At 46.2% G+C, this 144,179-nt stretch overlaps 4 protein-coding genes across 11 annotated transcripts; 1 reads left to right on the plus strand and 3 right to left on the minus strand.

The window, feature by feature from the left end:
- Positions 1-29,149: 29,149 nt before the first annotated feature.
- LOC139754800 (uncharacterized) lies at positions 29,150-39,559 on the minus strand. The gene is made up of 7 exons (XM_071672627.1): positions 39,429-39,559; positions 37,423-37,534; positions 37,189-37,276; positions 35,231-35,313; positions 34,599-34,775; positions 32,202-32,718; positions 29,150-31,042 (listed from the first exon to the last, which is right to left on the minus strand). Exons 2-7 carry the CDS (start codon positions 37,522-37,524, stop codon positions 29,892-29,894), a joined length of 2,118 nt encoding a protein of 705 aa, XP_071528728.1. The 5' UTR covers positions 37,525-37,534; positions 39,429-39,559; the 3' UTR covers positions 29,150-29,891.
- A 2,758-nt stretch (positions 39,560-42,317) lies between these two features.
- Iyd (Iodotyrosine deiodinase) lies at positions 42,318-55,838 on the minus strand. Of its 3 annotated transcripts, none has more exons than XM_071672633.1 (7): positions 50,260-50,390; positions 49,587-49,795; positions 44,918-45,020; positions 44,400-44,530; positions 43,657-43,782; positions 43,287-43,477; positions 42,321-42,641 (listed from the first exon to the last, which is right to left on the minus strand). In XM_071672633.1, exons 1-7 carry the CDS (start codon positions 50,373-50,375, stop codon positions 42,459-42,461), a joined length of 1,059 nt encoding a protein of 352 aa, XP_071528734.1. In that variant the 5' UTR covers positions 50,376-50,390; the 3' UTR covers positions 42,321-42,458. The 3 variants fall into 3 exon arrangements, with proteins under 3 accessions (XP_071528737.1, XP_071528734.1, XP_071528736.1); XM_071672635.1 differs by lacking the exon at positions 50,260-50,390 and adding an exon at positions 55,720-55,838 and having other exon boundaries at positions 42,323-42,641; XM_071672636.1 differs by lacking the exon at positions 43,657-43,782 and having other exon boundaries at positions 42,318-42,641.
- LOC139754803 (uncharacterized) lies at positions 46,446-81,863 on the plus strand. 4 transcript variants are annotated; one of them, XR_011713961.1, is made up of 11 exons: positions 46,446-46,543; positions 64,939-65,092; positions 65,688-66,056; positions 66,951-67,091; positions 67,373-67,472; positions 67,828-67,947; positions 68,374-68,547; positions 70,536-70,653; positions 75,867-75,972; positions 80,118-80,272; positions 80,976-81,528. XR_011713961.1 is itself a non-coding variant. In XM_071672632.1 (10 exons), exons 1-10 carry the CDS (start codon positions 59,790-59,792, stop codon positions 81,727-81,729), a joined length of 1,338 nt encoding a protein of 445 aa, XP_071528733.1. In that variant the 5' UTR covers positions 59,686-59,789; the 3' UTR covers positions 81,730-81,863. The 4 variants fall into 4 exon arrangements, 2 of the variants coding, with proteins under 2 accessions (XP_071528733.1, XP_071528732.1); XR_011713960.1 differs by lacking the exon at positions 46,446-46,543 and adding an exon at positions 59,686-59,841; XM_071672632.1 differs by lacking the exons at positions 46,446-46,543; positions 80,118-80,272; positions 80,976-81,528 and adding exons at positions 59,686-59,841; positions 81,726-81,863.
- On the minus strand, positions 80,804-116,093 carry LOC139754801 (putative RNA polymerase II subunit B1 CTD phosphatase RPAP2). Of its 3 annotated transcripts, none has more exons than XM_071672629.1 (11): positions 115,925-116,093; positions 113,396-113,462; positions 112,914-113,028; positions 109,834-109,995; positions 108,266-108,431; positions 104,082-104,407; positions 96,940-97,063; positions 96,100-96,185; positions 88,605-88,885; positions 86,341-86,490; positions 80,804-81,872 (listed from the first exon to the last, which is right to left on the minus strand). In XM_071672629.1, the coding sequence occupies exons 2-11, from the start codon at positions 113,458-113,460 to the stop codon at positions 81,620-81,622; spliced, it is 1,728 nt and encodes a 575-aa protein (XP_071528730.1). In that variant the 5' UTR covers positions 113,461-113,462; positions 115,925-116,093; the 3' UTR covers positions 80,804-81,619. The 3 variants fall into 3 exon arrangements, with proteins under 3 accessions (XP_071528730.1, XP_071528731.1, XP_071528729.1); XM_071672630.1 differs by having other exon boundaries at positions 96,004-96,185; positions 108,266-108,420; positions 115,925-116,092; XM_071672628.1 differs by having other exon boundaries at positions 96,004-96,185; positions 115,925-116,091.
- Positions 116,094-144,179: the final 28,086 nt, after the last annotated feature.

A 144,179-nucleotide genomic window follows, 5' to 3' on the forward strand; every position in this document is an offset into this window, starting at 1 on the left:
CCCATAACACGTGGCTACTGGCAGTCATAACGACCGTGATTACAGTACGAGGATAACAGCAACGGACGATGGGTAGTACATGATAACAACAGACACGAAGCTCGGTACTGAACACTTGACAGTGGACACAAGCGAGGCTGAAGATAAAGCAGACGAGTGTGCTACACTTGACCCAGGCTCCTGACCCACTCTACCCTGCCATGACCGCCACACTCTTGACCCCTGACCTGTGAGAACACACGCCTCTCTGCATGTGTCAGAGCTAACCCTTGTGTCGAGGGTGACCTTGGTGACATGTTGCATCATTCCTGTAAGATGCTGCTCATGGAAGGGGTAGTGGGAGAGAGGGTGAGACAGAGCGGGTCTCATCGCCAGTATCTGGGTGTGAGACGGGTCAGTCAGCACCCAGCCTGAGACGGAGCACCGAACAGAGACGGTAGTTGAGGAGGTCACACATGTACAGAACATGACGACATCCTTCAACCAGGTAAACTAGAGGACCAGGAAGACGTATGCATGACCCGGGCGGACGTACAGCTCTGCTGCAGGAGGTGCACACGAGGGTGACACCTGGCAGGAGGGAGCTACGCTGCAGGGAGAGGTGAGCAGCCTCCCTGGTGGACGGAGGAAGGCTGAGGCACGACTTGAAAACATTCAAGATTGTACATCGATTTCACAAGTGTAAAAGTAATGATAATAATAATAAGGAGAAGCATAGCAAGAAGCGAGGCACACAGGAAAACGTAGAGATAACTGATTATTAACAACCTGGCGGGATGAAGGCAAGAAGCGCAGTCAAGATTCTGTGAATATAACAACTGTTATGAAGATGAGGAACTTATATTACTGTACGTCACAACACCGACCCCAGGACTGTAACCCACCCACCCTCGCCTCCTTGTATTGCACAACTGTGTGTGTGTGTGTGTGTGTGTGTGTGTGTGTGTGTGTGTGTGTGTGTGTGCAGGTGGCCAGACAACAGCTGGGCCAGGTGAAGGTGGTGACGTAGTGAGAGGCATGTGGCCGAGCTGTTACGACCCTCGCGCCCAGCACACTGCCAAGTGACACTGTCAGTCACGTGACGACCTTGGCAATGACATTGTCAGTCACGTGGCCACGTTGACAGTGACACCGTCAGTCACGTGGCCACCTTGGCAGTGACACGGTGGCCACCAACAACCTCGTGAGAACTTGGTGTTCTCCCCAGGTTCACAACACCACAACAGCAGCAAGTGAAGATGTGTCACAACTGGCAGAGATGTTGTGTGTGTGTGTGTGGAGGCGGGAGGGGTGCCTGGCTGCTGGCACCCATGCCAACACTACCTCCTCTTCCAACCAAATGGTCAACAGCTTATATATTATATATATATATATAATATATATATATATATGTTATATATATATATATATATATAATATATATATATATATCCCTGGGGATAGGGGAGAAAGAATACTTCCCACGTATTCCCTGCGTGTCGTAGAAGGCGACTAAAAGGGGAGGGAGCGGGGGCTGGAAATCCTCCCTCTCATTTTTTTTTTAATTTTCCAAAAGAAGGAACAGAGAAGGGGGCCAGGTGAGGATATTCCCTCTAAGGCCCAGTCCTCTGTTCTTAACGCTACCTCGCTATCGCGGGAAATAGCGAATAGTATGAAAAAAAAAAAAAAAAATATATATATATATATATTCTATTTGTTATACTTTGTCGCTGTCTCCCGCGTTAGCGAGGTAGCGCAAGGAAACAGACGAAAGAATGGCCCTACCCACCCACATACACATGCACCTCCACACACGCACATATACATACTTATGCATCTCAACGTATACATGTATATACACACACAGATTTTTTTTTTTTCTTTTTTTTGCTTTGTCGCTGTCTCCCGCGTTTGCGAGGTAGCGCAAGGAAACAGACGAAAGAAATGGCCCAACCCACCCCCATACACATGTATATACATACGTCCACACACGCAAATATACATACCTACACAGCTTTCCATGGTTTACCCCAGACGCTTCACATGCCTTGATTCAATCCACTGACAGCACGTCAACCCCGGTATACCACATCGCTCCAATTCACTCTATTCCTTGCACTCCTTTCACCCTCCTGCATGTTCAGGCCCCGATCACACAAAATCTTTTTCACTCCATCTTTCCACCTCCAATTTGGTCTCCCTCTTCTCCTCGTTCCCTCCACCTCCGACACATATATCCTCTTGGTCAATCTTTCCTCACTCATTCTCTCCATGTGACCAAACCATTTCAAAACACCCTCTTCTGCTCTCTCAACCACGCTCTTTTTATTTCCACACATCTCTCTTACCCTTACGTTACTTACTCGATCAAACCACCTCACACCACACATTGTCCTCAAACATCTCATTTCCAGCACATCCATCCTCCTGCGCACAACTCTATCCATAGTCCACGCCTCGCAACCATACAACATTGTTGGAACCACTATTCCTTCAAACATACCCATTTTTGCTTTCCGAGATAATGTTCTCGACTTCCACACATTCTTCAAGGCTCCCAGACACACACACAACTATATATATTATATATATATATATATATACATGTACATGATTCATACTGTCTGCCCTTATTCATTTCCGTCGCCACCCCTCAACACATCCCCTCCACACATGAAATATATATATATATATATATATATATATATATATATATATATATATATATCATAGAACATACAAACCTCCAACAGCCAGGATCGAACCTGGGACCCCTGTGCAAGAGGCAGGCATGCTAACCGCTAGGCTATGGGATTGTATAGCATGCCTGCCTCTTGCACAGGGTCCCAGGTTCGATCCTGGCTGTTGGAGGTTTGTATGTTCTATGAAGGTGCGCGTTCATATGCACTTTATTCGTATATATAATATATATATTTATATATATATATAATATACTATAATATATATATATATATTAATATATATATAAATATATATATATATATATATATATCGCTGTGTTATATACATCGCTGTGTTACGTGTCATGTGTTATGGGTCTGGTAGTGTTGTGAGTCTGGTGGTGTTGTGTGTCTTGTGTTGTGAGTCTGGTGGTGTTGTGTGTATTGTGTTGTGAGTCTGGTGGTGTTGTGTGTCTTGTGTTGTGAGTCTGGTGGTTTTGTGTGTCTTGTGTTGTGAGTCTGGTTGTGTTGTGTGTCTTGTGTTGTGAGTCTGGTGGTGTTGTGTGTCTTTGTGTGATCTGTGTGTTGTGTGTATGGTTATGAGTCTGGTTGTGTTTTGTGCCTTGTGTTGTGAGTCTGGTGGTCTTGTGTGTCTTGTGTTGTGAGTCTGGTGGTGTTGTGTGTCTTATGTTGTGAGTCTGGTGGTGTTGTGTGTCTTGTGTTGTGAGTCTGGTGGTGTTGTGTGTCTTGTGTTGTGAGTCTGGTTGTGTATTGTGCCTTGTGTTGTGAGTCTGGTGTTTGTGTTTGTGTTTGAGTCTGGTGGTTGTGTTTGTGTGTCTTGTGTTGTGAGTCTGGTAGTGTTGTGTGTCTTGTGTTTTGTGAGTCTGGTGTGTTTGTGTCTTGTGTTATGAGTTGGTGTGTTTGTGTCTTGTGTTGTGAGTCTGGTAGTGTTGTGTATCTTGTGTTATGAGTCTGGTTGTGTTTTGTGTCTTGTGTTGTGAGTCTGGTTGTGTTTTGTGTCTTGTGTTGTGAGTCTGGTGGTGTTGTGTGTCTTGTGTTGTGAGTCTGGTAGTGTTGTGTATCTTGTGTTATGAGTCTGGTTGTGTTTTGTGTCTTGTGTTGTGAGTCTGGTTGTGTTTTGTGTCTTGTGTTGTGAGTGTGGTGGTGTTGTGTGCATTGTGTTGTGAGTCTGGATTTGTGTCTTGTGTAGTGAGTCTGGTGGTGTTGTGTGCCTTGTGTTGTGAGTCTGGTTGTGTTTTGTGTCTTGTGTTGTGAGTCTGGTTGTGTTGTGTGCCTTGTGTTGTGAGTCTGGTAGTGTTGTGTGTCTTGTGTTGTGAGTCTGGTTGTGTTGTGTGCCTTGTGTTGTGAGTCTGGTGGTGTTGTGTGCCTGTGTTGTGAGTCTGGTGGTGTTGTGTGTCTTGTGTTGTGAGTCTGGTGGTGTTGTGTGTCTTGTGTTGTGAGTCTGGTGGTGTTGTGTGTCTTGTGTTGTGAGTCTGGTGGTGAGTGTATTGTGTTGTGAGTCTGGTGGTGTTGTGTGCCTTATGTTGTGAGTCTGGTGGTGTTGTGTGTCTTGTGTTGTGAGTCTGGTTGTGTTGTGTGCCTTGTGTTGTGAGTCTGGTAGTGTTGTGTGCCTTGTGTTGTGAGTCTGGTTGTGTTGTGTGCCTTGTGTTGTGAGTCTGGTGGTGTTGTGTGCCTGTGTTGTGAGTCTGGTGGTGTTGTGTGTCTTGTGTTGTGAGTCTGGTGGTGTTGTGTGTCTTGTGTTGTGAGTCTGGTGGTGTTGTGTGTCTTGTGTTGTGAGTCTGGTGGTGAGTGTATTGTGTTGTGAGTCTGGTGGTGTTGTGTGCCTTATGTTGTGAGTCTGGTGGTGTTGTGTGTCTTGTGTTGTGAGTCTGGTGGTATTGTGTGTCAGTGTTGTGAGTCTGGTGGTGTTGTGTGTCAGTGTTGTGAGTCTGGTGGTGTTGTGTGTATTGTGTTGTGAGTCTGGTGGTGTTGTGTGTATTGTGTTGTGAGTCTGGTGGTGTTGTGTGTATTGTGTTGTGAGTCTGGTGGTGTTGTGTGTATTGTGTTGTGAGTCTGGTGGTGTTGTGTGTATTGTGTTGTGAGTCTGGTTGTGTTGTGTGTCAGTGTTGTGAGTCTGGTGGTGTTGTGTGTCAGTGTTGTGAGTCTGGTGGTGTTGTGTGTTTTGTGTTGTGAGTCTGGTGGTGTTGTGTGTATTGTGTTGTGAGTCTGGTGGTGTTTTGTGCCTTGTGTTGTGAGTCTGGTGGTGTTGTGTGTCTTGTGTTGTGAGTCTGGTGGTGTTGTGTGTATTGTGTTGTGAGTCTGGTGGTATTGTGTGTCTTGTGTTGTGAGTCTGGTGGTGTTGTGTGTCTTGTGTTGTGAGTCTGGTGGTGTTGTGTGTCTTGTGTTGTGAGTCTGGTGGTGTTGTGTGTCTTGTGTTGTGAGTCTGGTGGTGATGTGTGGCTTGTGTTGTGAGTCTTGGTGGTGTAGTGTGTGTCGTCACTACTGTGGTTGTGTCCTGGTTGCTGTGTGGTGTGTGTGTGTCGTTACTGCTGTGGTTGTGACCTGGTTGCTGTGTGGTGTGTGTGTCGTCACTGCTGTGGCTGTGTCCTGGTTGCTGTGTGGTGTGTGTGTCGTCACTGCTGTGGCTGTGTCCTGGTTGCTGTGTGGTGTGTGTGTCGTCACTGCTGTGGTTGTGTCCTGGCTGCTGTGTGATGTGTGTAGTGTGTGTCGTCACTGCTGTGGCTGTGTCCTGGTTGCTGTGTGGTGTGTGTGTCGTCACTGCTGTGGTTGTGTCCTGGTTGCTGTGTGGTGTGTGTGTCGTCACTGCTGTGGCTGTGTCCTGGTTGCTGTGTGGTGTGTGTGTCGTCACTGCTGTGGCTGTGTCCTGGTTGCTGTGTGGTGTGTGTGTGTCGTCACTGCTGTGGTTGTGTCCTGGCTGCTGTGTGATGTGTGTAGTGTGTGTCGTCACTGCTGTGGCTGTGTCCTGGTTGCTGTGTGGTGTGTGTGTCGTCACTGCTGTGGTTGTGTCCTGGTTGCTGTGTGGTGTGTGTGTCGTCACTGCTGTGGCTGTGTCCTGGTTGCTGTGTGGTGTGTGTGTCGTCACTGCTGTGGTTGTGTCCTGGCTGCTGTGTGGTGTGTATACCGTCACTGCTGTGGTTGTGTCCTGGTTGCTGTGTGGTGTGTGTCCTCACTGCTGTGGTTGTGTCCTGGTTGCTGCGTGTTGTGTGTGTCCTCACTGCTGTGGTTGTGTCCTGGTTGCTGTGTGGTGTGTGTGTCCTCACTGCTGTGGTTGTGTCCTGGTTGCTGTGTGGTGTGTGTGTCGTCACTGCTGTGGTTGTGTCCTGGTTGCTGTGTGTGTGTGTGTCCTCACTGCTGTGGTTGTGTCCTGGTTGCTGTGTGGTGTGTGTCCTCACTGCTGTGGTTGTGTCCTGGTTGCTGTGTGGTGTGTGTGTCCTCACTGCTGTGGTTGTGTCCTGGTTGCTGCGTGTTGTGTGTGTCCTCACTGCTGTGGTTGTGTCCTGGTTGCTGTGTGGTATGTGTCCTCACTGCTGTGGTTGTGTCCTGGTTGCTGTGTGGTGTGTGTCCTCACTGCTGTGGTTGTGTCCTGGTTGCTGTGTGGTGTGTGTGTCCTCACTGCTGTGGTTGTGTCCTGGTTGCTGTGTGGTGTGTGTGTCGTCACTGCTGTGGTTGTGTCCTGGTTGCTGTGTGGTGTGTGTCCTCACTGCTGTGGTTGTGTCCTGGTTGCTGTGTGGTGTGTGTCCTCACTGCTGTGGTTGTGTCCTGGTTGCTGTGTGGTGTGTGTGTCCTCACTGCTGTGGTTGTGTCCTGGTTGCTGCGTGTTGTGTGTGTCCTCACTGCTGTGGTTGTGTCCTGGTTGCTGTGTGGTGTGTGTCCTCACTGCTGTGGTTGTGTCCTGGTTGCTGTGTGTGTGTGTGTCGTCACTGCTGTGGTTGTGTCCTGGTTGCTGTGTGGTGTGTGTGTCGTCACTGCTGTGGTTGTGTCCTGGCTGCTGTGTGGTGTGTATGCCGTCACTGCTGTGGCTTTGTCCTGGCTGCTGTGTGGTGTGTATGCCGTCACTGCTGTGGCTGTGTCCTGGCTGCTGTGTTGTGTGTATACCGTCACTGCTGTGCCTGTGTCGTGGCTGCTGTGTGGTGTGTATGCCGTCACTGCTGTGGCTGTGTCGTGGCTGCTGTGTGGTGTGTATGCCGTCACTGCTGTGGCTGTGTCGTGGCTGCTGTGTGGTGTGTATGCCGTCACTGCTGTGGCTGTGTCGTGGCTGCTGTGTTGTGTATATACCGTCACTGCTGTGGCTGTGTCGTGGCTGCTGTGTGGTGGGGAAGGGGACGATGTCTGGGGAGATGCCGCCGCCGCCGCTGGGTGAGGCCGGAGCGACGGCTCGCCCGTCTCCCCCAGGTTCCGGGGAGAAGGTCGGCTGTATGGGCGTGTTCTCAGGGGAGAGGATCATGCCCTCTTCCTCCCCTGTGTACCAGGGAGGGCGCCCCGGGGGACCTGCAGGTAGCCCCCCTGTGGTGTGATGACGCCGCTCTACCACACCACACTGCGGTGGGCTATCACGGCCCACCCTGGCCCAGGAGGTGGGCAGTACAACAGTTATGATGCTGGGTACTGAAAGTGTTGTGGACCGGGGGGGGGGGCGCGGACCCCCCTCAGCAGCAGGGCGGGGGGGGGGTGTTGGCGAACCCCCGCACCACCTCCCCCGGGGTGAGGAGGGGGGGGGGCCACACTCGTACCCACGGGGGCCAAACGTTCAATAAGGGAGTCTCCAGCAGCGGGCCAGGCCAGGGGGAGGCCGGCCCCCACCCCGGGTCACTGCTACACTCGAGCAGCAACAGCGGCGAAGGCTCGACACTGCCTGTCATCACTGTCTTTGGCTGGCACTGTTATCGATCACGGCGGAGAGTCCGACACCATCATGAACACGTCACTCAGGAGGCCCGGGTGGGTGTCTGGTCGCCACACACATCACTACACATCATCATCACACATGCTTCTCTGAACTGGTACTTACGCTGCTATGCTCTTGGATAGTGGCCATCTCTCCATAGAGGCCTGATACTTCATGTTCTCAATCTGCTTCTTGAGTTGCTCCTTGTCCATGTTAGCAAGCACTGAGGGGTCCATGGCGCCGCGCCCTTATATATAAACTCGCTTCACGATGCTCCGCCCTCTGGCGATGACGTCACTGAAATGAGATGAGGAGATTGGTCAGGTGGATGTGACTACTTCACTGCTCACTGGAGATTGGTCAGATGGAGGCGACTACTTCACTGCTCACTGTCTCCACTATCGATTGTAGTTACATTCACCTTGTGTTGGTACACACGTACGCCCAACTACACCTACAGAAGGGACAAATTTTATTGATCTTCGACGACAGATGCCAGGGGTTGGAGGCTCCGCCAGAGATGCCAGGTATCAGGGGCTCCGTTGTGGGCCAGAGATGCCAGGTATCAGGGGCTCCGTTGTGGGCCAGAGATGCCAGGTATCAGGGGCTCCGTTGTGGGCCAGAGATGCCAGGTATCAGGGGCTCGTTTGTGGGCCAGAGATGCCAGGTATCAGGGGCTCCGTTGTGGGCCAGAGATGCCAGGTATCAGGGCCTCCGTTGTGGGCCAGAGATGCCAGGTATCAGGGGCTCCGTTGTGGGCCAGAGATGCCAGGTATCAGGGGCTCCGTTGTGGGCCAGAGATGCCAGGTATCAGGGGCTCCGTTGTGTGCCAGAGATGCCAGGTATCAGGGGCTCCGTTGTGGGCCAGAGATGCCAGGTATCAGGGCCTCCGTTGTGGGCCAGAGATGCCAGGTATCAGGGGCTCCGTTGTGGGCCAGAGATGCCAGGTATCAGGGGCTCCGTTGTGGGCCAGAGATGCCAGGTATCAGGGCCTCCGTTGTGGGCCAGAGATGCCAGGTATCAGGGGCTCCGTTGTGGGCCAGAGATGCCAGGTATCAGGGGCTCCGTTGTGGGCCAGAGATGCCAGGTATCAGGGGCTCCGTTGTGGGCCAGAGATGCCAGGTATCAGGGGCTCCGTTGTGGGCCAGAGATGCCAGGTATCAGGGCCTCCGTTGTGGGCCAGAGATGCCAGGTATCAGGGGCTCCGTTGTGGGCCGGAGATGCCAGGTATCAGGGGCTCCGTTGTGGGCCAGAGATGCCAGGTATCAGGGGCTCCGTTGTGGGCCAGAGATGCCAGGTATCAGGGCCTCCGTTGTGGGCCGGAGATGCCAGGTATCAGGGGCTCCGTTGTGGGCCAGAGATGCCAGGTATCAGGGGCTCCGTTGTGGGCCAGAGATGCCAGGTATCAGGGCCTCCGTTGTGGGCCAGAGATGCCAGGTATCAGGGGCTCCGTTGTGGGCCAGAGATGCCAGGTATCAGGGCCTCCTTTGTGGGCCAGAGATGCCAGGTATCAGGGGCTCCGTTGTGGGCCAGAGATGCCAGGTATCAGGGCCTCCGTTGTGGGCCGGAGATGCCAGGTATCATGTACTAGTCAGTGAACTGGTGGCACTAGAGCTGCCTCCACAACACAAATCTTTCTACATTTTATTCCCATGTTATCCCTTCCTCTCCTTCAAGATGTCTTACGTCAACACAATACACCCCAGACCCTCTGTACTCTCCCCAGGAGGGTCGTGTATGTGGTCAGTACACACGGGATGTTGTCAACACTTGTGACACCAACATGGACGACAACATATGTCGGCTCATGGCACGGACATGATTGTCCATGTGTCGGGGGAAGTGTGTCTCCACAGACGTGGCTGATACTGTGAGTGACGTCAGACACACTGGACAGCCCGCATGGTGCCGGGCAACACGACCCAGCATGACCTTACCCCTACATTGTACCAGGCAACACGACCCAGCATGACCTTACCCCTACATTGTACCAGGCAACACGACCCACCATGACCTTACCTGGTATCTATCAATCTTAGTTTTATAGGTTATAGTCACTGAGCACTATGTGTCTGTCTGTCTGTCTCAGTCTGTCCGCATTTGACCCCCCTGGGCAGTATAACTTCCCCTGGGGGGGGGGGGGGTTGCTGGGTCAACCGTGACCACAGTATGACCCTTGTGTTGACCCTGCAAGGAGGGGGTTGTTGGTGTGAGGGTCAACAACAGGTCAAGGGGTTAGGGGCCGTATGCAGAAAACTTCATAGAATGCTTAAGTATGCTTAACCCCAAAGAATTTTACTTAATTTTAAGAATTTTGCTAAGCATGTTTCTGAAAGCTGCCCTACGCTTAAGTATTTGCTTAGCAGACGACAAATATTTTGACCCAAACTGCATTTCATACTTCTTAAATCTTATGCTTAAGTTTTGCTAGGCATCGTGCTTAGTCCTTTTCTGTATGGCACTTGAGTCACTTGCTCAGCTAAGCATAAACATAAGCAGAAATCTAAGAATTTTTCTGCATACGGCCGCAGGAGCCCCTCCCTAGTGCCTCACGACCAGCAGGTCAGCCGCCACCACAGGACCATACCTGGTGACCCTGGCTCGTGCATGAACAACAGACTTCATGTCTGGTGTCACCAGATGACCCCAGAACCTGCTGTGTCACCAGATGACCCCAGAACCTGCTGTGTCAGACGTGTGTCACCAGGAGAAAGTGGTCATGTACTGTGTGACACAAAGGTCATAGGACGAGGTCAGAGAACTCATGATATAAGAACATAACATCTGTTATAACTAAACCATGAACTCTATTGTCCGAACCCGGTACATGGTGCATGACCCATGTTGTGATGTGGTTTGGTGCATGACCCATGTTGTGATATGGTTTGGTGCATGACCCATGTTGTGATGTGGTTTGGTGCATGACCCATGTTGTGATGTGGTTTGGTGCATGACCCATGTTGTGATGTGGTTTGGTGCATGACCCATGTTGTGATGTGGTTTGGTGCATGACCCATGTTGTGATGTGGTTTGGTGCATGACCCATGTTGTGATGTGGTTTGGTGCATGACCCATGTTGTGATGTGGTTTGGTGCATGACCCATGTTGTGATCATATAAAACCAATATATTTTGTTCATGTTCTGCGGTCAACAACATGAGGAAAGGTTAACTAGCTGACCTCAGTTGTGGTAGGTGGACTGTCGAGTGTGAGCAGGTCATGGTTGTTGTTGACCTGGGATACAGTGGAGGCACAAAGGTCAGGATCAGCGGACACAGACACATGGACCAACACTAGTTGTGGGTCACTCACAACACTGAGAGTCATGTTGTAGTCAAAAGGTCACAGGAGGAAGCCAGGGAAACATTGTGTACCATCCTCACATAACCTGACCTGCCGTTCATAAATGAAAGATAAAACGAGAATATAAATCCTCTTTCTTATGATATCTAGACCACAGGTCACCAGGTTAAAGGTCAAGTTGACCCATCAGACGAATTGTAAACATGTTGTGTAGACCCATGGAAGGTGGGTGTCGTCTGCTGGTGTAGTGGTCAACCATCAAGATGTTTTTTTCCTCCACTAACACCTGACCACCACCACGTAGTGCACCACACCACACACGAATCCCCCTCACACTTGCTCCTGCCACCTGCTATGGGGTCTTAAGGTCAGCACTGGTCAAGGTCAGAGGTCACCGTCGGCAATTACGACTTAAACAGGAAACTGGTGTATGAACTTGGTCAAAGGTCAAAGGTCAAGGATCACAGGCCCGTCCAAACTTTGGTGCCCACGTCACAACTTGACCTCACATCATTAACCAGGAGCCGCCAGACTCCTGCTTCATCATAATGTCTCGCTCTCGTGTGTACGGCTGCGGGTGTGGGTCTCGCTCTCGTGTGTACGGCTGCAGGTGTGGGTCTCGCTCTCGTGTGTACGGCTGCGGGTGTGGGTCTCGCTCTCGTGTGTACGGCTGCGGGTGTGGGTCTCGCTCTCGTGTGTACGGCTGCGGGTGTGGGTCTCGTTCTCGTGTGTGGTCTCTCAGTCCCCAGCCAGATACTGGCTGCTCCAGCCACACCGAGGACAGTGGACGGAGGAGGAGGAGGAGGGTCCGTCACTCGAGACATTGAGTTGACTATCAGCAGGGTACAGGTGAGGTGCCTGACAACAGTTGTGGTGGTTTATAACATGTGTCGTGTGTACACAGCTGTGGACCTGGTCCTCTACCACTACGTGTGTGTGTGTGTGTGTGTGTGTGTGTGTGTGTGTGTGTGGCCCGGGAGGTGGTAATACAGAGGGAGGTAAAGTGTAAATCTGAGTCAAACTGGTTTTCCACATTTCCGGACAAGTAACTTACGAGGGAATTTGACTTGTTACATTGTTGTGGATGTGGGTGACGTCACTGCTGCAGGCAGAATGGTTGGACGATAATAGGAGAACTGTGGCTGCTGGTTACTTCATGATGACTGTGGGTTGTGATCGCTCAATGATGACTATAGTTTGTGATTAATGATTACTGCTGCTTGTATTTGCTTAATGATTACTGTGGTTCGTGAATAACTAATGATTAAAGATACAACTGGCCTTCTGCATCGTACATGACTGTCTCACTAGGCTTCTCGTCCATTATACATATATGACCTCGGATCACCAGTGGTTGTCACGACCCTGTGTGACCTGCCATCAATTTGCGTTACCGCTCACAGGTTGAGCATGGGGGCACCATAACCTGCCGGGGATATAGGAACATATCATTAACGTCCATCGTCTGGCTTCTCCCTCGCTCCCTCACACTACCTCACATTGTTCAAGATGGCTTCCAGGTTCCAGGAGCTTACTCATCTACTTTCCAGAAGTAGGCTTCCAGGGACGGACGTGGACGGGATGTATGTATATATATACAGCTACGGTTAGAGTCAGTGAAGCAGGGAATGAAAGTTATTGCTCCTGCTGCAGGATATCCCGTGACGTCAGGACCAGGGAGGATCCTTCACGCCTCCCTGCTCCCACCTGGGCAGGAGGCAGGCCCGTGTGTGTGTGTGCGTGTGTGTGTGTGTGTGTGTGTGTGTGTGTGTGTGTGTGTGTGTACACTACTTACTGTGGCAGATTGTGTCAAACTTATAATAAGTTTACAAAAGTTATGGTATTAACTGGTGTCTCTTGTCATGTCGGCAGCCGTGGATGGCCAGCACGGAGTCCTTGCTTACTGCAACACTGGGTTGATGACGTCTGCTGGAGGTGTCTCGTGATGTAGATGTGGTCCACACTGGTCATCACACACACACACACCGTCCACCTCTGTACACAGGAAGGTCAGTGTGCCTCTCCCTGTATTGGCTTAGCATCCTTCTAGGACCCATGTCCTCCAGACGGGTTCCTAGGCCTCCATCCTACCGCCGGACACCCTCCTCCTCCTCCTCCCTCCCGCTGCACTCCACTTCATATAATCGACCTGATGTGTCCTGGTACGACTGACGAGGGTCAGCATCGACAGGTCAGGTACCTGGTGACACCTGTCGATCACTGGTGACTGTATGATGACATGGCTCGACCACGAGTGGTTCCTCTCCACTCTCGCCACAACGAACGTCTCATGGTGACTCATCTCGACTCTCGTTGGCAATGAGTCAGGTGTGGACCTTGGTCAGTTCTGGCAACGCTTAATACATGAAAAGTTGTGACGTACTCAGACCAGAGAAAGAGTTTCCTCCCCGTGTAAGCTCCCCAGTCTGGTGCAGGGAGAAGCCCCAAGACACAGGCAAACATCTATCCTGCCCAAGGTCATCTCCCCAGCTCAACTTACCCACATGACACAAGTCAAACATCTCGGGTGAAAAGAAAATAGGGTGTAAGGAAGAAAGAAAATGGGTTATGAGGTAAAGAAGGAATTTGTGAATGAAGGTTCCTCAGGTGTTTATAGATCCGATGGTTAAAGGTTTATATAGAGAAAAAAAGACTCTAAGAGGAAGATAACTCCAGAAGTTAATCGTTTGTGGAGAGGAGGAGGAGGAGGTATCATAACGGTCCATCTTCGTCTGATTGGCCTCAGGAACCAAAGGCTACTTTTCATCTTATTATGAACTTGGTTACCATTAACTCCTATGTGTGTGCTCCTCTGTACAACTCCCAGGATATAAGAATATTGATTCGTTATAGATAATTACTTAATGTCTAGTAATTTTCTATATTTCGATATTCGATCAAGAATCAAATCAGTAAATCATACGAAACATTGGAGGTAAACAAAGTGGACCAGATTCCTGTATAAGTTTAAGATGTTATCATTATAGGACGAAACATCAGGACACATGATGATGACTACAATGTCTGGTGAAGCTGTCTAGCGGGGATAGAGTCAAGCCCTGGCTAGACCAGTCTGGCTGAAGGTCATCTCTTCATCAGGTGATGATGGGCGCCATATAGCACAGTCATCAGTATAGCACGGTCATCAGTATAGCACAGTCATCAGTATAGCACGGTCATCAGTATAGCACGGTCATCAGTATAGCACGGTCATCAGTATAGCACAGTCATCAGTATAGCACAGTCATCAGTATAGCACAGTCATCAGTATAGCACAGTCATCAGTATAGCACGGTCAGCAGTATAGCCAATATTCAACATTTCCCTCAAGTGTGGACAGAAGTTTGATCATCATAAGACCACAACACCATGGTGAGGACATGTCCTCGCTACACCTCGCTAGGTTAGGTCATTAAGTCCAAAGTTACGTTGATTACCGTAAATCATCTAACAACACAAGTTGGATTACTTAAGACATTTCTAATACAACTATGCATGTGTCCTCTTAAACATGTGACAACAATGATTACTGATGGTACACCAACAGACCGACGACTGACACCAACTGGTTGTTAGATTATTAGCTGGTTGTTAGATTACCAGTTGGTTGTTAGAGTAACAGCTGGTTGTTAGAGTACCAAGTGGTTGTTAGATTACCAGGTGGTTGTTAGATTACCAGGTGGTTGTTAGAGTACCAAGTGCTTGTTAGAGTACCAGCTGGTTGTTAGAATGGCGGGGTTGGGCAGGATGTGGTGTAACACATGCCACAATCGTTCAGCTAACATCTGTAACACCTGCCACCTAACACCTGCATCTGTCACCCATCTGTCTCCCAGGTGATGATGGCACTTGCCCACCTGCTCTCATCACCCCCCGACCCCGCGACCCTCAAGGAGGGCGTCTGTACCTCCCACCCACTCTCACCCACCAAGTCTCTCCCCACACCACTCCCCATCCATCATCTCCCCACACCACTCCCCATCCATCATCTCCCCACACCACTCCCCATCCATCATCTCCCCACACCACTCCCCATCCATCATCTCCCCACACCACTCCCCATCCATCATCTCCCCACACCACTCCCATCCATCATCTCCCACACCACTCCCCATCCATCATCTCCCTACACCACTCCCCATCCATCATCTCCCCACACCACTCCCCATCCATCATCTCCCCACACCACTCCCCATCCATCATTTCTGCTACCATTTCTAGATCCACCCTAATTTTTCTCACAAAAATAGATTACCTTCCAAACCTCATTATAAGTATAATTTTTCCTGCTGAATACAGATCTGGGGTTAGAATATCGTTTGGTCGTCCATGTGATCTTTGATTACGCTGTGAAATGAAGACAATCTTAGAATATATTCTGATCGTTTGTATCATATTTACTGGGTATGTGTCAGTAACTGAGAGGACTATGATATATGAGTACATCAAGTCTACAAGTGTCTGAGTATGTTATGTTTCCAGTGTGAAACACAAGGTTGAGGTGAGTTTGAGGTGAAACATACTCGTTATCTCCCAAACTTTGTGAAAGTTGACATCTGTTCATCTGGCCCTGGGTTCCTCTCCCTCCCCTACTTATGTCTATTACCAAGGGTCCAGAGGTGGACCACCTGGCACTGGTCCATAGATGGATCACATGGCCCGGGTCCTGATGTGGACCGCGTGGTCTACGTCCAGAGGTGGAGTACGTGGCAGGGGTCCAGAGGTGGAGCACATAGCATGAGGTCCTCCTTAGGAACTCAAAATTCATCGACCTCTTTAGGAAATGGGAAGCGATTTCCTCCCAGTTAAAGCTGACGTCATAACAGATGGGTGAGCCCTGGGGGGGGGGGGGGGGGGGGACTCGTGATGAAGATAGGGTAGAGCGATGGCCGTGGCAGGGGAAATGTGGCTCATGATGAAGATGGGGTAGAGGGATGACTGGTGATGATGATGGGGCAGAGGGATGACTGGTGATGATGATGGGCCAGAGGGATGACTGGTGATGATGATGGGCCAGAGGGATGACTGGTGATGATGATGGGGGTAGTGGTATGAGTGGTGATGATGATGGGGCAGAGGGATGACTGGTGATGATGATGGGCAGAGGGATGACTGGTGATGATGATGGGGCAGAGGGATGACTGGTGATGATGATGGGGCAGAGGGATGACTGGTGATGATGATGGGCAGAGGGATGACTGGTGATGATGATGGGGCAGAGGGATGACTGGTGATGATGATGGGGTAGAGGGATGACTGGTGATGATGATGGGCCAGAGGGATGACTGGTGATGATGATGGGCCAGAGGGATGACTGGTGATGATGATGGGGTAGTGGTATGAGTGGTGATGATGATGGGCAGAGGGATGACTGGTGATGATGGGGCAGAGGGATGACTGGTGATGATGATGGGGCAGAGGGATGACTGGTGATGATGATGGGGCAGAGGGATGACTGGTGATGATGGGGCAGAGGGATGACTGGTGATGATGATGGGGCAGAGGGATGACTGGTGATGATGATGGGGCAGAGGGATGACTGGTGATGATGATGGGGTAGAGGGATGACTGGTGATGATGATGGGGCAGAGGGATGACTGGTGATGATGATGGGGCAGAGGGATGACTGGTGATGATGATGGGGTAGAGGGATGACTGGTGATGATGATGGGGCAGAGGGATGACTGGTGATGATGATGGGTAGAGGGATGACTGGTGATGATGATGGGGCAGAGGGATGACTGGTGATGATGATGGGGGTAGTGGTATGAGTGGTGATAAAGATGGGATACAGGAAGGAGAAGGGGTCGAGGGTTGGTTGTTGACAAGGTTAGGCAGGTTTGTCTCATAGTAAAGTGAGGGAGAGGCCAGGTGTTGAGAGGGAGTGAATGAACAGGATATAGAGAAGGAGTGTCCAGAATATATAAAGGGAGTAACCAGGATATAGAGAGGAGTAACCTGGATATATATATATATATATAATATTATATAATATATATATATATATATACAGAGAGAGAGAGAGGAGAGAGAGAGAGAGTAGAGAGAGAGAAGAGAGAGAGAGAGAGAGAGAGGAGAGAGAGTCACTCGGATATTCCGTAGTGAACAAGAGGACAGCTACGGACGGAGGGTGGTGACCACGAGGGCTGGGCCCTGCGTCCGTGTCCTGGTGGAGGTCGTGAGGCCGCCAGCTGAGGAACTTGTGTGTGTGTGTGTGTTGTGTGTGTGTGTGTGGTGTGTGTGTGTGTGTGTGTGTGTGTGTGCAGGTCAGGGTATCTAGCTCCCCTAGGTGATGGCTGGGTGTACGAGGGGCAGGGAGGTCGGGTCACGCAGGTGCTCGTCCTGACCTGTGTAGCCCAAAGTTGCACACTCTGACCTCAGTCTGTGTTGACCTGATGTTAGGTAATCTGTAGGGCCATCAAGGTCATTCCTCTGGGAAATAGTGTCAGCTGAGGTCACATGAAGGGGCCCTGGCGAAGCTTAATGACCCTGGGAGAAGCTGGCGACGCTGGTGAGCGAGTGGCTGGGAGGCAGCGAGCTCCTGCCAAACTTGCACCTGAGACTCTCATGGTCGAGGCCTGGCACTGAACCCTGTGTCTTGGATCAATAGAGAGGAGAGGCTACTCCTGGATCAATGAGCTCACACGAGGAGATGGACGGACTGTATAGTAACCTTCTTCACACCAACTCTCGACGTAAACCATGAAGAACATGTCCTCTATAACATATAGTGGCTGAGGACAAGACCGTGTGGCCTCATCCAACTGAATATTAGGAGACGTTGGTTTGATTCTTGTTGTTCACATAGTTCAGGTGTGGCTGGGGGTCAACACCACAGCTCAGGTATCAGGGGATGTGGGTCGCCAAACTTATGGCAACATTCCCGTTACTGACGTCCTTCACCACAGTCTGGCCAGGACGTGAGGCAGGACCAGTTCTGAATTAATGGCCAGGCCATTACCAGGGCCATACCAGCATCAGGATAATGCTCACCACCAGCCTAGACCACTGGGACCCCTGCCTGCCATCACTATATCCCGCTCCCACCACCTCCACACCTTGCCTTGCTCACCACATCCTGTCGTGGTAGTGAGTGTATCCTGGCGACCTCGCCTTCACAGTATTGTTTCCTGTGTTTTGTTCATCACTTGGGAAACAGAGGATTGTTTCTAAACTTTTCTTTTGTCAGCTCAATGACCTGAACAGTTTCCGCCCAGCTCATATATATTTATATGTATATATATATATATTTATATATATATATATATTTATATATATATATATATATATATATATATATATATTATATATATATATATATATGTATGTATGTATGTATATGGGACTCCCACAGCTTTTAGACAGCGCTCCATGCAGGGGCAAGGTAAGGTTTTCTCTTCCCGGACGGGAAGGTTGACGTGGAGCGCTGTACACCTCTCCGTCCGCTGACGATGATGAAACCTTACCGAGTATTTGTACACATTTGAAGCCACTTAAGTATGATGTGCGGGTAGGGAGGGAGTCCTGTACCAGTAAGGCCCCATCTCCTGAACTGTCGTATATTATTAACAACATTTTACACCTCTGTATTCAGTCATCCTCTGCTTATTTCATTCACCCACAACTCTCTTGTTACAGAAATATCTTCACATCTCTCCTCTCAACAAGTTAATACCTTGATTTCTTGTTATGATCTCTCATTGCTCCTTCTTTTACGTATTTCAAGGAACGTTTCATTGTCGACGGTGTTAGAATTGATTGGAAACTTGGACTTTATGATCAAGTCACTCCTCGCTCCTCTGTTTTCCATGGCGAGCAAAGTTCAAGCCTCTCACCTCTCGCAGTAACTCATTTCTCTTATTTCAGATACCACCTCTCATGTTCTTCTCGGGTATTAATGTTTCTCGTAAGTTTCGTGACCAGACCTGTGTAGTGTACAGGATGATGACGTACAAGGATGATCGTATCATCATCCTGGTCAGCCATTGTATAGTCAGACACCATGACCAGGAGTTCTGTGCGAAGGATAGACACAGCAAGAACTTGTGTTATGTAGGAGCTAGGATAGAACACGTCCTAGATAAGTTTGACGACGTAGTCTCCCAAGGATGTGATCTTTGTCGTTCAGGTGGGGACGAACGGTGCAGTTAATGGGAGATTGGAAGAAATAGTAGCAAGGTATAGAGAACTTATCAACAAGTTTCAATAAAGTCGTAGGAAGTTTATAATACCGGGATTATTGCCGAGGTATGACGTGGATTCCTGTACCCTCAGTAGAATGCTGGGGATAAACAGAAGAATCGAAGCTCTCTGTAGGGAGGTGGATAGTGTGTTAAGTATAGACCTGTGGGACCATGCACTTTGGAGACAAGAATATACGTTACGACTACAAACTATTCTGAAACTCTGTAACGAAAATAAATGAAGAAAAGGAACTTGGAGTTGTCATTAGCAACAATCTGAAGTACACTAAACAGTGTCAAGCAACACGTAAAAAAGGAAACCAAATGTTAGGTTTCATAGCCAGGAACATAGACTACGACACCAGAAACCATTCTCACTCTTGAATATGCACTCCAGTTTTGGTCCCCAAACTATAAAAGAAGACGAGGAAAAATTAGAGCAAGTACAAAGACGCGCGACAAAATTGATCCCATCCCTTACAAATCTGGTCCACGAAGAGAGGCTAAAACGATTGGATCTCTTGTCCCTTAAAAACAGACTTCGCAGCGACTTGATCCAAGTGTTCAAAATTCTGAACAAGTTTGATAAAGTAAACCACAAACATCTTTTTTCGAAATACATATGGTTACCAGGAGAAATGGAATATAACTCCAAGCTAAAAGATGCAGCACGGACGTGGGAAAAAGCTTCTTTTCCTATAGGTGTGTTGAGCACTGGAATAAGTTAGCGTCAGACGTAATGAATGATAAGACTATGATGACCTTCAAAAGTCGTTTAAAAATCACATAGATTTTGCGAAGGGAAAGTAAGAGACTTATGCGTCAAAGCAAAGGTCTGTATGAAGCATTTATTACTTAACATAGTACAAGTAACTCCGGAGAGTTTTATAGTTAAATTAGAAGTAAAGGAATCATTACCAGTCAATTAGGTCGTTGATTGCTGAAGATGATGACTTGCTTCAAGACAAAGAAGTCATGATTAAGATTTTTAACAATATCTTTTTATCCATATTTACAACTGAAGATAAAACTTATGTTCTAAATCCAGTTTCAGTTGGCTGACTGGTCGTAAACAAAGAATAGTTGATTAATGGTCAAACCTCAGAATGGTTGGACGTAACAAGTGGTGTGCCACAGGGACCAGTCTTGGGACCGGGTCTCATATATATCATCGATATTGATAATGGCCTTCACTGTATGATCTCTAAATTCGCGGCTGATACTAAAGTGAGAGATGAATCTCCAACCGAAACTGAACTTCTGCGGCTGCAAACTGACGTAAACAAACTGCTGGAAACTGCAGGAAAATAAGACAGTTATGTGTAATAAATGTTTCATACCACAATGATGGGTCAGTTCTTTAATACACGGAAGAGACGGAAGGTTGGACTATGTTCTTGGACCGCCACAAGTCATATAACCGTCCCACACAGCAGAAGCAGGAACGCTGGGGAGAATCCTTCCATGGAGGGTTAATGATTTGACAAGTGGACAACATACATGTATCGCAGAAGCTTTCTATGAGTGTGTTGTTTAACACACTGGCATGCTGGTCCAGGATTCGGTCCTGGGACCACTCTTGCCCTTGATCTGTGGAGTTGACCTGCCAGTAGGACAGGATTGGTACCTGAACATGTTTGAGGATGATGTTAAGGTCACGGGAGAGTAACGAACAACCGGAAGACAACTGAGTTCAAACAGAAGCACACCATTAGGTTCCATCGAGTTTCTTCGTCATAGTGGAAAAGAACAATGTCTGCTTGGCTCTAGGTCATCAGAGATCATTACACCCAAGTCCTCTTCCTCATTTACTTTATGTATTTGAACAGATTCATGTTGTAGCTTTCCCTTCATTTCTATTACCAATGGACAAGACTTTGCACTTATCAACATTGAAATTCAGTCGTCACCTGATGATTACCATCTGTATGTATGTAGTCCTGCAAGCAGCACGTACAGGGAGACCTCACCATGTGCCCACGTGCGTTACATGGATGAAGATCCTTCTTTACTTTCTCTGTGTCAGTGTAAACGATCTTGTGCCCTCTGAGGCCTCCCCGTCTCGTCCCGCCACAATAACGTTGGGGTTGTAATGTTCTGTGGTGGAATGACGACGCTCTGGGACTTATCATTGGCTTCTCGTCGTGTCGCCTCATCTTCAGCAAGCCTTCCTGGTTTACAAGCCTTGTCCACAATGTTTGACCCAGTGTTTCTCTGGTCCTCCTGGACTATCCTGCTGTACTTATTCTTCTCCATCATATACCAGGTAACTGTTGTTCCTCCAATATCCTTTCCAAAGTACATCTCTATCTCTGTATGTGATTACCTTCGTGTGCCTTTGTGGTGAAGGAGTTCCACACTCGTGGGGCCCCGTTCTTATGTGTGTGTGTGTGTGTGTGTGTGTGGTGTGCGTCAGACAACCCTACAACCAGTACTGCAGGGATAAGCTGACGTTGTACATTGGTAAACAGGTTTAATTCCCATGAAACAGTTGTGTTCCCGGTTGTTGCAGACCTCACACTGGTCCTTTAGGTACAATAAGAGTTGTAATAACCGTATGATACCATAGATCTGCACGTTTCCTTGTCTGCTGTCGTCACAACGTGTGGGGTTAAGTGTGTGTTTATATGTTCCTTTGTCTCGTGTAACACATATCGAGGCTCGGTAACGCGCATGGTCATTGGTCAGCACTTACTGCACACTTCATGACACTCCGTCGGTGACCCCTTGTGCCTTGTCCAATCAGCGCACGCGTTACATGGCGCAGACCGATCAGTGGGCTGTGTGGCTGCCTGCTTGTGACACTCCCCAGCAAGATATAGAGGTCAGGTCAGTTGAACGAGCACATCCTGGCGACTGTTGCTATAATTGCTTATATAAATAAACATGACCCGAGGAATGCTACGACGAAAACTTCACCTCTATGATTATAGTAAATAGAGATGATACTTATGATGATGATCATATATAATGGTATACTTACGTATGTATGTTGGATGGGTGTCAGTGTTGCCGAGCATGGGTCGTTGTTTGTGGACATGTTATGTGATCACATACGGGTCATCATCATCATGATGTCTGTGTCATGTAAAACACATGTCTTTATACCTAGGAAATCAGTTGTGATCTTTTACAAACTACCAAGTGTTCACATGAGAAATATCGTCAAAGATTAGATTATATTCGTCTGTTTTTGAAGATATTGTCTCACATGTGAACAAAGACGTATATCATATGTGTTCTGTTTACTTATGCTACATGATATATGCTGATGATTAAGTTAATTCATATTCATCTGCTAATGTATACATCATTTCACCCAAATATGTTATATTCGCTCATCGGGACTTTTTCATACATTCCTCGTCATGTTTATACAAATATTTCCAGTGTGTTACATGCACGACCGTGTCATCCAGCAGGTGTATACCCCTGGTGTCCAGTATGATATCATCCTTCAGGTCAGGCTACACCAGCAGCACCCCAGGCTACACCCTCCCCTTGTGGCCACAGTGTCCTGGTGATCTGCTCTCCAACATTAGCCGTGACGTCTCAATTCCAGCTGGCTTATACCGGTCAGTAACGATCATTAGGGTATACGGAAGTCAGGATCAACCCCTCAACAGCCATCATGCCTCCCTCCCCAGCGCCAGCAGCACCTCAGTTCACACGCTGCTGTGGTGCACGTCGGCACCACACAACCACAACACCAAATTTGGTGCACAGATCCATGCTTAACAACACCATGTAAGGCGTCCACGCTCACGACGTGACCCATCGTGGCCACCCACGAACACCTACGACACCACACATAACACACGTAAGCCAAGTAATCATATATATATATAATATATATATATAAAATAATATATTATATATATATAAAATAAAATATTATATAATAATATATTATTAAATTTATTGGCCCAAACCCCCTTTTTATTCGCCCACCCCGCCCATCCCATTTTAAAAAAACCCCCCCCCTCCACACCACCGCCCATCACACCACCGGAAATAAAATCCCAAAAAACCACCGAAACCAAACCCCCCCCCCCCATCCCCAAACCATCCACACCACCGCCCACACACCCCCCGACATCCAACCACCGACCACCCCAAACACCACCCCTCCCCCAAAACCCCCCCTTTCCCAACACCACCGACCAACCACCCCCAACCACCACACCCAACCATCCCCCATCACCATCCACACACCAAAACCATCCCCCCCACCAAAATCAAACCATCCAAAAATAACCACCCCACACCACCAGACCACCCACACCACCCGACCATCCACAAAACCAAACCCAAAACCCCAAAACACCGCCCATCCAAAAACCGACTTTCCCATCCCACCAACCCCACCACACCCCCCGCCATCCAAACAAAACCATAAAAACTCCCGGCCAAACCACACCACCGAACATCCTCATCACCAACCATCCACACTACCAACCATCCAGCATCCCAGCACACGATAGTCAGTAATCTCTCAGTGAACCGTTGAGCCATACTGGGAATATTATGTCTATATACAGACACTTGGCTTCATACAGGTGGCCAGTTACCCCCCTGTATCACTCAGCAGGGAAAGTCTCTCTCTCTCTCTCTCTCTCTCTCTCTCTCTCTCTCTCTCTCTCTCTCTCTCTGTACAGATCAACAAATACATGCACGTTCTAAATATTTACTTTTATATCTTATTATAATAGTGTTGATGATGAACACAGGGCAGGGAGGGGTCAAGTGCCTGTGTTGATTGAGGGACTTACCTGTCACTCTGGTGACCTGCAGCTGACCACCACTGTTGTTCACGGTAGACTGACACACCCGCTACCTGCTGACCTGGCCTTGACGGGTGGCAAAGGGGGACCGAGGGGGGGAGAAGAGAGAGAGAGCGGCATTGGCCCGCCACCGAGCATAACACCCTCAAGTCAGGGTCACAGGTCAAACCACTCTGCTCTAATGTCTGATACGTCAGCAACGATGCGAGATAGAATGATGTTGATCATGTGAGTGTGTGTGAAGGTCTGAGTCGTGAGTCTTGTTCTTCACGAGTCTTTTCGGAGAAACTAAGAGCCATCTTGATAGTGTGGACTGCCATGGTGGGGCCCGGCCACAAGCATTGGAGGAAGTGCAGCCAAGAAGATCACGTGACCAAATAGGTTTGTGCACCTGCCAGGCTTCACACTCGACCCTCCGGCGGCCGGGGTCGCTGCGCGTTCCAGGCGCCACACACGCAGCCCCTGGTGCCTGCCAGCCTTCCTTTGTAGACACTACGCACCAGTGTCTAGAGCAGACCCTTCCTCGCGTCCTCCTAGTTCAAACTTAGTATCTCCAGAGGTTCCAGTACCAGAATCAGAGGTTCCAGTACCAGAATCAGGGGTTCCAGTACCAGAATCAGAGGTTCCAGTACCAGAATCAGAGGTTCCAGTACCAGAATCAGAGGTTCCAGTACCAGAATCAGAGGTTCCAGTACCAGAATCAGGGGTTCCAGTACCAGAATCAGGGTTCCAGTACCAGAATCAGAGGTTCCAGTACCAGAATCAGAGGTTCCAGTACCAGAATCAGAGGTTCCAGTACCAGAATCAGAGGTTCCAGTACCAGAACCAGAGGTTCCAGTACCGGAACCAGAGGTTCCAGTACAAGAACCAAAGGCTTCAACATTAGATCCGGACCTCCAGTACCAGAGACTTCAACACAAGAACCAGAAGTTATTGCAATAGCTGGTAGATGATAATGTCCACACATCCACAGTAACCAATGTTCTTACCTCTAATATATATATATTATATATATATATATATATATATATATTATATATATATATATATATATATATATATATATATATGACTTCGCATTAAGACATAAATAGTGGCATTATTAGTGGGTCTTGTGTGTGTGTGTGTGTGTGTGTGTGTGTGTGTGTGTGTGTGGTGATCAGTGGAGCACACTGAGGCCCCAGCAGTGAGGGGTGCTGGGGTACAGGCAGCCGGGCCCCTGGACCCAGGATGTTCTGCTGGGTTAAGTCCGGCCAGACCTGAAGACCCTACCCTCCCCTCACCCCAGGTTGACCCCAGTCTGCAGGATCCCAGGCTGTCCCCCAGCTAGCAATGCCTACCAGGACCCCAGGCTGTCCCCCAGCTAGCAATGCCTACCGGGACCCCAGGCTGTCCCCCAGCTAGCAGTGCCTACGGGACCCCAGGCTGTCCCCCAGCCAGGAGTGTACAGTGTCCTGGGAACATTACAAGGTTTACCCCTTATCATGATGTTCCATATCATGTCATACACATGACTTTCCATTGAATCACACACGCACACGCGCGCGCGCGCGCGCACATAACACATCAACTTGCACATAAACACAGACAAGAGACACAGTCACAGCCAGTGCGGGGGGGGGGGGGGGGGTCCGGGAAGCCGTACGGCGGCGGCCTCGTCCCCGACACGTCGCTCGTCAGCGGCGGAGACGACAGCAGGTAATGCCGGAAATAGACGGAGAGTGACGGGTGTCAGGCGGGGTCTGGTGGTGGTCCGTCCACACGCCAGTACCGACGACCATGGTGGTGCTGTAGACGAGTCCCTGGTTGTGTTGTTATGATCCATCACAACATGTTGTGTCGTTATGATCCATCACAACATGTTGTGTTGTTATGATCCATCACAACATGTTGTGTCGTTATGATCCATCACAACATGTTGTGTTGTTATGATCCATCACAACATGTTGTGTCGTTATGATCCATCACAACATGTTGTGTCGTTATGATCCATCACAACATGTTGTGTCGTTATGATCCATCACAACATGTTGTGTTGTTATGATCCATCACAACATGTTGTGTCGTTATGATCCATCACAACATGTTGTGTTGTTATGATCCATCACAACATGTTGTGTCGTTATGATCCATCACAACATGTTGTGTCGTTATGATCCATCACAACATGATGTGTCGTTATGATCCATCACAACATGTTGTGTTGTTATGATCCATCACAACATGTTGTGTCGTTATGATCCATCACAACATGTTGTGTTGTTAGATCCATCACAACATGTGTGTCGTTATGATCCATCACAACATGTTGTGTTGTTATGATCCATCACAACATGTTGTGTCGTTATGATCCATCACAACATGTTGTGTCGTTATGATCCATCACAACATGATGTGTCGTTATGATCCATCACAACATGTTGTGTCGTTATGATCCATCACAACATGTTGTGTCGTTATGATCCATCACAACATGTTGTGTCGTTATGATCCATCACAACATGTTGTGTCGTTATGATCCATCACAACATGTTGTGTCGTTATGATCCATCACAACATGTTGTGTCGTTATGATCCATCACAACATGTTGTGTCGTTATGATCCATCACAACATGTGTCGTTATGATCCATCACAACATGTGTCGTTATGATCCATCACAACATGTTGTGTCGTTATGATCCACCACAACATGTTGTGTCGTTATGATCCATCACAACATGTTGTGTCGTTATGATCCATCACAACATGTTGTGTCGTTATGATCCATCACAACATGTTGTGTTGTTATGATCCATCACAACATGTTGTGTCGTTATAAAGGAAGATAAAGTAACGCGGAAACATAATGTGCATGTTAATCAGACACTGCTCCACCATACGTTGCTCCACCATACATTGCTCCATCACACACTGCTCCACCATACACTGCTTCACCAGACACTGCTCCACCAGACACTGCTTCACCAGAAACTGCTCCACCATACGCTGCTCCACCGTACGTTGATCCACCATACACTGCTCCACCATCCGCTGCTCCACCAAACCATTGTAAAGAACCACCATGTACAGTGTCATGATTGGTCCATCATGCATCCATCCTGTGATTCCCAACAGCTTGTTGTTTTGGCATCATCGTAACATCACTTCTCAAGGAGAACTGTTCACTGTTGTCAAACGTCGTCCACATGATTGAGGAACTTGAAAGCTGTGACCAGATCACTTCTGTCTCCTCTCTCCTCCAAACTGGACAGATTGTCGTCCTCAACCTTTCATTGTACCTTAGTTCTCTTACATCAGGTCCTGTGCTGATGGCCTCCTCCAGTCCCCCTCATCTTGTTGCTTCTTCAGGTGTGTGACCAGACTTAAGACGTAAACCAGTTAGGTTATAATATGTTGTGAACAGGTTAGGTTAGGTTATAATATGTTGTGAACAGGTTACTAAACATTTTCTTATCCATATACTTCAATGTTATTCTAATGTTTACCAGTACACAGTTTGCCTTTCACTGTTCTTCCTGTGGATGTTATCTGTTTGTTCTCTGTAACAGAGTAAACATGTTTGGTGAGAGAAAGATAACAGGGAGTAGGTAGAGTCGGGGAGGGAAGTGGGGGGTGGGGGGGGGGGGGTTCCTGGAGTGTTGAAGGTGTACCTTATAATGGATCCAGCTACATCGTCAAGATCTGTGCCGTATGTCAGGGTGGTACATTATATGGTCCCTGCTGTAGAATAGGTATTATTACCAATCCGAACGTTCACCACTGGATAGGTGAAGTTTGGTTTGGTTGAAAAACTTTTTCGGTGGTTTTCATGTTTTTTCTAACTATTTTGACATTCAATTCTGTCATGAATAATTACTTTTTGCGATTTCACCTACCCAAACCCCGAGTCAAACTAGGAGTCCCTCATTATCGTTGGATAAAGGGGGAAGATATCTCACAAGGAAATTATTTTCGTTGCTAATGAAGGTCAGAATAGTGCAAACACGTTAAAAACCGTAGGGAAAATATGGTTTCAACATCCAAAACAAGTGGATGTCCGAAACTATAATTTTACCGTTGTGTATCATAAACATTATTCTCCATCTGTAGGAAAATTTCTTAGACCAGTTACTAACTTGATTTAAAGTATAATTTTGATCAACTGCGTCCCTAAGAACAGTGTAGTCTTTGATCCTAAAGAGAAACCAATAAAGAAGCAGCCTCGATTTATAGGAACCAACTCTAAATGATATACCCCTGTGACAGTAGAATGTAGAAGAAAACGTATATGACTCATCAGTTTACAGAAAACGAAGCCAGTCTGTGAACGAGAGACTTTACTATGTGCTTCATGAACAACGAAAACATTGTACTCATTAACAATGTACGTTGAAGATGTACATCAGTTTTAAACGATATTTAATCCCAGCTACACTTCTAAGTATCTTTAAGTTGAATAATTGAATCATGAACCTGAGTCATAAACGCTTGCAAATTATGAGAAATAGATATGTCGAATGCGTCCTGTGGTCACTTCCTGGGCGCTGGACAGATATAATTTCACGATGTACAAGTAACCTGGAGCCTCGATTTTATTTAGTTCCATCTCAGAATGATCAGGATGAACTGATCATCATTTGGTACAGCACATCACAGGGCTGTGAGGTGTGGGGCGCCTGGGGTCCATCTTGTCTTGTCATCTTGACTCAGACGATTTCCAGCCGTTGTAAACAGACCCTCAGATTACATGGTCAAGTGCCGCTCAGGCTGCCCGTGATGGGCGTGTACGTCCAGTACCTCAGCACAACATACACACACACACACACACACGAATATATATATGATAAAGATAAACAATGTGTGATGAAAGGGTAATATTCATACGTCCTCCACCAGTTGTCCGGTGTACAGGATAGGTGCACATGACTGTAATGATCCCTGGCTTGATAATGTTGACCATTACACAGACATACATAACATCAGGAAGGTAGAACAGCAAGAGTAGAACATTAGGGTAATGTTTTGAATAACTTTTCCGTTTTAGATAACATTTGTGTTAGGTTCTGGTAATGGGAGGGGGGGGGGGGTTGTGGGCGGTCGTGGACCTGGCTGGGGTCATCCTGGTGTGGGTCAACAACACTGACGTGACCGACCACACGTCACGGGCGAGCCCTGGGTCCGTGGTCAGCCTGACCCTGGGGACGAGGGTCCACCTGGAGGACAAGTGAAGGTGGAGCAGAAGAGGGAGTGGGGAGGGCTGGTCACCTAGTGTCACCCATGCTAGCCTCATGTAAGTCGAGCAGGAAAGTTTCGCAAAGGTTAAAAGATAAAGTTTCATAACACAAGATTTTAATTATTGTTTCGTAAAAAAAAATTTTACTTTGAATATTTTCCATGTTACATATACGAGTTTCTTTGTTCTGTAGATAATAATAAACGTATAATTAAATCCTTAAACATACATTCACTTACAAAAATGAGTTATAGTCATATAATAAGTTTTTTAAAGGTCAATTACAGTTAGGATGACCAACGTATATAAAGGGCAATGTTAGCTATAACTTGTGGATAAACGGTTGTTAATGATAACTGGTCAGACAAAGCTCACATGGTAGTTAGTGGTGAGGTTGTGGTAGGTTCACAAAACATGATACCAGTCAAGGTAGCTGACCTGGGAGGTGGGTAGAGGTTGCCAGTCTCTCTGGCGGAATCAAACGGAACTAAGTATGGTGACCTGTGGGTGATTGGCTGGGGTGACCTGCAGCAGCAAGTCACTGTGTGATGGATCTCTGTAACTAAACAGCTTGTCATGCTCGTTCCTACATCCTGTGTTACAATCATTTAATTTAACTAAACTCTGATTACAACCCTTTTGCTCGAGGGTCGTCCACAAGACACACTACAGTACACTGCAACAGTTCATCAGTGCACTCCAGTGTCCTCCTTCACACACGTAACCATAACATTCCCCACGACCCACTGTGGATGATGCAGTCATCCTTCAGGTAACACCAGACGACACTCGTATCTCTCAGTAAGTCGCAACCGACGGTCATCCTGCAGGATGTCCTCATTCAAAACTCCTTCACCAGGAATGTAGAGCAGAGGTGTGAGGGGCTTCCCACGTCTGACGTCACTGTTAAACACTCCATCTCATCAAACGACTCCTCGAATTCGTCTAGCTTTTCCATTCCTTTCGTCCCCTCCAGTACTGTCCCCGAGGGATCCGTCCCCTCCAGTACTGTCCCCGAGGGATCCGTCCCCTCCAGTACTGTCCCCGAGGGATCCGTCCCCTCCAGTACTGTCCCCGAGGGATCCGTCCCCTCCAGTACTGTTCCCGAGGGATCCGTCCCCTCCAGGACCGTTCCCGAGGGATCCGTCCCCTCCAGTACTGTCCCCGAGGGATCCGTCCCCTCCAGGACTGTCCCCGAGGGATCCGTCCCCTCCAGGACTGTCCCCGAGGGATCCGTCCCCTCCAGGACTGTCCCCGAGGGATCCGTCCCCTCCAGGACTGTCCCCGAGGGATCCGTCCCTTCCAGCACTATCGATGAGGGATCCACCATGAGTGTGGTGGATGTCTTGTGTTCTCCGGACATCCCTGACGATCGTGATGATGATGATGATGACGTGAGATGCTCAGACCTGAGAGTCGATGGTTCACTGAGGTCTCCTTGTGATGACGCTGGACCCCCGGACGGATCTGGTGACTGTGAGAATCTCCCTGACGATGACGTCTTCGTGGACACGTCTGGGGAGAGTTGCTGCATGCAGACCCCAGCTGACCTTGAGGACCTCTGTGTTGATATCGAGGACTCCCGGGCAGCTTCCTCTGATTCTGAGAGATCTGTCGATGGCAGTAGAGAGGGCGAGGAGGGATGAGACGTTTCCTCCGGTCTTGCAGGATGTCGACGTTGCTCCGCCAGTGACGTACACTGCTGGGCGCAACTCCTGCCGACGGTGACCAAGCGGTGCGCCGGGTCCTCCTCCTCCTCCTCTGTGGTGGCTGAGGGTCCGCCAGACTTCATGCAGACCACATCAGTCACGTCGTCACTTGTCCGAGTCACTCGCTGGTTATCTGCCAGGCTCATGACCTCACCAGCATCCGTCCTGATGACATCCACCGTAATCGCTGTGAGGGAAGCGTCACCATCCACCTCCGGCTCCAGCACCACCGGGACGCTGCCGTCACTCGGTGCTGGAGCGTGGGAGGCGTGACCTGTACCTGCTGACATATGAACAAGAGGGTCGTCAGCCGGGGCACCTCTCACTCCTCTCCTGCGCCAGGTCATCATCACTACTACAGCTATACCTCCCTACCTTATGTTTACATTCTGGCTTATTGTAGGTATGAATCATCTTTCATCTCTCTCTCTCTCTCTCTCTCTCTCTCTCTCTCTCTCTCTCTCTCTCTCTCTCTCTCTCTCTCTCTCTCTCTCTCTCTCTCTCTCACGAGGTTCATCCGTCACCTGTCCCAGGTCATGTAGACAGAGTAGAGGAACAGAAATAATGTTTGTGTATCACTAACGCTTAGAAGAAGACAGAGCTACAGTTATGTTGCTGTTGAACCGATGTGAGACAGCAAACATTTTCCTGGCTAAATACATGTTATATGTTAATGTAGAAAGAAACTCTGATATGATGTTGACACATGAGAGTGAGGTAGTGTTGAGAGCAACTGAGCCATCTGTGGCAGTAAAGACTTGTACACCATACCTTATGTTGTGTCCAGTTGTCAACCAACAAACTTCCCACAAGATATGATATGTACAATGATGGTATTATGTGGTCTACACCTTGACACCCAAGTTTACCCTACTACACACACACACACACACACACACACACACACACACACACACACACACACACACACACACACACACATACATACACACACACCTCTGCCATCCCCCACAATCACCAGGATGGGTCTGTATATTTTCCTTCCTTCTCAACTTGTAACATTTGGCCTCCCAGTAAACACTGCCACTGTCGACCTGTATAGTGACCATTCATGTGTGTCACTACCTGACTCTCTACATCCCCTCCTTACACTCAGGCCCAAGTCTCACCAACACTAACTCTTCTATCTGGTCTACGAGTATCACTCCTGCTGACGGTCCATCCCCTCCTCCCCCCTAATGGCGCCACAAGTGTATCGTCTGCACATCAGAGCGGGTCAGATCCCCGCTCCCTGTTATCATCCCTCACTCACAGTCGTCACATCCTCCGCCGTCCTGACCACAACCCACACTCACACGCTCCTAGATGTGTTTCATAATGGCTCGCTCAGTTTCATACGCTTTCTTACGGTCGTGCAGGTTCAAATGCATCGCACAGGCTGTCACCATGAACTGGGTGAAAAGTGGACTGGAACTACTAACCTGCCGCTGCTGCCGCCTCCCTCCTGCGGCGCCGTCTCGGGCGATCCTCCGCTTCATCTTGCTCCCGTTTCCTCCCTCTCTCCCTCCTCCTCCTCCTCCTCCTTTCTTCCTTGGGCGTGGCTCCCTCGCTGCCTTCCCTCCCTGCCACCTCTCCGCCACTCCCTCCTCCTCCCTCGTCCCTGCGTCTTGCTCTCCTCCTCCGCACCATCTCGTCTCGCCCTCTTCTTCCTGCTCCATCCGCCGTGTCCTCCCTACCTGTTTGCTGCTGCTGGAGTTCAAGTTCTCCCGTCGCAGGGACGACCCTCACCTGGAGCGCCTGGTCGTCCTCTTGGTCGTACATGCGACTTGCCCTAACCTGCAGCTGGTACTGGAGGTGGGCAGCGACCGCCACCAGCGTGCGGATGGTAGGCGGGACGTTGGGGTCGATGCGTCGCTTGCGTCTCTTGTGCTTCTTGATGGGCGTGTTGGGGGGAACGTTCCGCAGGGGGTGCTCAGGTGGGATGAAGGACAGGGCCAGCTGTGGGAAGAGACTCGTGTCATGTCACACACCAGGCAGGTGACACGGGTCTTGTTACTCTACCCTATATCATAATGCTATGTAGTCTGCACACACACACACACACACACACACACACACACACACATATATATATATATATATATATATATATATATATATATATATATATATATATATATATATATATATATATACGTATGTTGTGGTGAGTGTTGTGGTCTGTTATATTGTTGACGTAAACCGTACAGGAATTATAACATTATTTTCCTCACATCGTGAAGCAGACTCTCTCTCTCTCTCTCTCTCTCTCTCTCTCTTCTCTCCTGACGACCGTACAAACTTGCTGGGCTACACAACCTGTCTCGTCTCCAACGTCCAAACCTACAAAGAAGATTACTAATGTATGGTCACTATGGTCACTCGTGTGTTGGTCACACAAGACACTACAAGGAATCTCTACCACGTCTCTGTATGTAGGATGACCACGTCTCTGTATGTAGGATGACCACGTCTCTTTATGTAGGATGACCACGTCTATGTATGTAGGATGACCACGTCTCTGTATGTAGGATGACCACGTCTCTGTATGTAGGATGACCACGTCTCTGTATGTAGGATGACCACGTCTCTGTATGTAGGATGACCACGTCTCTGTATGTAGGATGACCAGCTTCCTGCCTGGATAATGTCTGGTCCGTCAGGAGACGTTACGAACTTCCGGTACATGATGGTCATCACAGATACAACACACAACACCTTGTGTCACAACCCACGCTACGTGGTGAAGCAGCTCCCGTGCCACCTACATCTTCTCTCATTACTGTACGTGGTGAAGCAGCTCCCGTGCCACCTACATCTCTCATTACTGTACGTGGTGAAGCAGCTCCCGCGCCACCTACATCTTCTCTCATTACTGTACGTGGGTCATGTACTCCGTGATCCTCACACTGATGACTGTATGTACCACTGTTTCTCGTGTGTGCTTCACGGCTGACGGTGGCGGCCATGCTCATGGTGCGGGTGGGTGGTAACCGGAAGAGTGTAACACAGCCACAAAGGTTCTTTGTCACACCCCAGAGACCAGGGAATTATAACATGCTGTCAGAAAGTTTCTTTCATTCCGTAAGTTTATGTTCTTCCATATACTTATCTACTACACCTGGGAAGTGGATACAGTCGTCACAAATATTAATGTTATCTTGTGAGTAACAATGTGTAGTTGTGGCACATCTTGTACGGTGGTTTGTTGCGACGTCTTCGTGAAAAGTCTCAAACCTCCGCCATACAGTGCTACAACCTGGGGTGACCCAACATGATGACCTGCTGCTGACAACCTGGGATGACCTGACGTTACAACATCATGTCGTCACGTGACCTTCTTACATCTTCGTCTGCATTTTCAACTTGACGCATTTCCTGATGATGGTAGATGGTTGTACTGGTGTATCGTGCACATGTCTCAGGTACGTCAGTCTGTCCTTCTGTATCTGCTATTTCTAATCTTGTGTTGGGCCACCCAGCGTTGTGCTCACCGACCTGTTCATGTTACTACAACTTATAACTTAACAACACATCACACCTGCTAGATAACCTGTAGGGCCAGCAGGGCCTGGCCACATGTGTCTCGTGGGCCACGAAGTTCCCTCACAATAATACAACATTAATGGTAAATATTCTGTCATTCTTATGTTACAATATTTGTTGTCCGAATCTTGTTTATTGCAACATTTTTGTTATAGGTTGACGATAAATTCAGTATTAGAGTTGGGAAAGGACAGTAAACAATTACTTTGATATGCATTATGCAATTGCAGAGTTATACCACATCAGACTATGTACATATGATTGACTGTGTCCCACAGAGTGGTCCGACTTACCATTGTGTACTGAGTCTTGACTATGATGAAGTAATGCACACCCCAGACCAGCTGGAAGAAGGACATGAAGCCACGTACTGAAGGTGTGTAGGGCAGAGTGATGACGACCCATAACAGCTGCATGACCAGACTCACCACAGACCACGCCAGCCACACCCACAGTAACCTACGTATCTCCTGTTACAACAGAGAGAGACAAGACTTTACCTGCGACAGATGTGGTGTTTACCATGACACACCTCATGTCTCCATCATCCTCACTCATAACTATCTCTCCCTCATCATCATCATTATCATCATCATCATAATCATCATCATCTCGGCTCTGTTTAAACTCTTACAACTTCCTTCACTTACAACCACAACATGACAGATGGAGAATAGATTACCATTTCTCCCTCAACCACATTACTTGACACAGACATTACTCATCACCAGAACCAAACATACACAAACAACGAACAATGACACAAAATGCATGACCCACACATTAGTGAGAGAGAGAGAGAGAGAGAGAGAGAGAGAGAGAGAGAGAGAGAGAGAGAGAGAGGAGAGAGGAAGATGAGATTAAGACATGAGGAGAGGTGTAGGGCCGATTATGTGGCATAGCATGTGGAGGTGGTGTGTATGACCTTCCTGGCGCCATGGATGAGCAGGATTGACACCAGCCACTGGACGGCGCTGATGTAGCCGCTCGCGTGGCTCAGCTGTGCGTCTGACCACACGAGGGAGATCATGGTTAGTGGTGGTGGTGGGGCAGTCTTAACACACTAGGGGGTCTTAATATTGTACTGAGGGTGGGTGGGGGCATGACAAAGTACCAGACTGTGGAGTTTGATATAGTACCAGGAGGGTATTTTGACACAATACCAGGTTGGGTGAAGGTCGTCGACTGTACTGGGTTGTGGGAGTATACACAGTGCCTGGGGAGGACCCCGTGTGGGGTACCTTATGTTGTTCTGACTCCAGGACGCCAGTCTGCGTCACCACCACCAGCCAGAGAGCCGAAGCCGCCCGAGAAATGACTGAAGTGAATCCACTGGAGGTGAGGCACGTCGTGCCGCAGAGGGACCCACGTTAAGTTCTTAGACCAGACGACGTCTCAGTGTGGGAGGTGCGAGTGTGTGAGACCGTGGTGGTCAGGAACTGCCTCCACGACACCAGTGTTCTAACATTATGGAAGGACGCCACGCTGGGCCAATATGGAAAGAAAAGGGTGCCACAAATGTTTCCCAGAACTAACTACTGGTATTAACCACAGATCATGACCTTCAAAATATCCGAAAAGATTATCAGGAAGATAATGGAAGAGGACTTAACGAGAACATTATAATTAAGCAGAATGAAACATGGAGTTAGAAAGACAAGATCTTGCCTGACGAATCTGGTCGATTTCCGTGAGATGGTAAGTAATATCTCTGGTAACATGAGGTAAGATGGGTTGACTGTGTACCCTAGATCTGCCAGAGGGGCAGTGATATCCCCCACAGATAACTGGTGACGGAGCCAGCCGTATATGACGACCACAGAACCGGACAGTCGTCTGGCTGGGAAGGAAGAGACAACATAGGGGAGCATCTCTAGCCTGGGCGTGGGTGATGGGTGGGGTCCCTCAGGGCCCAGTCCTGGGTATATTACTGTTTCCAGTTCACATAAATGATCTGCCAGACCAGGTAGACTCGTACCTGAACATGTCCCCTGATGCGGGTGACACTGTGAAAGATGAGCGAAGTAACTGATGAGGAATACCACAAAGACCTGAACAAGATGCTGCGGCGGTGGGAGAAAAGGGTTAGTGTTATATACAAGAAGAGAGAAAGGGTTTGAGCAGAGCAGACGGTGCGTACCTTATCGAGGGACAAGAACGAAGAAGAAGGTACCGTGAAGCAGACCTGAAAGATAAGGTCCTGCTAAAGTGATAACCAGAACACCATGTGAGAAGGACGGAGAGGCAACCAAGCTGTTTTGATCAACGTCAGAGAGCGTGAGGCAGTGAGGATGAGGCGCATCGCGACCCCACCTGGAGTCTGCCCAACGCTCACCTGATGACGCGAACGACTCGATCTTCCGGAGAGTTCAAACGAAGACAACAAAAACGTCATCACAACTTTGTCTGTGTGGAACATAGTCCACAGAGGGAAGGATCCCTCAGTGTACACGCAGAGGAAACCTCAGTATACACAGTGTATAATAAGAGACATAATAACCACAAGATACCAGAATGCCACGACAACGTTGATGTAGAACACTTCCTGGAAGTGAGACGAGAAGTCAGAAGCAGAGGTCATAACTGCAGCTTGGGCGAGAGAAGTGGAAGGAGGAAGGTGAGGAAACATTACCTCAGCAGTAGACTCGTGGAACATGTTAAGCCAAGAGCATGTGAGTACCGGTACCGTCTCAGTGCAAGATTCAGAAGTCTGTATGATGGATATACTCAGATAAGAGGCTGTAGCTTCCCTGGGAACGTGGGGCAGATATTGAGAGATACGTGGATAACATCTTCATATATACACATCTAGAATATCAACATGAATCGTACCACAACAACAACAACAACAACAACAACAACCACTGGAGGAGAATCACTTACTCAGATCATAATCCAGGCATCGCAGGCACGGCTGCCGGGGGAGGTTGGCGCTGATGAAGTCTATTGCTGTGGCTAACCCGCCCCAGACCTGCACACGAGAACCTCGTAGCTTAGCTTGACAGTGAGGAAAGTTATATCTGATATACCAAGAGATATATACAGTGTAGTGAGACAAGACATATATACAGTGTAGTGAGAAAAGAGATATATACAGTGTAGTGAGACAACACTCACCAGGCCGACCCCACCTATCCAGTAACAGGCGGGTCTGGGGTCGATACAGAAGCAACAGGTGAGTGAGTAACAACGGTTCTCCTTGCTGTACCTGCACCCCATCCTCCACCACCTGCCGGTACAGAACCTCCGCTGTAATCTTTGTATCACATACTTCCCTGCCAAACATACTGCCTGTGTGTGTGTGTGTGTGTGTGTGTGTGTAATCATCTGTTTCTTGTGTACATTGAGAAGGTTTTACACTGATGGAGCGTCGTGTTTCGACTATTCTCCATCACAGAATCATGTGTGTTGACTCATCATATATGTCCTCAGTCTTATGATGGGATAATATTTCTTGATATCGGTTTTGAACTTTTTCTTTATTCAATTTCGTGTCATTTCCTCTGGTTGTTCTATCCTTACATTACTCGAAGAACTGGTCACTGTTCACGTCATCTATCTGGTCTATAAACTGAACGGTCGTGATCAATTCATCTCTCACTCTTCTCTCTTACATGATGCGCATACTTAAGCCCTGTAAGCTTTTTCTTGTAACTCAGCTTGTTAAAGTCCGGGACCATGTCGTGTGTTCTCCCTTGAACCTTAACATCCTCACGTGTTGACCATACCTGAGCAGCGTAGCACTGTTGTGTTGTGCCACGTGATGATCACCTTCGTGAAGAATTCCTCCTCCATAAAGTGGCATGTTATTGTAGTGTACGTCAACCGACACTTGGTCTCTTTAACTCCAGTCGTAAAGTCTGAGTGTAGCAGCAGGTTGGGTCGACCGATGCAACCTCCCACCTCCAGATACGCCCCACAACCAGTAAACAATGACGCAGGAAAAAAAAAAAAAAAGGCCTCGAATGGTACATTGTTCTGCCATGAAGTTTGTCACCCGTGATAAATGATGGTTTATGGTTATCCTGTGTAAGCTGCGATGAGACATGCTGCTAAACCTGGAGATAATCTGGTTATTATAACCATTAATAACACGTACTACCTCTGGTGCCAGACATACTCCGTATCACCGACAGTAACCTCAGCTTGTTCTGTTTACTATATTGCCTCGCATAATGCGCCTTCACCTTGTTAACAGCTGCAGGTTAGATGTGTGATCAAGGTGTGAGTCTCTGTCCTCAAACATCATTACACTGCTCTCACTTTGACTGTCGTCTGCAAGACGACACACAAACTTATAACGAAATCATCCATGATGGAGTCGAGTCTAGTGTCTCTGTATTCCTTCAAACTACAACTGAACGTAAACACGAACTGTTTGACGTCACGTGCTTCACAGTACATGACTGTTTATATCACACACACACACACACACACACACACACACACACACACACATAGGAACATAATGTGTTATCATCTGAGGGTCAGCGAGGCTAAGGTGTGGCTGTACGTGGTCCTGGGTGACACACAGGGCCTGGTGGTGGCCTCCGTGGGCTGACATCCTCCTGTGTCGCCGGCCCAGACCTCACCCTACACAGGCGCCTCACCCTCCCGTGTGATGGCGTCACGTCTGGCTCGAGAATTTCAAAATCTGAAATCTGGATCTCGCTCGGCCTTCACCCCCGGCACGTCGCGTTGTTCTCCTCTGCTCTGTGCAGCCAAACGGGGGACAAGCACGTCACATTGGGGAAATCCTGGACAAGTTCAGTTCGTGCCGACCCCTGCAGTACCCTGTTACGGTGAGTGTCATGATCACGTAACACAGAACCTGCCGCTTGTGTGACGGGTGTGACTGGTCGTTGGGTAAGATGGTTCACATCTGTGGATCACTTGATGAGAGATCGTCACTCCTGGTGAAGAAGGGAGGAATCGGGACAACCAGAAGACCTCATCTCCTCATACCTCACCTCTCTCCTCACAACTGAGGCCATGACCCAGTCATCTGGCGTCTCGACCTACTGGCTGTGCCGACCCTCACGTACAGGACTGAGGCCGAGGTCTGAGGATGAGCCACACTCCCTCGCCAGGTATGGTCGGCAGGTGCACAGGAGCAACATTACCTGCATCAGCAGTGGATGATCGGCACACAGAGAGAGGGGCAGTGTGCAGAGCGTGCTGGCTGCGGCCTCCCTCACACTAATACCATGTAAACTGCCGCAATAACTCAAGCACCATCCTGTCTTGCTGGCCCGCACCGGGACTTCCCCTACACCGCCGCTGGTGACACGGGAGGATGGTCCTAGTGGTCCCCGGCGGTGAGGACCACACTGGCCTGGTGCCAGCTGTCAACGTTCGCTTCTCACAAAAGTCAAGACACCAACATCCGGTCGCTGGTCCCGCCGATATGAATGTCACAACAGCTTGAGGTGGGGCGCCTCAGGCCACACCACTACCCTACCCTTCACAGACCTCTGATGGTCTTTCCTTGTGGTGTGAACCATAACATGACACATAACACACCACTACCCTACCCTTCACAGACCTCTGATGGTCTTTCCTCGTGGTGTGAACCTACTCACAGGGAAAAAAAAGATACTTACGTCTTCAGTCATGAAGATTCTTATCTTTCTCTTTTTATCTTTTGTATTGGACATGACCCAGAGTAGGGGGTTGGTGGTCCGTGGTCCACCCCACCCCAGGCCAGGACCGACCCTTGACACAGATCATAACCTCATTGGTTTACTGGCACAGGAAACACTAGAGGCTACCAGACCTACGGCTGTAAACTGCATTGTGGCTGACATGGTCTACTGGGACAGTACAAATTAGAGGCAGACCAGCTGTATACTGATGTAAAGTGTGACATGTTGGGTAACGTGGGTCCATGAGAGGTCGAGGTGTCTTGACATAACACGTGCAGATAACGTGTTGATGTGGTGTAGGTGAAGCCACTGTACAGGGAGGCAGGAGATAATTGTCTCGCTCACACTGCTGGGTGAGGAGGAGGAGGAGGAGCCTTCTGCTGCATTATAGTTGATGGAGTCACTGCCACAATACCAGAGTAAGAGCCACGTAGCGGAGACGGTGCAACACTGTGCTATTCTTGAGCAGCTCAGTGATGGTGAGGGAGTAAGTTATCATTGGTGTCCACGGTCATAAGGATAATTATAGTAATGGGTAGTTATTACGTCTTATTTCCTGACATTCTTACATGAGCAGGATGTACAAGACTGGTGGTGCAAGAGAGGCGAGTAAGGCTGGAGATATACTGAATCTTCCACCCTCATGATTGCTGGTCAACCATATTGACCTGATCCAAACTAACATACTATACAGCACTGCATCACAGCCAAGCACAGCACCACAACACACCGTTACACTACACCAGAGCCACACAGCAGCACACCACACCAGAGCCACACAGCAGCACACCACACCAGAGCCACACAGCAGCACACCACACCAGAGCCACACAGCAGCACACCACACCAGAGCCACACAGCAGCACACCACACCAGAGCCACACAGCAACACACACCAGAGCCATACAGCAGCACACCAGAGCCACACAGCAGCACACCACACCAGAGCCACACAGCAGCACACCAGAGCCACACACAGCAGCACACCAGAGCCATACAGCAGCACACCAGAGCCACACAGCAGCACACCACACCAGAGCCACACAGCAGCACACCAGAGCCACACAGCAGCACACCACACCAGAGCCACACAGCAGCACACCACACCAGAGCCACACAGCAGCACACCACACCAGAGCCACACAGCAGCACACCACACCAGAGCCACACAGCAACACACCAGAGCCATACAGCAGCACACCAGAGCCACACAGCAGCACACCACACCAGAGCCACACAGCAGCACACCAGAGCCACACAGCAGCACACCAGAGCCATACAGCAGCACACCAGAGCCACACAGCAGCACACCACACCAGAGCCACACAGCAGCACACCAGAGCCACACAGCAGCACACCAGAGCCATACAGCAGCACACCAGAGCCACACAGCAGCACACCAGAGCCATACAGCAGCACACCAGAGCCACACAGCAGCACACCACACCAGAGCCACACAGCAGCACACCACACCAGAGCCACACAGCAGCACACCAGAGCCACACAGCAGCACACCAGAGCCACACAGCAGCACACCAGAGCCACACAGCAGCACACCACACCAGAGCCACACAGCAGCACACCACACCAGAGCCACACAGCAGCACACCAGAGCCACACAGCAGCACACCAGAGCCACACAGCAGCACACCAGAGCCACACAGCAGCACACCACACCAGAGCCACACAGCAGCACACCAGAGCCACACAGCAGCACACCACACCAGAGCCACACAGCAGCACACCACACCAGAGCCACACAGCAGCAGACCAGAGCCACACAGCAGCACACCAGAGCCACACAGCAGCACACCAGAGCCACACAGCAGCACACCACACCAGAGCCACATAGCAGCAGACCAGAGCCACACAGCAGCACACCACACCAGAGCCACACAGCAGCAGACCAGAGCCACACAGCAGCACACCACACCAGAGCCACACAGCAGCACACCACACCAGAGCCACACAGCAGCACACCACACCAGAGCCACACAGCAGCACACCAGAGCCATACAGCAGCACACCAGAGCCACACAGCAGCACACCACACCAGAGCCACACAGCAGCACACCAGAGCCACACAGCAGCACACCACACCAGAGCCACACAGCAGCACACCAGAGCCACACAGCAGCACACCACACCAGAGCCACACAGCAGCAGACCAGAGCCACACAGCAGCACACCACACCAGAGCCACACAGCAGCAGACCAGAGCCACACAGCAGCACACCACACCAGAGCCACACAGCAGCACACCACACCAGAGCCACACAGCAGCACACCACACCAGAGCCACACAGCAGCACACCACACCAGAGCCACACAGCAGCACACCACACCAGAGCCACACAGCAGCACACCACACCAGAGCCACACAGCAGCACACCACACCAGAGCCACACAGCAGCACACCACACCAGAGCCACACAGCAGCACACCACACCAGAGCCACACAGCAGCACACCAGAGCCACACAGCAGCACACCAGAGCCACCCCCGGCGCTACACCACCACCATGATCTGGTCGAGGGGTTTTCGGGTGAGGTTGGGCACGCTGGCGTCATGGGCCGGGTAACCCACCGGCAGCAGCAGCAACAGCTTCTCGTTGGGCGGCCGCTGGAGGAGCGTCCGCAGGGCCGGGCCGCAGTTCAGCGGCGTGGAGGTCAAGGTCACCAGGCCGGCGTACTGTGTGTGGACGGAGGTCACACAATTAACAACATCATACACGTAACGCCACATATGATGGTAAACAAACATGTGATCACATCAAGCCCCCCCCCGGCTGGTGAGGCCATGTGGTGCTGGCCGGCGGAACTGTCGTTAAGCTAAGCTTTGATGTTGAGCCACAGGCCAGGCAGCTCAAGCTGTTGTGTGTGGATCACTTTACTCATGAACATATATTTCTAGTATCTGAAAACTGAAGGTTTTACGCTACCGGGATCCTTCCTGATAAACATATGTACTGGAACATTTGTACTGGAATACTTGACGGGTTGTGGTGGTGGTGGTGGCAGGGTAGGAGGACGGGTGGTGGTGGTGGTGGTGGCAGGGTAGGAGGACGGGTGGTGGTGGTGGCAGGGTAGGAGGACGGGTGGTGGTGGTGGCAGGGTAGGAGGACGGGTGGTGGTGGTGGCAGGGTAGGAGGACGGGTGGTGGTGGTGGCAGGGTAGGAGGATGGGTGGTGGTGGTGGCAGGGTAGGAGGACGGGTGGTGGTGGTGGCAGGGTAGGAGGACGGGTGGTGGTGGTGGCAGGGTAGGAGGACGGGAGGTGGTGGTGGCAGGGTAGGAGGACGGGTGGTGGTGGTGGCAGGGTAGGAGGACGGGAGGTACCTGTATGGCAGCCAGGAGGAGACCCCCAGCTAGGGCTGTGGAGATCTCGTTGTAGTAATGGTTCCTCTTGCGACCGTCTGACAGCAACCCGTACGTCTGCTTGAAGACCAGCAGAACCCACGGCGCCTCCGTCAGGTACTCCTTCACCCATGTGGTCCTCAGAGCTCCCAGGTCTTTCACCCACTGGTTACCTGAAGGAGGAGGAGAGGAGGTCTACTGAGGTGTGTGTGTGTGTGTGTGTGTGGTAGTCGGGAAAGCATCATGAAAATCACTTGCCATGAGAATGTGATCTGGGGTATGTGGTGTCTATGGAAACCTAACAAGAGAGGGAGCTGGGGAAAGAGAAGAGAACTAGAGAGCTAAAGCTGACCCATCCTCTTGGTGTAGTTGATCTCCTCCTCGGCCTCCACGATGGCCCTCACCTCCTGCTTCACGTCTGGGTCACGCACCGCCACGAACGTCCACGGCTCCGTGTGTGCCCCGGAGGGAGAGGTACCTGTGGGCGGGTCAGACGGGGAGCACATCAGCGTATGTCACCAGTTGGTGGTGGTCGCCACCTGCGTCATGCTCAGTCAGGTGGCAGTGTGCTCCCTCACCGTGTTGCTTTATCATGAACTCTGTTATCATGTGTCAGTCACCACATCATCCTACCACCTCACTTGACTGTATGTACGATAATACCTCACTTGATCATGAGAACCAAGCCACTGTCAACATACAGCCCCAGTGTGGCTCTGCACTATACTCCCACCGACGTCCTCCACCACGTCATGTCACGTCACGCTGGACCTCCAGTGTCAGGCAGAGGACGAGCAACGGGGTCCCTGCGGCAATGAGGAAGCTAAGAAGGTATATCAGGGGACGAGTGTTGTACACATCAGGATCAAGAGTGAGGCTGGGTCCCCACGGCCCTCATGTATGAGTGAGCTGAAGATGACATAACTAGTTGTTCCCTGGGTGGACACACGATCTGATGATGTAACCTGAGAGGACAGGAAGGACTGGTGGCTGAGTCGTCAGTGGCCTGGCAGGGGCAGTTGTACGAGGTCAGTAATGACGTGTGAGGGTCGGGTGAGGTGGTTGCATGACGTCACGGATCAGTAGGTACTGTACCTGCTGTTCTGATGACGTTGTCGATGACGTGTCGAGGGACGGGGTCGGGGCTAAAGAATCGTATGGATCTTCTGTGGTTCATCAGGTGGTAGAACTCCCACGACCGCTGCTCACTCTCCTCTGGTGACAATCTGTCTGACACAAACCACATCACCAACATGTGAACATCACCACACCTGCCACGCATCATACACTATCACTATCACTACTACTACTACTACGACGACGACGACAACGACTACTACTACTACTACTACTACTACGTCAGCCAAGCTTTTCGAAAACTGAGTAATAATGAAGCAAATAATGTTGATATGTTTGTCATCATAACATTCTTAATGATGGTAACAATCACCTCCCGCCACCCTCATATGTCTTCGTCAGGCGTGTGTTGAGCTGGGTTGAACATGATCATCTCCAAGTTGCCAACTTACCGGGTGTGAGGGCCAACTTACCGGGTGTGAGGCCCAACTTACTGGGTGTGAGGCCCAACTTACCGGGTGTGAGGCCCAACTTACCGGGTGTGTATGAAGGGAACATGGTCGAGGTCGTCTGGCCAGAGGGGGTCGACCAGGGAGCTCTTCTCTTCCAAGTCGTCATCATCGCCAACACCGCCAGACTCTGGTCGGGTGAGAGAGAGGAGGGTTAGGTCAGGTCAAGTCAGGTTAGGTCATTGCGCCAGTCGTGGTGCGTCTTCCTCTTATATGAACTTGAGAGGAACATGCAGATGGGAAAAAGCTTTGCCATAGTGGTGAAGGTTGGAGAGATGAGGCACCACACGTGTACAACTCCCTCACACCTCAGTACAAAAAGGTATTCATGAATAAACAGTTACCTGGTGCGTGAACTTGACACATAACAGCTGACAACCACTTGGAAAACTAAACACGGTAAGTCCTGAGTGCACTTTCGTGTGCATCACATCTTCAAGGGGAGATACTACATTAATGAAAGATCTAAAGTCAATATATATAAAAGAGAGGAGCTAAGATGCCGATGATACACATGTATTCATAGTTGTGGTTTTCCGTCAGGAAGGTAGAGCACCTGTCATAGAACATGGTTTGTAGTCAAGACATGACACGTTTACGATTTTGCGACGACGAGCACACAGTTTGCACAAACCCTCATAATATTCATGTTCAGTTTTTGTGTATTTGATGAGGGAAGATTCAGCGATATTTCTCTTGATCAAGTAATTACAGATTATAACTGATTATCACTAGTCCAGTCAGTCAGAACATGGTTTGTAGTCAAGACATGACACAGTTTACAGATTTTGCCGACGACGAAGCCACACAGTTTGCACAAACCCTCAGTAATAATCATGTTACAGGTTTTTGTGTATTTGATGAGGGAAGATTCAGTGATATTTCTCTTGATCAAGGAATTACAGATTATAACTGATTATCACTAGTCCAGTCAGTACTATAATCATATTATCAAACATGAATAAACAAAGCTAACACTCGGTAGATCAACTAACAGATACCGCTAGGCTGATCAACCAGCACCAATCGCTCGGTCGATCAATAATCATTACTCACACATGAATCAGTCACTAAACATGAGACAAAATGGTACAAATGATACATTTGGCTGACATTATATGCTGGTTCTTAAGTTTCCACGGTGACGTAACGGTAAAAATGTTTTGTTCTAAAATTATTACAATAAGTTTTGTCTCGTTATTTTGCCAACACAGTTACGATCGACGGTGTGCCATACCCCAGACAGTTTCCAGAGCTGGCTGTTGTAGCAGGTGTTTCACTGGCAGGTTTGATAGCTGGGTACTGAAGCAGTTGTTTCATTAGCAGTTTCGATACTTGGGTTCAGAAGCAGGTGTTTCACTGGCAGCCTCGATACTTGAGTACTGAAGCAGATGTTTCACTGGCAGCCTCTACACTTGTGTACTGAAGCAGATGCTTCACTGACAGCTTCGATACTTGACCAATGAAGCAGATGTTCCCTTTGCAACTTCCAGAACTGGCAGGTGTTTCGGGAAAAGTCTCGAGTGGTTTGCATACGGTGTCGTTCCTGGACAGTTACGAACAGTCTATACTGCCACAGTGTGCTGGACTGACGTCTTCCAGGGATCGTCTCTTCTTTATCCGTGTTCTTAACGCTGAGTGCGTCCTGGAACAGTGAGTATGTGGGTGCTGGAGTGGTGAGTGTGTGTGCTGGAGTAGTGAGCGTGTGTGCTTGAGTGGTGAGTGTATGTGCTGAACCAGTGAGTGTATACGTTCGCCCTCGTGGATGAGTGAGTGTGTGTGTGCTTGACCAGCGAGTGTGTACCTGACCACAGCCTTTATCAACACTGATCTACTGTATCTGTGTACATGAATATTGTTTACCTGCATTGTGTGTATAGCCGGGTAATAAGAGTGACGGGAACCTTCCCCCTCAACACCTTATCTGGGTTAAGCCACGCGTTTCTACATGTGATAATCAGACACGGGTACACACGCGCTCACACATCACCCAACTAGTGTTGACAACGTCCCAGTTCTGCCTCGTCCAGGGCATTCCACTCGACCAATCCAGATGTTTATCTTTCCCTGTAGGTCTGGCCGATGAATGGGCACCTGGATTAAGCTGGGGCATGTGTGTGTGTGTGTGTGTACATAACGTGGAAAGACCGGGCGGGTGAGGCGTAGTTTGAAGCGGAGCGGATGATTTGTGTTTGTTAAGGATGATAAGGGATTCTTTTTGTCCAAATCTGGTTCCACATAGTGTTCTGAGGGCATAAGTGTGTTTGTTTTTTTGTGTTGATGTTTTTCGGTGTGTGTGATGCCCAGTATAGATGATGTTTTGTATAATGAGCGATCGTCCACTGGAGGTGACTGGAAGGTGGAAGTAGAATTATTGTCGTCTGTGATTTAAAGATTGATTCAAGACTTCAGTGGAGATGCAGACATTGTGTTCTGGGTGAATCATTGTTAGAACTGTGCGATGTGGTGGTGCATGTTTGTTGCTGATGACAGGATGTTGTGACGTGATTGTGAAAGGACCTTTCATATTGTGGTTTACCGGACGTGATCGGAGGTCATGTAGGAAAAGACTGCAGAGGGTGGGAGAAAGAACTGTTCCTTGGGGAATTCCACCACAGGGATTTTAGATGTGAAGCCATTGTGAGTGAATCTGGCTTGACGGCCGGCGATGAAAGTGGCCAATCACCCGTAGTGACTTTAACAGCTGCTGGTCGTGAGATAATCTTGTTGACCGTCGAGCGAATATGACGGTGGTGTAGTCAACTGTGACGAACAGATGACACTACTTCCCCGGGCAATGCCTTTGTCTTCGGGAGATTGTGAGAACCGACCACTGGCTGACACTGTCATCCAACTAAGGAACATTTCGTCATCACAGTGACAGATGCAGCATGTTTATCAGAAGAGACAAAAACATACTATCTAGTGTTTGAGCAGGAGGATGGATGTCTTATGATAGAGTGAGTAGGTTTTCATGATACTGGAGAGGTGTCCAGGGCGCTGGTGAGATAGCGTATCTCGTTCGTGTCTTGGGTGTGTAGGCTCAAGATGGGCACGTGTCTGGTGGAGCTCAGGTTAGAAATGTGTTACATGATCTTTGTGTGCAATGTCGTAGTGGAGTCTGGGTCTAGAGCCATGTTGTTAGGGCGAGAATAGGATGTTTCTGTTGATTGTTTTGTGGGTCAATTATTTCAGGAAGTTTAGAGATCGATCAATAGTTTGGTATGGGTCGGCGGGAGGAAGAGGAGCTGGTGGTGGGTATGGAAGGTTCCAGGATGGTTATTATGATGGTAAGTTTCCACAGGTGTGGGATTGTGTTGTGTCATAAAGCGCGGTTGAAGATGTAAACAAGACCTTGGGGTGCACTTGAGCGTAATTATCTTCTGCTCAAGTTTTATATGTCGTCATGGCTGATTGTAGGAAAGTTACTCAGGGCTGCAGTGAAATATGAGTGGTAACAGAGTGAGTAGTTGTAGCATGATGGATTTTGTGGATGTTTTGACCAGCCGTCCAGCTGGTGGGGTAGGTCAGCTTCTGATGATTCTGTTCGTGTTTTCTCTGGGAAATGAAGTGTTGACGTTCAAGGGTTTAAGATATTACATTTCTGGGAAACAGATGTTTGATCGATATGATTCTGTATATTATTCTCCAGAGTTGATGAATGCTTTATGTTGGGTACTCTAAGTTGGGTGCTCCATGTTGGGTGCTCCATGCTGGTTGCTCTATGTTGGGTGCTCCATGTTGGGTACTCTATGTTGGGTGCTCCATGTCAGGTGCTCCATGTTGAGTGCTCCATGGTGGGTGCTCTATGCTGGGTACTCTATGTTGGGTGCTCCATGTTAGGTGCTCCATGTTGGGTGCTCCATGTTGGGTGCTGAATGTTTGTGGGTGTCATGTTGAGGAAGTCTGCTTCTCAATCATAGGTTTCATAATGATGATGCTTATATTCTGGCTATGTTCTGTGGTCTGTGTTGACGACACGTGTGTGTGTGTGTGTGTGTGTGTGTGTGTGTGTGTGGTAGCGTTGGAGTGTGTTCCTTTACTTCTTAAATCTGTGACTTGTGGGGAAACGTCTGATGCATTTGGCTTCATGTCGGTATGGCGTGTGGGTCCCGTTGGGTCGGCCACAGAGATGGGAGGTTATCTATGTTGAGGTCGTGAGGCCAGTGATAACCTCTGTGAGGTTGTGAGGCCGGTGATAACCTGTGTTGTCTTACCAAGGTCTGGTCATCTCAGAGACCACGTTGTTGTCCTTGTCATGTGACGTCATGACACGGTGGTATGTCAGTGGGGTGTGATCATTCAGACCCCTTCCGACGGCTCTCCTCCTCCACTATCATCTCCAACCTTCGCTATGGTCCGTCTGTTGGTAATTGTTGTGAGATTGACCTCCACGTCTCTACTAGTGAACAGTGGCGTCCCTTAAGGATCTGTTTTCTTTCCTTCCCCCTACTTTGTTTTCTTATTAACGAGTTTCTTCAGTTATTAACAAAGTCCACCGACACAGTTCAGTGCTTCATTCCTCCACTTCTTTCACCATCGACCCAATGTGATCTTGCTTGACCAAAGTCGCGTCTTCTTCAGCTTCTATGTATAAGAATTTGAAAAACATTTCCCATTTGGTCAGATGTGACATAAATATTTAAGAAAATATCTGAAAATTCTGGTATTGTTTATGCTTAAGACTATAACTAACCTATAACATGTTGTATCCTTCTGGACGGTTGTTGGGAGTTGTTGACGTGGTGTGGGACCTTACTGGTGGCAGTGGGTAGTGAGGGTCGGGTCGAGGTGAGGGTCAGGGTCAACCACACCAGACCCACCATGAAGCAGGTCGTGGCCACCATGAGCCAGTTGTCCGCCAGGAAGGGCACCACGTACTTCGTCACCAGACCCATTATCCCGCTGAAAAATGGGAAAATTACTTCAACGAGAAACTCTGACTTTCTGACATAAACCTACGACTTCTAACAGCAGTTGTGACCTTATACTGTTAACTTTGACCTTATATTGTTAACTTGACTTTGTATTGTTAAGTTTGTTCAATATTCACAAAGTCCCATGCACGAGGACTATATATATATATATATATATATATATATATATATATATATATATTATATAGTTGATCTGTGTGTGGACGTGTATGAATATACATGTGTATGTGGGTGGGTTGGGCCATTCTTTCTTCTGTTTCCTTGCGCTACCTCGCTGACGCGGGAGACGGCGACAAAGCAGAATAGATAAATAAAAAATATATATATGTTCGCCATTTTCCGCGTTAGCGAGGTAGCGCCAGGAACAGACGAAGGAAAAGCCTCATCCGCTCACATCCATTCTCTAGCTGCCATTTGTAATGATGACCGTACCGCCTAGAACGTAGCACGTGAACGGGTGACGGGGGTGGAGTATGGTCATGTAGAGTGGGTGACGCTGCTTCTGACGTTAGCCAAGTGGTGCCAGGAACTGACAGGAAATGGCTCATTTGCTCACATCCATTTTTCAGCTGTCGTGTGTAATGCACCGAAACCGGATCTTCCTATTCCTAACCAAGCCCCATAGAATTTTCAGGGGATTCCCCTCGCGTCGCCCCCTGTATACCACATCGCTACTGTACACACTTTCCCGTGAGCTCCTTATACCCAAAATTATTCATACAAAACAGAAAAAAAGTGTACGATTATACTAGAGGGTCAGGTGGTTGTCGTGGTGTGTGGTGGGTATACCAGAGGGTCAGGTGGTTGTCGTGGTGTGTGGTGGGTATACCAGAGGGTCAGGTGGTTGTCGTGGTGTGTGGTGGGTATACCAGAGGGTCAGGTGGTTGTCGTGGTGTGTGGTGGGTATACCAGAGGGTCAGGTGGTTGTCGTGGTGTGTGGTGGGTATACCAGAGGGTCAGGTGGTTGTCGTGGTGTGTGGTGGGTATACCAGAGGGTCAGGTGGTTGTCGTGGTGTGTGGTGGCAGGGGTCAGGTGGTTGTCGTGGTGTGTGGTGGGTATACCAGAGGGTCAGGTGGTTGTCGTGGTGTGTGGTGGGTATACCAGAGGGTCAGGTGGTTGTCGTGGTGTGTGGTGGGACTGGGGTCAGGTGGTTGTCGTGGTGTGTGGTGGGTATACCAGAGGGTCAGGTGGTTGTCGTGGTGTGTGGTGGGTATACCAGAGGGTCAGGTGGTTGTCGTGGTGTGTGGTGGGTATACCAGAGGGTCAGGTGGTTGTCGTGGTGTGTGGTGTGCAGGGGGTCAGGTGGTTGTCGTGGTGTGTGGTGGGTATACCAGAGGGTCAGGTGGTTGTCGTGGTGTGTGGTGGGTATACCAGAGGGTCAGGTGGTTGTCGTGGTGTGTGGTGGGCAGGGGGTCAGGTGGTTGTCGTGGTGTGTGGTGGGTATACCAGAGGGTCAGGTGGTTGTCGTGGTGTGTGGTGGGTATACCAGAGGGTCAGGTGGTTGTCGTGGTGTGTGGTGGGTATACCAGAGGGTCAGGTGGTTGTCGTGGTGTGTGGTGGGTATACCAGAGGGTCAGGTGGTTGTCGTGGTGTGTGGTGGGTATACCAGAGGGTCAGGTGGTTGTCGTGGTGTGTGGTGGGTATACCAGAGGGTCAGGTGGTTGTCGTGGTGTGTGGTGGGGGTATTTTCTGTTGTGGGTTCGAGGTCGTGGTTGTCGTGGTGTGTGGTGGGTATACCAGAGGGTCAGGTGGTTGTCGTGGTGTGTGGTGGGTATACCAGAGGGTCAGGTGGTTGTCGTGGTGTGTGGTGGGCAGGGGGTCAGGTGGTTGTCGTGGTGTGTGGTGGGTATACCAGAGGGTCAGGTGGTTTTCGTGGTGTGTGGTGGGTATACCAGAGGGTCAGGTGGTTGTCGTGGTTGTGGTGGGACAGGGGTCAGGTGGTTGTCGTGGTGTGTGGTGGGTATACCAGAGGGTCAGGTGGTTGTCGTGGTGTGTGGTGGGTATACCAGAGGGTCAGGTGGTTGTCGTGGTGTGTGGTGGGTATACCAGAGGGTCAGGTGGTTGTCGTGGTGTGTGGTGGGTATACCAGAGGGTCAGGTGGTTGTCGTGGTGTGTGGTGGGTATACCAGAGGGTCAGGGTGGTGTGTCGGTGGTGTGTGGTGGGTATACCAGAGGGTCAGGTGGTTGTCGTGGTGTGTGGTGGGCAGGGGGTCAGGTGGTTGTCGTGGTGTGTGGTGGGTATACCAGAGGGTCAGGTGGTTGTGTGGTGTGTGGTGGGTATACAGGGTCAGGTGGTTGTCGTGGTGTGTGGTGGGTATACCAGAGGGTCAGGTGGTTGTCGTGGTGTGGTGGGTGATGACAGAGGGTCAGGTTGTTGTCGTGGTTGTGGTGGTAATACCTGTGGTCAGGTGGTTGTCGTGTGTGTGTGGTATACCGAGTCAGGTGGTAGTCGTGGTCGTTACTTACCCAGGTCAGAGTGGTTGTCGTGAGTGTTGTTTGGGTATCACCAGAGGTCAGGTGGTTGTCGTAGGGTGTGGCAGGGGTTCACCGAGAACCGACTGTTGTCGTGTGTGTGCTTAGTTCTGCCAGGCAGTGGATTGTCGGTGTGTGTGGGTAACAAGGGTCAGTGTTCTGTGGTGGTGGTGGGTATACGCCGGGTCCAGTGTGACGTCTCTGTGGTGGGTATACCAGAGAGGTCAGGTGGTTTCTGGTGTGGGTGGGTATCCGGGTCACGGATTTCGTGGTGACGTGGTTCCAAGGTCACGGTTGTCGGGGCATTGGTGGTACACCAGGAGACCCGGTTTGTCAAGTGGTGTGAGAGCTATCAGGGTAGTTGCTTGTCGTGAATGTGTGACGGTATACCAGACTCATACGATGTCAGTGATTGCGGTATACCAGGCTCACGGTGATATACTGCTGAGTATACCAGAGTACATAACGTTTACTCAGCCGTCTAAGCAAATAGCCAGCAGCAGTCTGTACTGTGTGTGTGGGTCAGAGGGTCAGGTGGTTGTCGTGGTGTGTGGTGGGTTACCCGAGGGTCAGGTGGTTGTCGTGGTGTGTGGTGGGACCAGGGGTCAGGTGGTTGTCGTGGTGTGTGGTGGGATACCAGAGGGTCAGGTGGTTGTCGTGGTGTGTGGTGGGGATACCAGAGGGTCAGGTGGTTGTCGTGGTGTGTGGTGGGCAGAGGGTCAGGTGGTTGTCGTGGTGTGTGGTGGCAGGAGGTCAGGTGGTTGTCGTGGTGTGTGGTGGGTATACCAGAGGGTCAGGTGGTTGTCGTGGTGTGTGGTGGGTTCAGGGGTCTGGTGGTTGTCGTGGTGTGTGGTGGGCAGGGGGTCAGGTGGTTGTCGTGGTGTGTGGTGGGTATACCAGAGGGTCAGGTGGTTGTCGTGGTGTGTGGTGGGCAGGGGGTCAGGTGGTTGTCGTGGTGTGTGGTGGGCAGAGGGTCAGGTGGTTGTCGTGGTGTGTGGTGGGTATACCAGAGGGTCAGGTTGTTGCCGTGGTTGTGGTGGGTATACCAGAGGGTCAGGTGGTTGTCGTGGTGTGTGGTGGTAAACAGGGGGTCAGGTGGTTGTCGTGGTGTGTGGTGGGTATACCAGAGGGTCAGGTGGTTGTCGTGGTGTGTGGTGGGTATACCAGAGGGTCAGGTGGTTTCGTGGTGTGTGGTGGGCAGGGGTCAGTGGTTGTCGTGGTGTGTGGTGGGTATACCAGAGGGTCAGGTGGTTGTCGTGGTGTGTGGTGGGTATACCCGAGGGTCAGGTGGTTGCCCTGGTGTGTGGTGGGTATACCAGAGGGTCAGGTGGTTGTCGTGGTGTGTGGTGGGTATACCAGAGGGTCAGGTGGTTGTCGTGGTGTGTGGTGGGTATACCAGAGGGTCAGGTGGTTGTCGTGGTGTGTGGTGGGTATACCAGAGGGTCAGGGGTTGTCGTGGTGTGTGGTGGGTATACCAGAGGGTCAGGTGGTTGTCGTGGTGTGTGGTGGGTATACCAGAGGGTCAGGTGGTTGTCGTGGTGTGGGTGGGTTTTACCAGAGGGTCAGGTGGTTGTCGTGGTGTGTGGTGGGTATACCAGAGGGTCAGGTGGTTGTCGTGGTGTGTGGTGGGTTATACCAGAGGGTCAGGTGGTTGTCGTGGTGTGTGGTGGGTATACCAGAGGGTCAGGTGGTTGTCGTGGTGTGTGGTGGGTATACCAGAGGGTCAGGTGGTTGTCGTGGTGTGTGGTGGGTATACCAGAGGGTCAGGTGGTTGTCGTGGTGTGTGGTGGGTATACCAGAGGGTCAGGTGGTTGTCGTGGTGTGTGGTGGTATCCAGAGGGTCAGGTGGTTGTCGTGGGGGTGGTGGGTATACCAGAGGGTCAGGTGGTTTTCGTGGTGTGTGGTGGGTATACCAGAGGGTCAGGTGGTTGTCGTGGTGTGTGGTGGGTATACCAGAGGGTCAGGTGGTTGTCGTGGTGTGTGGTGGGTATACCAGAGGGTCAGGTGGTTGTCGTGGTGTGTGGTGGGCAGGGGGTCAGGTGGTTGTCGTGGTGTGTGGTGGGTATACCAGAGGGTCAGGTGGTTGTCGTGGTGTGTGGTGGGTATACCAGAGGGTCAGGTGGTTGTCGTGGTGTGTGGTGGGTATACCAGAGGGTCAGGTGGTTGTCGTGGTGTGTGGTGGGTATACCAGAGGGTCAGGTGGTTGTCGGGTGTGTTGTCGTTTGGGGGTGTGGTGGGTATACCAGAGGGTCAGGTGGTTGTCGTGGTGTGTGGTGGGTATACCAGAGGGTCAGTGGTTTGTCGTGGTGTGTGGTGGGTATACCAGAGGGTCAGGTGGTTGTCGTGGTGTGTGGTGGGTAACAGAGGGTCAGGTGATTGTCGTGGTGTGTGGTGGGTCCAGAGGGTCAGGTGGTTGTCGTGGTGTGTGGTGGGTATACCAGAGGGTCAGGTGGTTGTCGTGGTGTGTGGTGGGTATACCAGAGGGTCAGGTGGTTGTCGTGGTGTGTGGTGGGCAGGGGGTCAGGTGGTTGTCGTGGTGTGTGGTGGTATACAGAGGGTCAGGTGGTTGTCGTGGTGTGTGGTGGGTATACCAGAGGGTCAGGTGGTTGTCGTGGTGTGTGTGGTGGGTCAGGGGTTGTCGGTTGTGTGGAGGTCAGTGGTGTCGTGTGGTGGTGGGTATACCAGAGGGTCAGGTGGTTGTCTGTGGTGTCTATGGTGGGTGGGGGTATTTTTGCCAGAGGGTCAGGTGGTTGTCGTGGTGTGTGGTGGGTATACCAGAGGGTCAGGTGGTTGTCGTGGTGTGTGGTGGGTTATACCAGAGGGTCAGGTGGTTGTCGTGGGTGGTTGTGTGGGTGGGTTATACCAGAGGTCAGGTGGTTGTCGTGGTGTGTGGTGGTATACCAGAGGGTCAGGTGGTTGTCGTGGTGTGTGGTGGGTATACCAGAGGGTCAGGTGGTTGTCGTGGTGTGTGGTGGGTATACCAGGGTCAGGTGGTTGTCGTGGTGTGTGGTGGGTATACCAGAGGGTCAGGTGGTTGTCGTGGTGTGTGGTGGGTATACCAGAGGGTCAGGTGGTTGTCGTGGTGTGTGGTGGGTATACCAGAGGGTCAGGTGGTTGTCGTGGTGTGTGGTGGGTATACCAGAGGGTCAGGTGTGGAGCCTGGTGAAAGGTGGTAGCTGGGCAGGTTGCTCCTCTAGTGTTTCCGACTTTCTCCTCACTCCCCACTCTCTCCTGAAGTGAGCGTGGCTCCGCCTACCTTGACCCAGGGACAAGTGTTGCATGACAGACACGTTCAGTTGTCATGCACGATCATGACGAATATGGTAATTAGTCACCTGTTTCTGCAGACCGTATGTACCTCACGAACCTCTACCGTTGGTCGTGTTAATGTGGAACATTCTCAACGTCTCACATCTTACCCGTCCTGAGATTGATCGTGATGGTTATATTGAGGTTAACACACACATCCAGCACAGATTCCCTCGTTAGCGAGGTAGCGCAAGACACCCCCGCCGCCTCCCACAGCAGACAAACACCGACTGTCTCCCTCTGGTCTCATCGCCCAGCAGAAGGTGACAGGGGCCTCCCTGGGTGGCTGTGGTCGACGCCTCCCGGGAACACGCTCCACTGGCGACCGAGAACATTTCTCAAGTGTGCACAAGACGTTGCCAGGGGCATTGTGCACCACCAGGAGAACACAGGCTTTACAACGTGGTGGAGAGCTATCATGGTAGTATGCTATACTGAATATACTGCACAGTATACTCAGACTATACCATGACAGTATACTGCACAGTATACTCAGACTCTACCATGACTATACTGCACAGTATACTCAGACTATACCATAACAGTATACTCAGCCAGATCCTAACAAGCAAACTAGCCAGCAGCAGTCCTGTACTGGGCCGAGGCCAACATGAGCCAATTGGGTTTTTGTGCAATACGTCCGTCCTCTACTGACGACCCTCGACTTGCTCCGTGCACGACGGTGTACAGGAAGCTGCAGGAGGCATCACTGATGGCCGGCAGTACATATGATGATTCCAGCAGAGCATAGCGTTTTGTAGTGGCCAGGTCGCCTGTGTGACGACTTCTGGCATCTTAGTGGGTGATGTGAGGGGTAAGACTCCTCCAACCCCTCACTCTGGCGGTAACAATCCTCCTCTCCCTCCAGCTCCGCCTCTGGCTGACTGGCTGAGTTGTGACCTCGAACATAACGAGAGGAAAACTGATTATATAAGATCACCAGACACTTGTGTTGCACTCCCAGGCTGTGTGGAAGTAACTAGGTAATACACAAACACACACACACACACACACACACACACACACACACACACACACACACACACACACACACACACTCTCTCTCACTCACTCACTCACTCACTCACTCACTAACTCACACACACACACACACACACACACACACACACACACACACACACACACACACACACACACTCACTCACTCACTCACCACACACACACACACACACACACACACACACACACACACATCTCTCTCTCTCTCTCTCTCCTCTCTCTCTCTCTCTCTCTCTCTCTCTTCTCTCTCTCTCTCTCTCCTCACTCACTCACTCATCACTCACTCACTCACACACACACACACACACACACCCCCCCCAACACACACACACACACACACACACACACACACACACACTCACTCACTCACACACACACACACACACACACACACACACACACACACACACACACAGTCTCTCACTCACTCACACACACACACACACACACACACACACACACACACACACACACACACACAGTCTCTCACTCACTCACACACACACACACACACACACACACACACACACACACACACACACACACACAGTCTCTCACTCACTCACACACACACACACACACACACACACACACACACACCAACCACACCACATCACACAAAACACACAAAGACCACAAGGAAATTCATGCCGGCAACATTCACAAATCTAAGAAGATGGATGATAATGGAGACTTCCCTACGAGAGGAAAATTCCCTCTCCTTGTCGTACAAATATGTAAGGAGAGAGAGAGAGAGAGAGAGAGAGAGAGAGATAACAACGGCAGTAATCTAGATACTAACACAGAACAGATAAAACATTTTAGGAAAGTGATGTGGTCATAAGTGGGGTGCCGTAGGACATAAAGGCTGGGACCTGGACCGTTTCTTATTGAGAGAAGTCATTTGCCAGATGACTGATGTTTGCTGATGAGGCCAACGTTATGGTAGAGTGAGGGGCGCCAGAGAATACGAAGTATCACAACGACTTAGGGTAAGATAAGGCAGACTGCTCATAAAATGTAACCTTGGAAATTGCAGAGGTGTAAAGGTACGAAGGTCAACAAGCAGACCAGACTGCGACCACTATAGTGGAAGGCAAGTATGAGAAAAGAACTGGAGACAGAGAGACGTGGATGTGGACAATCTGACGTCACGAAGCTTACAGTGGAAAAGATGTGAGGAAAGCCAACCACGTTGTGGATAATGTGACACTTGGGTTCAGGTAGATGGGGAATGACGTGTGTAGATAAACACCTGTTGTTCAGTTCACCCGGGATAGAATATGCAGCATCACTTTATCCCATCCCACCCCACTCCACCCCACGGGCTACACACAGCTGCAGGACATTCTTGAAAGCGAGGCAACGACTGCGTCGCAAGACCTGGGATTATGAGGTTTGACAAGAGCAGAGACGATCTGGAAGACATGATAAATATATATTCTATTTTGTTATTATACTTTGTCGCTGTCTCCCGCGTTAGCGAGGTAGCGTAAGGAAAAGGACGAAAGAATGGCCCAACCCACCCACATACACATGTATATACATACACGTCCACACACGCACATATACATACCTATACATTTCAACGTATACACATATATACATAGACATATACATATATGCACATGTACACAATTCATACTTGCTGCCTTTATTCATTCCCATCGCCACCCCGCCACACATGAAATGACAACCTTCTCCCCCGGCATGCGCGCGAGGTAGCATTAGGAAAAGACAACAAAGGCCACATTCGTTCACACTCAGTCTCTAGCTGTCATGTATAACCGAAACCATAGCTCCCTTTCCACATCCAGGCCCCACAAAACTTTCCATGGTTTACCCCAGACGCTTTACATGCCATGGTTCAATCCATTAACAACACGTCGACCCCGATATACCACAACGTTCCAATTCACTCTATTCCTTGCACGCCTTTCACCCTCCTGCATCTTCAGGCCCTGATCGCTAAAAATCTTTTTCACGCCATCTTTCCACCTCCAATTTGGTCTCCCACTTCTCGTTTCCTCCACCTCTGACACATATATCCTCTTTGTCAATCTTTCCTCACTCATTCTCTCCATGTGGCCAAACCATTTCAAAACACCCTCTTCTGCTCTCTCAACCGCACTCTTTTTATTGCCTCACATCTCTCTTACTCCTTCATTACTCACTCGATCAAACCACCTCACACCACATATTGTCCTCGAACATCTCATTTCCAACACATCCACCCTCCTCCGCACAACTCTATCTATAGCCCACGCCTCGCAACCATATAACATTGTTGGAACCACTATTCCTTCAAACATACCCATTTTTGCTTTCCGAGATAATGTTCTCGCCTTCCACACATTTTTCACCGCAACCAGAACTTTCGCCCCCTCCCCCACCCTGTGACACTTCCGCTTCCATGGTTCCATTCGCTGCCAAATCCACTCCCAGATATCTAAACACTTCACTTCCTCCAGTTTTTCTCCATTCAAACTTACCTCCCAATTGACTTGTCCCTCAACCCTACTATACCTAATAACCTTGCTCTTATTCACATTTACTCTCAGCTTTCGTCTTTCACACACTTTACCAAACTCAGTCACTAGCTTCTGCAGTTTCTCACCCAAATCAGCCACCAGCGCTGTATCATCAGCGAACAACTACTGACTCACTTCCTAAGCTCATTCATCCACAACAGACTGCATACTTGCCCCTCTCTCCAAAACTCTTGCATTCATCTCCCTAACAATGTAAATGATCAGCAGATGTCTGCCATGATCTTCATCCACAGTACATCTCTGAGGTCAGAAGAAAGGTCAGAGGCAGGTAAGAGGAAGGTTAACAAGGCTGTTGTCAGCGAGGCAGGACGCAAGGAAGCATTTCTTCAGTAACACAAAAAATGATACTAACATTGTGTCCATCATCCCGCACACACACAACACACACACACACACACACACACACACACACACACACACACACGCATGACTCATCACTATTGTCAACAGTAAATGGTACAGACAGATTAAGTGAGGCTTGGCGTTGCCAGGTTACTATCATCAACAGCCGCTCAGCTGGCCAGTAGGTGTTATGGTCACCAGCTGTGGCAGTCGGTACACACACACACACTCGGCAGGTGACCCTCATCCCGACTGCAGGCCTGGTGATGCAAACTATGTTCCTGGCCGGTCACCTACCCTGGCTCCTTCTCTCCATAGGTCAGTTCTTACCATTGTTATGAACCTTAGCTACTCCAGCACATGCTGCTTAAGACAACTGGTTATAATAACCAGTCTGGCCAAGTTGTAACTGTGTTAGTTAGAGATCCTTAATGAAGGAATGATAAAGACGAGCAACACATCCCTGGTTACCATCGAGGTTGTTCATGAGAGTGAAGCAGTCATGAGAGCCGTAGTCAGTTGTGGTAGCGGGAGAAACACGGACGTGTTGCAAACAGGAAAATATCATAAACATTACATGAAGGTCAGGAGCCTCAGGTAACGTCAGTGGTGGATCTGAAGTGAAGATTTTATCAAGTTTATTCTTCAACGTATATGTGTTACCGTCATGACCCACTGTACAGGATGGATCACAGGTTAACAACGTATGTGTGTTACCGTCATGACCCACTGTACAGGATGGATCACAGGTTAACAATGTTCAAGACAAAGTACTTTCCCTCAGTCGAGGTAAACGATTGCCCACAAGTTTGTCACTGAGGATGACATTATACGAATATATCGCTATTGATGTCGTTAGATCAGACTATCAAAGTCTTTGATCATTTTGAATAGCTGTATCAGAACACCTCTCCACCTTCTCTGTTCTAAGCTAAATAGATTTTATTCGTTTGGTCGACTCTCATAGAGTCATGACCCGCGCCACTGACTCATCCTAACATCTACGTTCTCTGATGCCTCACTGTTCTTCATGATTTCTGAATCAGTTCATCTAGCTCACTACAGAACAGACGGAATATGAGCTTGGGTGAGTTACCTGGTACAGTCAGGACAGCTGAATCAGGCAGTAGGTGACGTTCTTGTACGACAGCAATGAAGCGGCAGAACACAAGCGCTCCCGCTCCCAACGGCGAGGAGGCTGGCTGCCAGAACTCCAGGGTTGAACAGCGTCATAACAGATTCTGCTGAAACTTGATCAGAAGAGGAGGAATATGGGGTCAGTAGCAGCCAGGGAGGGAGCGACCTAGAGAGATGGTGTGTTAGATGTTATCAGACCTGGGGATGTACAGCGACGGATCAAGTATGATGAGGGAGGACCACGGATGATGATGATGTGGTTAGGATGAGTCTTATGTACGACAACCACACATGGTCTTATACAATTACTCTGGCCTCTAATATCAGAAACTTTCTCATATAGTCAGCTAAAATTTCAGTTCCTCTCGCAGGTTATTTATTCAAGTTTGGACAGAATGTGGAACTTCAGTCTGGCTAAGTAACCTCTCTGTACTCTCACTGCCTGACCACCAGGCCATATTGATCACCGATCTTTTTTCTAAGATTAACTGAGACGGGCAGTCGTTATAATCACCAGTAGTTCTTACAAAGAGATTATTACCTGACAGTTGATGATGTTCATCGAGATTACCATGGGGGCCCATAGCCATGGTTTAACTAAACCCCTCAATTCAGACATTAATGACCCAACTAGGCCAATGGACTGCCAAGCCTACTTTCACTACTCACTTTCCTGTGGGCTAAGGAAAAGCCTGCAACCTTCTTACATTTAGTACCTAACTGGAATAACATGGGGGCACACATCACCTGACAGTTAAATGCGCGTCAGCAGCAGTGACTGGAATCTTAATATGTAGCTGGTTACAACACTACTAACATAATCATTATGTATGGGTCCGCCGACGTTTGTATTAAATATCTGAGGTTACTCACAGTAGCATAATGTGGCACGCATCCTAACGCTAATGCTGATAGTAACTAAACATCCTAATTCACATTTGCAAGGGACTTCTTGTTCTCTGGTGCTGGACGTTCAACTAAGTGTGTAACACATGGTCTTTGCTGGATTTTTAGTAACTGGGCGGCAGCCGGGTCTCTGGGCGTGTGTGTGTCTGTGGCCAAGCACTGGCACCACGCCCTCCACGTCAGGTCGGTCTGTGCTCGCGTTTCACACAACGGCGCTGAGCCAATCACGGCAGAAGCACTTCCTTAAGTACTCTTACAGCTACTCGGGTCACACGGGCTGCACCCAACCAGGCTGCTCGACTCTCACATGTTGCACTGTTGGAATCGAAGTTTTCAGTGTGTTTTGTAAACACATTATTGGCTCCTTACCCTCCCAGTGGGCCAGCCATGCACACTGTATAAACACGCATTTTGTAACGAATCGAGGTGTTGGCTTACCGGGATTTCTTAGTGCATGTTGAATGCTATCCCTCCACCCACACCCCCAGGCTGGGTAACTGTGTGTAAGGAGGTAGGGGACTTACGTGACTGACGCTGCGTCTCGTCTGTGCAGTGCGTGACCTGGAATCGTGGGTTGACAAGGCCATCATTTTAGTTTCCCTGGTTAATGACTTCACTTTGTCACTTTTCCATACTGGATACATTTTCGTGGTGACATCATTTGAAACTGTATTACTGTATGTTCGTAAATGAGCACTGTACATAGTAAACTTTTGCACATGGCGTATTCCTCTATGGAAACTGGTATGGACGAGGCCATATCTCGTAAAATTTCATCTCTCTACTTAACCTACAGCTATGCTCATGATACATGCCACGGGTTAACTTACGTACTAATTCCTTACATTATTCTTACAATAAGATACTTTGTTCCTTACTAGCTAGACACTATTACAAGAGGACCCATGACTGACATCCCCCCCTGGCGGGAGGGGTGTGATGAAGGGTCAGTAGGTGGCAGTGTGTCCCTCGCTGTTGACCCGGGTCACCATCAACACCTGGGGTACCAACATATGATCTCCCTCCCCCATAGAGCGGCTGTTGCAATAATGTATAATCTTGATTGCAAGGTGTGATATTCCCAACGTATCAGATAACAAATATGAGTCAAGAATACTAAACTATAGTACATGTTAGATAATATAACAACACACTACACTGTCTGATTCTTTGTTCACCGTTTTTTGTTTGTGTGATAACGACATGGCCGCGCGATAACTTAATGTACGCAATCAGATATCTTTGTTCAACAATTCTATCTTCATATATATATATATCTTTCTTTCTTTCAAACTATTCGCCATTTCCCGCGTTAGCGAGGTAGCGTTAAGAACAGAGAACTGGGCCTTTGAGGGAATATCCTCACCTGGCCCCCTTCTCTGTTCCTTCTTTTGGAAAAAAAAAAAAAAATAATGAGAGGGGAGGATTTCCAACTACCCCCGCTCCCTCCCCTTTTAGTCGCCTTATACGACACGCAGGGAATACGTGGGAAGTATTTTTTCTCTCTATATATATATATATATATATATATATATATATATATATATATATATATAGGGGAGAAAAGAATACTTCCCACGTATTCCCTGCGTGTCGTATAAGGCGACTAAAAGGGGAAGGGAGGGGGGTAGTTGGAAATCCTCCCATCACCAGTCATACACACCAGCGTCCCCATCACCAGTCATACACACCAGCGTCCCCATCACCAGTCGTAGGTACATACATACACCTGCCGTATGTGAGCTCCTCATCTGAGGTGATCATCATGAAGGGATGGTGAAGACAGTGTCATGCTGGCATGCTTGGTGACCCGCCCTTCACCACCATATCTTTCTGGCTCACACGTAACCCACTCACACCTTATCATCTGAGCTGGACGACGCTCTCATGATCAACCTTCACTCAAGTGTTGAGGGACATCCCTCTCCCTGTGACTGGTACCCCATACATGATGATGATAACAGTGTAGTGTTCTCGGTGTTAGTCGGTAAGTCAGGATCTTAGTTCTTCAGTCTAATTATGTGTAACAACTGATAATTATGTGTAACAACTGATAATTATGTGTCAACAACTGATAATTATGTGTAACAACTGATAATTATGTGTAACAACTGATAATTATGTGTAACAACTGATAATTATGTGTAACAACTGATAATTATGTGTAACAACTGATAATTATGTGTAACAACTGATAATTATTTGTAACAACTGATAATTATTTGTAACAACTGATAATCATTTGTAACGATAATTATTTGTTACAGCTGATAATTATTTGTTACAGCTGATGATCTAATTTTGACTTATTAATGATGATGCTTTGAGCGCTGTTTATCTCCCTCCACTCGAAATTATGTGAAGTTTTGTTTATCTTAAAAGTAATTATCACTTGTCATGTTCCACGTGTCCTGGGTCGTGTGTGTTATGTATTGTGTCTACATTACATCTTTACCTTCCATGGTTTGATGTTGAGCAGTGCATGATTATACTTACCCTTGATCACCAGTGGAAGCAACCATCCACTGCCTCTCACTAGTGGCACTAACCATCCACTGCCTCTCACTAGTGGCACTAACCATCCACTGCCTCTCACTAGTGATGCTATTCACTCTGGTTATGTGTGACGGTAAATATTCCTGTGTCCCAATCATTGTCAGTATGTGTGTCATGATTTCCCCCGTAGTGTCAGGGAACCATCGTCTGCTGGCAACTCTGGAAGGTGTGTGTAGTGTTACACTCCCAGTCATTGTGTGGGGGATGGTCATCAGCCAGTCGACTTCCTTGGTGAGGTTCGTCTCACTGAGGCGTGGCCAGTGGTATCTGAGTTTGCCTCACCACCTCGCGTTCACCGCGCCCTACCCATTCATCAGTGAAGTATCCACATGTATGATGATGTGTCGTGAGCTTTACTGTCCTCCCCTGGCCTGTGTTAACCATCGTTCATGTAGCGTATGTCTCCGCCTTACGTCGACCATAATACTTCCTTTCATTCTGTAAGTCAACTTAACAAACTCGTCTTTCTTCTCGACGTTCCTGCAACTCTTCACTTCTGGACAGCTTTCTCACCGTCGTGCTCACATGCTTCTTGCCTTTCCCCGTCAGAAATGATGTCGTCTGGTTTGTTGTTGTCGGTTCATCGTCATCACCGTAAACCACTTCAGCATAAACCTCATCATTATAAACGACGTCATCATCATAAATCACATCATCATAAACCACGTCATCATGACCCTCCCAACACCACCAGTCACCTGCTTCTCTCGTGTGTTTTTCTCTTATGATGATGACATTTGATGACAACCCACTATCATGTGAGACCTTGTGACATCATGTAACGTACGATAACAGTCTTTGCCTCACCGCCGTCAGCCGCTATGGTCAGCAGAAGCGGCGTGAACCAGTCAGCGGCTGAGGTGGTACGTCCTGACGTCCCCACCACCACAGCCTGGGCCTCCTTCACCACAGAGGACGTGCTGATCGTCGCTGAGGACCATGAGAATGCCACCGTGGCCTTCGTCATCAGGTCAGGTCAAATCTGTTCCTCCTCAAACTTTACATATGGCATTATTCATTGGTTATATTGACCTCAGCGCCGAGCGATGACTGGATGGTGAGCAGCAGGTCAACCACACTGAGAGTGGGTCATGAGTGATGGTTGCTCCAGCGGTCATGAGGAAGATATCAGTCGTAGTTATGATCCAGCTCACTCATGATTAATTACAATGTTATTAGAACTTGTGACAGTAGGACTCGTAATTATCCCCTTCATTTGTGATAGTTTGTGTTGTATATATATAACTATAGAACCTAGTGAACAGTTATGTGCCAAGGAGTTAAAATTTGATAGAACAAGTGTAGGAGCCACACCTCCCTGTATCTCTTGCTGAGTAAATAATTCATGATGAGAAACAGTCGTAATATTTATTTTATACTTGATGTTCAGACTTGTGATGGATTTGTGTTCTTAGTTATTATAAATCTTGGTATAATGCTCCATTATGGACTGAGACGGGAGGCCTAGTGACGGTGTGTGTGTGTGTGTGTGTGTGTGTGTGTGTGTGTGTGTAGGCAGCAGGGTTGTCGTACATACTGATGGTGTGTGTGTGTATGTGTTGCAGGGGAGAGGTGAGTGAGTGTGTTAACATAACCTTCACCTACGACCATGAGAAACCAACCATCCAGCCTGTGGAGGGTTTCTCCGTGTGTCCGCACCACCCGACGCCTCACGCACTCTCCACCACACAACCTGACCAGGTTCCTCCTGGTGGAGGTGACGAAGGTAGGCCTCGCGGTCAACACCTGCCCAGCATCGCATCACGGCCGCTGGCACCGCTACACATCTCCCTCCTGGCGGGCAGGAGGACGCAGGGGGTCGAGGTGTCGACCCAGCACCCGCCTCCTGTGATCGTCAATGTCAGCTTAGATATCGTCAGTTGCTCGGTCGGGAAGACCATCCTCATCGCTGAGGCTGACAGTCCTGTGGTTGAGTGAGTAAGGCGTGTGTGTGTTGTTATCAGTGGGTCTTCCTCACGCGTTCCCTCCGTGATGGTTGCCGGTCTGCTGCAGTCTATGGTTTATGTGGGGACATTGTACACACGGTCCACCACTCTCTCTCTCTCTCTCTCTCTCTCTCTCTCTCTCTCTCTCTCTCTCTCTCTCTCTCAAACTTCTTTACTGTACATATTTTTACGAAACAGGAGAGACATTTAGGTAAAGATGATCCATGAAAACAGTGACTTCATGATAGATGTATGACCCTCCCTCTCCTCAAATTACATTGACCTTATCCTTATCTTGACCTGTGATCTCTTGTTATTGAACATGTGTCGGTGGATGTCGATGCATCACTTACAACTAAAGCGACGTAGAAGTTGTTAAGTATAATCACAACTCAACAGAGAAACTGTTCAAGGCTTTTATCTTAATACGTGACCCTGCTCGTCCCGACGAGACGTCTCGTCGGGACGAGCAGGACACGACTCAGGGATCTGTGTGACACATCTCACGCATACATTAAGATCGCGATACATTCCCGGCTAGCCTCATGTGGGAGAAAGAATGAAGGATTATAAATGGAGAAATTGTTATTGTGAGCGACGTCAGGTTAAGTCGAAGACAGCCACGAGCCCTCCTCGCTGTTATGGACCAAACCCCCAGTCATTTATTCTTATGGAATAAACAAGTGTTCTATCAAGTTCATGCTACACTGCCTTTTTGTAACAAATTTATTGGTGTTAGGGGAGACGAAGCTTTGGTTGAGTGGGTAAGCTAGGGTCAAGTCGGGTCAGTGCTGGCAACGTAGACAGTGAGGGAGGGCACTACACAACACCAGGATCAACAATCTGCAGTATATATGTATTGTGTTGTTTGTTCTTGGTCAGCGTGGCTGATGCCTTCGTGCGTGTGTCTGTCATCCACAACACAGCTCTGGAGGTCGCCAGCAACGTCATGGGCTGGATGTACACCATCGCTTGGGATGTCTCCTTCCTCCCACAGGTCATCCTCAACTGGAAAAGGAAAAGGTAAGTTTACTGCCCACACACACACACACACACACGTACGTACGTACGTACGTACGTATGATAAGTTGCCTGTGTGTCATTCTGATCAGCCTCGTGTTATACGGTGGTAATATTGTTCATCCTTTTTTTGTGTCGGGGCAAAGCATACGACCATGTCCTGATGCATGACATGGCTCAGTAGTAGCCACGAGAGATGTTACCCATTCCTCTCCTCTCCCTCCCTCCCTCACCATACTACCATGACTGACGCAAGGCATCGTCTTCTCCCTCCTGCACCTCAGCGTGGTGGGCTTCAGTCTGGACAATGTCTGCCTCAACATCTTGGCCTACTTCTACTACATGCTGTTCAACGTGGCATTTTACGCCATACCATTGATCAAGGTACAGTCGCGGCGGCTGTGTGACAGGAACCAGCAAACCTTTACTTACAGTTTACTGAAATGATTCTACCATATAGACGACCAGTGCTTAACCTTGTAGTTAATGATGAATCACAACATACTTTCACCTCCATGTAAACAACCAACTGCCTACTGTGTCGTTTGAAAAATTAACGTTTACAATGTTTCATTATTAAGTAATTAACTTTGTGTTGTGGTTGATGGTGGTGGTAGTTGACCTTGTGTGTGGTGAATGTAGTGGTGGTGGGTAAGTTAACCTTGTGTTGTGGTTAATGTAGTGGTGGTGGTAAGTTAACCTTGTGTTGTGGTTGATGCGGTGGTCATAACTACTGCAGGACCAGTTCAGGCAGCGGTACCCGAGGTCGGTCAACCACGTGCGTCTTAACGATGTCGTGTTCGCCTCCTACGCCACCGTCATGATCCTGTTCGAGGGCGTCCAGTGCTGCATGTATGAGGTATGGCCTGCCAGGACGTGGGTGACGGGGCTTACATCACGGTCTGGGTGACGTATTGTGCAGGTTATGTCAACGTTGTGTGTGTGTGTGTGTGTGTGTGTGTGTGTTACTATCAAGTGATGGTAAGATTATTCACTATAACCAGAGCCCACAGAGATCCCAACATTCCAGCATGAGTCCATCTTTCCGAAAGTTCATGTCTCTCTCTCTCTCTTCTCTCTCTCTCTCTCTCTCATTTAGCTATTCATCTGTCGAATTAACTTTATTACCATTTACACGGGACGGACCAAGTGTATATAGATCTGGACATTGATAGGTAAACTTTTTGCACTTGCCAAAGCCAACCCTTCAGGTTGGCGATGGGCTCGCATATTGTTCCTGTATCATTTACATAACTAATTTATTCTCTATTTCCCTGGGAGACAGCGCGGTCCGGGCCAAACCGTGTCCAGGTTGTGTCGTATGCTGCTGCTCGTGTTCGTATTGGTCGTCGTGGTGTCATGTGTGCTGGTGGGTGCGGGGATCATCTGGTGGCTGGACGTCTTCTACATCATGTCGTACCTCAAACTCATCATCACGCCCATCAAGTACACCCCTCAGGTCCGGCAGACTCATCCACGAGCCGACATAATACATCTGTGTCTGGGCATCATAGCCTAGTTTGGATTTGGGTGGATGTGGGCATGACATCCGCTCTGGGCTGCATTGTGCGTGTTCAGAAAAGTATTGGTGTGTGTGGATGAAGGCAGTCGACCTTCCTGGGTAAACTGTTGTGAGAGTATAATGTTTGTGTTCAGATGACGTGGAGGGATGTCGTAGGACTGTGTGGAAAGTGAGGCCTGCTCGGGTCCAGCAGGTACTGATGACGACCTACTGTGACTATGAAGACAATGGTTCACTCAGACAAATCGTGGCTACCTGCAGGGATAAGTGTGTGTGTGTGTGTGTGTGTGTGTGTGTGTGTGTGTGGAATTACTAGCCTCGTGACACTGCATATATACAAGATAATGGGTTTCCTGGGTGTAAATAGTGTTGTGGGAGATGATGGTGTCACATGTTATGGTGGTTACCGCGGAGGACACCTGTTGGCGGTAATGTTGCCACGATGGAGGGTGTGGTGGTGGTGCCAGGTGGCCACCTCAGCTCTTCTGTGTCAAGATTTACAGACTCAACATTTCATGACTTGTTAGTGTGACGGCGTTTGGGGATAACACTGGTAATGTCATCTTCCCCTTGGCTATTGTCTTGTCCCCCTTGCGTAGTCTTGTTCCCCCTGTGTAGTCTTGTTCCCCCTGCGTAGTCTTGTTCCCCCTGTGTAGTCTTGTTCCTCCTGCGTATTTTTCCCCCTGCATAGTCTTGTTCTCCTACGTAGTCTTATTCCCCCTGCGTAGTCTTGTTCCCCTGCGTACTGGCTTATTCCCCCTCGGTATTGTCATGCTTCCCCTTGGTACTGTCTTGTTCTCCTGGGTACTGTCCTGTTCCCCTGGGCAGTTTTGTTCCCCTGGGTACTGTCTTGTTCCTCTTGGGTACTTTCATGCTCCCCTGGGTGCTGTTTTGTCCGTCCTAGGTACTGCCTTGTTCCCCCTGGGTGCTGTCTTGTTCTTCCTTGTTCCCCCTGGGTGCTGTCTTGTCCTTCCTTGTTTCCCTGGGTGCTCTCTTGTCCTTCCTGGGTACTGTCATGTTCATCTTGGGTACTGTCATGTTCCTTCTGTGTACAATCTCGTTCACTTAGGGTACGGTCATGTTCTCTTCAGGTAATCATGTTTCTCTTGGGTACTATCATGTCCCCCCCGAGAGACCTTTGTTACCCCTGGATACTATTGTGTTCTCCCGGGTACTGTCATGTTCCTACTGTGCTATCACATGACTGTTCTGTTTCAGGATGTGTGGAGCCTCTCCTGGGTGTCATCTCTTCTCCTTAGGTCCTTTATTCTCTGCCCCTGAGCATTATGTCAATGCCCCTGGCTATTGTCTTACTTCGGGGTACTTTTGTGTACTTCCTGGGTAGCGAATAATCATCCCCCATGAGTATTGTGCTGAGTATTCTGGGTATAGTGATGTCTTTCCCCTAGTAATGTATGTTCCCAGTACAATCTCCATGTGACACATGATCTCTTCTGTAGTTGTGAGGTGTCCTTTCTTCCACTGGTAGTTTTATAATCTAGGAAAATTTTTCTTCGGATATTGTGCTGTCCCTGTTGCTATTTATGTCATCGCCCCTTTGATAATTTTAAATTTCCTTTAGTGCTGCCTTGTCCTGATATTGTGCTGTCATGGTTTAACTACCGTGTTACTTCTTACATATTGTTCTACCTTAGGTACTGTGTATTCTCTGTTGGTAATGTATTGTTTCCTTTGGACACTCATTTTGTTCCCCTTAGCACTGTGATGCGTCTGTCAATATATCGTGCTGTCTTCTTGGAAATGCTTAATACAACTGATTTTAATTCACATCTGAAAAAAGTCAGTTGTATCTGGTTAACTATCCCTGAGGAATATCTCTCCTACCTTCCCATGTTCATAAGACTACCCTGTAAGATTTTTGTACTTAAAAACCCCATTTTCTTGTCTTGGTTTCTCATCTCTAGGTTTACGTCAACTACAAGAGGAAGAGCACTGTTGGATTTAGTGTCAGCGGAGTAACACTGGACCTTCTTGGTAGCATTCTATCACTTGTTCAGATGTTCTTGCTTGCAGCCAACAGTGGTAAGTACAGTATTATTTGTATCCTAGTGAATAGTCTGAAAATATAATACATCAGAATTTCAAAATTTAAAGTATGCAGTACAGAGGGTAGTTTTACTGGGGTGCATGGCATGAATTAGTAGGTGACAATGAATCCAAGAATGTTTAAATATTCCACATAGAATTATGCTACATAAGTTCTTGAAGAAAAGAAGCTGAGGATATCTATACTTGTTTATTACTGTCTGTACCAAAAATCGATGCACTTCTTTGGCTTTCACATAAAATTTTGTGGCTAAGTACCTTTAGTTATCCCTGTGGATAGGGGAGAAAGAATACTTCTCACGCATTCCTCACGTGTCGTAGAAGGCGACTAAAGGGGGTGGGAGCGGGGGGCTAGAAACCCTCCCCTCCTTGTATTTTAACTTTCTAAAATGGGAAACAGAAGAAGGAATCATGTGGGGAGTGCTCATCCTCCTTGAAGGCTCAGATTGGGGTGTCTAAATGTGTGTGGATGTAACCAAGATGAGAAAAAAGGAGAGATAGGTAGCATGTTTGAGGAAAAGAACCTGGATGTTTTGGCTCTGAGTGAAACGAAGCTCAAGGGTAAAGGGGAAGAGTGGTTTGGGAATGTCTTGGGAGTAAAGTCAGGGGTTGGTGAGAGGACGAGAGCAAGGGAAGGAGTAGCACTACTCCTGAAACAGGAGTGGTGGGAATATGTGATAGAGTGTAAGCAAGTAAACGCTAGATTGATATGGGTAAAACTGAAAGTGGATGGAGAGACATGGGTGATTATTGGTGCATATGCACCTGGGCATGAGAAGAAAGATCATGAGAGGCAAGTGCTTTGGGAGCAGCTGAGTGAGTGTGTTAGTAGTTTTGATGCACGAGACCAGGTTATAGTGATGGGTGATTTGAATGCAAAGGTGAGTAATGTGGCAGTTGAGGGAATAATTGGTGTACATGGGGTGTTCAGTGTTGTAAATGGAAATGGTGAAGAGCTTGTAGATTTGTGCCCTGAAAAAGGACTGGTGATTGGGAATACCTGGTTTAAAAAGAGAGATAAATATAAGTATACGTATGTAAGCAGGAGAGATGGCCAGAGAGCATCAATTGATTATTTGTTAATTGATAGGTGCACGAAAGAGAGACTTTTGGATGTTAATGTGCTGAGAGGTGCAACTGGAGGGATGTCTGATCATTATCTTGTAGAGGCGAAGGTGAAGATTTGTAGAGGTTTTCAGAAAAGAAGAGAATGTTGGGGTGAAGAGAGTGGTGAGAGTAAGTGAGCTTGGGAAGGAGACTTGTGTGAGGAAGTACCAAGAGATACTGAGTACAGAATGGAAAAAGATGAGAACAAAGGATGTAAGGGGAGTGGAGGAGGAATGGGATGTATTTCGGGAAGCAGTGATAGCTTGCGCAAAAGATGTTTGTGGCATGAGAAACATGGGAGGTGGGCAGATTAGAAAGGGTAGTGAGTGGTGGGATGAAGAAGTAAGACTATTAGTGAAAAAGAAGAGAGAGGTATTTGGATGATTTTTGCAGGGAAATAATGCAAATGACTGGGAGATGTATAAAAGAAAGAGGCATGAGGTCAAGATAAAGGTGCAAGAGGTGAAAGAGAGGGCAAATGAGAGTTGGGATGACAGTATCATTAAATTTTAGGTAGAATAAAAAGATGTTTTGGAAGGAGGTAAATAAAGTGCGTAAGACAAGGGAACAAATGGGAACATCGGTGAAGGAGGTTAATGGGGAGGTGATAACAAGTAGTGGTGATGTGAGGAGATGGAGTGAGTATTTTGAAGGTTTGTTGAATGTGTTAGATGATAAGAGTGGCAGATGTAGGGTGTTTTGGTCAAGGTGGTGTGGGAAATGAGAGGGGTCAGGGAGAATGATTTGCTAACAGAGAAGAGGTAGTAAAAGCTTTGCAGAAGATGAAAGCCAGCAAGGCAGCCGGTTTGGATGGTATTGCAGTGGAAGTTTTTAAAAAAGGGGGTGACTGTGTTCTTGACTTGTTGGTAAGGTTATTTAAGGTATGTATGACTCATGGTGAGGTGCCTGAGGATTGGCAGAATGCATGCATAGTGCCATTGTACAAAGGCAAAGGGGATAAAGGTAAGTGCTCAAATTACAGAGGTATAAGTTGAGTATTCCTGGGAAATTATATGGGAGGGTATTGATTGAGAGGGTGAAGGCATGTACAGAGCATCAGATTGGGGAAGAGCAGAGTGGGTTCAGAAGTGGTAGAGGATGTGTGGATCAGGTATTTGCTTTGAAGAATATATGTGAGAAATACTTAGTAAAGCAAATGGATTTGTGTGTACCATTTATGGATCTGGAAAAGGCATATGATAGAGTTGATAGAGATGCTCTGTGGAAGGTATTAAGAATATATGGTGTGGAAGTGAGTTGCTAGAAGCAGTGAAAAGTTTTTATCGAAGATGTAAGGCACGTGTACGAGTAAGAAGAGAGGAAAGTGATTGGTTCTCAGTGAATATCGGTTTGCAACAGGGGTGCATGATGTCTCCATGGTTGTTTAATTTGTTTATGGATGGGGTTGTTAGGGAGGTGAATGCAAGAGTTTTAGAGAGAGGGGCAAGTATTCAGTCTGTTATGGATGAGAGAGCTTGGGAAGTGAGTCAGTTGTTGTTCGCTGATGATACAGCACTGGTGGCTGATTCGGGTGAGAAACTGCAGAATTCTGGTAACTTAGTTTGGTAAAGTGTGTGAAAGAAGAAAGCTGAGAGTAAATGTGAATAAGAGCAAGGTTATTAGGTACAGTAGGACTGAAGGACAAGTCAGTTGGGAGGTAAGTTTGAATGGAGAAAAACTGGAGGAAGTGAAGTATTTTAGATATCTGGGAGTGGATTTGGCAGCAGATGGAACCATGGAAGCTGAAGTGAGTCATAGGGTGGGGGAGGATTAAAACTGGAGGGAGTGAAGTATTTTAGATATCTGGGAGTGGATTTGGCAGCAGATGGATCCATGGAAGCTGAAGTGAGTCATAGGGGGGGAGGGGGCAAAAGTTCTGGGATTGTTTAAAAATGTGTGGAAGGCGAGATCGTTATCTCGGAAAGCAAAAATGGGTATGTTTGAAGGAATAGTGGTTCCGACAATGTTATATGGTTGCGAGGCATGGGCTTTAGGTAGAGTTGTGTGGAGGAGGGTGGATGTGCTGGAAATGAGATGTTTGAGGACAATATGTGGTGTTAGGTGGTTTGATTGAGTAAGTAATGAAAGGGTAAGAGAGATATGTGGTAATAAAAAGAGTGTGGATGAGAGAGCAGAAGAGGGTGTTTTGAAGTGGTTTGGTAACACGGAGAGAATAAGTGAGGAAAGATTGACAAAGAGGATATATGTGTCAGAGGTGGAGGGAACGAGGAGAAGTGGGAGACCAAATTGGAGGTGGAAAGATGGAGTGAAAAAGATTTTTAGTGATCAGGGCCTGAAGATGCAGGAGGTTCAGTGAAAGGCGTGCAAGGAATAGAGTAAATTGGAATGATGTGGTATACCAGGGTCGATACGCTGCCAGTGGATTGAATCAGGGCATGTGAAGCGTCAGGGGTAAACCAAGGAAAGTTTTGTGGGGCCTGGATGTGGAAAGGGAGCTGTGGCTTCGGTGTATTATACATGACAGCTAGAGACTGAGTGTGAACGAATGTGGCCTTTGTTGTCTTTTCCTAGTGCTACTCCATGCACATGCGGGGGAAGGGGGTTGTCATTTCATGTAGGGGGTTGTCATTTCATGTGTGGCAGGGTGGCGACAGGAATGAATAAGGGCAGCAAGTATGAATTATGTACATGTGTATATATGTATATGTCTGTGTGTGTATATATATGTATACGTTGAGATGTATAGGTATTTATATGTGCGTGTGTGGACGTGTATGTATATACATGTGTATGTGGGTGGGTTGGGCCATTCTTTTGTCTGTTTCCTTGCACTACCTCGGTAACGTGGGAGACAGCAACAAAGTATAATAAAAAAAAATTATAAAATACCTTTAGTAACAGGTTCCTTTCAATTTTGTTTGTTATAGTTATATTAAAAATTTTCATTAGCATTCAGTTGATTGTTTTGAAAGCTTTCATTAATATACTACTCATTATAAGCTTGATAGTACAGTACTTTCTTAACAATGTGCTCCTTGAATTCAAATTTCTCATATATGTTTACTTTGCGTTCTATGTCTTTCCTTATCGCGGTCAATGAGATATCATTTATTGCTTCACAAGTAATTTGTTTAAATTCTTATGTTCTTTTCTCTCCATTTATGAATTGTATTCAGTTCTTTCTTGCAGTTCATTTGATTTTTTCTGATATATTTTTGATTATGTCATCATCTGTAAAACACCTGCTGAGACATACAGGGAGAAAGTGAGTTCATTGTCTATTGTCATCACTGGTGACTTGTTTTGAAGATTATTTCTGAGAGGCTTTAATTATTGTTGGCTGGATGTTGTGGTTGGACCCAGGCTGCTGGCTATAAAAAGGTTATCTATTTCCTATTTGTACAATAGGAGGAGCGAGTCCTACACTCATGGGACCCTATCTCTTAAATTTTCTCATACCAGATCACTCATACACCCTTCTTTTTTCATCCACATCTATCAAATAGCTCATCAAATAGCTCATTTCAAGAGCCTGGATTCTTGACCTCTGTGACTTATTCCACTTCCATGATTTGGCTGCATAGGCCAGGGTTGGAAGGAGTGAGCAGTCCCTTAATCCTTCCTTCACTTCCTTATTTACACCTCCATCCTTCACTGTTCTTTTAGCTGAACAAATGACACTTGTACACTGTGCTGCTCTCTTCCTTATCTCTCCCTCCATATCATCACATTACCCAAATTAGCTCCTAAATACCTCTTCCAGTCTCTCTACCCCCATATCTATAACACTCCTTAGCACACTTAAGTAATCAATCTTCAAATATCTGCAAGTTTGGTTTGATATTAATGAATTACAATATATGAATGTCTCTTGACATTAGATATCTGGATATCTATATTTCCCATTTTCAGCATGTTTTGGTTTGGATTAATGTCCCACTTTTGGTCTAACATAAGTGGATATCTCTATTTCCTAACATGAAAAAATTTGTTCTTGAATGAATTATTTTGAGCAAATAGTACAGTATTTGTGACCATCATCTTTGGTTTTGAATGACTGAATATCATTATTTCCTGACAAAATTTTTTCTCTGGTAACTCATTATCATCTTTGGTTTCAGATGACTGGGTATCTTTATTTACTGACTTTGCAAAGTTTGGTCTTGCAATAGTCGGGATTTTCTTTGCTGCAGTCTACATAGCCCAGCAATATCACTACAGTTTACGGTAAATTTCCTTTCTTAAATCAAATAGTTTTCATTAAGTATCGTTCTGTGTAAAAGTAAAGTACCAACCCTTGGTAACCACACCAGCTTGTCAGTTCCCAAATATGAACACTCCAGGATTAACTTGAGCTGACTTACAAGCTGGATGAGCTGTGCACTGTTTGCCTGTACCAAGGACTGAACCTAGGCTACTGGATCAGTAATGCTGACCACAACACTGCCAAAGTGCCTTTCAGTGATTATGAATAAGGAAATCCCCTTTCATTCCTTTGTCAGTTAATCACTGTACACTCATATAATGTGTGCCAATTTTGCATGCAAGTGTAGTTCTACTGTAAATGTTTTGTAGTCAATGTTGCATTCAATAATACAGTATAATGAAAATCTAAAATGTTATGGAAAGATTTCAGATGAATTGATTATTTACATACATGAACCTACCACCTGGATATATAGTGATGTAAAGAAATTTAGTGAATTTTTAGTTTACAGTCCAAATTCAAGAGTACTAATGCTCTTCTTGTTTTAGTCAAACATATAACAAACATAAAGTAATGAAACTGATCTGTTTCTCTTTTAATGATGTTGAAGCCACTTTCTTTCAGATCATTCATAGAATGTTGATGAATTCAGCATATTTTCAATAATTTCAGTTATCAACAGTTTCCACATGATCTAGTGATGAACACTTAACAGCAAGGCTTTCTAGAAGGTTTCAAGGGACCTTTTTTACCATCACATTCCTGATTCTAATCAAAATGTCTTCAATGAAGTATTGTCCACGAGGCTGATTGCATCTTTGTTCCTGTAGCCTCTGATCTTCAAAACAAATCTCCAGTCAAATGCAAAAGAACCTACTTTGTGGCAATACTGATGCCCACATTCTCTGCAGCCCACTGTACAAGAGAGACTGTACAAGAGAGACATGAGAAGAGGTTTTGTGTGCTTCAGTGAAGCAGTGATTTATGCTATTCAAGACATCTGTCCCTAGCAATGTCACTTAAGGAGGACTGGTCACTGGTGAGAGGCTAGACTAATTGGTTCCACACCATCAATGGTAGAAAGCATTAGTGCTATATTGTCCTTTATACTTGAAACATACTAAGCCACAGTAGTAAACAGTGCTAAGGTCTCGTATGTCTGGGGAAGTGGGAGACCACCAAGGACTAGCTGATAGTGGCAGTGGTCCTCATGTCCCTACTGATCAGTATGTGCCAGCCTCATGAGTAGGCAGTGCTCTAGCAGACTATTGACCTGTAACCTTAAGTATCTTGGGGATTTGACTGAATTTGGCTCGAAAGAATGCCTTCTTTTGAAAGGGTTTGAAACTAACTGGTTCATGAGTACCCCCTCAAATTCACTAACATGATAACCATACAACGACAATGAAGTGATCATGAGTATACTGAGAATTGAGTCCTATTTTCCTTATCAGGCAGGGGACTTTTAGTTGAGATAAGGTCCTGAAACCATTGAAAAGAAGTATGTTGGAAAATCCTCCCCTCACAAGTGATTCAACATTTCTTTGACATAAAATTTGATGAAACTGAAAGCACTGTCTACAGTTGATGTTTATGGGGGCATTATGTCATGTTACAGAAAGTATTAATCATAAAGACCCTAAGAGTATTGAACATGTTACTTTTACCGGGAGGAATTCCTTAACTTGGGCTAAGGTGTTAATACAGAAAAAGCTCGCCAGAGATGTTGAAGTATCTGTCAAACACTGCCTGAACTGCTTTAAGGAGTTATTTTCTACTAAAAATTTCTTGATTACTATATGGAAACAAGAATGAAATAACTAACCAGCCAGCGAGTGACAAGTGCAGCAACTTTTTAATAGGATGGGCAATTCCCACTATCAATACTGATGTTTATTTTCACATTAAATAGGGAAGATCTACCTTACTATAATCAAGGCAGTATGGCATGGAGTGGACATTTGCCATTTCAAACTGTCTCCAACATGCTGCTCTATGGAAAATTACAGGCTTATGCAAAAATTTTGTTGCTTTAAGAAGGAGATAGCATCAATTGAATTGAAATCAAGAAAGATGCTTACAAATGCTCAAAAGTCAAATGTGCCAATTGTGGAAACGAACATCTAGTCTCTGACAAAACATGTAAATGCCATGGGATGGAGTTGGAATTGTCACAACAGACTAGAGAAATTCTATCCAACAGCTAGGATAAAAAATTACTGTACTAGAGGCTCAACAAAAAACTTGAACAAAGCTTGTAAAGACCCATCCATAGTGTCAAACTAAGAAGCTCGCATAAAGAAATGTAGCACCACCACAGAGCATCCAAGAACAACTGATGAAGATTTTGTAACTGAAATTGATTAGAATAAGGCAAGCACCAACACATAAACTTGTATCTCCTTCACACTAAGAACAGTATCAAAACCCTTGGGGACATTGATGGTGAAATCTCCATCTCAATTTATAAAGCTTTGTAAGCTTCTGATGAGTTACCAATGAGTATCAGCTGCAGTCATCAAAAGCCTCAAAGCTTCCATCAAAGATAAATCTGACACATGAGACTGAAAAGGATCCACCAAAAGATCAGACCGGATTATCACTATGAAAAGATATTCCAATGAATTTGATCACAGGAGTCCTAAATGAGGGCAAAGAAAAATCCCTCAAACAGGAGCCTCCACTGCACAACATTTCTTTCTGTTATTAGATAATAAGCTGTTGACAGCAGCCACCCTGGGTGGTACTACCCTCCTAATTGAGAAGTGTTAAAGTGATGCCTGGAATCATATTACACCCTCCATGCTAGGATTGCTAGTCTTAATCTCTGTCTCATCAAAACGGCACTACCAGGGTAGTCCCACCATTTTCTCCTTACAAGCACCAACCACTTATTCAAACCTCAATTATTTTCCTCATGTAAGTTCTCTTGCCATATCCTGTCAGCTTAATTGTCTTAAATGAAATTATGATAAAGTCCAACAAACCTATAGTCCTAGTCCCTGGCATCATGGATGCTAAAAATCTCTGGGTTTCTGCCTGACTCCACTACCAATGAGAGGGAGGACTCAGACAGTTGTAAGTACCTGCCTCTTTTTCTAGTCACTGTAACATTTGTGGTCTCTGTATTCCTCTCTCCTGTTGAATATTAATCTGTCTAGTGCCTTTCCTATTATCTTCTTTATGAGACCTAATTGTTTAATGATGTTCTCACAAGCCCCTTTTTCATATTCATCTATAATCTCCACACACAATTCCTGTTCAAAGCTTTTGGGTTTTTTCATAGATATTCTCTATTTCTCGCATTAGCGAGGAAGTGTTAAGAACAGAGGACTGAGCCTTAGGGGGAATATTCTCACTCGGCCCCTTCCCTGTTCCTTCTTTTGGAAAACTTAAAATGGGAGAGGAGGGTTTCCAGTCCCCTGTTCCCTTCCCTTTTAGTCACCTTCTAGGACACGCAGGGAATATGTCTCTGCTGATTCCAATATCAGCACCTGCTGCATGCCTCTAGGACCTTGAATCCCAAAACTCTGATGTTATCTGATTCAAGGTCTGTCCCCCACCCATTATGCTTCTCCTTCGTTTTGCCTACTTCTCTCCTAATACTACAAATTTCATATCTTTCTGCAACATGTAGCATCCTTTAACCACAAGTCAAGATCCTCTACCAAGAGGATTTCAGCGGTCATAAGGAATGGTCGAATTCCTCCCATATGGACAGTAGGGGGACGGAACCCCTCATGTTCTTCATTCACAATAATCTAGAACAAATTATTTCCCACTCTGCCTACATTCCTGACAGCTGTGACCACTTCCCCAATATTCTGGATCTGTTTATCACCCCTACTCTGTCTTGCTGTTAATACACTATCTCGTCCTCAGTTGGTTTATCTGACTACACATTCATAAATGTATCTAATTTAATGGCACCTCCCCCTCCAGTAACCCCTAATAAACATAAATATTGGCACCTTAACACTGCCGAGTGAAATAACTTAAAATTCTTTTCTGACTTTCCTTGGGTAAATTACTGTTTTGTTTGTGATATTTCTGTCTCCACCAAACACATAACAGAGGTTAATGTTGCGGGAACGGAAGCATTTATTGCCCTCCCCCCAAGATGACCCATCTATCTACCTACATCTGTGATGCCTGTTCCCTTCAGGGGCTCTCTCATTGGGGAAGCCATGGTAGGAGACAACCTCTTCTTCCAATTCATGGTTCAACCATTCCAGTTCTAAGGCCACTGGGGCATAGGATCAGGCACATCAGGCTTGGAAAAACCCTAATTCCTCCAACTCCCACTCAGCATTTATCATTGTAAGTACGTTATCCATGAGGCAAAGCATTCATTTATTCAAAGGAAATGTGATAACCTATCCCAACCATACAAAAATGCCACATAGCATTCCCCAAACCTTTCAGGCATGATGACCAGACATTAGTACGATAGGAAAGAATATCACCAGTGGATCATAAACTAAAGTGTGTAGGATTTGAAACCTGATGACAGCTTGGACAAGGTTATTCTGACTACTCGTCTAGGTGACCATAAGTATGAATTCACAATTACTTGCATCAACCAAGTGGCTAATATAATTAACAGAAGAATTCTGAGCAGTTTGTGATAAGCTAATTACAATGATCAGCTTGGAATGGTTTGAGATCCATCTTTCAAGTTATTTTGGGGGCTTAATATATTATTGGTTAAGGCTGTTTGGCCATGTGAAACATCTTTACCTTCATCAAGAATACCAGAATCAAATTGTAAGTGCCACTCTCTCCTAGACTCTAGGTCGTCTTATAAACATTGTTTTAAAATTAATTTAGCACTGATAGCATAAAAGTCCATTTCCATTCCTGAATCTTATAATAAGATACAAAGGTACACAAATATGTAAGAAATTCTAGATATGAGTAAACCAGAACAGAATGACTATCCTCAAACATAAATATAATTCCTATTACTATCACAATATGCTATAATATTTACATAACTAATAATGGAATCATTATTTTTCAGTGACAGATTATGCAAGAGATGAGTAAGTGAATCAAGAGCAAACATCTCATGAAAATGACTTCCAAAAACTAAGAGACCGAGATCAGCTTGTTCAACAATCTTCAAAAACAATTATAACAAAGATCTTCACATATAATGCTATTTGGTTTTCTACATTGCTGGCAGTGGGGAGGAGCAAATTTTCATATATGATAATAAACAGGAAATGGCAGAGAATGCAAAGGAAATGAATTTGGAGAGGTAAAATGGGTGAAACATAATACTTTTAGGAGATTTAGACATGTAGAAAGAATGTAAGAAACGTAGTTTACAAGAAGAGTGTATGATAGTACAATTAAAGGAACACCATCGGTGATAAGGGATAATACAGTAGAAGACTACTGGAGGGATAGAAATGGGGGGAAAAATGCATAGAATAGCATATGTTTGTAAGGACAGAGATAAGTGGAGACACTTTTCCCATGGCCAGCCCCTTGATGGGAATTCCTTAAGGTATCAGGCATCAGAGATAGGTACATGGATATACCTGAGAAAAATAAACTATTTCAATATATTCCTATTCCAATTTATCCCTTGAAAATTACTGCTGAATCATCTTCTGTTACCCAGACCTGTACATCCCTTTAACTATTACACACTTACATTTATAGAACTTTGTGAAAATTTTCTTCTAAAGTCAACTCTCCATGTGTTTCATCAGTTTTGTCTTTTGCCCTTTTACTATTTTGATTAACTTTTTCATTTTTCCAGATGATGTACTCAATTTCTGTAAGATAACAAAGAACGCGGTCACAGTAACCAAAGTCAAGGTGAAAACTAGATAGGACAGTCTTCAGTACATTATGGGCTTGTTCCTTCTTCAAAGCTTCACGGATAACTGGATACCTCACGGCTAACCTGTTAAAAGAATTCTGAGTTAAGCCAGTCGCAGTTTGATTTCACTATCCAAATAGTGTGAAAAACTTGGGTTATGAAATTGCTGAGCAAGCTGAAGAAAATACATTCAAAATGCCCTTCACTGGCAGTAAACTTGGTATGAAAAAAAAAAAAATAAAGGGCATATATAGACATTTGGAACCAAAATATGAAATCAGACATAAGTATCTATCTTAACTGTAAGTGAATACTATACTTACATGAAAAGGAGAGCATTTTCCTCACACACACAGGCCAGTAGCCTGAGCCTTTTGTGCACATTTTCTTAGGCTGGGGTGTAAAAAAATATTCCATGGAAATAGGGGAGAAAAAATACTTCCCACATATTCCCATGTGTCGTAGAAGGTGACTGAAAGGGGTAGGAGTTGGGGCTGGAAATCCTCCCCTCCAGTTTATACTTTTCTAAAAGAAGGAACACAGAAGGGGGCCAGGTGAGGATTCTCCCTCTAAGGCTCAGTCATCTGTTCTGGAACTACCTCACTAATGCAGGAAATGGCGAATATGCTTTAACGAGGTAGCATTAGGAACAGAGGACTGAGCCTAAGAGGGAAAATCCTCACCTGGCCTCCTTCTTTTGAAAAGGTAAAAATTGGAGGGGAGAATTTCCAGCCCCACTCCCTCCCCTTTTAGTTGCCTTTTACAACACTCAGGGAATACGTGGGAAATAATCTTACGCCACGGTTCCCAGGAAGAAATGTATATTATCCTGGGGATAGGGGAGAAAGAATACTGCCCACATATTCCCTAGGTGTCCTAGGAGGCAACTAAGAGGGTCAGGAACAGGTGGCTGGAAATCTTCCCTACCTGTATTACTTTCCAAGAGAGAGCAGAGCAAGGAACCAAGTGAGGAATTTTTCCTCTTAGGCTCTGTCATCTGTTCTCAACACTACCTCACACATTCAGGAAATGGTGGGCATTGTAAAAAAAAAAAAAAAAAGGAAAAAAAATTATCTATACTTTGTTGGTGTCCCGCGTTAGCGAGATAGCGCAAGGAAACAGACGAAAGAATGGCCCAACCCACCCCCATACACATGTATATACATACACGTCCACACACGCACATATATATACCTATAAATCTCAATGTATGCATATATATACACACAGACATATACATATATACACATGTTGGGAAGGATCACAATTTTGAGCGTGATCAAGATATTCCTATGAGTTTCATTTTCCCCGTGGACTCATAGGTATATACACATGTATATAATTCATCCTGTCTGCCCTTATTCATTCCCGTCATCACCCCACCACACATGAAATGACAACCCCCTTCCCCCGCACGTGCGCGAGGTAGCAATAGGAAAAGACAACAAAGGCAACATTCGTTCACACTCAGTCTCTAGCTGTCATGTATAATGCACCAAAACCACAGCTCCCTTTCCACATCCAAGCCCCACAGAACTTTCCATGGTTAACCCCAGACGCTTCACATGCCCTGGTTTAATCCATTGACAGCATATCGACCCCGGTATACCACATAGTTCCAATTCACTTTATTCCTTGCACGCCGTTCATCCTCCTGCATGTTCAGGCCCCAATCACTCAAAACCTTTTTCACTCCATCTTTCCACCTCCAATTTGGTCTCCCACTTCTCCTCATTCCCTCCTCCTCTGACACATTTACCCTCTTTGTCAATCTTTCCTCACTTATTCTCTCCATGTGACCAAACCATTTCAAAACACCCTCTTCTGCTCTCTCAACCACATTCTTTATATTACCACACATCTCTCTTACCCTTTCATTACTTACTCAATCAAACCACCTCACACTACATACTGTCCTCAAACATCTCATTTCCAGCACATCCACCCTCCTCCACACAATTCTATCTGTAGTCCACGCCTTACAACCATATACCATTGTCGGAACCACTATTCCTTCAAACATACTCATTCTTGCTTTCTGAGATAACGTTCTTGCCTTCCACACATTTTTCAACGCTCCCAGAACTTTCGCCCCCTCCCCCACCCTATGACTCACTTCTGCTTCTATGGTTCCACCCGCTGCCAAATTCACTCCTAGATATCTAAAACACTTCACTTCCTCCAGTTTTTCTCCATTCAAACGTACCTCCCAACTGACTTGTCCCTCAACCCTACTGTACCTAATAACCTTGCTCTTATTCACATTTACTCTCAGCTTTCTTCTATCACGCACTTTACCAAACTCAGTCACCAGCTTCTGCAGTTTCTCACCCGAATCAGCCACCAGCGCTATATCATCAGCGAACAACAACTGATTCACTTCCCAAGCTCTCTCATCCACAACAGACTGAATACTTGCCCCTCTTTCCAAAACTCTTGCATTCAACTCCCTAACAACCCCATCCATAAACAAATTAAACAACCCTGGAGACATCACGCACCCCTGCCACAAACCGACATTCACTGAGAACCAATCACTTTCCTCTCTTCCTACTCGTACACACCTTACATCCTTGATAAAAACTTTTCACTGCTTTTAACAACTTGCCTCCCACACCATATATTCTTAATACCTTCCACAGAGCATCTCTATCAACTCTATAATATGCCTTCTGCAGATCAATAAATGCTACTTACAAATCAATTTGTTTTTCTAAGTATTTCTCACATACATTCTTCAAAGCAAACACCTGATCCACACATCCTCTACCACTTCTGAAACCACACTGCTCTTCCCCAATCTGGTGCTCTGTGCATGCCTTCACCCTCTCAATCAATACCCTCCCATACAATTTCCCAGGAATACTCAACAAACTTATACCTCTGTAATGTGAGCACTCACCTTTATCCCCTATGCCTTTGTACAATGGCACTATGCATGCATTCTGCCAATCCTCAGGCACCTCACCATGAGTCATACTTACATTAAATAACCTTACCAACCAGTCAACAACACAGTCACCCCTTCTTCAATAAATTCCACTGCAATACCATCCAAACCCGCCACATTGCCGGCTTTCATCTTCCACAAAGCTTTTACTACCTCTTCTCTGTCTACCAAATCATTCTCCCTAACCCTTTCACTTTGCACGCCGCCTCGACCAAAACACCCTACATCTGCCACTCTATAATCAAACACATTGAACAAACCTTCAAAATACTCACTCCATCTCCTCACATCACCACTACTTGTTATCACCTCCCCATTAGCCCCCTTCACTGACGTTCCCACTTGTTCCCTTGTCTTATGCACTTTATTTACCTCCTTCCAAAACATCTTTTTATTCTCCCTAAAATTTAATGATACTCTCTCACCCCAACTCTCATTTGCCCTCTTTTTCGCCTCTTGCACCTTTCTCTTGACCTCCTGCCTCTTTCTTTTATACATCTCCCACTCAGTTGCATTATTTCCCAGCAAAAATTGTCCAAATGCCTCTCTCTTCTCTTTCACTAATAATCTTACTTCTTCATCCCACCACTCACTACCTTTTCTAATCTGCCCACCTCCCACGCTTCTCATACCACAAGCATTGTAAAAAAAAAAAAAAAAAAAAATGTATATATTTCATGCATTATGTCTTTTTATGTGTTATTTGGCTGTTTTCCTGGCACTACCTTGCTGAAGTGGGGGATAGTGATGCTGTTTCCTGTGGGGCAATTTGGAGCTAGGAATGGATGAGGTCAAGCAAGTATGAACATATACAAGTGTATATATGTATATGTCTGTGTATGAGCGTTTATGTTTATATATGTGCTATCTTGCTGATGCAGGAAACGACAATTAAGTAAAGTAAAATAAAAATATCTATGTATTCACACATTTACAGAGGACATCATTTACATAAACAATGGAAAAGATAACCATATTTTCATTAAAACTATAAACACTACAACTAGATTTGTGTTTCTTTTATCATAAATTGCTAAAATTGTCACTACATAAATCAGGCTTCCTCCTCTGGTGATGCATTACACACACTTTGATGATCTACGGTTGACTGTGACACATGATATTTTTTCCAGCTACATTGTTAGGTTGCTAGTGACAGCATAAGATATGGGAATTTAAGAGAGGGCAGGAACCATCTGTTGTTCTCTTATGAGGTATATTGCAGTGCCTAAATATATTCATATGAGGCATGTCAAGGTTTAAGGGTTCATCAACACACACAATGTTGTTAAAGTTCAGCACTATAAATCTTTGCCAAACACATAATTTCCAAGCAGCACACACTGATCCAGCTGGCAAGTACCTGTCTGTGCTGCTTGTATAAACAATAGTCGTCTCTGCCTTGTCAAAACAAATGTTTCTTACACATCTGTCTGAACCTCTTTATAAGTAATTGTTATTCCTCAGCCTCTTTCAACCATTACATGCATACAATCCAAACATTTTTCTCTTTAACCTCCACTCCCTTTCAGCATACTTTAATTCTTATCCTCTAAATATATAGCCCTATACTTCCAACAACAACCTCTCCTTTGTACTTACATTTTAAGGAAGATAACAGCAACGAGTCGCCACTGTCTAGGTTTGAATGAGATATTGTGTGGGGAAAGATCAAAAGTTGCAACCAGTATCTTCACCAGGCGATGTAATTCAGGTCCATCTAAATCTGTCATCTTCACGATCTGTTGCAAACTAACAACAAAGGACTTTGGTAGAAGTATACCATGATTTCAACTTTATCATAAGTTACATCACAGCAAAAATAAAGTGAGAATATATGCATGGCAGTGTAAGAAGGCATGAGAATAAATTAATAACAATGTCTAAACTTGTGTAAACTTGTCCAAAAACAAAATTAACCTCATACTAGAGCTGGTGCATACAAGACCATTAAGATAGATTTTTAATAATGAGTGGAAGAGTCAATTTCCAAAGACAGCCAAGTGAATGGGAGGATCATGTACTTGGTTGCTGGGTAAGCCTTGGATTCAAATGGCAGCATTGTGCAGAGATTTAAATGCCTTAGCACTGGGCTAAGGTTCAAATTTCTATAACAGTGGTTTTAAATGGCATTTGCTATTTGAATGGTTTAGCCTTTTTTGATATGTAAAATTTCACTAATCTAACCCATTCTGGTGAGACAACTATTTTACCCTGACAGGATTCAATCTAACGGACAATCCCAATAACTGCAGAATGCTCACAGTTTATACACAAATGGCAAAAGTTAATGCTTTCTGGACAATCCCAACAACTGCAGCATGCTCACAATTTATACACAACTGGCAAAAGTTAAAGACAAAATTTTCTTGTCTGAATTAAAAGGAACCCATTTTTCCTTTAATGACCATAGGTATATAAAGATGCTAATAGTCACCCCATACTCTAAAATGCAAGCATATATATATATATATATATATATATGGGGAGAAAGAATACTTCCACGTATTCCCTGCGTGTCGTAGAAGGCGACTAAAAGGGAGGGAGCGGTGGCTGAAATCTCCCTCGTTTTTTTTATTTTCCAAAAGAAGGAACAGAGAAGGGGGCAGGTGAGGATTTTCCCTCTAAGGCCCAGTCCTCTGTTCTTAACGCTACCTCGCAAACGCGGGAAATGGCGAATAGTATGAAAAAAAAAAAAAATATATATATATATCAACAAGGAGAAGAGGGAGACCAAATTGGAGGTGGAAAGATGGAGTGAAAAAGATTTTGTGTGATCGGGGCCTGAACATGCAGGAGGGTGAAAGGAGGGCAAGAAATAGAGTGAATTGGAGCGATGTGGTATACCGGGGTTGACGTGCTGTCAGTGGATTGAATCAAGGCATGTGAAGCGTCTGGGGTAAACCATGGAAAGCTGTGTAGGTATGTATATTTGCGTGTGTGGACGTATGTATATACATGTGTATGGGGGGGGGTTGGGCCATTTCTTTCGTCTGTTTCCTTGCGCTACCTCGCAAACGCGGGAGACAGCGACAAAGTATAATAAAAAATAAATATATCAACAAGGCTGGGTAACCCACAGATAACAGAGGCTGAATGTCAATGAGTGTCCCCCACCCAGTATCCTACCATACTGCACAGTTTGGATAAGTTTACATGAGGTTCAGAGGATGAAAACAGCCAACTAACATATTCGCATGTCAGAGCAATATACATCCAACTAACATATTCGCATGTCAGAACAATATAATAAGAATTTCAGGTAAATAATGAAGGAAGACTTACATCCAAGACCTGGAGTTAAAGGGAGGATCACTAGCTGGAGTTGCTTAGTGCACACTTAAATGGCAGCACTAACTCAAGATTTAAAGGCCTTTGTTGCACAAAGGCATAAATGTCTATGTAACAATGGTTGTTTAAATAGCCCATAACACTTGTTTTCATATTTCATATACCAGTAAAAGCTGTTGTACATAAGATGCAGCTTTTTAGAAATCCACTGTCCCAAAAGGGTAAAGGGTTAAAACACAATGCATACAAAAAGCATTTCCCTGTTTAAAATTTCCTGGCTCTGATGAACATTTAACAAGTCTTAATAATTCTGGTATGCATTCTCTATGAATCTTGTGCATGTACATATGATGAATCAGTATATCAGTTCTAAGATATATTCAGAATACAGTATCAAACAAATTACATTAAATAGACGAGATGAAGTTTGTGGAAAATTTCATTCTTTGTTGTACTATATGGGGCACACTTCATAAAAGTTTCTTATTGGTAGGAAATTCTGTGAAATCTTATGCTTATTACATGGTTAAACAAACAATTAGCTAATAACAAGGTATTTACAATAAGATACTTACTAGGAACTGACTTTTTCTTCTACAATGTAGCGACGCCAGGCAACTTGAGAATAATTATCAATAAAGGGAAATTTTGATCCTTCCTCATCTCCCTCTGCATTCACTTCTGTGGATGCTGCTTTCTTGTGTATTTTCTGCACTGTCCCATGACTGTTCCTATCTTCACCCAAGCACTGAGGGCCACATCCTTCTTCCACTATAGTATCCAAAGTATCCCTCTCACCTTCCTGACCAAATGGTGGTGCCTCATACTGATCACTGCCTCCAAGAAAAGACACAACCTATAGAAAAGAATAAATCAGTATAAGGTACCTGTATTGGGTATTTACATATTTTATGGCGACTCTTGAAACTGCCTGATCATACTACCACCCAATTACTCAGTACTGTACCTATGCAAAGTACTGTCATACCACTCGCCTCTAAACCAGTTGCACAGATCAATAGTGAAATACAGTAAGATGTAGACAGGGCATACTTTTGGTACTATTTGACCCAAAATTTGGGCTAGATTTTCTAAGACCTGTTCATTTTTATGATGATTTTCTTTGTTTTACATTTGTTGGTCCCATAATTTCCCTCATCTCTAAGGCCTGGCCCACTTTAAAGTCATACACTGTCATGGAGTACAAGAAAGTATTCCAAATTTACAGAATCAAAAATGTGTGGGATTTAGAAGAGCATTTTGTCTGACACACACTTTTGAATTCCCTCAGAATGGCTTCCACTTTCTCTTCCTTCTCCTAAATCAAATCAGTATCATAGGCATACTGCAAATATCCCATTTCTATTCCTTTCACTTTTTTCAGTCTTACTCAACATCTACAAGAATCTCCTTAAGAACTCCATTCAATTTTTTTTCATATTTGATTATCATTTCCCGTGTTAGTGAGGTAGCATCAGGATCAGAAGGAAGGCCACATTCTTTCACATTCATTCTCTAGCTGTCATGTGCAATACACTGAAACCACAGCTCCCTATCCACAACCAAGCCCAACACACTTTCCCATGCTTTACCCCAGCTGCTTCAAATGGCCTGGTTCAGTCAACTGTCAACAAGTCAACCCTCAATACAGCATCCTTACAATTCACACTTTCCAAAGCATACCTTTCACCCTCCTGCATGCTCAAGCCTGAATCACTCAAACTGGAGGAAGTGAAGTGTTTTAGGTATCTGGGAGTGAATTTGGCAACATATGGAACCATGGAAGCGGAAGTGAATCATAGGGTGGGGGAGGGGGTGAAAGTTCTGGGAGCATTGAAGAATGTGTGGAAGTTGAGAACGTTATCTTGGAAAGCAAAAATGTGTATGTTTGAAGGAATAGTGGTTCCAACAAAGTTATATGGTTGCGAGGCGTGGGCTATACATAGAGTTGTGCAGAGGGGGGTGGATGTGCTGGAAATGAGATGTTTGAGGACAATATGTGGTGTGAGGTGGTTTGATTGAGTAAGTAATGAAAGGGTAAGAGACGTGTGGAAATAAAAAAATTTTGGTTGAGAGAGCAGAAGAGGGTGTTTTGAAGTGGTTTGGTCACATGGAGAGAGAATGAGTGAGGAAAGATTGACCAAGAGGATATATGTGTCAGAGGTGGAGGGAACGAGGAGAAGTGAGAGACCAAATTAGAGGTGGAAAGATGGAGTGAAAAAGATTGTGAGTAATCGGGGCCTGAACATGCAGGAGGGTGAAAGGCGTGCAAGGAATAGAGACAATTGGAATGATGTGGTATACCGGGGTCGAAGTGCTGTCAATGGATTGAACAAGGGCATGTGAAGCGTCTGGGGTAAACCATGGAAAGCTTTGTAAGGCCCAGATATGGAAAGGGAGCTGTGGTTTTGGTGCATTATACATGACAGCTAGAGACTGAGTGTGAACAAATGTGGCCTTTGTTGTCTTTTCCTAGAGCTACCTCGTGCACAAGCAGGGGGAGGGGGTTGTCATTTCATGTGTGGCGGGGTGGCGACAGGAATGAATAAGGGCAGACAGTATGAATTATGTTATTCATTATTTATTTGCTTTGTCGCTGTCTCCCACGTTTGCGAGGTAGCGCAAGGAAACAGACGAAAGTAATGGCCTAACCCACCCCCATACACATGTATATACATACACGTCCACACACGCAAATATACATACCTATACATCTCAATGTACACATATATATACACACACAGACACATACATATATACCCATGCACACAATTCACACTGTCTGCCTTTATTCATTCCCATCGCCACCTCGCCACACATGGAATACCATCCCCCTCCCCCCTCATGTGTGCGAGGTAGCGCTAGGAAAAGACAACAAAGTCCCCATTCGTTCACACTCAGTCTCTAGCTGTCATGCAATAATGCACCAAAACCACAGCTCCCTTTCCACATCCAGGCCCCACACAACTTTCCATGGTTTACCCCAGATGCTTCACATGCCCTGATTCACTCCACCGAGAGCACGTCAACCCCAGTATACCACATCGATCCAATTCACTCTATTCCTAGCCCGCCTTTCACCCTCCTGCATATTCAGGCCCCGATCACTCAAAATCTTTTTAACTCCATCTTTCCACCTCCAATTTGGTCTCCCACTTCTCCTCGTTCCCTCCACCTCCGACACATATATCCTCTTGGTCAATCTTTCCTCACTCATTCTCTCCATGTGCCCAAACCATTTCAAAACACCCTCTTCTGCTCTCTCAACCACGCTCTTTTTATTTCCACACATCTCTCTTACCCTTACATTACTTACTCGATCAAACCACCTCACACCACACATTGTCCTCAAACATCTCATTTCCAGCACATCCACCCTCCTGCGCACAACTCTATCCATAGCCCACGCCTTGCAACCATACAACATTGTTGGAACCACTATTCCTTCAAACATACCCATTTTTGCTTTCCGAGATAATATTCTCGACTTCGACACATTCTTCAAGGCTCCCAGGATTTTCGCCCCCTCCCCCACCCTATGATTCTCTTCCGCTTCCAGATACCTAAAACACTTTACTTCCTCCAGTTTTTCTCCATTCAAACTTGCCTCCCAATTGACTTGACCCTCAACCCTACTGTACCTAATAACCTTGCTCTTATTCACATTTACTCTTAACTTTCTTCTTTCACACACTTTACCAAACTCAGTCACCAGCTTCTGCAGTTTCTCACATGAATCAGCCACCAGCGCTGTATCATCAGCGAACAACAACTGACTCACTTCCCAAGCTCTCTCATCCTCAACAGACTTCATACTTGCCCCTCTTTCCAAAACTCTTGCATTCACCTCCCTAACAACCCCATCCATAAACAAATTAAACAACCATGGAGACATCACACACCCCTGCCGCAAACCTACATTCACTGAGAACCAATCACTTTCCTCTCTTCCTACACGCACACATGCCTTACATCCTCGATAAAAACTTTACACTGCTTCTAACAACTTGCCTCCCACACCATATATTCTTAATACCTTCCACAGAGCATCTCTATCAACTCTATCATATGCCTTCTCCAGATCCATAATTGCTACATACAAATCCATTTGCTATTCTAAGTATTTCTCACATACATTCTTCAAAGCAAACACCTGATCCACACATCCTCTACCACTTCTGAAACCACACTGCTCTTCCCCAATATGATGCTCTGTACATGCCTTCACCCTCTCAATCAATACCCTCCCATATAATTTACCAGGAATACTCAACAAACTTATACCTCTGTAATTTGAGCACTCATTCTTATCCCCTTTGCCTTTGTACAATGGCACTATGCACGCATTCCGCCAATCCTCAGGCACCTCGCCATGAGTCATACATACATTAAATAACCTTACCAACCAGTCAACAATACAGTCACCCCCTTTTTTAATAGATTCCACTGCAATACCATCCAAACCTGCTGCCTTACCGGCAGTTGATGGAGAGAGATGGGTGATTATTGGTGCATATGCACCTGGGCATGAGAAGAAAGATCATGAGAGGCAAGTGTTTTGGGAGCAGCTGAATGAGTGTGTTAGTGGTTTTGATGCACAAGACCGGGTTATAGTGATGGGTGATTTGAATGCAAAGGTGAGTAATGTGGCAGTTGAGGGAATAATTGGTATACATGGGGTGTTCAGAGTTGTAAATGGAAATAGTGAAGAGCTTGTAGATTTATGTGCTGTAAAAGGACTGGTGATTGGGAATACCTGGTTTAAAAAGCGAGATATACATAAGTATATGCATGTAAGTAGGAGAGATGGCCAGAGAGCATTATTGGATTACATGTTAATTGACAGGCGCGCGAAAGAGAGACCTTTGGATGTTAATGTGCTGAGAGGTGCAACTGGAGGGATGTCTGATCATTATCTTGTGGAGGCTAAGGTGAAGATTTGTATGGGTTTTCAGAAAAGAAGAGTGAATGTTGGGGTGAAGAGGGTGGTGAGAGTAAGTGAGCTTGGGAAGGAGACTTGTGTGAGAAAGTACCAGGAGAGACTGAGTACAGAATGGAAAAAGGTGAGAACAATGGAAGTAAGGGGAGTGGGGGAGGAATGGGATGTATTTAGGGAATCAGTGATGGAGTGCGCAAAAGATGCTTGTGACATGAGAAGCGTGGGAGGTGGGTTGATTAGAAAGGGTAGTGAGTGGTGGGATGAAGAAGTAAGATTATTAGTGAAAGAGAAGAGAGAGGCATTTGGACGATTTTTGCAGGGAAATAATGCAATTGAGTGGGAGATGTATAAAAGAAAGAGACAGGAGGTCAAGAGAAAGGTGCAAGAGGTGAAAAAGAGGGCAAATGAGAGTTGGGGTAAGAGAGTATCATTAAATTTTAGGGAGCATAAAAAGATGTTCTGGAAGGAGGTTAATAAAGTGCGTAAGACAAGGGAGCAAATGGGAACTTCAGTGAAGAGGGCTAATGGGGAGGTGATAACAAGTAGTGGTGATGTGAGAAGGAGATGGAGTGAGTATTTTGAAGGTTTGTTGAATGTGTTTGATGACAGAGTGGCAGATATAGGGTGTTTTGGTCGAGGTGGTGTGCAAAGTGAGAGGGTTAGGGAAAATGATTTGGTAAACAGAGAAGAGGTAGTAAAAGCTTTGCGGATGAATTATGTACAAGTGTATATATGTATATGTCTATGTGTGTATATATATGTATACGTTGAGATGTATAGGTATGTAAATGTGCGTGTGTGGACGTGTATGTATATACATGTGTATGTGGGTGGGTTGGGCCATTCTTTCGTCTATTTCCTTGCGCTACCTCGCTAACGCGGGAGACAGCAACAAAGTATAATAAAAATATAAATATCTCCCATATTGAATCTGGTTTCCCCATTTTTCTTGTTCCCTCTACTTCTGATATATACGTCTTCTTTGTCAACCTTTTTTCACTCAGTCTCTCCAAAGTCCATGCTATTTCAGCAAATCTTCTTCATTCCTATCAACCGCATTTTTTTATTGAAACACCTCTTTCTTACCCTTTTATTACTTACTGGATCAAACTCAAACCAACTCCTGCCATATATTGTCATCAAACATTTCATTTCTAACACATCCACACTCCCCTAACACATCCTTCTAATGCTTATGCCTCGCATCCACATAATATTGTTTGGACTACTATACCTTGAAACATAACCATTTCTGCCTTTCCAGATGATGACCTCTCTTTCCACAAATTCCTCAGCACTCCTAGAAACTTAATCCTTCATCCTCACCCTATGACTCACTTCCCTTTCCATGGTTCCATTTACTGCCATGTCCACTTCACTTCCTCCAAATCCTCTCCATTCAAACTCAAATCCTAACTCACAACCTGTCCCTAGACCCTGATAAACCTAAAAACCCTGTTTTGATTCACATTTAATCTCGACTTTTTCCTTTTACACACTTTTCCAAACTCAAGCTCAACTTTTGCAGTTTCCCACTCAAATCTGCCACCAGCGCTGTATCATCAGCAAACAACAACCAACTCACAGCATGTTTGCCCTTCTCTCCAAGACACACATCTATCTCTCTCACCACCCCATCCAAAAACAATTTAAACAGCCATAGTAACATACACACCCCTACCACAGACTAATCTTCACTTGCAACCATTCACTTTCCTCTCTTCCTACTAATACAAATGCCTTCCACCACTAATAAAGACTTCTCACTCCTTCTAGTAGCTTTCCTTCCACACCATATATCATTAAGACCTTCTACATGCCATTCCTATCAACCATATCATATGCATTCTCCAGATCCATAAATGCTACATATAAATCCATCTGTTTCTCTAAGTATTTCTCTCACACATCCTTTAAAGCAAACACCCAATCAACACACCTCCTGCCACTTGTGATGCCACACTGCTCCTCCCAAATCTGATGCTCTGTACCTTTCTTCACCCTTAATCAGTATCTCCCATATAACTTATCAGGTACACTCAACACATTTACACCTTTGTAGTTTGAACACTCAACTTTATCTCCCTTGCCTTTATACAATGGCATTATACAGGCATTTCGCTAATCCTCAAGCACCGTACCATATTCCACACATACAATAAAAATCCTCATTACTCAATCAAAAACACAGTCTACCCTTTTCTTAAGAAATTTCATCTGCAATACCATCCAATCCAGTGTACACAATTCATCTTACAAAAGGCCTTCACCAACTCTTCTCTCCTCACCAAACCATTCTTCACGAGTCTCTCATTTTGCATACCACTCTGACCCAAATACCCTGCATTCAACTCAGATCATAAAAAACTGTAGTCCCTCTCAACTAAAATCAACAGTGTATCGTCAACCCATTCCTCTATATGTCTTGACACAAACTATGATTCTCTTCCTTCCAGTAACTCTCACTTCTGCAGTACTTGAATTCATTAATATTCTTCAAAATCCCTATCCCATTCATATAACTTTATCGTATGAAATGTTATACATGTGCCACTCTTTTTAATTTCTCTGCAAATAAACAATGTCCCATCTGGATTCCACTATGGTAAGAGACCCACGAAATTTACACGGGTTTAATCATAGAAAGAATCTTTCTGCTGGTCTGCCAGTGTTTCTGTCATACATTGGGCAGAATTAATAGTGGTTGGATAATGACCTAATAAATGCTTCATTTGCACTGTTGGCTGGCCCACAGAAAAAGCTGTTGGAAGTGGCAAATATTTAACAGAAGGAAGGAAAGCTATCCTCATCTTGGGTTAAGCCTTCCTGCTGGAAAAATTGTCTGGCACATGTCTTACAGTAGTTTACGGTGCAGGAAACACATAAAGACTGATGGGTCACACACAATTTGAACACAAAGTAAACAACAACAAAAATACACTCATTCTTGCTCTGTATGGGGTTTATTGCCATGTATTCTCTACTTGGATTTATAATGATACAACATTAAAACATCTTCAGGTACAAGTAACTACCTTCAATTTCTGTTTCTCTGCATCCTCCTGCAGTTGCTTATAGATGGGAAGGGGAAGCCTAGATTGCACATTTACATCTTCTGATTGCTTGCTTACCATATCATCATACTGCATCTCTTCATGGTCAAGTTTGCGACATATAGCGAAGTATTTTGCTTTGTCTTCTACACTCAACCTTAAACCTTAGGGAATAAACAGTATATGCTAAATGATATATATATTTTTAATGATTGACACTCAAAGAGTTTACATACATGAATCTGAATAAAAAATAAAAAAAATCAGTGCATATGACTACAAAGCAATATGGATGAAACAATTAACACACCTATAAGCATGGTCAAATCCACAAGTGTTTTGTACTGCTACAGAGTACAGTGTATAATGTAAAGACTTAAAGACTATGGTCACATTCCATCTTGAGACATTCCTTCTTTATGGCATCACTGACACACACACCCACACATACAGAGTCACTATGTAATTCCAAAATCATTTTGATTTCTCAACCTATTCTCAAACTATCATCTAAATATCTATCTACCTCCTTTACCTCCATTCACATTTACATGGGTGGATAGCAACGATTACCTAACAGTTTCGCTCATATATATCCTCAACTTACATTCAGTTTGCTGAAGTGAATTTCAGCTTTCATACCACTATATGTCCTTCTTAATCTTTACCTGTGCATACTAACTTGACTTATCAGTTGAGATTAATATCACCAATTATATCTCCACCCTCAAATACAAAATCTATCCACTGCACACAATCAAACATCATATGAATACCTCAAGTTCTATATAATTCATTTACCACATCTAATGAGGTCTAATGTACTGATTAACTAAAAGTCTTTAGTTATAAAAGTGGTTTTAGGGCAAAAAAAAACTCTAATCCTCTAAGAAAATAAATGAAGAGATTTCAACTAACCTGAGGTTGTCCAATAACCATCCATAGTCGTGCCAATATGTTTCAACATTCCCTTCACGTACCTGTCTCCCAAAACCACACGTAACGAGTCAAAGGACATCCACTGTCTAAGGGCCCGTTCCACCTGAATGAATACAAAACAAGTAAGTGTGCAGTCTATGACACAAGGGGAAGGATTTCAAGCATTCTCCATTTTCCATTCTCTCAAAATCAACTTCTACAACATAGAGGAAATCTTATCATTATTTATTATACTTTCTCGCTGTCTCCTGCGTTAGCGAGGTAGTACAAGGAAACAAATGAAAGTAAGGCCCAACCCACCCATATACACATGTATATACATACACGTCCCCACACGCACATATACAAACCTATACAAACATATACATTTCAACGTATACATATATATACATACACAGACATATATACACATGTACATAATTATACACATGTACATATATACACATGTACATAATTCATACTAGCTGACCTTTACTCATTCCCGTTGCCACCCCGCCACACATGAAATGACAGCCCCCTCCCCCCGCACGTGCGCGAGGTAGCACTAGGAAAAGACTACAAAGGCCACATTCGTTCACACTCAGTCTCTAGCTGTCATGTATAATGCACCGAAACCACAGCTCCCTTTCCACATCCGGGCCCCACAAAACTTTCCATGGTTTACCCCAGACACTTCACATGCCCTGGTTCAATCCATTGACAGCACGTCGAACCCGGTATACCACATTGTTCCAATTCACTCTATTCCTTGCACACCTTTCACCCTCCTGTATGTTCAGGCCCCTATCGCTCAAAATCTTTTCCACTCCATCCTTCCACCTCCAATTTGGTCTCCCACTTCTCCTCGTTCCCCCCACCTCTGACACATACATCCTCTTTGTCAATCTTTCCTCACTTATTCTCTCCATGTGAACAAACCATTTCAAAACACCTTCTTCTGCTCTCTCAACCACACTCTTTTTATTACCACATATCTCTCTTACCCTTTCATTACTCACTTGATCAAATCTATCTACCTATATCTCTGATGCTTGTTCCCTTTGGGAAATCCCTCAAGGAAATAAGAGGGTATATTTATTAAAAAAGGGGGTGACTGTGTGGTTGACTGGTTGGTAAGGATATCTAATGTATGTATGGTTCATGGTGAAGTGCCTGAGGATTGGCGGAATGCATGCATAGTGCCATTGTACAAGGGCAAAGGGGATAAAGGTGAGTGCTCAAATTACAGAGGTATACGTTTATTGAGTATTCCTGGGAAATCATATGGGAGGGCATTGATTGAGAGGGTGAAGGCATATACAGAGCATCAGATTGGGTAAGAGCAGTGTGGTTTCAGAAGTGGTAGAGGATGTGTGGATCAGGTGTTTGCTTTGAAATTGATGTGAGAAATACTTAGAAAAACAAATGGATTTATATGTACCATTTATGGATCTGGAGAAGGCATATGATAGAGTTGATAGAGATGCTCTGTGTTCAGGTATTACGAATATATGGTGTGGGAGACCAGTTGCTAGAAGCTCTGAAAAGTTTTTATCGAGGATGTAAGGCATGTGTATGAGTAGGAAGAGAGGAAAGTGATTGGTTCTCAGTGAATGTCGGTTTGTGGAAAGGGTGTGCGATGTCTCCATGGTTGTTTAATTTGTTTATGGATGGGGTTGTTAGGGAGGTGAATGTAAGAGTTTTGGAAAGAGGGGCAAGTATGCAGTCTGTTGTGGATCAGGGAAGTGAGTCAGCTGTTGTTCGCTGATGATAGAGCGCTGGTGGCTGATTCGAGTGAGAAACTGCAGAAGCTGGTGATTGAGTGTGGTAAAGTGTGTGAAAGAAGAAAGCTGAGAGTAAATGTGAATAAAAGCAAGGTTATTAGGTACAGTAGGGTTGAGGGACACGTAAACTGGGAGGTAAGTTTAAATGGAGAAAAACTGAAGGAAGTGAAGTGTTTTAGATATCTGGGAGTGGATTTGGCAGTGGATGGAACCATGGAAGCAGAAGTGAGTCACTGGGAGGGGGAGGGGGGGTGAAAGATCTGGGAGCATTGAAAAATGTGTGGAAGGTGAGAACATTATATCAGAAAGCAAAATGGGTATGTTTAAAGGAATAGTGGTTCTAATAATGTTATATGGTTGTGAGGTGTGGGTTATAAATAGGGTTGTGCAAAGGAGGGTGGATGTGTTGGAAATGAGATGTTTGAGGACAATATGTGTTGTAAGGTGGTTTGATCGAGTAAGTAATGAAAGGGTAAGAGAGATGTGTGGTAATAAAAAGAGTGTGGTTGAGAGAGCAGAAGAGGGTATTTTGAAATGGTTTGTTCATATGGAGAGAATGAGTGAGGAAAGATTGACAAAATGGATATATGTGTCAGAGGTGGAGGGAATGAGGAGAAGTGGGAGACCAAATTGGAGGTGGAGGATGGAGCGAAAAAGATTTTGAGCAAACGGGGCCTGAGCATGCTGGAGGGTGAAAGGCGTGCAAGGAATAGAGTGAATTGGAACGATTTGGTATACCAGGGTCGACAAGCTGTCAATGAACTGAACCAGGGCATGTGAAGCATCTAGGGTAAACCAGGGAAAGTTTTGTGGGGGCCTGGATGTGGAAAGGGAGCTGGGTTTCGTGCATTATACATGACAGCTAGAGAATGAGTGTGAATGAATGTGGCCTTTGTTGTCTTTTCCTAATGCTACCTCGTGTATGTGCGGGGGAGGGGGTTGTCATTTCATGTGTGGCAGGGTGGTGATGGGAATGAATAAAGGTAGCAAATATGAATTATGTATAAAGGAATAGGGGAGAAAGAATACTTCCCACGCATTCCTCACGAGTCATAGAGGGCGACTAAAGGGAAAGGGAGCGGGGGGCTAGAAACCCTTCCTTCCTTGTATTTTAACTTTCTAAAAGAGGAAACAGGAGAAGGAGTAATGCGGGGAGTGCTCATCCTCCTCGAAGGCTCAGATTGGGGTGTCTAAATGTGTGTGGATGTAACCAAGAAGAGAAAAAAGTAGAGATAGGTAGCATGTTGAGGAAAGAAACCTGGATGTTTTGGCTTTGAGTGAAACAAAGCTCAAGGGTAAAGGAGATGAGTGGTTTGGGAATGTCTTGGGAGTAAAGTCAGGGGTTAGTGAGAGGACAAGAGCAGGGTAGGAGTAGCACTACTCCTGAAACAGGTTTGGTAGGAGTATGTGAATGAGTGTAAGAAAGTAAACTCCAGATTGATATGGGTTAAACTGAAAGTGGATGGAGAGAGATGGGTGATTATTGGCGCATATGCACCTGGGCAAGAGAAGAAAGACCATGAGAGGCAAGTGTTTTGGGAGCAGCTGAATGAGTGTGTTAGTAGTTTTGATGCTCGAGACCATGTTATAGAGATGGGTGATTTGAATGCAAAGGTGAGTAATGTGGCAGTTGAGGGAATAATTGGTGTACATGGGGTGTTCAGTGTTGTAAATGGAAATGGTGAAGAGCTTGTAGATTTATGTGCTGAAAAAGGACTGGTGATTGGGAATACCTGGTTTAAAAAGAGAGATATACATAAGTATACATATGTAAGTAGGAGGGATGGCCAGAGAGCGTTATTGGATTATATGTTAATTGATAGGCACACGAAAGAGAGACTTTTGGATGTTGATGTGCTGAGAGGTGCAACTGGAGGGAAGTCTGATCATTATCTTGTAGAGGCGAAGGTGAAGATTTGTAGAGGTTTTCAGAAAAGAAGAGAGAATGTTGGGGTGAAGAGAGTGGGGAGAGTAAGCGAGCTTGGGAAGGAGACTTGTGTGAGGAAGTACCAGGAGAGACTGAGTACAGAATGGAAAAATGTGAGAAAAAAGGACATAAGGGGAGTGGAGGAGGAATGGGATGTATTTAGGGAAGCAGTGATGGAGTGCGCAAAAGATACTTGTGGCATGAGAAGCATGGGAGGTGGGCAGATTAGAAAGGGTAGTGAGTTGTGGGATGAAGAAGTAAGATTATTAGTGAAAGAGAAGAGAGAGGCATTTAGACGATTTTTGCAGGGAAATAATGCAAATGACTGGGAGATGTATAAAAGAAAGAGACAGGAGGTCAAGAGAAGGGTGCAAGAGGTGAAAAAGAGGGCAAATGAGAGTTGGGGGTGAGAGAGTATCATTAAATTTTAGGGAGAAAAAAAAGATGTTTTGGAAGGAGGTAAATAAAATGCCTAAGACAAGGGAACAAATGGGAACATCAGTGAAGAGGGCTAATGGGGAGGTGATAACAAGTAGTGGTGATGTGAGAAGGAGATGGAGTGAGTATTTTGAAGGTTTGTTGAATGTGTTTGATGATAGAGTGGCAGATATAGGGTGTTTTGGTCGAGGTGGTGTGCAAAGTGAGAGGGTTAGGGAAAATGATTTGGTAAACAGAGAAGAGGTAGAAAAAGCTTTGCAGAAAAAGAAAGCCAGCAAGGCAGCGGGTTTGGATTGTATGGCAATGGAATTTATTAAAAAAGGGGTGACAGTATTGTTGACCGGTTGGTAAGGTTATTTAATGTGTATATGACTCATTGTGGGGTGCCTGAGGATTGGCAGAATGCTTGCTTAGTGCCACTGTACAAAGGCAAAGGGGATAAAGGTGAGTGCTCAAATTACAGAGGTATAAGTTTGTTGAGTATTTCTGGGAAATCATATGGGAGGGCATTGATTGAGAGGGTGGAGGCATGTACGGAGCATCAGATTGGGGAAGAGCAGTGTGGTTTCTGAAGTGGTAGAGGATGTGTGGATCAGGTGTTTGCTTTGAAGAATGTATGTGAGAAATACTGAGAAAAGCAAACAGATTTGTATGTAGCATTTATGGATCTGGAGAAGGCATATGATAAAGTTGATAGAGATGCTCTGTGGAAGGTATTAAGAATATATGGTGAGGGAGGCAAGTTGTTAGAAACAGTGAAAAGTCTTTATCGAGGATGTAAGGAATGTGTTCTAGTTGGAAGAGAGGAAAGTGATTGGTTCTCAGCGAACGTTGGTTTGTGGCAGGGGTGTGTGATGTCTCTATGGTTGTTTAATTTGTTTATGGATGGGGTTGTTAGGGAGGTGAATGCAAGAGTTTTGGAAAGAGGGGCAAGTATGAAGTCTGTTGTGGATGAGGGAGCTTGGGAAGTGAGTCAGTTGTTGTTCACTGATGATACAGCGCTGGTGGCTGCTTCGTGTGAGAAACTGCAGAAGCTCGTGACTAAGTTTGGTAAAGTGTGTGAAAGAAGAAAGCTGAGAGTAAATGTGAATAAGAGCAAGGTTATTAGGTACAGTAGGGTTGTGGGACAAGTCAATTGGGAGGTAAGTTTGAATGGAGAAAAATTGGAAGAATGAAGTGTTTTAGATATCTGGGAAGTGAAGTGTTTTAGATATCTGGGAGTGGATTTGACAGCAGATGGAACCATGGAAGTGGAAGTGAGTCATAGGGCGGGGGAGGGGGCGAAAGTTCTGGGAGCGTTGAAGAATGTGTGGAAGTCGAAAACGTTATCTTGGAAAGCAAAAATGGGTATGTTTTACGGAACAGTGGTTCCAACGTTATTTGGTTGTGAGGCATGGGCTATAGGTAGAGTTGTGAGGAGTTGGGTGGACATGCTGGAGATGAGATGTTTGAGGGCAATATGTGGTGTGAGGTGGTTTGATCGAATAAGTAATGAATGGGTAAGAGATGTGCGGTAATAAAAAGAGTATGGTTGAGAGAGCAGAAGAGGGTGTTTTGAAATGGTTTGGTCGCATGGAGAGAATAAGTGAGGAAAGATTGACAAAGAGGATACATGTGTCAGAGGTGGTGGGAACGAGGAGAAGTGGGAGACAAAATTGAAGGTGGAAAGAAGGGGTGAAAAAGATTCTGAGTGATCGGGGCCTGAACATCCAGGAGGGTGAAAGGCGTGCAAGGAATAGAGTGAATTGGAACATGCGGTATCCCAGGGTCGATGTGCTGTCAATGGATTGAACCAGGGCATGTGAAGCATCTGGGGTAAACCATGGATAGTTTTGTGGGGCCTGGATGTGGAAAGGGAGCTGTGGTTTCGGTGCATTATACATGACAGCTAGAGACTGAGTGTGAACAAATGTGGCCCTTGTTGTCTTTTTCTAGCACTACCTCGCGCACAAACAGGGGGAGGGGATTGTCATTTCATATGTGGTGGGGTGGCGATGGAAATGAATAAGGGCAGACAGTATGGATTATGTACATGTGTATATATGTATATGTCTTGTGTGTGTGTCTATATATGTATACGTTGAAATGTATAGGTATGTATATTTGCGTGTGTGGACATGTATGTATATACATGTGTATGTGGGAGGGTTGGGCCATTCTTTCGTCTGTTTCCTTGTGCTACCTCACTAACACGGGAGACAGCGACAAAGCAAAATAAATAAAATATAAATAATATATATATATGTCTGTGTGTGTATATATACGTATACGTTGAAATGTATAGGTATGTATATGTGCGTGTGTGGACGTGTGTGTATATACATGTGTATGTGGGTGGGTTGGGCCATTCTTTCGTCTGTTTCTTTGTGCTACCTCGCTAACGCGGGAGACAGTGACAAAGTATAATACATAAATAAATAAAATGAATAAATATTCTTTCTCTATCCTCATGGATAGAAATTCAAAATAGCAAAAAAGTAAAATAATCTATACAAACTGGGAGAATTATAGTAATGAAATGGTTTCTTTCATATCTAACAACTTATTGTAACTTATGGACTAACTTTTGCACTTATTAAAGGAAAAAAGGTATCACTTTGAAATAATGACGGCAACTGTGGGAGAACAATGATGAAATGATACACTAAAAGATTATTGGACACACATAAGAATATCATGTAACATCAAGCAGATAATATTGCACAGAGCACTGCTGTTTACTGACTTTTTTCCATGTTGAAGATTGCAGTCACAAACAATAGTCTTAACTGAAATATAAAGAATTTAAAGAATGGGAAAACAAGAGACAAGTTAAAGTATTCATGAAATTTGGAGGAACTGAAAAATGTCTTTTAAAAAGTGCCAGGTCATAGTTACCGGGAAAGACATGAAAGGGTTGAGAGTTCCAAAGCCTTAAGGTGTACGAAAAAAAACAGTTATCAAAACAGCCCACCCTTGAGTTGCCAACAGCCACATGGTAATAATAAACTTACCATAAAAACTGATTTGAATGGGTCTTCACTTTCCTTTGCCTTATCCATTTGTTCATTCACGCTTTGTTCTGTAGAAGTCTTTTCAGATTTACTTTCATCTTTGTTATTTTCTTCACAATGTGTTTCAGCTGTCTTTGAAGTTCTTTTAACTCTGTCATCGACATTTTTCATATCATCCTCATCACTTGTAATATCTTGTGACTTGCCTTCCCCATTATTCTGTACATTTTCTGAACATGTGATTAAGGTTTCCTGAGCAATTTCATCAAATGTTGTATGACTCTTCTTTTCCTTTGGTCTCTTTTCTTTTGGATTTAACAGTCCTCCTGTAACATATTACAATGAATTATTCATCTAGTTCAGGGTAATTTGATTATTTATATTTATATTTATTTTGCTTTGTCGCTGTCTCCTGTGTTAGCGAGGTAGCGCAAGGAAACAGACGAAAGAATGGCCCAACCCACCTACATACACATGTATATACATACAAGTCCACACATGCACATATACATACCTATACATCTCAACGTATACATATATATACACACACAGACTTATACATATATACACATGTACATAATTCATACTGTCTGCCTTTATTCATTCCCATCGCCACCCCGCCACACATGAAATAGCAACCCCCTCCCCCCTCATGTGCGCAAGGTAGCGCTAGGAAAAGACAACAAAGGCCACAACCGCTCACACTCAGTCTCTAGCTGTCATGTACTAATGCACCAAAACTACAGCTCCCTTTCCACATCCAGGCCCCACAGAACTTTCTATGGTTTACCCCAGATGCTTCACATGCCCTGGTTCAATCCACTCACAGCACGTTGACCCCGGTATACCACATCATTCCAATTCACTCTATTCCTTGCACGCCTTTCACCCTCCTGCATATTCAGGCCCCGATCACTCAAAATCTTTTTAAGTCCATCTTTCCACATCCAATTTGGTCTCCCACTTCTCCTCGTTTCCTCCACCTCTGACACATATATTCTCTTGGTTAAACTTTCCTCACTCATTCTCTCCATGTGACCAAACTATTTCAAAACACCCTCTTCTGCTCTCTCAACCACACTCTTTTCATTACCACACATCTCTCTTGCCCTATTATCACTTACTCAATCAAACCACCTCACACCACATATTGTCCTCAAACATCTCATTTCCAGCACATCCACCCTCCTCCGCACAACTCTATCCATAGCCCACACCTCGCAACCATATAACATTGTTGGAACCACTATTCCTTCAAATATACCCATTTTTGCTTTCCGAGATAATGCTCTCAACTTACACACATTCTTCAACGCTCTCAGAACTTTCGTCCCCTCCCCCACCCTGTGATTCACTTCCGCCTCCATGTTTTCTTCAAATACAGCACTCTCTTTTACAAATTCATCCTGACCCTAGGACTAGGCTTTTTCTCTCTGTTAATACATCATGCTGGCTGAATCTATTTTCAAATATAACACCATCTTTTCTATACATTGGTTTCTTATTAACACCATCATTTTCTTATTGATATCATCAAGAAATGCATTCTTACCTTTTTCCTCAATAGCTGTTAGGCATTTACTCTGTCTACATTAATCTGTTTAAATAAAATGTGGTATTCAGGGTATCATTTGACCAAGTTTTAATTCCTATAGCAAAAAAATATTCATACTAGTCATCCGTTTATTAGCTTCAGAATCTCTTTCATGAAAATATCAGAAAGAACAGTGTGCTTATCATCACTTTCATCTTTCTTTTTCCTGCATTCTAACTTTCATTTATATCATGCAATATGTATCTATGGCATCACTTTTGTTCTGTACTAATATCATGTCATTACTATCCCTATTGCTATCACTTTTATAGCACTTTTAAAAGTGGGAGCCTGAGCACTAGCTTTTACCTGTTTTCAAAACAGGTATTGTTCCAAACATGGATGCAGCAAATCCTGACATTTTTGAGAAAGATTTTCACATTTTCTAAATGACCTTAACACTCCCAATTTTACATCTAAAGAAATTTATCTATCTTACTTTATACTTCTTGTATCATTACTGATGAACATTGTTTTTGCAGCAGCCACTTTTTTTCATGCTTGTTTGCCATTCCAACAATAGAGGTAGTAGCAGAAACATACGAAAAACAGCCTCATTTGTTCACTACCACTCTGTCATGTATAATGCACCAAAACCAGAGCCCCTATCCACAGCCTGGCCCCCATATACCTTTCTATGGTTTCCCCCAACTACTTCATTGTAGGTATAACACAAAAAAGTTTGTAAACCTTGCCAAATGCATGTTCCACATGCATTAGTGGAACATAGCAGGAAGGGAAGTTCATCCTTTAATTCTATTCTAGCATAATCCTATCTCAAAGCCCACTGTATACTGACCTACTCTGGCAATGAAACTAAATGAGAACCAAACATCACATCTGACAAACAATTTTAATTAAATGTTTTTTCTCCTTTTCTGAATATTTTATCACACCTGCTGTGAAGCTAAAAACAATACCATAATAGTACAAAGTAATCATCAAACCCTTTCAGTCTTGACCACATTAAAAAAATTGTATCTCCACCTGAAGCTAAATAGTTATACTTGAAATATAAGAAAAATATTTGAACTACTTAAAGAAAGTTCATGATGGACATTTAAACCTTGGTGCAATACTATGGCATTTAAATCTTTGTGTCCCATAACATACTCTGATCTGATGCATCTTACTCCAGTTTCATTTTCCTCCATTCACCTGGAGATTGACTGTCATTCAGAGGCACTTCTAATGATATCTTAGTACGTCCACATACGATGCTTAGCTGTTTCTGTGACCTGAACCGTGCATGGTTGGTTCTTGGATGTTTCTGTGACCTGAACCATACATGATGCTTAAATGTTTCTCTGACCTGAACTATACATGATGCTTAACTGTTTCTCTGACCTGAACCATACATGATGCTTGGCTGTTTCTCTGACCTGAACCATACATGATGCTTGGCTGTTTCTGTGACCTGAACCATACATGATGCTTGGCTGTTTCTGTGACCGGAACCATATATGATGCTTGGCTGTTTCTGTGACCTGAACCATAAATGATGGTCAGCTATTTCTGTGACCTGAACCATAAAAAAATCTTGTCTGTCTGTATTGCATGGGTAGGGTGCCCACATTATGTCATCCCTTCATGGTCTCTGGGTAACTGCATCCTAACTAGAGTTGCCAATGAAAAGTGGCCTCTACCCAAGCCTCTAGTCAGTAAAGGAATTATTGGTTCCTTCAGATGTGGGCTGGAAAATTCTGGCTGTACAGTATAAACGGTTAGGAATCCACTGATCAACTGTATATCATATAAGGCTAGGACTGAAAGGGATGATCATACATTAAAACCTCCTTGGGGCCAAGACCTCCATGGCGTAAACTAACAATCTATCAGCAACAGAATATGAACCCTCACACCACTCAACACGTGCCTCTCTCCTCCTTCTCCCTCCCTTCCCCCATCTCACTTGTTGTTGATACAATTATTCTCATTATCAAATGTTCTATTACTACCATACTAGACTTACTGTGTAAATAAAGCTAGTAAGGCAAATGTGCAAAGTAGTAATTTAAATGAACCATAAAGTTAACTGGAAGATATAGAGACACACCCACCAAATGGCCCACATCCCTAATCTCTCTCTGGCTTGCCACTTGACAAGATTGTTTCTTACTTTCTGAACATCTTAATATCACTATACTATAATGACTTTATAGCTAAAACTACTTTAGTTACATTGTAAAGCAGTCTTTTAATCATAAAAGAAAGTCAACTCTACCTGTAATTCAAAATACCTAAATTACTGCATCTCATCAATTCCCTCCAATTACTTATCTCTCCTTTTGCACTCTCATGTACTGTAACAAACCCTTTCCTTCAAAAATCTCGTTTTCTTTATCCCAGCAGAACTGCCAAATGTTATATTCTACCTCCTGTCATAGTTGTGCAAGATATTTTGTTATGGAACACACTGTAGGACTGATCTCCTTACACTGACTATCTTTTGGAAGTCTGTTCTGTAATATATGTTAATTAAAGGCTTTCTGTTGGCTAAATCAACAATCACCCCCTGGCAACTTCTGTAAATTAACTTTCAGGCAAGAACCTGGAAAATCTTAGTGCACAAAAAATCTATAGTAACTACCTGTGATATCTATCAGTTTTCCAAAGCGTCCTTGTAAACATTCCAAGACAGGAATTTTAATATCCTTAATATCAGCAGCATCACTGTCACGAAGATATAATGGGTCTGTTGCTAATTGCTTATGTATGATGTCTGAAGCCTCATAGCACACATCACTGCAAAAATTCTGTAAATAAATGAAAAGCACTTTCTACACCTTAAAACTTTCATTATTTTTACAACAATTTCAAAATAGAAAATGTTGATTTGAAGTATGGAAAACTATTTCTCTTCTAGAGGCAGAGCCATAAGAAATTATGAAGAGCAAATACTCACAGAGGTGCAAGAACACCATCTTATCCTGTATAACAGGATATATCCACCAGGACTTCACATTCCTTGATGCACCATATGTGAAGCTTGAAATCCATCACGCATCTAGCAACCTACCCAGGATTATGATTTTATTGTCATGGTTGAGTGATGGCACCACCTCACAGCAAACCTTCATTACTCACCAGCCACCTGAGCCTGTGCCTTGTGCATATTACAGTAAGGACACAAGATATGTTTTTTGTCAAAAGAAGAAAGAAGGAAGGGACACAAAAATTAATGTGACAAACACAGCTCTACCTTAGTAGATAAATGTTTTTTCATACTTGAAAACCAAAAAAAAAATCATCTCTAGAAAGACAAGAGGAGGGATCATCTTGAATCATGACTATTTTCCTGTATAATGTAAATCTTAGTTCATTTCTCCTTCCATAGACAATATTTTGGTTAATGCTTCAGAGAGCCGGTTACTTCTTCCCCTATTATTAGTCTACCCATCTATCTATATCTCTGATACCTGTTCCCAGCTGGAGCTCCCTCAAGAGGTGGCCACTGCGGAGGGCAACTCTAGCACAGTGTTTGCAGAGGCTCTTACCCAATGTTCCGACTGAATACTTCTACCTAATGCTTTTTCCAAATGTTCTTACATACTACTTCTCTCTAATGTTTTTACTTAATGCACTTACCTAAATGTTTTCTACCTATTACTACAACTTATTGCTCCCACCAAATTGCCAAAAGGCAGGGTTAGCACATAGTGCTCAATGCAGGAAAATCTAGTTATGAAGAATGAACTGTGTGAGTTAAGTGTTGTCAAGTGTTCTTCAACCTTAGTCTTATCTCTCTCCTTTTTTCCACTCACATTTCTAGACCAATATAATCTAAAACATAAAAGATAAACTACATATTGCTATCATATGATCTGACAAACCATGAAAAAAACTCTCTCATAGGACAACATTCTGCATGCTACCTATCATATCTTTTTGTATAAACAACTACCCAATCATGCTCTTGTTTAACTTCTCTTCTATGTGCTTATTTTACCTTATGTATGGACATTATGTTGAAACTACGCCATATCAACACTCACATCCACTGACGTATTTATTCCACATATAATTTCATCATTGTCATTCTCACCTGGGACCCTAGATCTACCAATGACTCCTTCTCTATCATCCAATCCTCCATTCAAGTTGCCCATCACCCTCATCAATAACAAGACAAAAAGAAAAAAAAGATGGAATACTTACCCTTCTAAAAGAGATTTCATAAACTGCATTATCTCGGATAATGTGAGTCCTATTACCGTACAGGTCTTTGAAGGTCTTGGAACACAGTGGATATCCACACAAGCCATCTATGGCTCGCTCGCTTACTATATCCTCATAAATTGCTGGATTAATGTACCTAGCCTGAAAGAAACATTTTTGAATTTTGAGAGACACTTCAGTGGTTTAACAGAAGTAATCTGGGCAGGCTTTTGCTGTTTGACTTTATATTCAAGCAAGTGACGATCCACTTTCTGCACCACTACTGTTCCCCTATCCTACCACAAAAAACTAAGATTCCATATCATTCATACAACAGAGTAGGGATGAGTAGTTCATCAAGACACTTCTTTATACTTAAATTCTTTCCAATCACAGAGCACTCGATGCACCTCAAAAATTTTCTCCCTTTCAAGACTCTACTCTCAACTTCTTTCTCACTACCACCTTTACTGCACTTCACTCCCAAATACTCTCAATTTTTTTCCCATGACAATCAATAAAATTCACTCCCAGTTACTTTCAACTTCTTTCCCATGATCATCCTAACTGAACATCACTCCCAAACCCTCACAACTTTCCCATGACAATCCTTATTGGTCTTCAGTCCCAAATACCTAACCTCATCCACACCTTCAAGTCCTTTTTCCACCCTAACTGATCTTATAAATGTGCCAGCACATTTCTCTGAAAAACTAGAATCTTACCTTCACTTGCACTTACATTCAACATCATCCTCCGACAAACATCTCAAAAGTGACCTACAGTGCTATCCTCCACTAATCTAACAGAAACTGCACCATTTTCATACATGTGATAATTTCCCTATTTGCCAACAAGGTTCCATCACAGATTTCTGTCATCCCAAATTAGTTTTTTCTCATGAAGTATCCAGACAATGAAAATGTTTAAAGGTTCCTGCTGCCCAAAGCTGCACTACTTCCAGAAGCAAGAAAATGAAGACTCCTTTGGAGTGAAACAGTGTTTGACAACACTGTTCTTCCAATAATACAGCCTTGCCAAACATGACTTTCCACTTGAAGTGAAACCTCTTGCAGGTAGAGCCCAGTAATAATTCAAAAGTTAAAAGCATTCCAGCATGGAAAAACAGTGATTAAGTCAGCAATAATACCTTGGAACATACCAATAACAGAACAAGCTAAAGCTCAAGAAAGCCTAGCAAGAAAGTTTGAATGGTTATTAATGAACTCAAAAGTGAAATAAGAAACCTGCATGGGATAAGAACACAAACATTCAAAAGAAACCATTATAAATCAATAAAAACAGTTTCAGATCATCTCAGGATTGACAACTATATAACGTAAGTGAGAGCATAGAAAAACAGTAACATTTAACAAATTAGATATGTGTTATGCACAACACACTTCCTTACATAAAGGCAAAAATCTAACCCAAGCTACGGTGGGAAAGTTCTAGTCTGTAAAGTTAAAAACATTTTTATACAACCTAAAAACCAGTATTTTCCAAGCATGGAGAGCAAACTTAATGAAATTGGATGGTTAATACAAATCAGCAATAAAGAAGACCCACCCTGCAGCTATTTCTGCTGCCTATAAATAAAAAAATCAGCTTTCTAAAAAGCAGAATTCTGCCACGGCTAATACTGATGTACATTATATAATAAAGCTCTAACCCTCAATCATCTAACACAAAAATGCCCCTCTTCTGATGACAAAGTATAACTTTTCTAATATCTTCTTTCCTAAGCATGAAAAAAAAAATGCTTGCAAGTTGCAATGAAGCTGCAAGAAAATGAAAATCTATACATATCCCTGAAAAAGAATAAATCTAATTAAAGAAAAATTCATGATAATGGTAAAACTTCCTATGACAATAATGGTAAGAGTCATAAAATCAGACTTAAAAAAAAAAAAGAGAATATCAGGGATTTAAACGTAAAGTATTTATCATACCTATTCACAGTTTCCTGTGTAGCAAAATCTGGACCAGGAATAAAAGCCAAATGGCCTCATTTGTTAACATCCACTTTCTAGCTATCATGTACATATAATGAAACGAAACCAGAGCTTCCTATCCATAGCCAAGCCCCACAGCTCAATCCATGATTTCCCCTGAACACATAATATCAACTGGTTCAGCCCAGTGACAACAGATCACCCCTTAATATTGTATCATATCACTAATCACTCTAATTCTCTTGATCCAATGCTTGTCTTTCACCCTCCCACAGTGACCCCAGTAACTCAAAACACCTTTCATTCCATCTTCCCAGTATCTCCCTTCCATTTCATCCCTCCACTTCTGGTACGTATATCATCTTATTCAATCTCTCTTCGCTTACCCTATACATATGTCCAAACCATTTCAGTACATCCTATATAACTCTCTCTTCATATTCCACTAACTACCACATCTCGCCCTTACACTGTTATTCCATACAAGTCAACCCTCCTCAGATCAAATAATGTCATCAAGCATTTCATTTCCAACACATCCACCCTATTCTATTTCTTTACTTTCAGGTCTCACACTTACACACATACAGCACCGTCTGGACTACTATAGCATCAAACATTCCCATATTTACCAACACAAATGGTGAACTCTCTTGCACACTCCTCAATGCACCCAGGACCTTACCGTACAGGAAACAATGCTGAAAAATGGTGCTCTGTTCACACCACATTTTCTTTCATCTAAGAGTTAATGCTTACATCAGTGACATACAATAACGAGATATACAGGTCCTTCAACAGTTCAGAAACATAATGATGTCACTTATGAAAATATCAATAGTGAGCACAAGTGATGTGTAAACAAGGTAAGAAGAGATAAACTGAGGGTGTTGAAGCATGATGTGGTTATACACACTTGAAAAATATCACATTAAGGATAAAACTACTTTCAGACATTACCATATTTTCTCATGGAGGTCAACTTTCTGGTCATTTGAGATGGCTAAGGCTTCTTAAGAACCCTGGCTGATCTATTTCAAGCCATTCTTTTTTTAAAACAAAAAGGTCTTTTTACACTCCCACTTTCTTTAAATTTCAATAAAGAGAAGTTTCTTGAGAACTTACCTGTTCAATTAAGTACTTTGAACTCACAGCAGTTTCTATCATGCTGAGGAATATTTTCTGGGCTCGAGCCTTAGCATGCTTGGCTTTTGCAGCGGTATCTTTGATGGCTTGCACTCTGTAAATGAATGCGGCATTATGAAAAATTGGTAATGAAGCAAAATCCACAAATGTGAAAGTTCATGACAATGACAGAATATTACATGGGCAAAAAGCATGATATATGGTTAGAAAAACCTGGACAAATTTCTCATTTTGTAAAATATACAATTGTAGTACTTTTAATATCTATCTCCCAAACCTACTGAAGTGTCTCTTGAAAATTCTCTGGCAGATAACTTTATCACATACCCATATACATGCTCTGTGTAACCAGTTCCCTTTTTTTTTCATCATTTGAAATACTGTACAATACAATCAGCAGAAAGTTCAGTACTTTACAATTGTAAAGAAAATGGAATGTAAAACACAACTACTGTACTTACCGCAGGGATTGATATCGAGCCTCATGACTAACAGTGTAATGCTTAGATTTTGTATCCTTTGACATATCTGCAAGAGAGGGGTTTAAATCAATCCATGTTGGAGTGTAATATATATGGACTGTCATACAATACAAACATGTTTCTTTTACAGACTAGGCTAGAATCTCACTCTTATATTCATATCATTCATTTCTACAAAAACAATGTTCTTATGCCTTGTCAGTGCCTTCTAAAATATATCTATATATTTATTTATTTATTTTGCTTTGTCACTGTCCCCTGCGTTAGCAAGGTAGTGCAAGGAAACAGACGAAAGAATGGCCCAACCCACCCACATACACATGTATATACATACACGTCCACACATGCAAATATACATACCTATACATCTCAACGTATGCATATATATACACACACAGACATATACGTATATACACATGTACATAATTCATACTGTCTGCCTTTATTCAATCCCATTGCCACCCCGCCACACATGAAATAACAACGCCCTACCCCCTCATGTGTGCGAGGTAGCACTAGGAAAAGACACCAAAGTCCACATTCGTTCACACTCAGTCTCTAGCTGTCATGTAATAATGCACCAAAACCACAGCTCCCTTTCCACATCCAGGCCCCACAGAACTTTCCATGGTTTACCCCAGATGCTTCACATGCCTTGGCTCAATCTATTGACAGCACGTCGATCCCGGTACACCACATTGTTCCAATTCACTCTATTCCTTGCACGCCTTTCACCCTCCAGCATGTTCAGGCCCCGATCCCCCAAAACTTTTTCACTCCATCTTTCCACCTCCAATTCGGTCTCCCACTTCTCGTTCCCTCCACCTCTGACACATATATCCTCTTGGTCAATCTTTCCTCACTCATTCTCTCTATGCGACCAAACCATTTCAAAACATCCTCTTCTGCTCTCTCAACCACACTCTTTTTATTACCACACATCTCTCTTACCCAATTATTACTTACTCGATCAAACCACCTCACACCACATATTGCCCTCAAACATCTCATTTCCAGCACCTCCACCCTCCTCGGCACAACTCTATCCATAGCCCATGCCTCGCAACCATATAACATTGTTGGAACCACTATTCCTTCAAACATACCCATTTTTGCTTTCCAAGATAATGTTCTCGACTTCCACACATTCTTCAACGCTCTCAGAATTTTCACCCCCTCCCCCACCCTATGATTCACTTCCACTTCCATGGTTCCATCCGCATTTGGAACCTTCTAAAATAATTTCTGAGAAATGTAAGAGTCCGATGATAAGCATTCCTTCCATCTCATGTAATTTCTGAACTGCTCCTAAGCCACATATTTAGCCATTCTTCAACAATCATCCTATTCATCATCAAAGTATCATCTAATATAACAATTCATCAGTATCATTCTATATCACTTTTATTCTGTGTAAGGAGTCTATTGATCTACGTTTGATCCTATCATGGAATACTAAATGAAACTTGTTTCAGTCGTTGGGAAACACTGGGATACACACAAACACAACTCTCAACTCTATTGTCAAATGGACGTAAATATGAGATCATAACAGTGTGGTGTTCAACATAATATACAATTCATGTAAATGTTGGATGCTAAAGTTAAGTAAGTTCCACTGATTTCTAGACATGTTACACCTAATTTCAAATGAACCAACCCTTCACTTTCCCTAATCTTCATGGTACTCCACCCCCAAAAACATTCGTCTTTTTCATTATGTGGTTTAATGTTATAATTTGGCACAAGCAATGGTGCTGACATAGTTTATCTTTCCTTGTACGTCTTATCACTGGATCAAATCAATCCATCGACTATTCCTTGATTATACTGAGGTAAGACAGTGTTACAATGAGGTAAGGTTGAGTCAGGTTTGGTTTTCATGATTTTTTTTCTTCATGTTGGAGGCTCTCATCACAGAAAAAAGTCCATATCAAAGCCAGACCTTAAATGAAACATAAAGAGGTTAATGAAAGGAAAAAATGATATGACATGGAAAAGCAAATGTAAATTTTGGAAGTTTAAAACCTGTGGTAACAGCCTTCTAATGATCTAAATGGAGTTAGTGTTATCAATGCTCATCTCTTTGCTCATATGAATTAATCTTTGTACACATCTATATATTAGGAAAAAAAAAATAAATAGGGGAAGATCGGTCATTCCAGCAACGTGGATACAGGAAAAATTAAAAAACATCATTATCATAAATCATATATCATGATTGGCCTTGTAAACCCCTTTATAACCATGTTACCAACACATTCATGTTCTTTTCTTCACTGCTGACCTAAACCATGGCCCTACGTTATATATCTATACAACTTCCTCGTATAAGCCAAAATATATACGTACTCAGTGTGGTTTCTTCTATATGTGGGAATAACTGGTTACCTGGTAGCTACATGTAGAAACTGACAATCATCAATAATTCTGTTGAGAACTTTAACAAGATTCATAACTTTCGATATCTGTAACTCCATTAGTTGTACAAGTCATTTCGTTACTAACCGTTTGTAGTTATAATTCCTTGTTTCTACTACTGCATTCTTCCTGATTATCCAGAAAGCTTACATAAGGCTCCTTTCCGTTACCCTACTGGATTATTTACTTCTCCCTCAGGGGTATGTTGTTGTGCGACATTGTGTGTTATGGTGGAACATGATGACGTTCGTGGGACCCTCGCCGGATTCCTCTGGATTTCTGACCGTCTGCACACCTAACAATGGACTCTTCATTATCTGTGATAATTCACCTAATGCAACCTGGACTCAATATGTGGCAAAACAAACGATAATGATCGATTAAATACAGTACACATGTATTACCGAAATAATACAGCAACACTGGAAAATCTTTAGCAGTATTAACGAAAAATTTTCTAATGGCAAAGGAATTCTCCGATCCTTCTAAATCTCTGACATTCCCTTCAGAAATTCCCTTATCGAATTGGCCTCAGCAAATCTCCATAACTGTCGAACTAAAGAGTTCTTTGTTAGCTTTAGTGCCTCATCCTTAACAGATCACTGGCAGAGAGCAACTGTAACGCAGGGTTTGCAGTCTCCTACCAAATGTATCTACCAACTATTTCTACCTAATTATCTGCCTATATTCCTGCCTAATGTTACAACCTTCTACTTCTACCTAAACCTCTCAACTACTAAACCCACTCATGATAATGCAGTCAGTATTTGCAACTGAACCACAAGTCATTAACGATCATATACATATTTGTAGTTGTAAAACCATTCCAAAATTAAGTTTGGGTCAACAAAAGAGAGAGCAGATATGGTGATATTTTGTTTAGATGTGTTTATCGCAGCCCATTAAGTGAAACCGATAATTTGATGTGAAAAATACGTTTTGCACAGTATCACAAATAATCGTTATGCGTTCAACAATTATGGGGAACTTTCAGTATTTTCACTAGTCATGCAGTTCATCATGGTGGCTTGGCGAGAATTCTGACAGCTGTTGTTTGGGGAACATGACGCTGATTTCTTACCAATATTATAAAGAAATCAGAAAGCGTTTGTATTTGACTTTGATTAACCATCGAGGAAAATAATATGAACAGTTTTCAATACTTGTCGTCAGTTGGAAATAGTGAATATCTTATTTATGTGAGGTACAACATAAGGAAGAGTGTTACAAGTAGTTAACTATAGAACAAGGTGATTGCAACCCGGCGAGAAATTCTAGTGTGGACTGGCAGTTCTCAGGAGCAACAATAGTGATTAGAAAGCATAAACTATCAGTGAGTTTTGGAATTTACCAAGAATGAATATACTCTGGTTCACCAAACTGGTACAAGATGGAGACAAAAAATATATAATATAGCAAATATCGATTCAGTCGGTTTACATCTTGGCAAAGAAAACCCTAGATAATGGAAGATATTACAAAGCCATCACCACCGAGCCAACAAGTGGTGTAAATTTTGACACACATGACGTGTGTCTATTGAAGTTAGTAATAGCTTTGTGTAAGTTCAGATAAAAGTAGACCTGATATACTGTGCCAGCTGCAATGAACATCGTGATGTGTTCCTAAGAAGAAATGTTCTCATCCTTCCAGGCCATATATGCCCTAGGCTGTTACATTAGCTGTGAATGATGGTTCTCTGATTAGTGTGTGAGGCGAGAGGTAGGCTGTGCTCGCTCCTGATATCCCAAGCCAGGAGGCCATTTATGGATGTTGTCGGGAGCAGGTTATGGCACGTTAGATGGACCAAGCAGCGGTGGCCCTCAGGGATCAGATCCAGTCCAGCTCACGGTTCAGGCGAAGGAAAATTCTCTACTTATGATTTTTCAAATAATTTATTAGTAGATGATGTGAAATAAAAATACTATTCACGACGGAAGATATTCCGTTTATCGTATTGTTTGATAACTTGGATGACACTGGCTGGTTTATTCTCGTGTCTTTATATCACCTACTCTAGTATCGATAAGGCTTAAGAATATGTATATTTTTCTGATATATATTTGATTGCAGTATTCTGCTTGTTATTTATCTTGTTCCCACTTTACCCTTGCTTCATTACTCTTCTTATTATTGGCGTTGAATGGAATGAAAAACCTACCCCATCTTGGCTAACCCAACAAGAGCAGAAGCATCCTCGGAGGGACTCGTCTGATGTATACATTATTCTAAAGTAAAGCTTAATGTTTTACAGGAAGAGAAGGTTTGATCACAGACTGCCAATTAAAGGCAGGATTCTAGAAAGGGAAAGCGACCTGCGTAGATAAAAAAAAAAAAAAACGATAAAATCTGCATAAAACCGTCGGTAAAGAATGCGGAGCAAATGTCAGGTGTTACCTGGGGCTGTCGCGGGCGGCGGCCATTGTGCCCGCTCTCTTAGCCTTACACAACCCTACCATCTACAATTACTCCTTTATTACCCATCATTGCTGCTGAGTATCGATGTGAATGGCTAGCCTGATTTTGTATCTTCCAGTACACAACTTAGAATACGAAGATCAAAAGCTCTATATATGAAGCAATGAATGTTTACGTACGTGAAGTGTTCAATTTGAATGTTGTACAGGATGTTTATATCAACTTGAAATGGAAAAAGTCGTGTGAACATTGAACAGGTTGCTACTCGTTATTATTTAACTTAAAGTAGTACTTTCTCCTGCACTGATTTGTCTTCATATATGGTGGGGAGTTTATGGCACTAGTCTAGAAGGTCAAACAACTTAGAAAGTTTGATGTATGGTGGTGGAGTGAGGGGCGATGCTCCCTCATAGCATACTGACATTTTCTCTCAAAATCTATACCCAAAAATAAGACTTCATTAAGAGCAAACCTTGAATAAAAATAAGAAGACAGTAAAATAAAGAAATTAAAAGAGCATGAAAGCATGCAAGTGCAATGAAATAGATGTTTATATGTAAGCATGAAATGTGAAGGCTATCCAGGAAGATTTGAAAGATATCTAAGAAATTTTCCTGAGGCGAAAAAAATATAAGATTTCGTCCCGAGCATCACTTGAACACATACTTCTATGTGAGGAAGGTAGTACTTCCCTGGGCGGATGCTCGCCTCAACCTGCTAATACCTGCACTTTCACATATCTGGCACACGCACGCACACATAACGTACGGTCATGTGTGTAACACAATATGTTTTACCTCTACAACTACATCCACTGTTTCTTCGCCTGGCTTGTCTTGCTACTCGACAACTCATGCTATAATAAAAGTATTTCTTCACTTTCTTCTTGACCCGCTTCTCGCAAAGTTCCCACCGTGTCCTTTTAGTTGAACAGTTCCATTTTGTTGGAAGAAGTTGTTAGTTGCGAGAGTGTCGTACTGATGTACAAACTTGAAGGTTGTAAACCTGATTGCCCTCCATCACCCCTCAACCAACGTAGGTAGGTCCGTGGGTCGTGTACCCTTCCAGTACCTCGGCTCCCAACCTGCAGGTACCTCAGTTGGATGACTCAAGTGATGATGGTAGGTGAAGTTTGATGCACGACGTAAATGTTCCCCTGAAAATCTTTTTATCCATGAATATAAAAGCATTTTTACTATTGGCCATCAGATGATTTACCTCCTTAACATCTTTCCTGATGTAATGTGGTAAGAGGGTGAGGACTGTGTTAACCTACGTCTCTTTAACACAAACATGTCTGTGATTCGTCTCCGGTGAGACAGTGGTCATAATCAGGATACATTTTCCATTGTATCACATCTTTCTCTGCAGGTTGTGGCAATCCTGGGTACTCTTCACTCCTCGCAGAAATCTAGTCATATATAAACAATCTAAATAGGATTCAAATCTTTCTGGTGAGTCATTACCGTAGATTACGGTCACCAGCGCCTCGACGGCTGGTTCCTGTGGAACACCGCTCGTTACCTTAACCCATTCCACCAAACTGTATCCTTACGGCAGAACATCTGGGCCTAACATTGTTCAGTGCCTTTCAAATGTCTGTGATTTTTCACAACGTCTTATGTAAAGAAGAAAACGTTCAAATGTAAACCGTTAACTTTTAGTTTCTGAAAGTTGCAACAAAAACTGGTGCTGCTACCCACCTCACAGTTGTAATTAATCAATCTATGCTTTTTATACACTATGGTGACTGGTGTACAGGTCTACTGTAGCCGGGCACATCCCAGCACCACAGTGGCTGGTGTACAGGTCTACTGTAGCCAGGCACATCCCAGCACCACAGTGACTGGTGTACAGGTCTACTGTAGCCAGGCACATCCCAGCACCACAGTCACTGGTGTACAGGTCTACTGTAGCAGGACATCCAGCACACAGTGACTGTTCAGGTCTACTGTAGCCAGGCACATCCCAGCACCACAGTGGCTGGTGTACAGGTCTACTGTAGCCAGGCACATCCCAGCACCACAGTGGCTGGTGTACAGGTCTACTGTAGCCAGGCACATCCCAACATCTTCATATAACAAGACAATGAGTCTCACTTAAATATCAGGGAAAACCGAAAGAACTCGACCACGTCGCTGTGTCCCTCAGTGTACACACTGGTGCTGTAGACGTCTTAGTAAAGACAAAGCTGCTGGTGATTTTGTGTCGTATCATCCCTGATACTTTGTGACGCCCGTAACACAGACGGTAGTAGTAGTGATCATGCGTCACACCGTAGCCGCGTCACACATCACGACCCTCCAGGTGACCCCCTCCCCCCCCTGGCCAGACCAAGCCGCCCCAGAGGTTAGTGAGACTGTCGGGGCGCTCGTGTCAACACCATAACTACCACACGGCTGGCCACCTGGACCTGGGGCCCGGTGTGGTGGCCACTTGCTGGGCCACCCGCCCGACACATCACATGACCACAACCACAAGGATCATGAGGTGGTGCATGACACCCACCCAGACCAGACGTCATACGGATACGTCCACTGCCTGGTCATGACACGTTCTCTAGGTGATCATGGCGTCCCGTGTCTCACAGTTTGGCTCTGACAGTGATCATGAGACGAGCGTGTACATGTCATTATCATCAGTGTGATGCCCAGGCAGTAGACACCCTGGAACCCCACCAGGACATAACCCAGCCACCATCATCATGTGTAATGACCACCTGATCAATACCAGTGATGGTGTCAGCTGTGGTGTGCTCATGATCAGCACGTCGTCCTGTGATCAACCAGTGATGGTGTCAGCTGTGGTGTGCTCATGACCAGCACGTCGTCCTGTGATCAATACCAGTGATGGTGTCAGCTGTAGTGTGCTCATGACCAGCACGTCGTCCTGTGATCAACCCATTGGTAGAGTGGTTCCATGATCAGCACTGCTTGATCAACACCAGTGATGTCAGCTGTAGTGTCATGTCAGCACGTCGTCCTGTGATCAACACCAGTGATGGTGTCAGCTGTAGTGTGCTCATGACCAGCACGTCGTCCTGTGATCAACACCAGTGATGGTGTCAGCTGTGGTGTGCTCATGATCAGCACGTCGTCCTGTGATCAACACCAGTGATGGTGTCAGCTGTGGTGTGCTCATGACCAGCACGTCGTCCTGTGATCAAGATTCGACAGTCAATCAATATGCGTCAGGAGATCAATATTTATCGCTTGATAAAGATTCATTAGTTGATTAATTCATAACCTGATCAATATTCCTAGTTCATCAATAGTCATGAATTTATCAATATTCATCAGCCGATCAATATTCATCAGTTTTTCAATAATTCATCAGTTTTTCAATATTCATCAGTTGATCAATATTCATCAGTTGATCAATGCTCCTTTACTTCACCAACACTTCCCTTGGAGTTCTCTACTGATTTTTTTCTAACTACCAATTTACTCATTACATATGTCTGTAACAGCCTGGGATCATCATCTGCCATTACAACACTATCATTGTAAACCGTCAGCTCACCTTCCTTATGTAAACCGTCAGCTCATCCTTCCTTCATGTAAACCGTCAGTTCATCCTTCCTTATGTAAACCGTCAGCTCATCCTTCCTTATGTAAACCGTCAGTTCATCCTTCCTTATGTAAACCGTCAGCTTATCCTTCCTTATGTAAACCGTCAGCTCATCCTTCCTATGTAAACCGTCAGCTCATCCTTCCCTATGTAAACCGTCAGCTCACCTTCCCTATGTAAACCGTCAGCTCATCCTTCTTATTAAACCGTCAGCTCATCCTTCCCTATGTAAACCGTAAGCTCATCCTTCCCTATGTAAACCGTCAGCTCATCCTTCCTTATGTAACCGTCAGTTTATCGTGCCTTATGTAAACCTTCAGTTCATCCTGCCTTATGTGCTCCCGTCATCGTCCAGTCCTCAGGAGTCGGGTGTTGGTGCAGGTTGAGCCGCCAGGATGTTCACATGACCTCCTGTGTCCCCCACGTGACGTGGTCTGGCTTCATCTGGTGACGTGTGTGTTACCCACATGTGACCTCTTCTACCATGCACTGTCCGCTGGTTCCCCGAACATTACGTACCTCAAAGAACCTTGTGTCACGGGGTTCAGAAACATGTCACCGGAATTCCATTTTCCGGTTACGTCTTATCAAACTATGTCCCTCGTCCCTACCTACCCCTAGGTTGGAGTTCCTCTCTGATGATATCCTATGCAGACTCAGACACAAGCTGATCACTGTTCCTTAGTGAGACAGCCAGGTCGACTGCCTCCCGTCTGCCTCTCGTGTGGTGAACATGATGGCAAGGCAAGTGTTGCTGTGGTCCGTCTTCACAGTAATGGTTCCATGATTCTCTTTTTCCCAGTGAATCTCTGTTCTCCCAGACAACGTCCTTATGGCTACCATCCCACACCACCAGAACCCGTCCATCACCCACCCAGCAGGGCTGCTCTGGTCCACCAGCCTGGTTGCTTCAGTCATTAATTCAATATTTGATCCAGTGCAGCTAATATTATCGTGGAGTTCCACACTACAGGTCAGAGAACTGGGTTGGTCGTATTACAGTTGTGTTCCACCTGACATACACACTAGCCAACCCCACCTCCACCACAGCTTACGTCATTTCTGATCAGATGCCAGACTCCCTCCTTCAGTGTCGCTTCCCTCCACCTACGCCGCCCTGAATGCTGAAGGAGACATCAGAGGTAGCTCAGGGTGTAGGCCGGGGCCTGGACACCACTGTTGTAGGGTGTGGACACACTGGGTGTAGATGAGACCCAGGTAACCTGCTGAAGGTACAAGTGGATGACGTGGTCCCTAAGACTAGAAACCCGAGTCATGCATGACCGGTCATTAGATCGCCTACGACCTAATTTTTTCCAGTGCGTCATGACTGTATATAATGAACCAAGCCTTTCTGATGGTGTTGTGAAAGACCAGCACACACACACACACACACACACACACACACACACACTGAGACGGAGTACAATCTGGCCGGAGCACAGATCTGTGGGTGCTACTGTTGTACTGCAGTAGAGGCAGGGACTGCAGCAGGAGGTACGGGACTGCAGTAGGGTTACAGCCTGCAGAGGGTTACGGGACTCAGCAGGGTTACAGGCACTGCAGCAGGAGGTCAGGGGCAGCAGGGTTAAGCTCTGGTAGAGTTACAGCACTGCCAGGGGGTTACAGCACTGCAGCAGGGGTTCGCACTGCAGCAGGGGGTTACAGCACGCATGGGTTACAGCCATGCTGCAGGAGGTTACAGGCACTGCAGCAGGGTACAGGCATGCAGCAGGTTACGCACTGCAGGGGGTTACAGGCACTGCAGCAGGGGGTTACAGGCACTGCAGCAGGGGGTTACAGGCACTGCAGCAGGGGGTTACAGGCACTGCAGCAGGGGGTTACAGGCACTGCAGTAGGGGGTTACAGGCACTGCTGCAGGGGGATTCCATCGTAGGATGTTTCCCTCTCGTCCTCCTCTGTTACAGCCCACACAGGCTTACCTCGCTGTGTATGGTTTTTCTTGCATTTGTTCTCCTGCCGAGTATTATCGTCAGAGGGAATGGTGGTGGAGGCCGTTCTTACGGCTCTATCATCATCTCAAACATTTAGATTTACAGTAAAAATAACAGTTGAACGAAGTAAGTTATATGCAGATGAACTAACTATGGAGCAACTGGACTTGTGTTCTGTCTGAGCCATGTACGTCTCCGTGTCCCTTGTTTTCTGTGACACCAAACCAGGTCTCCTGTGACGAGCCTGTGCAGGCGAGAGAGGTCCTCTGGCCAGCCAAGCGTACGTGTGAGGCGGGGGGTTAGGCTGATCGCAAAACTGAACATACCAAGAGCCATTCGCTCACAGGTGAACATCACCTCTCCACACTCTAACTTGGCTCGTAATTTTATGGTAAAAGAACAAAATAGACGATTAAATTAATGGCAGGTATGATCACCACACCGCAGGCAACGTAAACCCTGCTGCTCCACTACGGTGAAAGAAGGATCAGTGTAAGGCTGACCCAGCACAGAGACTGGGAGCTCGGCCGACCCAATACTCGGTCATGACACTTTGCAAACAGGAGAGGAGCAACGGGAAACCCGTTAACATAAAGTTTGAATTATGTTTTTGTTACTCAGGACTGTAGGTATCTGGCCATTATCTCCGCTTCACGTCACGTCTGGAAAATACTTAACCGTGTTAACAATGATTCCATGACCAGCTCAGTATCATAACATAAGGAGCAACACACACTCACATGACCAGATTATCATATTCATACCTGAATGTGATGAATCATTTCATACATACTTGGTTGATAGTGAAAACGCGGAATAGTTTCATTTTTTACCGTGTTTAGCCGGCGGCGTGGGTCCTCCCGACGAACACTTTCCCTGGCGCACAACACTAACACAGAAGGTCAACGGACTGTCTGGCCATACTTCCAACCCCTCCACCCAGACACTCCAGGTCAGTGACTGATATCTTGCTCCACCACACATGGGGATGTCACCACACCTGGGGATGTCATCACACTGGGGATTCACCACACCTGGGGATGTCATCACATCTGGGGACTTCACCACATCTGGGGACGTCACCACATCTGGGGACGTCACCACACCTGGGGACGTCACCACACCTGGGGACTGTCACCACACCTGGGGACTGTCACCACACCTGGGGACGTCACCACACTGGGGACGTCACCACACCTGGGGACGTCACCACACCTGGGGATGTCACCACACCTGGGGACGTCACCACACCTGGGGATGTCACCACACCTGGTGACGTCACCACACCTGGGGGCGTCACCACACCTGGCAGAGTTGCTATACAAGTATATTTAGTGGTTTTCTTATCTATATTGTTGATGAACTTCCTCAGCCGGACACCCATGACATGGATCAACCTTGGGTAATCATCAAGTGTTCGTATATACAGGATGGGAGCTCTACACTCGTGAGACCCCGCCTCTTATCTTGGCATCTTTGCCATGCAAGTTTCTGAGTTTACCAATGGTGATTGTATCTACGTCGTCTTGGCTTAAGTTGTCACTTAAGTCTACAACCGTTGCGACACCAATGTTACCTCACCTTCCATTGTACAGACGACTGCACAAAGGGAGGCCTGGATGGCCCTGAGGCTCTACCTGGAAGGCTCCTCTTTCGTCTAATGATGAGGCACAGAAAGTACTTTTCCCTCACGAGTCTCCGGTTCCTCTACTCTCCTGATGTTCCCTGCACGGTACCGCCTCCCTACACTTCATTCATCTAATTTTCGCTTACGTCCATTTCTTCTAGTTTTCCCCCGACACAATAGAATCATTATATGTTAAAGTCGTCATGGCCTCTTAGAAATCACTATGAAATTGTAATGTCAGCCAATCATTCTCCTAAAGTGAGCAGAGTGAGGACTTGTCTCCTCTTCTTCGTCTCTCTCATGTCTGGTAATATTCTCGTTACATTTCTCTGGACCTTCCCCTGTGTGGCTCAAGTCAGGGAACCAGACGGTTGCCCTATATTCCAGCTTGTGGCCAATGTCGGTCGTGTAAAGCATCTCATCGTCCACGTGCTTGAAGGCAATTCTTACAGTGACTGCAGTGCAGTCTGGCGTCCCCCTCCACGTGTTGATCTGGTGACAACTCTGTCTTGATGTTATCCTATGATCCCTGTCGTAATATTGATCTTGAAAGTTGTTGTGTTCAGTATGATATCTTCGTCTGGTCTGTTTACACGTCTTCCCATCTTCATGAAGGTGTTTCCCAAAGTGAAATTTCATTAGCCTGTAGTGCTGTTACTTCCCAATACTACGAGACGTCATGGATCGTGGACAAACATATTCACGTGTGAATCCACTACGTAATAATGTTCATGAAACAGTAATGGCCCCAGCACTGAGCCCTGACACACCCCACCTCCTACCCTCACCCAGCTTGAGAAGGTCTTCGTGACGTGTGTGGTGTCTTCCCTTCCACTCAAGTCCATGTGTGCAGAGCTACCCTAACTCCAGCTCAGACGTCTTGCCACAACATCATCAGTCATGTGTGCAGTGCTACCCTAACTCTAGCTCAACGTCTTGCCACAACATCATCAGTCATCTGGACGTAACACTGTGTTAAAGGTCATGTGGTCGTTGAGCCACTTACAGACTGCCAGCTTTCCCTTCCTCTAGGCTGTTCCATATTCTGTCTTAGAAATGCTTCACGTTCTTCACACAAGATGTTGTGTCCTCCTGATACATGCTGTGTCCTCCTGATCCATATTGTGTCCTCATGATCATATTTGCTGCCTGATTATTTTCTCTAGTACGCTGCAGGTAATGGTCGACAGTCATCCTAGTCTGTGGTTCAAGGATGCTCCACACCAGCGTATACCACCTCCTTCCTCAGTTTTCTGATCATGGCACAGATGGTGACACATGCTCTCATCACGCTACTACATCAATCATGAAGTAAAACAAATGAGGAGAAAACATTATCTTTATTACTTATATCTGAAGAGAGTAACGCTAGTAATGCTAGTGGATAACTGTAGTGGATAACTGTAGTGGGTAACGCTAGTAGGTAACACTAGTGGGTAACGTTAGTGAACGTGAAAATGATAAAACCTTATCAGTCATTTATCATCCTATGATGATGCTATGAGTAGCACCAACTTCAGGATCAACACCATCAACTTAGATTCAGCAAGACAAACAACATGTTGTCCCGTACCACACACAGGAGATCTGGTACCAGCACGGGAGGTCGTTATCACACTGATCCAACCTGTAGGCATGAGAGGAGCACTCGTCTTGCGCCTGAAGAAACATGAGCACGTCTGGAGGGTGAGCAGCAGCTGAGACATGGAGGAAACCTTCATGGACGTTGGTTGCTACAGTAGACAAATGATGGCCTCCCCCAGTGTGTGCACAGTAGTAAACCATTATGGCCTCTCCCGTATGTGTGTTGCTACAGTAGTAACACAATGATGGCCTCCTCCCGCTATGTGTGTTGCTACAGTAGTAACACAATGATGGCCTCCTCCCGCTCTGTGTGTTGCTACAGTAGTAACACAATGATGGCCTCCTCCCGCTATGTGTGTTGCTACAGTAGTAACACAATGATGGCCTCCTCCCGCTATGTGTGTTGCTACAGTAGTATTATTTGTGCACTACATACATAATGGATGCAGTCTTGTCTAGATGCAGGTGTCTGCAACACTTCCTGAAGAAATAACATACATAGCAACATTGCTGGAGAACACAGTCTGAGACTTGTGTTTTACACACGAAGATCTGCTCATGAAATAACACGAACAACGTCCACATAGCCGAGCCTCGGCTGGCATGTACCGCGAGGACCACAGTTGGACCACTACGACTGACGAAAGAAGAGACCCTCCGTACAGCAGCAGGGATGACACACCTCAACCTGGGCATCACAAGGTCGGAAGATGAAATATTATAATCATGAGACGAATAATGGCGGTGTGCGGGTCACTGGAGGTCACACATATATAACGATTGGGTTGTTAAAACAAGTGAGCCGGAGTCTTGAACCTAAGAGGCAGTCAAGTGGAGGTCGTGGGTCATGACCTAACACGGTACCACAGGAAGGGGAGAAGGGAGACATGAAGGTATAGGAGGAGAATAAAGGAGGAGACACAAGGGCTACGACATATTCAGGTCTGAACACCCAGGAGGGTGAAGAGGCGTGCAGGCCATAGATTAAACTGGATCGTTGAGGTATAAAGGGGGCGACGTGTCATCAGTGGGATGAAGCAGGGTATACTGAAGCCGTCAAGGGAAAACACGTCATAATGTGGGGGTGTCAAGTGCGGATGGTGGGCCCGTGTGTGTGTGTGTGTGCTGACCAGACAACTAGTGAGGGAAGTGAGCAATGTAGGTTCTGCCAGTGTCTTGTGATGACGGTAAAAGTAACATGTTTAGATAATGATTATGTAGTGAGAGGCCGGGAGGGCTACCACGCACGTCTCCTGCTGATCGTAAAAGTTACTTGAGAGGAGAGGGAAAGGCGGGGGGGGGGGGGGGTAAAGCCTTTCCTCCTGTATAATCACTTTCAACAGTTAAGAACTGAGGACACGGGGGTGGACTGAGAGAGAATGTTTCCCGCCAGGTACAGTCGCCTGGATCAGGTCTTACCTCGACTGTACAGGAAAAAGTAAACAGGAATAAGAAGGGGAAACATGCACATGTATGTAGGTCGTCACGAAGGCTCGAGTGCTGTCATGTTTAAAACACCCTCACTAATGTTCCAATACTTGGTACTGCTCCTCACTGTTCCAGTAGTGACCTACACATTACATATATCACATGCAACGCTTACCGTACACACACACACACACACACACACACACACACACACACACACACACACACACACACACACAACTAAGAACTCCTGTGGCCTTAATTTCAAGTTTGATATATGACTCAACACTTTACAGACACTCTGTTCCCTTAGTCACCTGAGGAACGCAGACCAGAGGAACACAGACCAGAGGAACACAGACCAGAGGAAAGCAGACCAGAGGAACACAGACCAGAGGAACACAGACCAGAGGAACACAGACCAGCAGCAGCAGCAGAGACCAGCAGCAGCAGCACAGACCAGCTTCTCGGGATGGGAAAGAAGTGTCGAAAAAAGTTGGGTTTCCTCGTGTTATTGTGACATCGACCAAGTGACCTGAAAAGTTTTGGAGTCTGAGAGACGGAAATACTTTCATGTGTTGTAGGGAGCGGCCAGATGACCTGCTGCTGGCGGTGGCGCACCTGAAGTGTACCCAGGTCCTCGCCTTTCACTTTCCAGCAGAGATGAATCATGATGGGTCACGCTGTGCCTACCCTGCCACACTGGCATGCATCAACTTATCATTTTACATTTACTACTTAGAAAGGAGGAATATTTTGTCATGCATCAAGCCTCATGTGGTGTGGGAGGGAAGGCCGAGGCTGCGGGCCAACACCTCCTCATCTCCCTCACAACGGCTGTGAGGAACATGTTGGCCATGGTGTTGCTTGTGCTTGGCAGGAGAGACATGAAACATGGATCATCAGGTGGTAGCTGATGATGATGTGGAGGTGTGGTGACGGTAGATCACTGACCCAACCGTCCACTGGTCCACCACAGACTGGGACAACCCAGAACTGGACCTTACTGAGGAACTATGATGCATCCCACCAGTGGGATCCCAATAGCAAGATCCCATCAGCAGGATCCCACCAGCAGATCCACCAGCAGGATCCACCAGCAGGATCCCACCAGCAGGATCCCGCCAGAACAACAGTGTCGGTCAGCTGGGGTGAGGAAGGTTCAGAGGGCCAGGCAGCCTCACGGGTCGCCCACCATCAGTTCCTGTCAGTTTAGTTTTATTTCCTGCTGGTGAGGTGGTCCCCAGGTGGTCCCTAGGTGGTTCCCAGGTAGGTCAGGGGTCAAGATGATAAAGTCATCACCAGAAAGATCGTCAGATAGTGAACACCTGAGGACGAGGCTGACGACAGATGACGTGCTGACTGCAAGACTCAAATGAGACTCTTTCGGTTGCACAGGCCCACGACCCAGCGCTGCCAGTGTCCCTCATTATGGGACCATGCCAGGTCGTGGCCACAACAAGAAACAATAACAGGCCGAGAGGGATGACTCTCGCCTCACTGTACACTAGTGGTCGCACTTCTCTGGCTCGAGGTGTTAGTGAGGTTATACATACATTACCCGCCCGGAGTGACGCCTTAGTCCTTGACAAGTGAGCGGGCCGGCCAGGAACACTCACCATTACATTCAGATGTACCAGTTCACCAGGAACAATGTAGGTAACAAGATTCAGCCGCTGGAGGTGTACTACTTACACCGACCAGAGGACGTCAAGCATATGAAAAAACTCACCAGGAGAAAACCATTACATTCAAAATCAACATTGAGATTTATTTTGCTCTCTCATTACGTCGCATTAACCCGAGTCTTCCTTCAACGGTTCTCTTGTGATCACGACAGCCACACCTGGCTGTTCTCCAGGTGATGTGAGGTGGAGGAGCGTCCCCGAGGGTGATAACATGGTGGAGGTGAGGTGGAGGAGGGTCCCCGAGGGTGATAACATGGTGGAGGTGAGGTGGAGGAGGGTCCCCGAGGGTGATAACATGGTGGAGGTGAGGTGGAGGAGGGTCCCCGAGGGTGATAACATGGTGGAGGTGAGTGGAGGAGGTTCCCCGAGGGTGATAACATGGTGGAGGTGAGGTGGAGGAGGGTCCCCGAGGGTGATAACATGGTGGAGGTGAGGCCGGAGTGTGTGGAGGTGTTACCTTCGTCAGCAGTCCCCGGCAGGAGGCCGCTGCTGACCACCTGGGATCCTCCCTCACCTCCAAACCTCACGTGACGTTAGCCAGCGTGACGCTAATGGTTCTCCGTCACAATACACGCAGGCTGGTGCCCCAAACAGCGGGAGTCTCGCTACCGTACCTCTGCAACGATACAACAAGACCAAACACCTATTAACCATGAGCGTGACGGACGGTTCCGCCCTCCACACCTTCCTCGTCACAGTGAAAGTGACATCGTCATTTCACTGTTTTTACTTGTGATGCCGCCGCCCCAAGGTCTTCCACTTCCCCCGTCCGTCTTCATCTTGCGACCATTGTTATCGTGTTGGGGTTATCTTATCTCCCAGCTCGAAGCCCACGACGCACGGATGCCCCCCGCGCGCCTGGCTGTGCGCTTCGTACATTTGATCCTCGTAGCGGTAACTGTGGCGACTGACCCCCAGCAGGAGGACCACCTACCACTGATGCATGGCGGATCAGGCTGCTTGTGGCGCCGCCCCAGACCTGACCAGCAACGTACACAGACGAAATCAGAATCCAAGACCCGCGACGCCCTGGTCTGCGGCGCATCATGCCCGTACCCGGACGTGGCTGATCCTGCAGGGGTCCTGCTCAGCACGGATGGGTCCCCTCCTACAGCATGTGGTCCACCAAGTGCAGACAGTCTGTCTTCAGTAGTACACAGAGTGCAGACAGTCTGTCTTCAGTAGTACACAGAGTGCAGACAGTCTGTCTTCAGTAGTACACAGAGTGCAGACAGTCTGTGGGCAGTTAAGGTTGTTGATCATGAGGTCAGAGGTCATCCATGAGATCCCAGATTGTTACGTGTCTGTCCAGTCATAATGAAACACCTGATCTTGTTGTTCTTATGATGAAACCTGCTGCAACTTTTCCACGAGAATTTAATGATCTTTGTATCAATTTCTGGACGTGGTAGGCCAAGTAAAACTAGTTCTATTTCCTGAGAACCTTTACATCACCTCTTGTTTATGATCAGGCGAGAAGACGGAGTGTGGGTTGGTGACTGTCGCCCTCATGGCGTCCACAGGTCACCCAGGCTACAGCAGGAGTGGTCTTCCCTCACTCACAACACGTCAACCATTGTGACCTGTTGCCAGCCACGCAAACTGTACCTGGCTGTACTAACTTATGGTGCTATTAAACCCACAGATGAGGGCTGATGAAGCATTAAACCAAGCTGTGACACTTACACCCAAGCTGTGACACTTACACCCAAGCTGTGACACTCACGCCCAAGCTGTGACACTTACACCCAAGCTGTGACACTTACACCCAAGCTGTGACACTTACACCCAAGCTGTGACACTCACGCCCAAGCTGTGACACTTACACCCAAGCTGTGACACTTACAAGCTGTGAAATTGGTATACAAGCTGACACTACACTCTCACTGTGACGGTTAGTGTGACACTAAACCGAGTGTGAATATACACAAAGTAGAAGACTCTACGCCCAAGCTGTGACAGCTTTACGCAAGTGTGACAACTACAGAAGTTGTGAACAACAGTGGATTCAGTGTGAATCAGCCAACTATGTAACAGATAACTTCCTACACCAAGTGTGAGACACTGACCCAAGCTGTGACATAGACAAGCTGTGTGAAGTGTGACTCGACACTGGACGACCCAATGTAATCACGCCAAGCTGTGACCACACCGAAGCTGGTCACGAAGCTGGACTCAACGAATTAAAAGCAGTTCGTGATAGATTAAGTCAAGCTGTCGACTAACCAGGTAGAACTTAATCCAAGCTGTTCTTAGACAAGCTGTCATTAAACAGCGTGACACGACGCAGTGTGGACATGGTAAGTGTGACCTGGTGTGACAGTTCGCAAGCTGTGGACCTCCCAGTGTTCCTCTTGTTCAGTGTTTATGACTTACACCAAGCCGACATTACCCAACTGTGAAGCCGAGACCAAAACTTGAACAAAAAGGAATTTCACTAAGTTACAATAACCAAGCTTGACATCAGGTCAATGTTCTCCCAAAAGTGAAGCCAGTCCCAAGAGCTGATGGACATAAGACCCAGTATGCATTACACCAAGCGGACACTCACGCCAAGCTGTCACCACGCAAGCTGTGCATCACGCCAAGCGGACTTCACCAGCTTGACACTTAACCAACTGTGACACTCAGTCTCAATCAGGACACTACGCAAGCTGGACAACACCTCTCGTGACAACTTACAACAATGTTTAGCTGGGTGAGAACTCACGCAAAATTTCACCAACGTATCATCACAGACCCAAGCGGAACACGCCAACGTGGGCATCACAGCTGTGACAACACAGCTGGACACTAATAACGAAGGTGATCACGAGCTGGACAACAAAGCTGTGTACCATACACAATGGACATTTACAGCTGTGACGTTACTACCCAAGTCTGCTTACCAAGCTGGAACTACATCGAAGAGTAACCACGCAACTTGACACTCACGCCCAAGCTGTGACACTCACGCCCAAGCTGTGACACTTACACCCAAGCTGTGACACTTACACCCAAGCTGTGACACTCACGCCAAGCTGTGACACTCACGCCCAAGCTGTGACACTCACGCCAAGCTGTGACACTTACACCCAAGCTGTGACACTTACACCCAAGCTGTGACACTCACGCCCAAGCTGTGACACTTACACCCCAAGCTGTGACACTTACACCCCAAACTGTGACACTTACACCCAAGCTGTGACACTTACACCCAAGCTGTGACACTCACGCCCAAGCTGTGACACTTACACCCAAGCTGTGACACTTACACCCAAGCTGTGACACTCACGCCCAAGCTGTGACACTTACACCCAAGCTGTGACACTCACGCCCAAGCTGTGACACTCACGCCCAAGCTGTGACACTTACACCCAAGCTGTGACACTTACACCCAAGCTGTGACACTTACACCCAAGCTGTGACACTCACGCCCAAGCTGTGACACTCACGCCCAAGCTGTGACACTCACGCCCAAGCTGTGACACTTACACCCAAGCTGTGACACTTACACCCAAGCTGTGACACTCACGCCCAAGCTGTGACACTTACACCCAAGCTGTGACACTTACACCCAAGCTGTGACACTCACGCCCAAGCTGTGACACTTACACCCAAGCTGTGACACTCACGCCCAAGCTGTGACACTCACGCCCAAGCTGTGACACTTACACCCAAGCTGTGACACTTACACCCAAGCTGTGACACTTACACCCAAGCTGTGACACTCACGCCCAAGCTGTGACACTCACGCCCAAGCTGTGACACTCACGCCCAAGCTGTGACACTTACACCCAAGCTGTGACACTTACACCCAAGCTGTGACACTCACGCCCAAGCTGTGACACTTACACCCAAGCTGTGACACTTACACCCAAGCTGTGACACTTCCAAGCTGTGAAATTGGTATGGACAGACTGGACTGACTTACACTCTCACTGACGGGTGTAGTGTGTCCAATACGGAGGATGATTATAGAAAAGTAGATAGATCAGTACTTATAGAGGATAAAGTAGATAGATCAGTACTTACAGAGGATAAAGTAGGTAAGTTGGAGACAACATGGGTTCAGGTGAAGCAGAACATATGTAACAGATAATCCTACACGTGTGTGAGACACTGAGCCTCAAGCTGGAGGAGAGAGATGTGTGGAGTGTGTCTCGACCTGGACGACCAGTATTCATTTCATAGTGTGCCACAGAGGAGGCTGGTCACGAAGCTGGATCTTCAGACACGAATAATGTAAAAGCATGTTCGATAGATAGATTTAAGGTACAAGCATGTTCGACAGACAGGTAGATATAAGATAGCAACATGTTCGTTAGATAGATGTCTGTCATAATGACAGGCTGCAGAGGAGTATGTTGGACATGGTTAAGGTTACCGGTGGTGGTGAGGTGTCGCAAGGCTGGGGCTGGGGACCTCCAGTGTTCCTCTTGTTCTGTGTTGATGACTTGACTGACCAACCCGACGATATATCTGCACATGATGAAGCCGAGACCAAAGAAAGAAAAAGATTTCATTAATTTACAAAGACAAGTTCAAAGCAGGTCTAATGTTCTGGCCCATAAAAGTGAAGCCAGTTACCTGCAAAGAGAGTAGGATGGGAGAGAAGGACTCCAGTATGCATATAACGTAGCAGGAGAGACAAGTTACACGAGTGTGTGGTAACGGGACTCGAGCACTGACACTGTATATTAATCTGTCACCAGATCATCACATCAGGATCACTGCAAGCAAGACAAACTCTCTCGTGACAAATATCAATAATGTTTTAGGTTTCTGGATGAGGGAACATCACGGCAAAATATTCACAACGTATTATACAAGACCCAGGCGAGAAACGCTGTCAACGTCGGGTCATCACAGTTAGGAAACACAGTGAACCAATAGAGAAGGTGTAGAGGAGAGCAACAAAGATGGTTCCAGACACATGAGAGATGAGTTACAGTGAGAGGTTACTGGACACAAGTCTGTTTACCGTAGGGAAACATGGAAGAGTAACACGAACTTGATGACATCCTTCTGGACTGTGAAATAATCTGATGTGTTGACGGTAAACAGTGACTCGAGGGATGGAGGTACAGAGGAGCCAGAGGTAAACATGGCAAGATGACCTACTGAAAGTGTAGCTCAGCCGTGCAGGAATGATGCCACGACTCATGATACTTGTGACAACTGACACTTTACACTATAAACAAAAGTTTAATAATTACATGATAAAGTTCAGATGGAACGCCACGAGAGTAGAACTCCCTCCCCGTACAGCAGTATGAGAAGGTAATCACTCACACGAGAGAGAGAGAGAGAGAGAGAGAGAGAGAGAGAGAGAGAGAGAGAGAGAGAGAGAGAGAGAGAGAGAGAGAGAGAGAGAGAGAGAGAGAGAGAGGCGACTTCCTCACAACCTTCACTTTTCTAATCTGGTTGAATAATGTCAACTTGGAGCGAGACAGCGACACACCACCCACCACCACAAGTATGAGCCTGAGTGGTTATATAATGTGTGAAGATTAACTTTGATCATATAACAGAAGATGAATGAGATGAAACACATGATGAACCTTACGATGGAGACATAATGAAGCTGGAAATGTTGTGTCACACTACATTATGTTCAACCTACTGAGCCTCACCACCAGTGGACAACTCCACTCCCGTACACACATGCAAACCCACTTGCCCGGCCACATTCCCTCGCTGGGTAAACCATACATGTTAGCTTTTGTTAATGATCAATACCCACCACCATCACCTGCCTTGTGACCTCCCCCACACCCACACCCCACTCCTAACTAACCGGGACTGGTGACGTCACCATGTGACCCTATTATTGTCCCTATGGTGACGGGTGTTAGTGGTGACCCTAGTGTTGTCCCTATGGTGACGGGTGTTAGTAGTGACCCTAGTGTTGTCCCTATGGTGACGGGTGTTAGTAGTGACCCTAGTGTTGTCAGTGTAGTGTAGTGCGACACGAGCGGGTACCAACCTCACACCTCACAACGTCAACACCCTCGGCTGTTGCGTCATCAAATGATGAGAACAAATTACAGAACAATGTTCGTGACGGATGAGGGAGCCTGCCACAACGCTCGCCATCATGCACACCAGGCCACTGATCCCAACCGTCCCCTCATTACGCGACTGGGATCCTTCTGGTCCCTGGGATAATGCTGGTCGTCCCACAGGTAACTATATCCATCATGGGAACAAGAGAGGCCGGGAGGTGGAGGCCGGGAGGTGGGGGCCCGGAGTAATTATACCCAGGGGCCTCAGGCTGCCCGCTCTTCCTCCCTCTTGTCTAGTGTCCTCCACAATACGTGACCTCAGCAGGAGGAACCCCCTGGAAGAGGGAGGAGGCGGACGTTGAGGGAGGCACGTCCGCCTGTAGCCGGAGGCCATCACGAACTGCTTTCCACCTAATCACGATGGGTGGTTGAGAGCGTGTTGACCAGCGGACGCCATCAGCCTGATGGTGGGTGAGTGAGTGAGTGGAGCGGTGAACACCTGCCTCGCTGTAGCTGTCGTGGTCCCCTCCAGCCAGGGTGTCCCCGCCCGCGGCTCCTCCACTACTATCATCATCATCATGAGACGTCCATCACCCCTACCATACACCACCCCGATCATCATCATCATCACTATAATCTTCACCGAGCGAAAGTATTCTTCATTACTTCTATATTCCCAGGTCTGACCCGCGCCACTGTAATACACTAGCATAACTCTGGTGAGGCAAGCGTCCTCCAGGCTGACCAAAGTCTACTGAAACGAACAGACACGTGTGAGGCGCCCCGGATACAGCCTCACACTTGCCCCGGACACAGCCTCACACTTGCCCCGGATACAGCCTCACACTTGCCCCGGATACAGCCTCACACTTGCCCCGGACACAGCCTCACACTTGCCCCGGATACAGCCTCACACTTGCCCCGGATACAGCCTCACACTTGCCCCGGACACAGCCTCACACTTGCCCCGGACACAGCCTCACACTTGCCCCGGACACAGCCTCACACTTGCCCCGGATACAGCCTCACACTTGCCCCGGATACAGCCTCACACTTGCCCGGACACAGCCTCACACTTGCCCCGGACACAGCCTCACACTTGCCCCGGAAACAGCCTCACACTTGCCCCGGATACAGCCTCACACTTGCCCCGGATACAGCCTCACACTTGCCCGGACACAGCCTCACACTTGAACCCGGACACAGCCTCACACTTGCCCGGACACAGCCTCACACTTGCCCCGGACACAGCCTCACACTTGCCCCGGAACTACAGCCTCACACTTGCCCCGGACACAGCCTCACACTTGCCCCGGACACAGCCTCACACTTGCCCCGGACACAGCCTCACACTTGCCCCGGACACAGCCTCACACTTGCCCCGGATACAGCCTCACACTTGCCCCGGACACAGCCTCACACTTGCCCCGGATACAGCCTCACACTTGCCCCTGACATATGCAGTCTTGAACCTGCCAGACCTGAATCATTAGCTGACTCACAGTCACACTTGTCTTGAAAAACGTTAGATTCCCCTGAGGCACAGACACTCACCAGCCCTCTGGTGGTGCACCAGACCACCTCACCAGCCCTCTGGTGGTGCACCAGATCACCTCACCAGCCCTCTGGTGGTGCACCAGATCACCTCACCAGCGCTCTGGTGGTGCACCAGACAACCTCACCAGCCCTCTGGTGGTGCACCAGATCACCTCACCAGCCCTCTGGTGGTGCACCAGACCACCTCACCAGCCCTCTGGTGGTGCACCAGGAACCTGAGCTGGTCTACGTCACCACTAACAATGTTGGCACCAGTTCACCAGGGGACCGCACCAGTAACTCCCCCGGTACCTGGCAGGCTGGGGTCTTGTGTCTCCAGGTAAATTTGTTACAACATCACAATAACTACACACCCTCACCATCTACACACCCTCACCATCTACACACCCTCACCATCTATACTCCCTCACCATCTATACTCCCTCACCATATATATTTCCTCACCATATATATTTCCTCACCATCTATACTCCCTCACCATCTATACTCCCTCACCATCTATACTCCCTCACCATATATATTTCCTCACCATCTATAATCCCTCACCATCTATATTTCCTCACCATCTATACTCCCTCACCATCTATATTTCCAGCAACACTGCACGATGTACAGGGCTTGTACTGACCTACTCTCTTGCAGGCAAACTGGAAGATGATAACGTGTGAATGCAAAAACCAACGGCTGTCTGAACCCTTGACAACTGACCTGACAGGTTCTCCCACTGACCTGACAGGTTCTCCCACTGACCTGACAGGTTCTCCAACTGACCTGACAGGTTCTCCCAGTGACCTGACAGGTTCTCCCACAATACCAGGTCGCTGTGTTGAGGAGGGTTGTCCTACCTCTGGTAGCGTCCCTTGTGGCTGAAGATGTCTTCACTGAGTCGTCCAACACACGCCGCGCCGCCTCCCACTGAACCATGGTCCTACGGCATCCCTGACGTCCTGTGTTGCCCAGCCGGGTCCTGGTGAGGACCTGGTCACCTGGTGCACCAGGAGCCAGACCTACCAGTGTGGCAGGTCCTCCTACCTCCCTGTTACACTTCAGCAGAGAACCACTGGAGTCATCACGACCCCTGCACCAGAGGAACGTGACCTGTGGTAGTGTGGCAGGACGGAACGTGACCTGTGGTAGTGTGGCAGGACGGAACGTGACCTGTGGTAGTGTGGCAGGACGTAACGTGACCTGTGGTAGTGTGACAGGACGTAACGTGACCTGTGGTAGTGTGGCAGGACGGAACGTGACCTGTGGTAGTGTGGCAGGACGGAGCGTGACCTGTGGTAGTGTGGCAGGACGTAACGTGACCTGTGGTAGTGTGGCAAGACGGAACGTGACCTGTGGTAGTGTGGCAGGACGTAACGCGACCTGTGGTAGTGTGGCAGGACGTAACGTGACCTGTGGTAGTGTGGCAGGACGTAACGTGACCTGTGGTAGTGTGGCAGGACGTAACGTGACCTGTGGTAGTGTGGCAGGACGTAACGTGACCTGTGGTAGTGTGGCAGGACGTAACGTGACCTGTGGTAGTGTGGACAGGACGTAACGTGACCTGTGGTAGTGTGGCAGGAGTACTGGGTCATGGTGGAGTAGCCAGCACTATCCTCAACCCTGAATGTTAACACTTGAGACTGCCGTAATACACAAGATGTTGCTGTGTACAATGAAGTAAAACTTGGCGACGTAGGACGTTCCACCTGGACGTGTGTGGCAGAGTGGACCAGGAAAGGGACGACGATCAATATATATTTAGTTCCGGTGATGTATGAAGACGGCTGGCCGCTGACTACGACACACAAACTCTACATCAAATATTTTGTTGACCAGTTTGATGATTGTGGGACACAGAGAGACGCAAAGTCCAGATTGGCCGATCATTTCGTTTCCATAATATCTATATGACGAATAATCAGCCCACCGGTAGTTTTACGAGACTGTGACTAGTGAGGTAAAGATCACGACCAGTGTCGCCTACATTACTGGAACCATTCATCACCTGCACGAATAATTACGCTGTGTACAACATTGGCGTACACAACCACCACCACCACCACACATCACGATCAATGAAATGTTCACATAATATGTGTTATGGGAAGGTGTTGTCACTCCTGCAGTGTTGTGGGCAGGTGTTGTCACTTCTGCAGTGTTGTAGGAAGGTGCTGTCACTCCTGCGGTGTTGTGGGCAGGTATTGTCAAGTCTGCGGTGTTGTGGGCAGCTGTTGTCACTCCTGCGGTGTTGTGGGCAGGTGTTGTCAATATCTGCGGTGTTGTGAGTCGAGGCAGACTCGACCTTGCTATGCAGAGAAGCTGGTGTCCACTACGTGTGAAGACCAATATGGTCCCCCGGGGTGATCCGGTAGCACTAGTTTCCTTAACAACTGAAGGACTGGAGTTCACACGATGTGTTGTTTCCTGTTTATGCGTCATGTGGTGAGGGCAGGACGTGCTCCGGCCCTCGCCACCTGCCCAGGAAGTATACCACTTCCTCTGGTATCACTACACAGGCTGGTTGTGGGGGTTGCCATCATGTGTGCTGCCATCTGGAGCAGATGTGGCCAGACGCTGGCACACGTGGGGTGGTCACCGTTCAGCATTGTATAACACATCTCTAACCTGACGTACTGTGTTGTAGTCTGCCTCAGGGCAGAGCTGACGAATGGTTCAACCCACGGACGATTACAGGAGGATCAACAATGTTTTCCATTTCTGTCCATTAAGAAGAAATTATCTTGAAGATTGTAATAGTTTCCTTCACCAGTTAAGAACATTTATTTATTGTAAGCTCAGCTACCTGCCACCACACGGGGGAAAATGGCTTCTATTACACAATCTTTTACATGATCACGAAAAATGACCTTGGTTGACCTTTAAGGTCGGGCTGTAGCACCAGTGGGTCGTGTCTCTGACTCTAAAGTACCAGCATTATAATCTGATGCTTCTAGACCGGCCATTATGTGTGAGTGTAGCGACCAGAGCGACAGCCATAAAACCTTTGAAAAGTGGGTTTAGTTGGCTTCAAAAACGGCCTTCAAGCCAGGTCCACCAGCAGCGCCACCCTCAGCCAGGCTGTAGGTGGAGCCTGGCCAGCCTCCAGGTGGTGGGGTCCCGCCCTGAGGGAGTAACAGATGATCACAGGGCTACCCAGAGCGGCTCCAGCTGCCTCTGGGAACATGTGCCTCTGGCTCTCCTAGTGTCACCACACCTCCCTCACCACATGATGTATCTGAGGTGTGTGTGGCGCGCGGGTCTCTGCCCACCTAGTGGATACACACTGAGGTCAGTTTCGGTGCCCAGGTGAGGGAGGATTAGGGGGTATCGTCCCCTAGTGAGGGAGGACTAGGGGGTATCGTCCCCTAGTGAGGAGGAGTGGGGGGTATCGTCCGCTAGTGAGGGAGGACTGGAGGGTATCGTCCCCTAGTGAGGGAGGACTGGGGGGTATCGTCCGCTAGTGAGGGAGGACTGGGGGGTATCGTCCGCTAGTGAGGGAGGACTGGGGGGTATCGTCCGCTAGTGAGGGAGGACTGGGGGGTATCGTCCGCTAGTGAGGGAGGACTGGTGGGTGGGTGTGGTTATCATAGTGAGGGAGGTGGTCATGTTGTGCGATGGCTGGTCTGGTGTTGGTTACATTTGACTACATTATACTACGGGCGGACACTGGTGTTGCTTTGTGTTGTAATATCTTGTTGTACGTCAGTATGATGATGACTGAGAGGGTGGCCACTACTGCTGGGTCTTCGGTGTTGCCGTAGGGTTGGAATCTCCTTCATGAACTGGTGGCTATGATCCTGGTGAAGGTGGATGGTGATCCTTGTGTTAAGGTATCTCGGCTGAGGTTGGTCATTAGCAACACATACTCGAATTCTTCCCAAACTTTGAATTGTGACTTGTTTATGTCCTGTGGTCCATGTCGCCTGGTGTGGTAAGGTCGATCCACCTGTGTGGAATGACAGTAAATTATTTTGACAGAAATACTTTGGGTATACTTGGTGTATGACTGGTAGAGCGAGGAGTGAGGTATGCGGAGAGCTGGTTCCTGGCTGGGTAGCGGCGGCAGCAGCCAGGACCAGCGCTGCCTCTCCACCTACCCCGGGCAAAAACTGGCCCCGCCAGCCTGGGTGGACAGTGAAAACTCTGGTGAAATTAGTGCAGGAGGCGGATGTAGCGAGCTGGCCATACCCGGGTGCCAGGTCTGACCATACACACCTGCGGTGCGGCCGGACACATCTCCCTACCGTGCCTCAACCATGGCCAGGCCCTGGTCCCTCACCACACACACGCCAGAAGCACGATCACGGCTGCATCAACCCAGACTGGTGACCAGTGGCTTGATGGAGGTGGGGATATGGCGTGCTGAGCAGGGGTGAGGGGCCGGGCCTGGTAGCCGTAAGACACACAGCGCTCAGGTCAGGAGGGTAACACAGGAGGCTGGCAACGGTCCCCCTGCCCCGAGTGATGTGCTCCACACTGTACCCGTCAGCTGCAACACACCCACCCCGGGCCATGCTACAGTGTGTGTGTATGTGTGCGCGCGCGCGCGCGCGCGGTGTGTGTGTGTGTGTGTGTGTGTGTGTGTGTGTGTGTGACGTCTGGGCTCATACCCGGCAGCGTCCGCTCGGATTGGCAGGTGAGGGGTGTTTGATGAGGTAAATTCTGGTCAGAAATGTGTGCAGGAGATGTCATGTCTCTCACACGACACCTGACTGGTTGCCATACTCCTCCCAGGCAGAAGCGCCTCACCTCACCCAGGTCCTGTAGGTTGACCACAGACAGGAAACTTCAGCATTATGACCCGAGGCGGCGCCACCATCCCCAACTGGTCATGAACAACACACACCACCTGGTCTGACCCCATAACCGCCCCAGCCACAACCATTCCTATCTGCACTACCTTGCTGCTCCACCTATCGTTACACACAAAGGTGAACAAAGGTAGTTTCTCCCGCCTATATGTCTGATACTGACTACAGTGTAACTTGCGTTAGTTGAGGTGATTCAAGGTTGTTATCTTGCCCACCATCTATCGTAGCGCATGTCTGGGCCCGGGAACCATGCTAATGGATTCTTCATTGCTGTTTCTCCTCTGCAACACCCCAAATATCTTCCTCCTCTGCAACACCACAAATATCTTCCTCCTCTGCAACACCACAAATGTATTCGTTCAAGTCTGCCAGCGCTGGGGTGTGAGCCGTGTGTGTACCAGTTTTAACAAGAACTTTCTCTACAACGTCTACAGCTCCACCTGTGGTAGTAGGCGTGCACGTCCGCCACCACCACAACTACCACACACCAGCAAACATAACTGCTAACATTTGAGGTTAATTTCTATCATTTGGCGCGCGAGGAAAACGTTGGCAGGCAGAGGTATTGACCTGGAAACTCAATAATCAAACTAGAATGACTCATGACTCAGGAAGAAAACACAAGGAAAAAAAAAATAGATCGCATTACACATATGAATCAGTCTTAGATTTCTCCCACACGGTCTCGCTGCTGTGCTGGCACCATTACCTGATGTGTTGTTGGCAGATGATCATCTACCCAAGGCTGGGGTGACCACGCTACTGGTATGATTTCCCTCCCATCATAACACGTCCCATCATAACACGACCCATTATAACACGACCCATCATAACACGTCCCATCATAACACGACCCATCATAACACGACCCATCATAACTAAAGGTTCAGATGGTCAGAAGTCGCGTCACTGTCAAAACTTCCATATGATCACATGAGTAAGTCATGTTCCTGGTGACCATATGGTCGTGTGTAAGGTCGTTCATGGTGACCATATGGTCGTGTGTAAGGTCGTTCATGGTGACCATATGGTCGTGTGTAAGGTCGTTCATGGTGACCATATGGTCGTGTGTAAGGTCGTTCATGGTGACCATATGGTCGTGTGTAAGGTCGTTCATGGTGACCATATGGTCGTGTGTAAGGTCGTTCATGGTGACCATATGGTCGTGTGTAAGGTCGTTCCTGGTGGACTGCCGAACGTGCCTGCACATCCTCCAGCCTGGCAGTCATGACCATTGGCTCAGTCTGACCCACATCTGTGGGCAGTGTCTCAAGCTGTAGTGGTCCGTGGGCAGCAGCGAGGATCCCCAGGTAAGCTGTGGTGGTCCGTGTGTAGCAGCGAGGATCCCCAGGTATGCTGTAGTGGTCCGTGTGTAGCAGCGAGGATCCCCAGGTAAGCTGTAGTGGTCCGTGTGTAGCAGCGAGGATCCCCAGGTAAGCTGTAGTGGTCCGTGTGTAGCAGCGAGGATCCCCAGGTAAGCTTGGTCTCCAAGCTTCAGGTGAGGGTCACCAACATAACAGCCTCACCAAGCGTAACAAGGACGCAACATAACTGTGACAGACTCAGCAGGTCACCACAGCTGACACTCCCTCACCCTCCACATGTGGTCACTATGTTGTGGTGGTGACCAGGAGGTAGTGGTGACCAGGAGGTGGTGGTGACCAGGAGGTAGTGGTGACCAGGAGGTAGTGGTGACCAGGAGGTGGTGGTGACCAGGAGGTGGTGGTGA

The sequence above is a fragment of the Panulirus ornatus genome, chromosome 17 (genome assembly GCF_036320965.1).
Source record: "Panulirus ornatus isolate Po-2019 chromosome 17, ASM3632096v1, whole genome shotgun sequence".
Classification (NCBI taxonomy): Eukaryota; Metazoa; Arthropoda; class Malacostraca; order Decapoda; family Palinuridae; genus Panulirus; species Panulirus ornatus.

Excerpts from the sequence above, each read along its gene's own strand:
- LOC139754800 (XM_071672627.1), bottom strand. The coding sequence starts at position 37,524 with ATGGGGTGCAGGTACAGCAAGGAGAACCGTTGTTACTCACTCACCTGT. Across the intron at positions 37,277-37,422 it reads GGATAGGTGGGGTCGGCCTG|GTCTGGGGCGGGTTAGCCAC; the intron begins GTGAGTGTTGTC and ends TCTCGTGTGCAG. Across the intron at positions 31,043-32,201 it reads GGAGGCGGCAGCAGCGGCAG|CAGGTACAGGTCACGCCTCC; the intron begins GTTAGTAGTTCC and ends TTCATATGTCAG.
- Iyd (XM_071672633.1), bottom strand. The coding sequence starts at position 50,375 with ATGAGCCATTTCCTGTCAGTTCCTGGCACCACTTGGCTAACGTCAGAA. Across the intron at positions 43,783-44,399 it reads CAACGTCATCAGAACAGCAG|GTACCTCTCCCTCCGGGGCA; the intron begins GTACAGTACCTA and ends ACCCGCCCACAG. Across the intron at positions 43,478-43,656 it reads CAACTACACCAAGAGGATGG|GTAACCAGTGGGTGAAAGAC; the intron begins GTCAGCTTTAGC and ends CTCCTCCTTCAG.
- LOC139754803 (XM_071672631.1), top strand. The coding sequence starts at position 59,790 with ATGCAAACTATGTTCCTGGCCGGTCACCTACCCTGGCTCCTTCTCTCC. Across the intron at positions 66,057-66,950 it reads GCTGACAGTCCTGTGGTTGA|CGTGGCTGATGCCTTCGTGC; the intron begins GTGAGTAAGGCG and ends GTTCTTGGTCAG. Across the intron at positions 67,092-67,372 it reads CTCAACTGGAAAAGGAAAAG|CGTGGTGGGCTTCAGTCTGG; the intron begins GTAAGTTTACTG and ends CCTGCACCTCAG.
- LOC139754801 (XM_071672628.1), bottom strand. The coding sequence starts at position 113,460 with ATGTCAAAGGATACAAAATCTAAGCATTACACTGTTAGTCATGAGGCT. Across the intron at positions 113,029-113,395 it reads GCTCGATATCAATCCCTGCG|AGTGCAAGCCATCAAAGATA; the intron begins GTAAGTACAGTA and ends ATTCATTTACAG. Across the intron at positions 86,491-88,604 it reads GAAGAAAAAGTCAGTTCCTA|TTTGCAACAGATCGTGAAGA; the intron begins GTAAGTATCTTA and ends CTTTGTTGTTAG.